Genomic DNA, 144,179 nt, shown 5'->3' with positions numbered 1-144,179 from the left:
GATTAATTTCTAACTACGCATTTAACCTTTGGCAAAACGAAGATGGAATTGTCAAGTGGGCCATGTAAAGATCTTTACTGAAGGTTAATTGCCTGTGCTATATAACTTCCTATTTTACTGTATCTTACATGGCTAACTTAAAATCTGAAAGGACTGATGAACAAGTATAATGGCACATCAGAGAGGCCTTTTCAGTTTCTCTTCATTTAGTGAGCACAATTAGGCTGACTTGGTCCCCTATGCTTGCTCTTTCCCAGTGGGGTTTGCCCAAGCAATAGCTGAAAACCTTTTGATATTTGCTCAGCCACATGGAGGACTAGTGCTGTACCCAGAGTAATGTTCCTTCAGATTTTTCCTGGAGATGTCATGGGATAGCTGCAGGTCACGATAGTCCATTGAGCATCCAAATGCAAAGATCTCCAGAGGCTTCAAAAGCAGGGAGTTCTTTTAGCCTGCTTACCCAAAGTGTTACTTTTGTATGATGTCCACCTAATAAGGGCATCCCATTGGGGTTACTGCTCTCTGTAGAAATGTGTTTAAATTGTTATGAGTGACTAATATGAGTAAAATCACATGTAACAATTCAATTTCTCTGACTAAACTAGTTACCACTCATCCTTGGTGCCAGAGAATCCAGTGTACCTATCACCCAGGGATTCTTCCTTGCCACTCTGGTAGAGCTGAGTTTGTCAGACTCTGTGCCTGATTCCAGGTTGGCTGCTGAGGTTTTGGTGTGCCCAGGCCCACTCAGATGCAAGGCTCAACATTTGTGTGCAATAGGTTTACACACAAGGACACACTATCAAAATAGAGCTGGACACACAGAAATGGTATCCACATAAACACACACTGCGTGAGTAGCTTAATCCTGGGTCTACAGGCTGATAATCAGAGGAACACCCTTTTTCTGTATATCCCTGATCCTACTCAGTGGCCACATTAACTTGAACTCCACTGGACTTCCCACACCTGCACACAGTGGGGTCTCCCTGGTAGCTGGTCCCTGCCCAGCTGCTGGTCACTTGCTCTTCAAACCCACACTTCCCCATCACTGAGTGGCACTCAGAGCTCTTGTGCTATTTCAACTCTTCTTCATGGTTCTATTCTGATGTCTTTGTGCTCAGACAACCTTGATGCTCATAAATCCATTAGATGCCAAGATATATGAATAAATAAGCTTTGGCAGGCTGTCATCTGAAAGAGGCATGATTAGTTTTATTGCTTTGCTCTGGTTCTCACTGAACTTGACCTTGAGTTTGTGGGTGGTTTGGGATACTATTTTCTGAGTCTATGACTGAAACAGATGCTTAAGGTGAATTCAACCCAAATTTTATATTAGTTTATGTAACCAGTTCCCCAAACACTTAAGATTCCTAGCATTCTAGTTCATCCCAAAATTACAGTTTTAAAGGGGTTTATTCCATGTTTTTTCCCAGAACATGCAAGATAGTGGAGAAAATTCTCCTTGTTTTCCTTTCTCAGAGTTGTATTTGCCAAACAATTAATTTCTCTTTAAGTACAAACTTTGCATCCAGGTTTTGATGGTTGACAGAAAAGACAAAGCCCTGTATTACATGATCTCATGTGAGTGAAAGATTGACATAACTGGGACTGTCAATAGCATAGCTAGATTTTCACTGAAGTTAAAATGGTGACATGGGTCAGGCAGAGAAGGAATATTTGCAGTTACAGGGAAGTTAGAATCACAACTTCTGAGGTAAGAAAGTACAAGGATGCTGGTGGAATACTTTCCCTAGATTGTCAATGTGAGAAAGAAGGCAGTAGATAACCAGGTGATATTCTTGCTCTCACTTGCTTAACTGAGGAACACATAGTAATTAAACCCCCTTCATCTGTGGAACAAAAAACTGTTTAGGCAGTCATATGTGCCTCTGGCAAATCTTTGTAGATTATTTTTCCTATGTGTACAAGCACAGGAGCTACCTGTATAAACTTCTCTTTCATTGGAGAATCACATTAAAAACAAATGTTGAGAGCCAGGTCCTCCAATCTGTTTGCTTTCCTTTCAGGAAACTTGACTTTTTTATCCCCTCAGAGTTACCTCATTTAAAATGCTAATAGTATGTTATACATGCTGTGTTTAGTTCTCTTTAAACTCGACTCCATTAGTAGAATGGTATGAATTGCACAGAATGACCAATTAGTGGAACCAGAAGCATAACTGTGGCCATGGATAAACTCATGATTCCGAACAGAACTTTCAGTGTATTGAAGGTCTTTCTGTAGATTGGTAAAAGTCTCTTAAAACAACTTTAGAAAGATCATTCACAGACACATTTTCCTTTGGCTTTGCTATAGTCTTCAGGCAGAGCTTCTAGCCAAGAACTCTTGACCCCTACTGATGCTGTGATGGCACTTTTGAAAGCTTAGTTCAAGCCTTCAGTGTCTCTGGGTCCACTGAAGTTAATTATGGGGAACTACTGTGTGAAAAAAAGAGAGTCTCATTCCTTGTTTAGGCATAACATTTATTGGCCTCCTGGGATGAGGAAAGATCATGATGGCATATTCAGGTCACTTCCTTGACATAGCAGCTGTAAGCTTAACTTTTAAAAGTTTGACTTCAGCTATGAGTTTCTATTGACAGTAATTGACAGTAGCTAAAAAATATGATTAAGTTCTCACCCTCTGCCAGCTTGTCTTCCTTAATTTATACTTACTGATATAAGTCGACAGCAGTTTAAATTCCAAAGAATGTGCTGGCTTGGAATATTACACATGGTTCACTTAAAAGTGACCTAATTCTGAAAGACTTTGTAATAATTTTTTGTGCAGTGCTAATATCCTTTTTTTCTGTCTCAAACTGTTTTGCAGAGATTTGTTTTTGTAGCAAGAAGTTACAAATATGTTTATATTTGGATCTAGCTTTATATTATGATCTATATTATCATCATCACATTCTGCTACTAAAAATGTAAAATTCCTAATAAAAAAAAAATTATAATAAAGCCTAAAACAACAACAACAACAAATTCAACTCCAAACCCAGACATATTTAGGTATGTTAAGTCCATTTTACACTGCTCTGATATTAGGTGGTAAATTGAACAAAATCAGCTTAGGCAAGTGTAAGACACCTTGTGGCACCATTCACTATATTTTCTGTTACAAATAAATGTTGAATCTTTTTTCTTGATGAGAAACTATTTTTTTAATGTAGTGGCAAATATATTGCAGGTCCCACATTCATAACACTTGGTTCAATTCTTTTTACAACAGATAATGTATTTGTAATTGTTTTTTCCATTTACAAGAGAGTGAGAATGAGAAGAGCAAATGTAAGCAGCAACATGCAGCTCTGATCAATAGAGTCCCCACATACAAATAGAAGTGCACTAATTTCTGTAGGGCAGCCTTGAGTCATACAGGAGATGTTGATTATATACTGTCAGTGAGCAAATAGCAGTAAGTTATTTTAAAAACAAGTGTATTCTGTACAGTGCATAAAAAGTACAGAATGTGAATGTGAGATGAATGAGAGAGCTGGGCAGAAAGAGAATGAGGAATAGACATATTTCTTATTGCATCTGCTTGATGTATTGTTTCCTGTTACTTTGTAGGTGTCATTGTCTTGCTTTTCTCAGAAAGACTGAGGGCAGGGAGGGAGAGGAAACTAATTATTAAGTGGGAGTTGGTAGTGAAAAACTGTGAGCCTTGGTGTTTTGCAAAGAATGGGAACTACAGCAATGAAGGGACATTGCATGGAAAAACCAGTAATTCAAGCCTCCAATGAAGGTTCAAGTTTGGCTCTCATCTATTTCAGATCAGCTGCCCATACCATACTACACGCTTTGTCAGAGGCTAGAAAGGATTTTAGATAGAGGTTTTCATGGGATGTCTATAGGTGGAGCTAGGAATTAGGAACAAACATTAAGTTTTCAAAATCAAACAGGCTTTTTTTAGAGATGGCTGCCTTGAAGTCCTGGCAAACAGGCTTTAGTCACAGTGTTTGAGAAGTTTCTTTCTAAAACTGGTAGGGTTGAATTCACATTTAGTCCTGTAGTATTATGAATCCTATTAAATGTTGAACAATTTGCAGATTCTAGTAAGATAGGTGTAAGTGTTAATCCCCCAACTTAGACTAAGATGAAACAACTAGGCTATTCAGAACACAAATGTCAAAATACGAAGATAAATGAGGACCGTGGATTAACCGAAATGGGTTTTACAACAGGAGCTTGCATTGAACTGTATGACACCAAGACTTTGGCTTTAAGCAGCAGGTGTGGACAGAACTGCAGTTCACTGGTACTTGCTATTTTGCCTGAACTTGATTTTCTGAGTGTCGACATTTTTCATTCCTTATGTAATCACTCCATGTTTTACCACAGTGAACAGGCCTTAGTTCATAGACTGGTGCTTTTCTTTTTTCTTCTTTCTCTTCAAGTTCCCAGAGGTACTATCTTTGATTCAGTTGGACTCAAAGGAAATGTGATCTTTGGAAAAGAGCAAGCTCACCTTCCTGCAGTCTGAGCAGCACCTCCATTCAATTCTTAAGCCCCTCCTTATGGTGACAGTTCTTTGTGCCACACTTCTTATCTATCTATTCCATTACTTAGCTGCCAAGGGATTTGCATCATTTAGAAGAAAAATAATACAAATCTCAAAGCTTCTTTAAGACTATTGTATCTTATCAATTATGTTCAGTAACTGTTCTAAAGGCAGTTCTCCTACTTGTCTGTAATTCACTGCTTTCCATAATTAATAGTTTTGGTTATCATATTACTCCTCTGAAAACTGTTTAGTCATAAAATATTCATAATTATAGCATTGGTGCTATGATTAAAGTCATGTTAATTCTTCTATTAATAAAATCTTCAATTGCAAGTGGTAAAGTTTATATTTATCTAGAATTTGTCATGAGATACAGACACAGACTTTCGCACAATGAAAAATGTTTTCTATTAAAAGATGCTGCCAAGTGAGACATTGAGGAGCAGACAGTAGAATTAAATAGCTTTTCTTATTAAAAGACTACCGTGTCTCCCCTTGAAAATTCTGGAGGCTTAATCTTGGTATTCATTCTCATCTTGGAAAGTCTTTCTATTTTGACCCTGAGAGTGGCAAATTTCATGCAGTTCTGGCCTCTGAAATCTATAGGTAATTGCTTTATTAAATGTCATGGTCATATCTGCAGAAGTTGATTCTGGGTTGGGTTACACCAACACGTACTCCCACAGTTCTGTAACACGTCACTGCTGTGGTCCTGACTTTCTACTATTGCTTGCCCTTCAGGGCTGGGATACCACACTTTACATGACCAAGGAATAGATACACTATGTGGCCAGGAAGAATCTTTCTTATCAAGGTTTTTTTTTCTTTGCTGATTAAAACTGTTTTCCTTTGAAGTACATCTCAATAATTTCCTTTATTTCATACCAGTTTGTGGTATTAGATCAAATAATGGCTTGACAGACTTTAGTACCATATATTTCTTGATTTAGTTCTGATAACCCCTATTTGTTTTTCTGTTTCTTTGTCAGTGGCTACTTTGTCAATGGTTTGAAATGTTTGCATATAGAATGATTCATCCTGTGCTGCCTGCTCAGTCTCACACAGGTCTCTGTGATATCTGGGTCCTTCCATACATTAGACAGAGCTTCAAAATTTTATATGCAAGTTAAATTAAATCTGAATGAAGCTGTGGTTTTAGTTGGTGCCCCATGTTTAAGCAAATCTGAATACAATGAAGTAGTTAGCTGCATGGAGATCCCTGGGCATGTGCATGGGCATGTGCATGGATCCTTTCTTAGTCTACTTGTACAGACACTGAATCACCTATAAGGTCAGTTCAGAGGACGTTAAATTTTCCTCATATGCCATGAATACCTAAACAATAAGCAGGAGTCATATATGAGATGTTCTCCAAAAAATATATTAGGAACCAGAACTTATACTTTTGAGTCCATGGAATAGAGTCCACAACTGCTTTCTCCCCCCCTCAAAGGTTTCAAGCTGTTACTATTATATCTGTGCCTTGATTTGGAAAATCCATGGATGAGAAAGTGTGAAGAGGGCCATGCTGCCTCCAGTACTCTAAATTCACATTGGACTGGGATGAGATCTGTGCTCTGTCACGAGTTCCCAGCCATGTCACTTAGCAAGTAGCTGTGGAACTGCTGCTCAGTAGGATGAACCCACCAGCAGAAGGTGACCAACAACTGAGAGGAGTTACTCTGTCACCACCAAATCTACTTCACATTGAGAACTGGGAGAGCCACATGACATTGCACAATACCTAAAAGGCCACACAGAAATAACTTTTGTGGCCAGTGATAAAAAACGAGCATTTCAATAGCTTCTTTACTAGGAAAAAAGTAGAAAATAGGCACTAAATCATCACCCTTTTAAAATGTTGTGTTGAAAATTTATTGGACTTGAATTGTCCCAGTGCTTTCCACACTTCTGCTTTCATCAGTGGGGCCAGGTTCCTAAACTACTAGAGGTATTTTTTGACATGCCCAGATATTTATTGACATGCACTTATTCTGATGTTTTCCTTTTATGTAACAGTGAACCTGCAATATATTAAAACAGACCCAGGTTTAAATGATGACATAATTACTGCATTTCTCTCATGAAAAGCTGCTTTCTGACCAAACAGTGGCTACTGCAACGAACCTGTAAAATGATCATTATTGTGAAATATTCTGGAGGTTACTCACTTTGATATGAGCAGTTGGAGCCTGGCTGATTGCTAGCAATTAATTAGTGCAACACCATATGTTAGCAGATACACAGCAGATGTGTGTATGTGTGTGTATATGGCAGAACAGAGTAGAAAATTCTGCAGTTGGAGTTAAAGCAAGAGAAAAGGCTAATTTAAGGCAGAATTCAAGAATAGCAACTTTGATTTGTTTTTAAGCAGCTTTCTGAATGCTTTAAATGTTTATATTTTTACTGTGGTTATTGTTAGGTTACTTCTATTTGTGTGACTTCTAATGTTATCTTGTTACATGATAACTCAGACATCTTTTTTAATTTCCACTGACTGGAGGCACATGTGCCAAAGCCTGTTGTGTCACACAGCAATTGTTCCATGTGTGTCTATCACTTACATTAAGAAAGAAAATTGTCTCTGTAACCTAAGCGCTAAAGCACTAAAAGAGTGCTTATACTCTATGTACAGCTCTTAGAGTATTGCTAACCCTTGGTTCAAACGAGACTGTGTTTTTCTTGCTGTAGTAAATGATTGTTAGTATCTTCCTTTAAACCTGATATACTTGATTCTCAAACTGCTGATTATTATTATTTCATATCACCTCAAATACTGCTAAATCTAACTAATTGGTTGAGATAGAAGAGTGACGCAGTGCCAAGGCAGATCTAGGACCAAGATTGAGTTTAAATAATAAAAGGCAGTATCACTATCATTCTATTTTAGAAACAGCCTGCATGAAGTGAGTTTTAAGATCCATAGAACATGTGAATGAATAATTACAGCCTGTACATGGAGCTAATTGGTAGCCTTGCAACAAAAATTTATTGTTATTTTTTTAAGAATCAGAATTTTAGTTCTCATGGAAAATTATACTGTGTTTTAGGGTGAGGTGCAGCCCCATGGAAGATGCAGTTCCCACAATTCTTGCAATTTCTGTATAAACAAGGCAACTGGAAATCATAAGACCAGGCTTGAAACAGGGTCAAGAACAGTACCAAGAAAGGAAGTGGCTGATTTAAACATTAATAACAGAACCTCACGTTCCTGAAATCTTATTCAATATTCCTCAAATATTATTCAATAGCTTTTGATAAACCAGGTGTTTTTATATCAGTAGATTTTACAAATTTAAATAAGCAACAGAAAAATATATTGGAACTACGTGATTAGCATTTCATTTTCAAAAATGCCTTGCAAGAATTTCCTGTGCTCCAACAAGACAGAGTTATGCCATCTCAATCGATCTTTGGGAACATTATGCCTGTATGTGTATCCCTGGTGTTGTCATGGTATCTTACCATTCTGCAATGAATCTCTTCTCTCTTGTCCCTACCTGGCCATTCCCTTTTCTTCTGTATGTGTCATCCATCTCCTTGTACACCCTCAGTTGCTTTTCTTGTCAGTTACATTGAAAAAAGCTTCTTGCATAAGTAGCAATATTTAAGACTAAGTAAAAGATGATTGATCTGGCATATAGACAATTTAAAGGACTATAGATTCTTTTAGTCCTTCTTAAACCAGAAATCATATAATAGTTTCTTTTTCTTATTTTAAGTTATTTTCTGGCAGGGTTGTAGAACCTGAATCTTTAAATTTTTGGCTCTTATTCAAGGTCATGCAACGTGTCTGTCTATTCTGTTCTTTCTCTGAGGTCTTTTTTTGTCTTTTTTTATCAGTGGTTTGCTTCACCACTGGTGAAGCACCATCGAGGATTACCTACTCTCTACTCCGGCAATGCTCTGGGTTTTCACTGAATGAGACACATTAGTGTTTGCTTAGTGAATCTGAGGGGTACCAAGTGAGAGATCAGAACATAACCACTACGTCCTCAGAAACCTGCTGGGAAGCCAAAATCAGAATCTATACACCAGTGTAAGAAGAGCAAGGATGCTCTGGACGGAAGGGTTTGTGGTTAGTAGTATGTGTATAAATGGTTAAAATGCTGTAAGAAGTAGGTGGGAAACAGATAATGCAGAACCATCCCCAAGAATAGAGAGCTGATATCAGTTTTGTCACTTGATGAATGGAAATTTGAATGAAAGAGATGTGTGGTGTGGGGTGCCTTTAACAAGAATCTCATAACAGAAGACTAATATGTATTTGCCATGTCCTGTGGCATGCTAGTGGATCCAGCTAAATGTGCTGCAATATGAGGCAAATACCAGCAGAGGTCATGGAAGCAGGAATAAAAGCATGAAAAAGGCTAATGGACTAACAGAAAAGTAGTCTGTGGGGGGTAAAAGGCAAGGGCTGCAAAGCAAATCAAACAGTCACAGAGAGTGCAGAGTACCAAGAAGAATTCAGCAGCTCACAAGCCTATATAATATACTGCACTAATTGCAAACTTAATGAAAGTGTCACCTTCTCAGAGACAATCCAAGTAATAAATACAAGTTATAAGGTGCTTCAAACTCCAGTGCAAAATTATCTGCTAATAAGGTGTAACTAAATCATCTAGTGGATGAAAGAATAACTGGGAATATATTTCAAAAATTAAATTAAAAAGCAAAGTACCATTCATCCCAATAAGAAATGACAGGTTTTTAATAAAGACCAAATTGATATTCTAGGAAAAGCACTTGATGAAGGTAAATTAAATTTGTTTATTCAGGCTTCTCTTTGTAAAGTTTCAACATCTATGTATGTAAAATTTTCATGATCATATACACTAAAATTGTTTTCATTTGGTTATTAACTTATTGAAATTACTTCTTCTGGAGATTGGGAAGGTTAAGCTTAATTAGGAAGCAATTACATTCTATTTAATTATCAGGAGAAACTTTCAGGAGTCTGATTTATGTAAATATATCCCACAGTATGCATCATGCCATTATTTTTGTAGGGCAAATAGAGATAGATTAAGAAGAGATTTCAAGTCTACTTGTTATTGTAAATAGTTTTACATGCTTTTACAAAAATGGTGGGTTTTTACTAAAGTAGTAGAGCTTTAACCAGGAAATAGCAATCAAAGAGGAAGAAGGAAAAGCTTACTTGTACCTACCTTTGTGGCCTCTCTTCCACTACATCAACATCCATACAACATACAACGTACAACAAAAACTATAAATCACTGGGATGTAAAAGTGGAATGTTTTTAAATACCAAATGCAATACAGGGCAATTCTCCTAAAAGCCTTTTACATTTTAAATGGTACTTCAATGCTTTCTGTAAAATGAAGTCTAGCTCCTTTAGAGAAAATCTTCAGTTTTTTAGTGAATTTGCTGTTGATCAACCTGAAAGAATTGAGCCAAACATTTAAACAATAGTCTCTATGTTTTTAGGGCCACATTCCTCTATGCTTCTAGTTTGGGTAACATAATTTTCGGTCTTATTTACAAATGTACAAATTTTATTTTTGGAGATTGCTCATCACCTGAAAATGAGGACTTTGAGGTTTTGCCACATTTTAGTCCGTGTTTTAGCTGCTGACAAAAATAGTCCACTTTTTTTTTTTTCAATAAGAAAAGCTAAAAAATACGTGTTTCTGGTGGAACTGAGGTTGTGAATATGAAATCTGAGTCATTAGAAGATCTTTGATTATACTATGACGAATTGGACTTGCTGTATTTTACTGACACTGCACAGGAAGAGAGGACCTAGCACTTCTTTTCTATAGTCTTTTTCAATATAACTGGTCAGCCATAAATGAAAATATATCAGGACTATAAAATGAGCAATGAAAATGAACCCTTGATAGCTATTAAAAATTCGTCCTGTAGAATCTGTCTTGTTGTGATAAAGATGGCAGGAACAGAATCAATTGTAAGACCTTTCAGAAAAATGACAGATTTCAGAGATAAATATGAATATCTTGAGGGTGGAGTAACTTTATGTTAGAAAACTTAATTTCTAGCACTTCCTTTTCATATCTGTATAGGCAGGATTGGAGTGATGGCAGCTGTCATCAGGCTTGCATAGTATAAGTGACAATATGATCTTAAGAAAATTAGTACGTACTGTGACTTCTAAGACTTCTGCTTGGGGAGTCTTTGATCCTAAGCTGTAATTGCAATTAATTACTTATAAAGCTATAAAATTTTAATTATTGCTTTTTAAAAAAAAGAATTCAGTGCTTTTATAATGCGATTCAAGGTGATGTCTATCACAACTTGCATAATAATAATTCTGGGAAACTCAACTATATGACTGGAAAGATAACCTATAAGATGTGCACTGATAAGATCCAAAATTAGACTTTACATATTGCCCTGATCAAAAATGAAGCTTGTCAGCTATTTTAGAGGCAAAGAAGTTGTCCATTAAAAGGGTGATAAATTTAGCAGTGATTGATAGAGTAAATCACTTAGAGTGAGGGCAGCACCAGGAGTCTTTAGGGGCTTTGTCAGCTGCTCATGTTCTATGATCCTTTTTCTACTCTTGCTTCTGAAGAAAGTAATGCTTTATATCATGTATATACATATCGCCTGTATCAGAGACATTGTGAAGCAACCAGCTAATTCCACCTGAATGAATTTTTTTGTGAATACCTATGTTAGGAAAAAAAATGAAGCATGAGAAATGCTGCCTGATAAACCTTGACATGGACAGTGATCACACTGCCGTGACTGGGATTATATGTGTGGACTTTTTGATGTGTGATCCAGGAGTGCACTCCCACTGCAGCATTAGTACAATTCAGTTTTGAAAAGACAGTTACTCAGAATACAGGAATAATAGAAGCCCAGAATTTTTCATGCCAGTCCTTACAGGACTACTCTCTCTCATGGCTGGGGCATTTGTAAGAGATAACTCAGGCCAGATTAATAGCCCAGCAAAGGGTCAGAGAGCCCAGAAAGGGGTCACCTCCAAGCACTGAGAGTCTAGAACTCCAGCCCCAAGTACACATCGTGGTATGAGAGCAGATGTGGAAAGAGATAAAAGAAAATAAACATCGATGACCAAAAGACATGGATTTATGTCTATAAAAGTCCACATGAATTATCACAGAGGCGGAAGTCTCTTACACACTCCTTTGGAACGTGCAAAATGATTTCTCCCTGGAGTTTGGATGCAACTTCAGGTCACTTTCCCGGGAATTGAGAGAGAGAATTTTTCGATGTGTACTCCACCAAGATTGGATGGTAAGAAACAATGGGTCCTAAATTATACTGATTCTTAGCTAGCTGTAAATTTAATGGTACCTTTAACTCCGCATGTATTATACTAGTATCCCCTTTTTGTCTTATTCCTGTGTAGTAATAGTCTGTTTTAAGTCTTATGTGTGTTAGTTTTGTGCCTATTAATAAATAATTCATTCTATAATAGACTGAATCAGCCATTATTAAAGAACTTGTGAGTAAGAGTGGATCCTGGGGTGCTGGACACCTCAATAAAACCACTGCCTGCTGCCAGAGGCCTGGGCAAAAGGCAAGAGCAGATTTAAACCTACATCATCCATTCATAACAACTACACACTCAAAAGTCGGAGCAGTTAATGGTGTTTGATAGCAGTGACGCATTGTAGCACTATTAGCATATGCCTTCTAGCTTTACCTATTTCAAGAACAAGTAATAAGTAGCTCAGGCCACTGTAACTTTGTTTTTTGACTGTATATTTCCTTGCATTTACAACTAACTGTATGTTCTCTTCCACTGTGTCCTCAGGATATCTGCCCTTTCTCCCGTGCTCCAGCAGTAGCTTACACACTGCTATGGGTTCCACGCTTAGCTTCCTACTGCCTGAATAATATTTAGACATCTGCCCCTCTGTCTCTGCCTGTGTGTCTCCACTGGAGTGATGTGTGTGCCCCAGACAAAAGGGAACAAACAATATATGAGCAAAAATGGAAGTTTTCAGTTTTGAACAGGAGCAGATACCACAGAGGCATGCAGTCATAAACTGGGAGGCTAAACATCACCTCTGAGACATCACTGTTTTTTGTCATCTCTCAAGAAACCTCAGAGAGGTCACAGACAAATGCTCAACTAATTTCTCTGAAGTAAACCTGAAGGTGGACATCTGGGGAGATGCCTAGAAAAAAAAAATCTATTCAACAAATCTCTTTTAAAAAAAGTTTTGACGCAAAGTACATTTCATGGACTAAAATATGTGGGTGAAAAAAAAGAAAAATTAGTGCCAGAGGCCTGTGACGGAACCTACTGAAACTTTGCAAAGATAGGAGATTTCCATCACATCTTGTAATATTTTGTGGATGTAAATTTGAACCAACAAACCATCTATTAAAACTTGGAATGTTGTGTCTCTCACTTAGAATTTGTGGAGTCAGATTAAGATTCAGCTTTGGTAGGTAACACTTATTAGTTCCAGGGGGACCTGTGAGTAGAAGCAGAAAAATAATTGGGAAGAGAAGTTGCATCTATGTAAAAGGGAGGGTAAATTTTACAAAGTGTAGGTTTTAATTTTCTCAGAAGAGTTTCTGAGAGCAATGTTTTTCACGGAAGCAGTTAAAAGGATATTTTTCCTGACTTGCTTGGGATTTCTTGGGGGGATGATGGCTAAAAATTCCATATCAGTTTGTACTGCTTTGCACAAAGAATGTGGGCTCTCCTGCCTGCATGGTACTATACCCTCAGGGTAGATTACTGCTTGTTATCTTACGACATGTATTCATTCAACTCACTCTTTACATTAAGGTGGGAAAATAGATTATTTTTGAAGAAAGGACTGTTGTTAGCTTGGAATTTCCCCTCCCTTTCCAGTTCAATACTTAAAAATGGACCGAATTTTTTCTATGTTAGCCAAACCCTTTATTGTGTTAGTGACCAGAGTAGTTGGTGAGTTAGCTGTTACTGGTGAAATGAGCTATAGGAAGAAGCTCAGAGTACTCCGTGACTTAAATTTAAACCATAAAAGCAAGTACAATAAATTAAAGCAAAAGAAAAAAAAGGTCTACATAAAAGTGGGATGTATAGCTTCATGTGAATATTCTTGGAGTTAAAAACCTCCACCTAAACAATATTCACATTAAGGTAATGTTTTTAAGGAGGTAAAAAAATAGGAATGACAAAAGTACAGAATGAGTCAGTGCTAGCCAATGGGAAAAGTGGAGGATCCACCTCAGGGGGGAACGAAATTGGTTATGACTCAAGTGTCTGATATACTGAGCTTCTATTTAAGCCCTGATTTTAATAGGGAAAACAGTGACAAGAAGTTGAGCATTTAGGCTGCAGTCCAAAACCTACTGACCTTGACAAAATTATGCTTATTAATTTGAATGCATGCTGAATTAACCTCATGATAAATAAACATAAGCACCTAAAAAAAGAAGTGTGTATGAAGTGCAGCCTGTCAGCCTGGTGATAAGCAAATGAAGAGGACAGGATCTAGTTTATCAACTCACCATCTCTCTTTGTCACCCATTTACTATTTAGATCCTTAGTTACCAGATATAATGAAGCAAATTTGTGCTTGACAAATGAATATCGACGAGGAAATGACTCATGGTTTTTAAAAATTTATAATAAAGAGCATGGAGGAGGGTGCTTGATTTCATAAAAGTATTACACAACTCTATGCCATGGAATTCCTGATGATAAACCTCTTAGATACAGAAGAAAACTGCCACCTGCTCGAGAGCTTCTACTGCTTCTTGTGGCTTTCTCCCTGTATTACGAATACAGTTTAAAATTTAGTTTTTTCCCAGTTATCTGTTTTTCTGCTTTGCACAACTTCTGGTTGAAGAAAATAAAATAGAAGAGTTAAATGTGAAACTTGAATTTAGTAACAACAACGCTTTTCTTTTGGTTGCTTTAAAGGCAAGTTGTGTAGAAATCCTTTCTGCAACCTGAACACAGTAGGTGGTGAATAAGCTCTCCACATCAAAACCTCACCCTCTTCACACAGAAACTCCAACCTCTCTTTCGGATACAAGTGCTGCAACCAGAGAAGGGCACTGAATTTTTTTGTAGTGATTTATGACAAAATATGTCTGTTAACCATTGGGGAATGAGGAACACTGAGAAACTTGTCATGAAATAAAAGGGACAGCTGTGTGGCTTTTGGGGTTTGGGTGTTTTCCTCCAGTTACAATTAAAATTATGCTTGCTATAATAGTAACACTGGTGGTGTTTGCAGTAACCTGATACAGATACTTTTTTCTTATTGATCCTCTTTTTTCTTACTGATCCTCTTTTTTTCCTTTCTCAGTAAACTGATTTTAAACTGACTTTGCTAAACAAGCTATAGCTTAACAAATTCTTTAACCGGCAAAAAGGAAGGGAAAATGAAATTATTTCTTATAGAATCAGAGTATACCGCTGAGTCTGTTTCCCTTAATCCATGACTATGAAAGTCTTATTCCTGTTATTGACCATTAACTCAAATTTATAGGGAAAACCCTTGCAAGTGAACACTCGTCTGTGAAGCAGGCTATTCCCTACCTGGCTCACAGTCAGACACAACTTGAAAAAAGGCTGCTTTAAATTGGCCCCCTGTCAAACCTCTTGCTTTATCAACCATTGTAAGATATATCTTCAAAGCATATTTAGTTTGCAAAGGAAACTGGTGTTGAATCTCTCTCTGTGGGCATTTTAAACCCATTGTTTTGTTTTGTGTGCTAATGTTTTCTATTGGTTATGACAATCATTAATGTTCTATGAAGTACTGCATTTATTTGCTTAATGCTATTCCAAATCTTTTCTAAACAGCCCTGAACCAAGCATGGCTGGCTGCCTGGAATGCTGACAAATACCAATGTTCGTGGATGGTCAACAGAGCAATGAGCTATGCACCACCCTGTGTAGAACATACTGTATTTTTGAAAGGCCTAAAAGCAAATGTATTTCTCTTTCATGTGTTCCAGAATGTGAATGAGGTTTTTTAGCTGGCAATAGCAGAAATAGATTAATTGGTATGGCAAATACAAGCTACCTTTTGCTTGAGCTTTGGGCAGGGGCAGAGCAGAACAAAATGACTTGTTTTTTGACAGAAAACTCCTTTTGCACCTCATAAATTAGTCAGTCAGTTAAGGCTCACTGATAATGCACCAGAATATACAGGGGGTCTTGTTATATGCATTATACCTGCACTACAGCACCCATGACTCAACCTGGAAATGGGGTAAACTGCTGCTTCACCATTTATACAAAATTTTTCTTCTTTGCTCATGTGAAAGTATTTCTTTGCTTTTTCATTGGTTTGTTTGACTGTTTTTACAGTTTCAGCTCCAATTTGTATTTTACTGGGTAGTGATGATGACTAATAGGTATTTCATTAATATATTCGTTTCATGACTTTTCAGAAGTACCTGGGACTAAAAATGGATAATGAAGTACGTAATTTAAACTGATAATATCCTCTGAGATGGTTAGTCATGGGCATTTCCTGTGTTTATCCTGATCAACTTGTTGCTTAAAATATCTATATAAAATATCTATATACATAAAATATCTATCTAAACATTTTTTTGGGAAGAAAGAAAAAAGAAAAAAAAAGCTAAAAAGAAATGAAAAAACAATCAAATTTGGTGAGTTGGTATAGTTGGCATATACTGACGCTTTGAGATCAGAATGGTTTGGGTTGCAAGGGACCTTTAGGGTCACCTAGTTCCAAATCATCTGCTGTGGGCTGGGACACATTTCACTAGATCAGGTTGCTCCAAGCCCTGTCAATGAAAACTTCCAGGTATCTGAGTTTCAACCAATCAGACACCAGAGCTTGAGGCAGCTTACAGCAGTCTTCTCCTTGAGAGTAGATCTTCCTAAAAAGCCAGAGGAGGTAGCAAAAGGCACTGGCATGATCAGGTCAGAAGCCAACTTTATCCATCAAGTAGTGATGCAGTAAAGCCCTGGGTTTGCCAGGGACAGAGGCCATTGAGCTGCACTCAGGGTAATTGGCTCAGGCTCAGAACCATGCGAGTGAGAGTACCATGGCCCTTCACATACTAAATTCTCTGACCTCTCAAAATGTCCAACTTTAAACTAGCTTGCAGCATGTAATTTTTTTAAAAAGAAAGTTTTATCGCTATTATTATTATTTTTAGAAACACTGTATTGACTTTGCTGCAGGCAATAGGTAGCAGGATAACAGCAGTGTGACTCAAGAAAGGATTGTTAGCATTCAGTTAGAGTAAATGACTGCTGTTAGCATTCAGCTGGAATAAATGATTACTGCCAAGAGACAGCTATACTGCAAGCTCTTCAGCTGTTCTGGTTCAGTCTTAGTGCTTAGAGTTGAAGAGCCTTCCAAAATCCTGCATTCAGTCTTCCAGAAGAGTTATTAGAATATGAGATTTCTACTCTTCTTGGGGAATGAAGGGGTGGGGGGGTAGGAGTGGGGCAGGAAATAAGTCTAATGTTTGGCATAAGGAAAAAGCTGTAGTAACTTCAGCAGCCTGAGAAACAGTCCATGCTCTAGATTGTTGCATTGTAAAGCTGCTAATGTTGATTAGAGGAGAAAAAGATGGTGAGAGTTGAAATGAGAGACATGTTTGCTTGTGAATTTTTCAATGTGATACCAAATGCAATTAGCCACCTACACACAGAATTCATTAATACAGAATTTTATTTAATGTTGGAACAGCAGGAATTTACTGAACATAATTGGAGAAAAAAATCCAGTCCATTGAACTCCTTTCACAGAAAATCTTTCTTTCAAAAGCTGCTCTGAATTTAGGAAAAATGTAGGTCTCATAGTCATAGGAAGGTGGCCTATTTCTAACAAAAAAATACAAAACAATAAATCAAATTATACTATCATGAAGCTGAGACCCACTTTGTGTTGTCTCATTTATTGGGAACAACAACTTTTAAAGATTCCTGTGGATACACAAAATGTAATCACATGGCCCTTTCAGCTTTAATCATGCAGGTAGAATGCACAGCCCTTTGCAAACTGAATTCTGGGCTCTCAAAATGTGCACCTTTAGCTTAGCTTCCAGTGTAGGATATAAGAAAATGAAAGGTTGGACAAGGGCAGTGGCTATTGAGAATCGCAGTCTGTTAGAGGGGGGAGGATGGTTTTCCATGGAAAATGAACCTGACTTTTCCAACAGTGTCACCTGCCCAAACAGTGTCCAGCTTCTGCCCATGTCCTGGTGCTGCAGGACAGAGCCAGACCCAGAGCTTCTTCTCAGGGCTGGAGGGTTGGCTGCTGCCAGAAGCTGCCCATGTGGCATCAGGAACAATGAGATTCTCCTCGCAGCTGCAGGAGGAACAAGGAGCAATGCACTGCAGAAAACTCTTGATCTGTAACCATTCACAATCATGGTCCTATTTCTTCTGCTGTCTCTGAGCAGGCTGTGATCAAAAAACATCAGCTATGCAGAGCCCTGGGAAGAACTGCAAGTAGACTTCTTGGAATGGGAGTGTACTTGGAAGATTATTTCAGGCTTGCAGGAGGCAAGATAGGACAGAATAATGCAGGAAGTCTTTAATAATGCAATATATAAAAACTTCAGTATATGTTTTTTTCTAACAAGAATCTGTCAAGTTTGAGGATTTACCATTACCTCTAAGTGGCATAATTATTCTTTTGAACTCTGCAAGAAAATAACTGTTAAATGGTGTACACAAAAAAGTAACTGTCGGTGTACATGGTCATTTGAACTTCCATACAAAATAAAATTATCCATGTTACAGCTGTTGGTTTCACTGATATATCCCATATTAATTTCCTGGTATTTGTCATAAAAGGAGTTTCCTTTACTTGAGCTTAAAATTCTTTTCCAGCCAAAATGCCTTTTTTTTTTTAACAATACAATGAATGTGCTTTTAAAGAACGTTAATGTATACGACTTCTTCCTGAAGCTCTACAAGTATGAGAAGGCTGAACTTTTAGCTCTCATCTTGTGCCAGCTCAAAACCAGGTACAATATCTAGAAGAAAAGGTAATGGTTCAAAGGCCTTTGTGAATGTACAAAATGTGTTACACAGTTTGCCTTTTTCCAGAAAGTTACTTGCCAGTTATTCAGATTTAATTTTAGGCCACTGGAAACAACCCCTGTTTTCTTATCCTAATAGTTAAAGAAACCCCTAATGCAACCTATATTGGTGTGCTCTTCAGTAGGTTTTGAACCCAGCAATTGATATGCTGAGTATGTCCTAAGTTTATAGCCGAGTGCTGAGGAAAAGATCTACAGAATGGAAATGAGGAGAGGGTCAGAGTGAACACTGGAACACTGCTTTATAGAGTCAACTATAGGTAGAAATTTTTTTGGCATCCTGAAGGCAAAACATCCTGTTTGTAATGCCTCAGGGACAGGAACTAAAACAATGCACACAAAAGTAAGATCATGAATAGGGTAAGGACTATGCAGATCCTGGTAGTTTTATTAAACTATTCAAATTCAAAAGCATGAGGCCAGATTCTTGACTCAATGGAATGACTCTGTCGGACTGACGCTTGGATACCTGTGTTGCCTTTTAGAAGGGAGCCACGCACTAGCATTGAACACTGTTTTGGAGGATTGTAACAGTCTTCGCTCTAACAATGACAGACACTTCTTCCAATATTTATTGTTTCCACTGCTATTACTGCTGTTGTGTTTACCTCTGGCTAGTTTCTACCTCCTAAACTGGCAAATTTAGCTCAGTGTCTATGAATAGATGTTTTTCATTGAAAAAAAAATCAGGTCCTGAAAGCAGTCATCTTCTGATGAATGTTTTAAGTGGCAATCTGAGATCACATATCAGCACCTGCTGGTCGGAGATTTTTTGTACTTTGTGATTCACTGTCTTAAGTAACAGTACTTCAATCAATATATATTTGAAAACATCTCAGTCTTTCATAAAAAAAAATTTAGCCCCATGAAAATGCCTTTAAATAGGCAAATTTAAATAACTTCTGGCCTATTATTCAGTACACATTGCACAAGCAGATATTACAAAGTAGTTAATGGTACATTCTTTTCTTTGAACTCATGAAAAAAGATTTTAATAATTGTCCAGAATTCTTTGCTTCCTAAAGTATTTCAGCATATTCTTTTAACAAATATCTATGATCTTCATTTTTTACTTTAGAAATACTGTAGGCTAGATTGCAAAGTTAAATCACAGGCAGCTCAGTTTCTACTGTTGAGATGTACTGTAACAGCCTTGAATCAGTATTGACTTCATTTCTCACTGTCTCATTGAAAAATGCATACTTTTGATGTCTTGGTTAATTCTGAAGAGTCCTAAGAACAGAGAAGAGAGGAGGGATAGCTCCTATTTCTAAGCCATAATGTCTTTCCTATGAGGCAAAACTTCATTATATTTGTTCCTCTCCCTTCACTCTAACCTCGACCTTTTCAACTAAGTATTTAATTCAGGATATTAATACTTTCACTATGTTCGCAGTTTATGACCTTTTTGTACAGTTTGTTACACAACTTTATGAAAATTGACTTAAGGCTTTCTTAAGGCTCCTCTGTGCAGGAGCCTACAGTTTTTCAAGGAAGCTCTCTGATATTCTGTGACAATTCCCTTCTACTGAACAAATTTGCAACTAGACACTTCAGCTCCTTTGTCTGTTCTTGCTCCCAAAGAAATTCAGATTTTCAGATGGAGGACTGGTAGCTTAACTTTCCAGCTGTCTGTTTTTTATCACTGGAGGCTCTTCAAAGAGCCAATAATGCATTGAAAACTTTGTGAGCTTATGCAGGAAAGTGCATTTAGGAATAAGGATTTTTTTTAAATTATTACTTGATTTCTGAAGACCAACTGGATTTCCTATTTTGAAGATGTCCACAAGTTACAATCTTTACTTGCTTTTAATGCCTGTGATGTTTGCAAATATTTCAGCTGTTTTATGATGCAATGACTGAAAAATGGGCATTCACTGGCTCTCAATGTTCACAGCTTCAGGTGCACCTGAACTAGGTATACTCATATCTGCCTGCCAATACTGAATATTTGAATAAGGGGATGAAAAGAAACTAGGTGCCCAAAATTCCTTCTTACAATATAAACTGCTGATCCTGGTTTCCAGTATATCCACAGAATTATCTTTCCTTTCAGGTAATTCCTAGGATATGTTTATGACCTTGTACAATTTGTCCTTAATTGCCTTTTATTACTGTGTTGATTGCTAAACATTGTTGCTTATGGCGGTGCAAGTGGCTCCAGCCATTCCGTCTCCTGAGGAGAACTCAGACAACCAGCTGCGGTGGTCAGCAACCCAAGTTTAGCATGTAACTCACAGTCATAGTGACAACCCATGATTCCCTTGTTCTGCCTTTTGCATGTTTTCCCCTGATTGGTTAATATTTTCCCAGCCCTGTTTTATGTATGAGGTTATGTATATTCATTTCCCTTCTTTAATATGTATTAGATCTAGAAAGTTCTTCGTTCCTCGATGCCCCATTGGATCCTTCCCTAAGTCCCTCCTATGTGTTGTTCCCATTGGTTCCCTTGCTGTCAACCCCGCCTACTTGCCCCTATCCCATTGGCTGTGATCCCTTTCCCCACCTATCTTGTACCCAGTATAAGACCCCTGGACCCTCCTACCAATCTGGCTCTTCGTCCCTGCCATTTTGCTGGAGTAAACCTTGTGTGGAACAGATATGGAGAGGCCCCTCTGTTTACTTCTTTGCCTCTGCTACTGTGTGCTTATTCGACCAGCTTAGAGGGAAGCAACAGTTCAGGTGGGCATGAAAAACACACTGTGCATTCTTAATGCTTGGAGAAATTTTCTGTTGGACTCTTAAGTGCCCATTTGTGTGTGGGGTCTAACCAAACTGGCATTGGCATTACTGAATGCAGTGGTTGAGTAATCAATCTTATTTGTGATACAAACCCAGAAGTATGCTTAGATATACTTAATGATGATGCATAGCAGAGCATAACTGATGAACTGGCATATTTATTTCATCACTGTAAAAAGCATTTTAGAAAGCTTGCCAGTTTACATTTCCACTGTTACAAAAATGTCATAGTTGTTCGGTTTGAGATAGGCTATACCATGTCCTCTCAAATTTTGTTTCCTGGTCTGTAACCTTTACGGTTGCTCATTACATGTGGTGAAGTAAGACATTTGACATAAAGGGCAGCCCAAAACTAAATGCATTTGACCTTATAAATTAATAAATAGTATATGAATGCCAACATGACATTTCTGTGAAACTGTATTCCCAATTAAGAGATTGACTGTATTTTTCTTATTTTTCTTACTTATATGCTATCATTTGTTGGTAGACAGATTTTTTTTTTTTTTTTTTTTTTTTTTTTTTTTTTTTTTTTTTTTTTTTTTTTTTTTTTGTCCGGAAGTTCTTGACAGAGAATAGGGTGAAGTCTGCTTGCAGATGAGCAGGAACAGAAGTTGGAATGGCTACTGACTCACCTAAACAGTCAAGCACTGAGATGCAAAATTGATAGTACTTTCTAAAACGTAAACTTCGTATTGATGAGAAAATGTACCAGCAGTAACTGTGCTCTCCTGGTATGGACAGCATAATCTGTGAGTGACAGTTTTCTGCTTTCTCCTGTGCACATCATGAAATAATCTGTAGGAAGTCCCACAGCTTGTCCTGTACATGCTTCACAGATATAGATGGGTAGTGAGGTAAAAAATGTATAAACTAAAATATTCTAAAGAATTTGTCAGCTTTAAACAAGGATTTTTTTAAAATTCAAGATGAAATACAGTGAGCAGGAAGCCTTCAACATTTTTATAAAACATTTCCTCTTAATAATTATCTTGGACACAAACTTACTACAAGGAATATTCCATTAAGCAGACAAACTGTAAGCTCCAGAGTGAGATTTTTATAGTGACAAAGTTCAGTTCCATTACTGAGAAAACGAGAACTTGGGTCTGCAATCAAATCAAAATGTGCTGACTGTAGCACTGGCCCCCAGTTTAGTTAAAGACTTTTAAAGAAAGTAAGTTAAAATAAGTTCTTAAGTAGTTTTCTTGTGTGCTAGCATAAGGTATATCCCGGAATATTCACACGTTTCAAATTACAGGATTGCATTTTATTTCTCAAGTGCGAATGGTTTTTAATTTTAATTTGATTGTGAAGTGTTTGAATTTAACCTGCTTATAACTGAGATGAGTCTTAAAAGTGAGACTTAGAGTAAGGTTACTTTCCAGTTTGTGATGTCTATGGACACTGCACGAGCATACAAACACTGTTCCACCTGTACTATCACAGGATAAAGAATAAGGGATGTATAAGCTAAAGGAGAAATGATATAAACATCATCTTGTAAGTTGTGTTCATGTAAGGTGCTAGAGAAGAGAGTGAAGCTTTTGTTTCTTCATCGAAGATTAAAAGAAAAATAAAGCCTTAAAGCTTGAGATGACAAAAATAAGCTACACCACTCTGTAAGGCAGCTGAGTAAGAAAAGGTGCATGCGATCTGGTGGTGAGAGCAGTTCTCTTAGGTAGTTAATTATATACATGCATAGACAGATCCTTACTTTTACAAAGAGGAACTGTATTTTGTTTTAAAAACATGATTATATTTGCCTAGAAAAAAATTCTAAAAATTCTTTATAGAAGTAATGGTCTGAGACATAAATGGCTGCTAACTGCACAGTAGAGTTTTCATGTGACAGATATATTGCAAAACAGGCATGGTCCTGACCAAGCAGGATTTATGACTGTCAAGGTCAGCAAATGTTGTAATAGTTTCTCTCTCATTTGAAGTTTATTGTGCTTATCTAGATTGCTGTGACTTCCACATGGATTATAAGTGGTAGTGTACAAATGTTCTACAAATTTCAATGCACATTACCTCCTAAGTTATTTTAGTGCTGTTAATAGAGGTGTAAAACTATTACAAGATCAGTATTGAAGAATCCAGAATTTCCTTCCTAATCAGTCCCAATACAAATTAAGAAGTTACTCTTTTTACAGATAACAGGAAGACCAGGAGGGTAAAACATGCATTGATAAGTTTGAGCATGTTTTATAATGTGTTTTGAGTTGCTAGCCTTGTTGGCAACCAGGTTTTTCCCTGGCAAACACAGCCTCTAGTTCAGTTGCCCCAAGCAGTTTAGCTAAAGAAAACCAACATCAAATAACTTAGCTGACTGATCTAAATGTGAATTTGTATATGCTTCTAAAAGGACCTGCAAGCGGCTGTTTCTATAAGCACAAAGCACCCAGATATTCTCAGGACATCACTGATATCTGAGAATGGCAACTAATTTGCATACTGTTAAATCGTGAGATATTTTCCAACCCATAAAATTAATCTGGCTTGTCCAGATACTATCTGCTCGTCTTCACAGTGGCTTTGTTATGCACCCTCAGAAAGCAGCTAAGGAAGAGTAGGAGACTCTGCTTTGCTTCTTTTGGCAACTTACTTTGTCTGCTGAAACTGTGTTCTCGCACCACTGCCCCTTATGGATCAGAAACAGTGTGGATTATTCTGGCTTTGGTTGGGATGGAGTTAACTTTAAATGTGTTTTGCGTTTGTGCTGAAAACAGTGTTGCTAGCACAGGGATGTTTTAGATACTGCTGAGCCGTGCTTGCACGGCATCAGGGCTTTTTCTCCTCTTCACCTACTGTGTTTTTTCACTTCTATACTTCCAGTTGTCCCTCCTGTCCCACTGCAAGAGGATGAAGGAGTGGCTGTGTGGTCCTTGGTTCCTGGCTGGGGTTAAACTGTAATTATGCAGGGAGCTGCACTGTGCAGGTCTTCTTGGAATCCTGAGGGCTTTTCTGTGTCCTTCTGCTAGCAGTGACCAGAGGAGCTATGATGACATTCAGTCTGGCAACAGGCACGTTATGCTGCAGCTTTTGGCAGCCAAATCTGCTTGGACTTTCAGAGAGTCCACTGCATTTAAATTAGACACCTGAAAACAGAATCCAAACTCCTCAGGTGTAACATAGCAGTCTGGTAAGCATAGAACACAGTGACCTTCTTTTTCCATTTGGAACATAAAAGATGATGAATTTAAAGACAGAAAATTTTTTGATTGTGAAAAATAATGAAGCTTAACATCAGGTCATACAGAAAAAGTGTTGGTCCTCCTTTAATTTCTCCAATATTTTTTTACAAACAGGACAAGCAGGGGAGATATTAAAATACATGTGTTATTCTGCTAGATCTAGTAATGGCACAGTGTCTCATAGTGCCTCAGTTATGGCACTGGGATGGCAACAGAGCTGTTTCCTGTTATGCATCATCTAAAGAAAAACAAGCAAGGACTTCTGTAATTGTACTTGATATTGCTTTTATAAACACAGGAAATATATTCCTTTCATTTAGAAAAAGACTTCTAGACTCCAGATATTCATCTAGTCATACAGATCAAATATTTAATTAAAGAAATCTTGTTGAATAAGCAGCATAAAATTAAAGAAATTATACTTCTTCACAAGGGATGCTATTGCACAGCAGTCCAGAAACATCCTTACACTACTAGTGTAAAGTAAGAATCAAGTCATCACCTGGAACTAGCAGGGCTGCTGTTGCCTCATGTGACTTAGCTCATATCTGGCTCATTTCCTGACTATATTCTACTCCTAAAATGGTCAAAGACAGCTTCAAGGACTAAGCAGTAGAACAGTATTTGTTTGTAAAAAGTGTCTTTCAGAGGAAGGTTGTCTGTTATCTCAGAGGTTGAGGGGATTTTAGTGTGTAGTCTTACATTTTTATTCACAAGAAAACCAACTTCAGACTTCTTTAGCTGACTTAAGTGCAAACTGTGTGGAAATTTACACAAAATAATGCAAATTGGAATGGTTGGAGCTACATGCCCGTTTTAACAATGTTAAAATTTTTAACAGTGTTTTCAATAAAAGTAAACATCGGATCCTGCCCAATATAGGGTGGATAGCTTTTTACTCACACAACTTTTTCTTGCTTCTTATTTTATGAGAGATTGGTACCGCAAAGGTTCAACGAATACAATATTTAAGGCTTGTGATCCATAAACTTCAAGACAACTGTCATTTGAATGTTACTGATCTGTTTTCCAAGCACAATATTCCTCTGTGCAACAGAACAGTTGTTTGTCTGTTCCTAGTGAGCAATACGGAAGATCCGCTTCTACTCACAATTACAGTCTGACTTGCTGGTCTGGTTATGGAGCAGGAACCCTTGATTTGTCCTGTGATAAAAGCTGCAGCTCCATAACGAAGTTGAGAAAAAAAGGGAAAAAGCAGAAGAATATTTGTACAAGTAGAGTTCAACCTCTACTAGCTATTAAAGCAGGAATAATTACACATTTATATTTTTGAAAGATCTGTGCTTTTTCCCAGTATTCAGCAAATACTTTTTCCACTCTTCAGTAAAGCAGAGAGGAAGAAACACAGGTAGAAAGAGTGAACTAGAAGTGATAGTACTGAGGAAGGATAAAGTTTCATAGACTACGATAATAAAAATAAAATTAAATAAATACTTTTTAAATATTATTTTCCCAAATGACACAGGAAAAAAATAAAAGATTTTTAGCAATGGAGTAGTGCTTATTGAGTTACATGGGCTAGATCATTGCAAGGCAGCTCAGAAGTAAACACATGCACAAAGAATATCCCGGGAGTCTTGATGTGAAGTGAATGCATAATATTAAGTAGATTTGGACAGAATCTTCTTATATGTAAGAAGCACTAATCCATTATAAGTTTTCTATCCTGATTTTTATTAAATAGGGGACAGTACATGAAAAACCACCGTATTACAGTTTGATCTGATCAAAACGTCAGAAAAAGTTATAGAAAAATATTTTTACATCTTAATTTTTTGCATTCCGTATCTTGGAACTAAAGGTTTATTGTGTTTTGGATCCTGCAGACATTATTTAGGGCAGTTTTTTTCCTGTAAGTCCTTAATACCAGTGTGAATCTATTTAACTGTAAAACAGTTCCAGAGAACATGCATTTTAGGAAGATAATAATATCTAGATATGCCAGATACTTTAATGTTGTTATAAAATGTTATTCGATAATTTTATGATCTTGTAAGGTTTATGCTAATACTGCTCTGCCAGGACCCTCTTGTGTACAAGAGGAATTAGAAACTTAGCAACTTCAGAGTAAATATTTGGTGAGTAAAGATGTTGCCTGTACTATTTTCATAATGGGTTATCAGTAGCAGCGGCAAAGCCCAGAATTTTCATATCACAGCACTGAAGATTATTCCCAAGCATACACAGAGACTCCTTTCTTCCTCATTTTCAAAACCTGAGCTGAGTCATAAACTACAGAGCATAAGGAAAGCAGTCAAGTGAAGAGAATAAATAGGACACAATGATGTGCAGTAAGAGTCTGTGGGGCTGCTGTACAGCTGGAGCTCAAGGGGAAGTAGGTTTCTGAGAAAACAACAAAAAACCAAAACCCCAAACTGCATCCTAAACAGGGTACTGAGAGGGATTGGAATCTCTTACTAACATATATAGGAGAAATAAGAAATGTTGTTGTTTAGAAGTTAGACTATGCTGCTTCTGCAAGCTAAGGTAGAAATCAGATCTGTGAGCATCCATAGGCAAGAAAACACACATAGTCAGTTGTTTTGGTGGGAAGCTGTTTCACTACAGCAAAAGCATAAAACCCAGCAGCTATGAATAACAGGAAGAAGGGGATTAAATCATATTACATGTTATAATGATGCAACTCTACCTGGAATTAGGGATTATACTGCTGTTATTATCTCAGTTAGGAAAAAATAAAAATACATTATTAACTGGAATAGTTACGCTAGCAGAAAAGTTAGCAACTTTCCAGGATGCTCCTATTTTTTAATTTCTTTTTACTAATTTTTTCCTACTTGGGTTTATTCCAGTGACAGTGGTGTATATTACAAATACTTAATTTTGTTTTATTTCATTTCATTAGGTTGTTTTATAGAAAAGACAAATATTTTTATATAGGCCCTCGTGAAGTAATTTCCTCAAATTCTTCAAATACCCAGGTTAGGAACCTCCGTTGTAGTGCAATATTTGGAGATGAAAAATGACTGGAAAACTCGTTTTTGTCATTGGGCTGAAGGTACCAGAGGAGGGGTGTGAAGGAAGAACTGAGTAAGCCACCCTAGCCCTGTCAGTAAGCTAAATAAATATTAAGAAACAAACTGTTGGATTTTATCCATTTTGTATTCCTAAATAAGAACAACTGAAAACTCACCTTGAAGGAAAAACAAACCAGAAATACTTTCTCATATTTTAAATTTTTACATGCTGTTTCTTTTTTTCTGTTAACTTTTCTGTAATATTCAAGATAAGAAACTTACGGTATTCTCGTTAAATTACAAGGCTAAGCCAAAAGTCCACAGAAGTGTATTTGCAATTGAAATGTAATTTGCAGCAAAGAGAATGCTCTCACTTGAAGCAGTATTGGTTATTTATATGAATCACCTAATCAGAAATTTTTTAAAAATTATGTTGCATTACTTAGTTTATTAACACCTCATACATATTTTGAACATGAAGCACTTGTGATAACTACCCCAAATGATATTCATGGACTCAGAATTGTCTGCTAAGGGATGGGATTGACATTTCAATTGGTAAGGGAACCACAGGCAGCCCTGAGAATGAAAAGAGGAAAAAGTAACTGACTATAGTTCAAAACAGCTCTGCATCAATGGGTGCAGATTCTGCATCACTGTCAATCTTTAGGGAAAAATTAGATAAAAATTCGTGGGAATATGTAGCTAGGCATATCTGAACCTGCTTTGAGGCAGGAGAATAGACCATTTAACTTAAAGGAATATCTTCTTCCCTAAATTTATTTTGTTATGGCTCTAACATTGATTTGTTCGTTGTTGTCTTTGTTTTGGTCAGCCCAAATGACAGGAAGGACATTGGAACATTTTCTACTTTGCTTTATGCTTAACCTAAGCAATGAAATGCTTTTTCTGTTCATGAAAGGAGGCATATTTCTGTTCAAGTTTAACAGAGGCTTGGTATCTGTCAGTATAAGTGTTCTAATATCAAACTATAACCTTACAAAAAGAGTTACGAAAATATGTGTTTGTTCAAACAATAAAGTTTTTAAATGCCTGCCATTGAACAGGTTCTATATTGTATGAAGATGTAGATGGTTTGAAAAGAGACAAATAGCATTCCCAAAGACCCTCTTTCTGTTAAATAAATAGGGATATTTATGAGACAATGAGAAAAAATATGCTTATGCTTTCTTACTGATCTGTCTGTTGCCAGTAAATGCATTTCAGTGTTAACACAACTGCTCTGCAGTTGGCCGCTGACTTTGTCGGTCCATACCCTGTACCAGCTGGGATCACCTTGGCACGAGGTGGGGAGATGTGTGACTGCACTGGCAGAAAGCTTTCTTTTATGGTGATGAAGTGTAACAGCTTGGGAGAATGCCTTTCTGAGGAGTTGTCTGGACCGAAAACAAGCCAGGCACATCAAAGGACCTAAATCCCTGACAAGGGGTTTGAAAAATAGGTCTGGGCACACAGAGGAACAAGAACCTGACAAACACAGAAGGGAATAAAAGTCTATAGTATAATGACCAAAAAAATGTTTGAGAATGGGCACCTCTTTCTACTTTACTGAAAGCTTCTCTTGGAGGGGTTTCAGTCAACTATTCAGATATTTTCTGTCAACAATTCCTCCAACACAGCTGCCACTTTATTTATTTCTGGTTTGAATAACACTCTTAAAAAGTACCTTTTGAGAATTAGATTGAGTTGTAGTTTGTCACCTTCAAGAGAATAAAATCTTTTCATGTGTCAGGAAAAGTAATAAAGGATGAAGGGTTGAATTTGGAATGCTGGCATATTTTTATTTGTTTTCTAAGGAGACTTAAAAACCAGAGCAGATATAAGTGGGCAAGGAAACAGGTAGGAAGAGGTCTGGAGGAGCAAAGTATATTTTTTGAGAAGGTAGCTCTAGTAAAATAATCAGAGGTTTGGTTGAGTTGAATTTAGTAGAGTTTTTTGAGTTTTGTCTATGAAAGCAGAAATAAGAAGCAATGCTTGAATTGAAGATACTCCAACTATAGCAGTGCAAGGAGGAAGACATCTATGCCTCTCTCCTCAAAGTCAAGCTTTAGGAATTATGTACTCCACATGACCTGGTTTTAAATCTGTTTCATTTGCTTGTGCTAGCTCTGGAGAATTTGAAAATCAAGTTAGAAAATTTGACTTGCTATGTTTTTTGCAGTTGTTCTGACTGTGGAGAAGCAAACAGGAAAACTCTCTTTGCTAGTCCACTATATATTTTTTCAGCTTCCATTTAGATCTACAAGCCCTTTTTTGTCAGCAGTGTGTACTGTTTAGTTTGTTTGTGCTGATGTTTAAGGGTATTGTACTTTGTTTAGGCAACACAACTTGGACCCAACCTTCTGGCATTTAAAAACTCTTTTCATTAAATATCCTCATAGCTTTTCTTTTCCCCCCAAAATCACACTGTAATCTTTTAATACAATTGTTTTTCAGCGTTATCCATTGCATTATAAAAGTATTTTAGGCAACTTTCCAGAGACCTTTTGGGTTTATTTGGCAGTGCTTATTAGTCATAATTTCTCCAGCAGGTCCCTTTTTTCTGTCCTGCCTCGGTAATAATATTTAATATCTAACTGGTACTGGGCACTTGGCCCAAAACTGGTTTTGGTTACTTCTAGTGACCTGAATTTCAAATCTGAAGGCAATAGAAGCTGTGGTGCTCAGAAGCTATGAAAAAAAGTGAAGACAAAATTAGGTAACATGAACACTGTTTTCTTGGTCTTTCAGTTGCAAAATGAATTTCAGGTTTGCCTCTGAAGAACGCTGCAGTGACTGATCTTTCCTGACTATGGTCTGTTTTGCAATGCCATTTCCAAGCAGGACCAGCAGAACTGCCAATACTCTCCTGCCTTTTCTAGGTCACTGACAGCCCAGGAACTTGAGATTTTCAGTCCCTCTCTAATGGATTCCTACACAGTTAATTACAAAGGGCCATTTTCCTGGATTACAGCCAGAGTAAAGCTTTCTGAAAATCACTTTTCTACAAGTATCTGAACTTCCTGCTCCCCAAAGGTGAGGACTGTGAAGTTTGCTGTTCATCCACAGAGCAGATGGTGGCAGTGCCCATTTCTATAGGACCAGCTTCCATGTGGAAGATCAGTCCTTTGGAGCGAAACGTTAATTAAGTGTCTTATGCTTTTGAGTCCTGCTATTTCTAATGATGGTGCTGATTTAGTCTCCCTGCAAATTCAAATTAAGCTTCTGCCTGAAGCAGCACTTAGCTTAGGTGTCTCTGTCCATTATCTTTCAGACATTCAGGAGCCAGACTCTGTGATTCAGCTAGACCTATTTTTTTCAAATTTCCAGTGAAAAGTAGCCTTCAAGTTTGAAATATTTCCCCTCTGTGAGGCAGCTTTGGGCAGGCAGAGATAATACTACACAGATGTCTTGTGTCAGCAAAACATTGTCTGTGGTATGAATCAAGGAGAGTACGTGGTTAAAATCCTTTTAAATATAATTTTTGGCTTGAAAATGGAGAAGAAAATAATATTTGATTTGTATTCAACTGTATTTACTTGCATAATATGACACTGTTTCAGAAAGAGAAAACCAAACTGGCTATTCCCAGACCACCAGGTGTTTCATGAACACCTGAAGTCTCTGCAGTTAGACTGCAGAGAGAGCCAGAAAACAGGCTTTCCCAGGATAAGCTTTTCCCCACCAATGAGTGTAATCCTAGAGTAACCTTATGATCTTAGTGTAAGTCAGTGCTGCTGCTATCGAACGATGAATTATGAATTCTCAGTAGATCCATTCCTTGCACTTCTCTACTCTAAATCCGTCCCTGATGTTTCATTTTTTCCTAATTAATTAATAATTAGGAGACTCTAGGAGCAGAATAGATTACAGAAAGCCAATGAATGAGATCAGATGCTTTTCCTAAATTATTTCATTAATTAATTTGAGATAATTTTTTTCAAAAGAAAGGAAAAGATGTCCTATTTTTCTGGCTTAAGGAAACTAAAAGAGAAAACAGAAAAAATATCAATAGTTTTAAAATTAGACATTACAAATTTTTCTTCAGAGGAAAACTGAAATGTACTTTTACATTTGGGTTTTTCCATTGGTGCTGTAGTGCTTCAGAACAGATGAAAATATATATACAAAATGCTTAATAGACACACTTACTGGAGGTCTAAAGTTACACATTGCATAAAAGAACCTACTTTAAATAGTTCATAGACAATGACAGTACTTACCTACATGTCATATTTGACTATCAATATAGTTTGCACAATTTCAGCCTGAATAATCATAAGGAAAAAATTCATCTTTGGGATATGGACAAACTACTTCATTACAAAAGTTGTAAAATGTTACCTCTTGGCTTTTAGAAAATGGGGGGGTTTTTGTTGTTCTCATTCTTTAAAAATTAAATGTTAAAAATGAGGAGGGTTTTTGTTTCACAACTGAGTCCCCACAGCTATACACATCTTGTTCTTAAGTTTCCGAACAGCTGTTACAACAGGAAGACTAGGAAAGAATTACAGTTTGGGGACTGATAATGAAGTCCTACAATTGAATAAATATTGTATTTCTGTATTTTCCAGTCTAGATAGCTTTTAGTATTTCAGAAGTTTCTAACAAAAGTATGTACTTGTTTGCAGGGTAGAGAGAAATGGAACATATCAACTGCCTGCCTTCTTTTCTCTGGCACAGTTGCTGCTGTCCTGAAAGAGGCGCAAACTTCAGAGCAGGGAAACAATGGGGTTATGTGGTGTGCATTTCCATTTTCAGAAAAAGGAAACTTGGAGGTTCATGAGTGCAGCCGAAATGTAGAGGGGTAAATTATTTTCTAAATATTTTGACTTTTAACTAGATTACTAGCTAGATCTACCATATTTACCCCTCATGTGCTGCCTCTCCATAATTTTCTTTTAAAATGAGATTTGTTTAGTGTGAATGCTGATTAAATGCAAATTTTTATGTAGTACTAAGATTTGTATAATCAAAACCTGATTTTAACAACTAGAAATAGTTTATAAAGTTCAAATTAAACAATCAGGAACAGAATGTATCTAATCTGAGTTTGGTGATCAAGGCACAGGACTGAGCACTTGAGCAATCCAATTCGTATTTTGAGAGTTCTCTATAGGCTGCAATGCAGAACTTGTAATGAATTGATAAAATATAGATAGTTTTGAGTGATAAAAAGGGTAAATCAATTCAATTAATTGTCACCACAATGTTTGTGTATGGCTGTTCTGTTCATAATGTAACTATGGAATTTATTTTAATATGTGTATTTAAGGAAATAGGTCTTAATTTTTTTCAGTTTTGATTTTTAGATGGAGCTCCATCAAGATTATAGAAGCTAGGAAAAAAAAAGCTGTCATGATTTTAGTAAATTAACTTATTTAAGAGTTCAAAGCAAGCCACCGATATGCAATACATACAAATTTTTAGGTTAATCAAGAAATTTAGAGAAGTTAAATACGGAGCAGAATGTTTCCTAATACCAGAACAAGCAATATGGATATTTTAATGTGAGTTTGCTGCTAGAACACCCTGCAATTTCTTGCTGGTACTGAATATTGAAAATTGACAAAATAATTAATAATAATGTATGAAATTATTTTATTGATTTATATTTACAGTGGAAACTGGTGCCAGTTAGTTACAAGAGACTCAAAAGTTCGGACTCCCAATGGCAGAGTTGGAGATTCAAAAAGGAGAAGGAGATAAAATGCAATCCACTAATGCTCCAAAATAGGAAGTTAAAAAAGGTTTGCAAACTCATGTATTCCTACTGATAGATCAGATTGCTGCCCATGCTAAGAACTTTCATATATATATGGTGTTTAGTGTGATTTGAATTACCCCATTGTAAACTTAGGATGCATTGGACTCTTAGAGAGTGCTCTGTGTGCAGGATGATGGTCCAGGATGTTTCTTCAACCAGAGACATTGAGGTACAAAGGTATGTGGAGTCAGGGCACTCTACATTTAGTGCTGTCAAAATACAATACAATGGAGCAATAGTTGTGACTTGCTGATATTTTGCTCAAGAGAAAACTGAAATCGAGTATGTCTGTGCTGTTAGAAACTGATGTCAAAGCTTCAGGGAGCTGCAGAAGTACAAGAGAAAAAGATGTAAAACAAAATCACAGCGTGATCTTGGGGTCTTTAGAAGTACACTTTCAAAATGATCCTTTGTATTCCTAAAAAAGGAAGCGGTACTTGAGACAGTGATGGCTAAAAAGGTTTTGTCCCAGTTACAGGGATTTTTCGCCCCAAGCAGGTGGACACCATAGTGCAACATGTTTCCCAAATTCCTGTGGAAGAAACAGGAGGGAGTGTTCCATGCAATCTCAGGCCAACAGCTATGGCTTATTAAAAAACATAGCCATGGGATGCAGTAGAATCAAAACAGACAGTCTTGCCACCTCTCATCACCCCTGGAGTTTGGTTTTAAAGTGACGAAACAACCAGCAAGACCCACAGCTTGGGAACCAATCAATTAAATTCACTGTAGACAGAAAATACTGCCTTGCAACAGCTCATGTTTTATATTGTATGGCCACAGCACACAAGTGCCAGTGTTCTGCTGCATCTTCCAAGATTCAAAGTGATTTTCAGAAGAAAACAGGTCAGAGATTTTGGCTGGTGTACATATGATATAACCTGATCTGTTTTGCCCCATTAGTGAGACACTCTTATGGTTCCATTCTGACCTGGGGTACATGCAGGGTTGCAATACATTCTCAGCAGGTTTGGTACTGGTGGAAGTGGGTACACTAGGATTCCATGCATTGTGACAAACTTCTGTTGGGGTCTAAGAGATATGGAAGACGCTCACAGTTTGTGAGTGCATCAGTTGGGGGTGCAAGGCTCTGTATCACATTGCCATTAACATACTTCCTCTCCAGATTTGCACATTCAGAACGTTGAAGTCCTAATGGACTTTTATCCAGAACAAAACCCGTCTTCTCCCCTCCCACAAAATCTGTTAGATTTCTGTATGACTTTAAGAAAAGGGAAATGAACTTGCCTGCTTGATGTAATTGTGAATTATTTTAGGATTTGCATTGTGTCATTCTTTATTCTATGAGTAGTCCCAGGAAAAATTACAAGGGCTGCAGAATTTGTGGAAAACGAGTCATTTATTCAGAAGCATTTGCAGAAAATAATTGCTGATCCTCTGTGAGGGATGGTGAGATTTTTCACATATTTTTAATTAAACTGAAAACTTCTGTGTTTGCATAATAGGCTGCTTTGCTTGCTTGGTTGCATACTGGTTTTGCTCTTTTTAATGATTTCTGTTTCTTACGCAAGAATCCTTTTCACCATCCTTTTGCTCTAAGCAGTTTGTTGTTGTTCACAGTTGTATTTTCACTGACAGTTTGCTTTGCTGTGTTTTCAGTGCATAAAGACCAAAACATACATTTCAGTCTCAATGACTTTCATTTTAGATTAGGAAAACTGAAATACAAAGTGAGAACAAATATAAAATCTTCATGAGAGAGAAAGCAAAGAATCGCTAAGATCTGCAGTTTAAAAAACTCTGTAAACCTTTCATCTTTAATCCTCTTACAGTGCTGTCACTGGCTGACAGGCAGGTGGGGAGATTTTCCATTTTATGGCATAGAAAGGACAGATCTGTGATTAAGGCATAAGTTGGGCCTCAAAGGATTCTAGTTCAGTTTACATATTTTGATATAAACTTTGTACGGATGTTAGTTTAGTCTTCACATTGCTTGTATCTTTTTTTTTTTTCCTTTTCTCTGCAAGGATAGCATTCCTTTGTCTATTTAGATGTCAAAGTATCAAAAATGTTGGGTTTTGCAGTGGAACTCTAAACTTTGCTATAATCTGAAATTTAGGCCTCCGGTTCAGGGATGCAGTTGTGCATGTGCCTAATCCCTGTGGGAAGTCAGACTAACAGTGTATTCAGTGTGTCTCCATACACCCACTTGATGCTGAAGAAGGAACCCATATCAGAGAAATTCAATGTACCAAACAATGCATCTATTAACAATATAAAATTTGCATAGTACAAACATTCAGCTAATTTCAGTGTTGGGGGTATATTTACATTTCAGTGTATTGCTAACTCTGCACTACAAGCAAAAAATGAATATTCATCTTTTTGGTGCTGCACAGACAGCAGTGGTTTCAAGGGCAACTTCAGTAGAGTTTGAAATGCATATCAACATTTTAAAACATTCTTATTGGAAGGTTTTACTTTCTACTCGTCATCTGACATAAAGACAGTGTATTTTGATGTTCACATTTAGTTGTTGTGAGTTTATATCTCATCTTTTAAGCTGTTCATCTCATCATGGAATCAGGTTCCTTTTCAGCTGAGAGTAACGTGCCTTGTTTTATTTTAACCTAAGTTTTGTGCAATGGGCAGCTGTGTGACCCCTCATATAATATTCAATCTTTTAGACTTACAGTATCAGTCAAGCAAAGATTTCTACACAAACAAAAGAAATGAATTTGTGATGGTTTGGCAAGCAAAACAATTTTTTTCCAACTAGTGAAAATAGAAAGTTGTTTTTTAATTGCACATTAGGAAACCTTAAATTGATGGCTTCTTGATAGCCATCTGACATCCTCTGCTTACAATTTTAATGTTTACAAGAAAGGCAAATGGTGTCTCAAGGTGATTTCTCACTTTTTCCAGAGCCTGTAAAATAGGTCAAGGAGGAAACAAACCGACGTGAAAGAATGGAAAAAGTGAGAAGAGGCTTGAACAAATGGCCTGTGCATTTACCACTTCTTCCAATAGCAATATCATCAGAAAAGTTCTTGGTAGGAATAATTGCTTGGCAGTGTGAGCCAATTTATCCTTGTTTTGCTTGCAGATCATGGAGACTGTAGAGCACTACAGGTGGAAAGTTTTGTGAAGGTGTCCAGGATTGCTGCAGTCTCTGTCTCCCTAGGACTTTTGTCATTTTGTCCTAGACAATATAGAAACCGAGTCATCCTCCTACCATCTAGTGGATTTACATTCATTTCCACCTTTTATTCTTCTTCAAAGACAGCCTTCAGAAATACATTTTCTGTTCCTCATTGCCTCCAAATATGTATGTCAGTCTTAAATGGATTAAACTCAAGAAAAGGGTGTAGGGTCCACATCCTTGGTTTCTACAGTAGCAAATGGAATTTCTTCCAAGATTGCCTGCATGAGTTAGTATGAGGTACAATTGTAGGGTGATCACCTAGAGGAGGATTCTGGTGTCTTGAAACTGGAGAATCTTAATTTTATGTAAAATTTTAAGTCAAAAATTAGGGAATTACTATGGGGACAGAGAGACTAAATCCTGGCATTTTCACTGCTCATGAGTGACCTGTTCTGACATGTGAGATCGTATTTTCCTTCTGCTGGTAAGGAACTAAGATGACTACTTTCATAAGGTTAATAAATAAGCTGAAAGAGCCTGAATGTTGGCTATAGGTTGCTATAGGCTTTGTTAACTTGAGGTAAAGAGACGTTTTAGATTCAAAATAGAAGGAATAATGCAGTATATCTTTATATGTTATCCTCCAACCTGCAAAAACACCCAAACCAGAAATCCCTTGAGGCAAGAGGGTCCGCTTCTGTCTAGAGGTGACATTCATAGTGCTTCCCTCCTTAATGGGGTTGGGCAGTTTGCTAGACAGTTTGAAAATGCAAAGCAGTGCTTCTCCTTCTCTCCAAGTAGAATATTTCACAAAGAATATTTGGGTATAGTTTATGAAAATCATAAAATGGTCCACTTTCTTGTTTTCAATATTTACTGTAAAATATGTAGTATGGTTAAATTGAAGATTACCTATGAAGATGGTATACCCAGCTGGTACTTTAAACATTTAGTGGTAGAGCAAGCATATTAAAGGTACGAGTGAGATACACAGTAATGAATATTGACTCTTTATGCACCTTAATATTTAACTTTATATAAAAAAGTGTTACAAAGAGATGATGTATCACTGAAGTGATAATTTTTTAAAATCCTGTATGTACCTGTCCAACAATCTGAGGAAAAAATGTTCATTAACTTGTGAAGAACCTTGTAACTGTCTCCTACATTTATCTTTTTTATGTTAATCTGTGGATCTCTGTTGCCATCTATACCTCTCTGTGAGTTTGAGTGTAGTCAGAAAAATCCCTGACAAAATGTGACAAGGCACACCTAAGAGATAGTTCTGCACCTTTTGCGGGCATTTTTGCTAATGCAGGTTAGAACATTGTTCTGCACTTGTGAGCTTGTGTGGGAGATCCCAGCAGGGATTTCTTTGGTCCCTCTTTGGTTCCTCCACCTTACATGGTGGGTGTGTGGGATTGAAGGCTCCTTACGAGCCTGGACATGTCACATGAAGGAGCTCTGTCCTGTGTCAGTTTGAAGGCCATTTCACCTGAGTTTTACAACATACACTATTGAAATGTCAGCTTTTTCTCTACGTGAGATCTGGAGAAAAAGTGAAGATACGAATTCTGAAGTTCCCATAGACAACTAAGTGGTAACTTGCCAAGTTACCTTTTTTTGGTGATCTAACTTCTCTCCTTAGGTTTTAATGGTCTAAAAATATCACTGTCCTGGGCTCTCTGTGGCTTCTGTGCTGTAGCTCGGGGTGCAGCGATCTTGCAAGAGCATCTTGTTAGCGAAGCCTCTCGGCAGGATCAGCCACACGCTCACACATGTGCACGCACAAACACGCGGATGGCTTCAGTAATATGGCTCAACGGCAAAAAGGCAGGAAGGGTCTCTGTATATACAGAGTTCCACAGACGGAGGTTTATTGCAGCCACACTGTAAAGTGACCCAGGGACAAAGACAAGAAACAATAGAGGGTCTATGCAGGGTCTAGGTTTAAGTACGGGCGGGGGGCAAGCACCAGAGACCAATGATCTGAGGGCACAGGGGTGGTACAAAGGTGGGACTGCGGAATGGGAGCCAATGGGGAAGCTCTGGGAGAGTGGCAAGGGACAAGGGCCAATGGGGGGAACCTGGAGTGGAGAACCTTCTAGGACATGAAACACATAAGGTAGCAAGGGGGCTGGGCAGCCAACAGCCAGCCAGGAACGCAGAACTGGGGTACATTACCATAACAGAACAAAGCATTCTGGGAGAGGCTTCTCTTCTCACCCTCAGCTGACTGAAGTCTCTGGTATTAGGGACTTTCTTACCCAAGAGCTCTTTGCCTGTTGTAACTCAGGCTAACCAGCCACCACAACAATATACTAAGGACAGGTGACATGATACTTAAATTTTAAGAAAATTGTGCAAAGAAGGCTTTAGAAAGAAAATTGGTATCTTGTGCTGAACAGGAGGAAACGAAACAGAAATGCAGATTTACAGAGCTAATTATGGATGGTAACTTTATTTTCAGGTGGGGATATATTCATTGCTAGTTGTGACATAACTCTCCAATGGTTCTGATTTTTGAATAATAACGTATTCCAAATCAGTGGAAAAGAGAAGTGTAAACTTTAAGAATGTTAATTCTTAAAAAGTATCTAGTAAGTTTTTAATTTATGGTTTCCAGTATTTTACCATTTTTTCAGAGATACAGTTCTTTTGACTGCTTTCTTTTTACTTTCATTTCCTATGTAATTATTTTAATTTTTTTCTTTATAAGTAAAGCACTCCTTTTGTATTCTAACTCTTCAAAAAGCATATTCCTCGTAACTGGTAATAATTGCAGAACATCTTTAGAAACTGTTGCTGTTTAGGATAAAATGCATCCTGTTCTACTGTGGCATGAATGATTTTGATTAGCATTCTGATTAATATTTTGCCTACTACTTATGAGTTAAACAGAACTTTTCAAGTTAGTAAGATTTTTATAACTAAACCTGAAAAACTGGTACTTTCCTTTTCTGTTTCAAAATGTTCATTGAATACATTTTCTAGGCAACATCAGAATGTCAGTCCATTTATTGGAACAGTGATAAGTGATTCAGGTAGGATATAATTATTTGTACTAGTAATCAAAATGATGTAGGGATCTGGTGTACTACTTCTTATAGGAATGGTCATGATGGTCTTAGTCTACCAACACTAATTTACTAAATTACTGTACTCTGAATTTTTCTAAGATGTTTAGAAAGACAGATAGAGAACAGAAACTAAACTGCCAATACTTGTCTCTTTCTTTACATAGAAATGTTTATTAAAAAGTTAATTTAGAGTTTTTATTTTTTAAAACTTCCTCCCAAATACCACTTTTTAGTTCTATGGGGTTTTTTGGGATTTTTTGGATGACGGGGTAAAATAAGGGCATCTTTAAAAAGGAGCATCTTCTGCCCTTCTACTTTTCCTTTCCACCATGTATGAATTCAATAGTACTGGGATCTCGTTTCTTCTGTGCCTGGATGCCAGGGAGGGTGGGAGGGAAGGCAGAAGGAGCAATAACAGAGCACTTAGCATTTATTTGGCAAAATCCCCAGAAGAATTTTTACAGTTATCTCAGATGTACATGGGATGTGAACTTCAGCCTGTTTGCATAATCAAAACCCATGTGTCTGCATTAACTCAGCATTATAGGCTCTTCCCCTTTGTACAGGAAGGAAAAACATCCTCTGGAGACTAAAATGTGTGTTCATGCAATGAGCTTGTATTCAGCTCATCCCCTAGGAAATATTACCATAGCAAATAATATTTCAGATTTGGGATGGATTTTATCCTTAAATTACCTGTTTTATCTTTAAATTCCCTGTAAAGGACAAAATTGCCAACAGAGGGGAAAGAAAAAAACTGGATCAGATTATTTTCAAATTTCAAAGATTTTGAACAGTGCCACCCAGTTCACTACTTTACCAGGCAGGCATCCTGTAGTTTTGTTCACATCTCAATAGCTCTAAGTTACGCAATTACAGGAGAGATGTATCATTTACACTTTACATTTCTTAAGCAGGTTTTGCTGCAGTTTTATTTTGTGGACTGTTTTTGTTTTTTAGACTTATTTCTTCTATATGCCAAATACTTGAGCTGAAGAACAAATGTTTTATTTTGATTCAAACATAACATGTAGTAAACTACCTTCTCTCCTGCCTGTATAGTCTCTACCTGTGATTCTTTGATGCTGAGAATCTCCCAAGGGCCATCCAGGGTAGATTGACCAGTGTATAATTTTCCAGCAGAATTGCTGAAGACTCCTAAGAAATTGGCAAAGCTACTGGAACCAGCTAGAAATGTATGGAAGGTGTTACTTGAGGTTTGAAAGAATCGATGATGTCTGTTTTGGCTTGACCATTGTCTTTGCTTTCCATAAATACTTGAGGAGCTTCAGCATCTGTAGGCAGTACCCTCAGGTGCTTGAAGCCAGCAGGACAGGTCCTATATGGGAGGGCATGGTTTGGGTGAGATTTATGCCACACCTGGATGCTGTCAGGGTCTGCAGATTATGCCGATATGGGCACTCTCTGAGCAATTCAGCATAAAGGGATGGGCCATAACAAGAGCTGGCAGCATCAGCTCTCCTGAAAGCAAGTAAAATAAAGGTGAACTTGAAGTTAGCAATTGGTCAGTCTTACCTCTTTTTTGTTTCCTGGTATTGAATTCATTAACTCTATGATTTCACTTACAGCTTCTTTAGAAGCAATAGTTTTCAAATTGCAATAATTTTTCAGGGTTGAAATGGAATCACCGATTTAGGTGAAACTGTGGGGTGGTGATTTATGGGACAGAAGCATTTGTGCAAGAAAGATCCAGAACTGCTAAATCAGCAGGAAGCTGTCAAATTCAGGTGAATGTAACTGAGGGCAAAGGAATTGGAAAGTGCACAAGGAAAGTGCTCTCTTCTATAAGAAATCTCACTGTGGCAGCAGGTTAAAGAGTTGTGATACAAGTAGAACAAGAATGAGAAGCAGAAAAGCTTTTGAAATCAGAATAGATTTGTGAGACTGTAGAATTGCTAAAACCTACCTGAAGAGTCTTTTCCTTCTAGTCCTAAGGGAAACACTGAAATGAATTCTGAGAATTTATGGTTATTCATTGTTTTGTCTATACAAACATGGAGACGTTTTAAAATTTCTTTATCTTAGTAAAAACATGGTAAATTTACATAGGGTTTTTTTATTATTTAATACATCAAAGTATCCAGCTATGCTAAATCATCTCTAGCAGGTCTGTCTGACTTTCAAGCAGTTTATAGCATGATTTGCTATTTTTATAGACATCTTGTAATATTAGCTGTGTGGATGTCTCTGTGCTTGTGTCTCATTTTAGGAATGAAATGAGAAGTCTTGATTTGGAGCCTTTTTGGGGAAAGTTGGTGGCAGTTTTTGTGGGTTTTCTCCTTTTTTTTTCTGTGCGTAAATTAATTAGGCTTCTCACAGCAAAATAACTGAATCTATAGTTAGGCTTATAGCATACACCTGAAAATTCTAAAAAGAGTGATGGCTGAGTAAGTCTTACCAGATACAGGTTTTAATATGCCAGTATTAAAAAGCATGTTTCTGGTGGAAAGACTGATATTTCTAATATTTTTCATACTGGCTGAATTAAAGCGATATTAATATGTTCTCTTTTTTTTTTCCCTTTTCTCACTTTGATAATCAATATGAATTTTATGTGAATCCAAATGAGAATGTCTTATCCAGTCTAACATACCGTGGTTTGGTTTTGTTGTTTCCCACAAGAAAGGCAACCTTTTTTAAAATGTTTTTGTGAAGTAATTTGACATTCCTGGAATTAATTATTCAAATATGTTTTCTGACTTGTAAGCAAGCTTTTAGTTCATGCCTATTATTCAAGATCCTTTAAAGGTCATGAGCTGTCTTTCGCGTATTCAACAGGTATGTTTGTCATTGTAAATCTTGATTTTAAAAAAAGCCCCACAGTAATTTGTAAGTAGGAAGTCTAAATCTTTTCATCTACAGAATCCTACTAAATAAGGAGGGGAAAGTGCACTGGCTTTTAATTTTTATAAATGGAACAATAGATCTCCCATGGGTATAATAAACTGATTTATCTGTGAAGCTTTTCATAAGATTTAATTAAGTTCTCAGCAAAGCAACTGAAACTTTGTTTTAAAGACAACACTTGCTTTTTAAAATGTTATTTTGTCCCCTGGGCTCTAATTATGTTGCATTTAGATGGATTCTTTATATTTTACTTTCCTTCTTTTCTTCACTCTTATTACTTGGTTCTGCCTTGGATGATCCCTTAATTTAAAATAGCAGGCTTTAGTCCCTCAACTGCAGAAGCCCATGAACAGACTTTATTTTTCATGAAGTCCTCATCTTGTAGCTAATAATTTCCAAATAACATTAACTTTCTGCCATGGCATCACTAAAATCTGTGCCTTTGTGCATGTAGATGAAGCCTGAATCCCAAAGGTACTCTATTAAAAGTTCAGAGGACTGCAACCTTCATTATTTTAGCCTTGAAAATTATTTTCTGTGGATCATTTTGCCTCTAATATGCCTTCTTAGCTTGTTGTTCTGGGCTGCCACTTTAGTCCATTAATGTATAAATTCTTTTGTTTGCTTGTCTAATTCAGTTCTCAGCTGCAGCCTGGATGGAGCAGACCGGGTTAATATTGACTTCAGCATCTCTTAATATCCAAGCCTCAGTTTCTCTCCTTAATTATCAAATTCTCCCGCAAAGTCTTTTTTCACATTCTCCTGCCTTTCCTCTGAAGCATGAGAAACACTTCATCAAACCTGGAAAAGTCCTTGCTTTCCGATCCTTATTTTTGCATCTCATCTCTATCATAGTCCTACAAAATTCAGATTTAGTGGTAAGGCAGATAATCCAAAACTATATTTTCCAAAATATTTTTGGTTGCATATAAAAAAATGCTATCCACTAAAATTTTTGCAGTTAACAGATTTTTCTTGTTCCTTTTCTGACATTATTCACTTGCTTAATTATTTTATAAGTATACTTTCTTTTTTTCCCTACCTATTTTAATACTGAAGGGCTTTGGGGGCACAGGTGGAAGGAGGTCTAAATATTTGTACCTCCAATATTTGCTGCAATAGCTGTGTCATTGAAACTGACACGTTATTGGGCCAGTCCAGCCAAGTTATAGCTTTATATAACTGTGGGAAAATGAGGTAGAAATGAGGTAGAGTGGATTTAAAAACAGACTCCTTGATTATTTTCCCCCTTTTTTGTGTGTGTGCATAGTTAGCATTTTTTATTGTACAGAGGCTGAAATTATTCCATATTGGCTTGGCAGAATATATTTTTTTGGGGGCTGGGTAACATAACAAATAGAAGAACTATTGTTGAGTCACATGATCTCCCTGAATACCAGCTCTTTATTTACAATCTGTGTTTGTAAATGGTATAAGTGTATAAAGATTTATAAATGCTTTGAAGGTGTCCTGTTTTGGTATAATCCCTGGGACAACAGTGTCTTGTCTCGGTCAGGATATTACATACTCTTGGAATATAAATAGCAACTGAATAATTGTGCCACTAGAGTACACTTGATAAAACTTTCAGTGACGATCTGAACACCCTCAGGCACATCCCAGAGCAGTAATATTTATTTGCAGTGTGATGAGCTTGAAAACATTTCAGCAAGCCTGATGCATCAGCAGTAAGTTTCTTCCCTGGAATGCAACTGGGAGGGTTAGTATGTATAATGTACATATTAGCGTAATATTTTCTATAATATGTATATGTGAACGTGTCTATATAGATAGGTTTCTGGGCAGTTTTCTTCTGAATAATAACAACACACCCAAATGTTATTTTGCCTACTGTTTTGTTTATTGTGGTGGCAGTCTGGCTTTACAACACGAAGGTATGTTTCTGTACTGATAAAATAATCTCTGTTAGAGGGAACACTTAATTAGCACTAGATTGCACTTCGGTGTCAAAATATTACTGGGAATTATGTGTTTCTCCATGAACCATTGTTTTGAATCACCTCCATTTTCCCCAGGAGGAAATGACAAAACCCCTCAGTACATGTGGCAGGAGCGAGGTGTTGGGTAATGACTAATTAAGGTCTTATTTCCTCTACTTTGTGTCGTGATGTATGGTGAGAAAAGTTCATTCGCTTCCTTAAGGCAGATGTGGCACACTTTTTCAGTTTGTGTGGTTTGCATTATTGAGGTGGGGATATAACAACTTAACTCATCCCTTGCTGGAAGGAGAAGCCAAACTTGCACAAGTGAGGGATCTGATCATTTGTTCCTCATTATTGCATCTGGTTCATCAATACCGCAGGTTTTCTAAGGCACAGGTAACCTGATGGCTGAAACTAGGTTGAAGGGCTCAGTGTCACTAATTAATTAATTTCACAGATCAAGGAAAAAAAAAACTTCTATGTATGTTAACCAAATGCACTTGGACTGAGGGCTGGTTTAGGCTGAGTTTCATACTGATATGTATAAAACTTACTTGGGAGCAGAGAAAAAATCCAGGGAAAAATTGAAGCCTTAAATGTATAACATTAGTCACTCTTATTAGTTGCAAGAGACTAAAAGAAAGCTCTTAAATCTCTGACAACTGGGAAAAAAAAAAATTAGAGATCAGTCTGGTACCAGTTGAAACACCTTCCCGTGTGAAAGGTGATTGACACTCATTCAGACAGTGGAGACTATCTAAGTAGATAAAGGAAGGTTTTTTTCTTCATTAGAGCACTTCCAATTCAGTGATTTCTTAAATATTTTTTTTTTTAGAATAAGATAACCTTCAAAGGAGTTAGTCTACATTCTTGAAAGTTATGTGTAAGCCATTTGACTACAAAATGAGACAGTGCAAAGGGTTATAGGGATCATAGTCACTTATATTTAGGCAGCTGATGAATCTAACTGGTGAAGCAGCCCAGCTCTCAAAGCATGCTTTTAACAAACTCATCACAGAAAAACTGGAGTTGAGTGCAGCAGTTTTATTGAAAAAGTCCCAGGTGTGTGCAATTCCTTTATTAAAATGTTTTAAAATACACTGGAGTAGGAGCAATTGATGATCAAGGGATATTCCTTTTTTATACATTTTTATTTCCAAAACTATACAAACATTGGAAAACTTTCCTTTTCCTCCATTTTAATTAATAATAATTCTGTTGTGATAAGTTACAGATCTCCCTTTTCAAGCTGCGAGCCCGGTTTTCTGGAGGTGACATTTTGCATCTTTGACAATAAAAAAAACTCCAAAACTGTCAGTCATATTTACATGTGCTTAAGGTTGCATAATTGAACATCATACAGGTTCTGAAAACCAGTGGTTTTCAAGATTCACCCAGGTGGGTTGAAGGTTTTAAATACATACATAACTGCATACATGTGATTTAGTAGCCAAGACACCCTTTGTTCCATTTTATTTTCAAGGCTATCTATAAACTCTGTGCTAGCCATGGTAAAGGTTTGATGTAGTAAAGGTACTCACTGAGTGAAAACAGCACTGACAACAACTATTGCTGATCAAGGACATGAATGGGCAAAAAATTGTGTGTATATATACAATACGAAGTCTAATGTTCAAAATTAACTTGAAGCTCTTATGTAAAAATAATGTCTAGAATAAAAGCTATTTTCTGGACTAGATTAACGAATAAAAGACCCCCACAAACACTTGTGTTAGGAAAAAAAGTAGAGCTCAACATGGGAAAAGAACAATAGAAGCACATGGATTAAATTCGGAAGCTGATCTTGCAATGTATAGTTACTGGAGACTGAGTTGAAATAGAGCAACATTATCAATGGGAAATGAAGGCTACAACTGCAGAGGACACATACATTACACTTTATGAGCTATTATATTGGCCATACAGATTTGTCTATATGTTATTTATTTGAATCCTTAAGGCTTCTCTAATGTCTTGCATGACAGTGCTGTCTGCTTGGATCTTCCATGCATGAGGGAAACGGGCAGTTTTTCAAGAAAAAAGAAAATTAGGTTTGTCCACATTTCAATTACAATAGCACATCCAGAGACACAAAATAAAAGACAAAACTCTATGGTACCTTTTTTCATTTATTTTGGCCCCAAAAGATGCATGCATTAGACTTTATGTACTACAAGGTATTGAAATATTTACAGCATTGTACATGTGCTCTTAAAGGGATGGCAAAGGGAAAGTTCTGTTTTCATCTTGGTGGGAGTAGAAGTTACCTTTCCTAGCCTAATAATACCTATTCAAAGTGAGAGATGACTCTTCCAAAAAGAAAAGCCCACAGAGACTAAAGCTATAGCATAATTATAGCCAATGATAACAAACTGTACAGCACTTTACCTAGGAATTTTCCTCTCTCTCACTCCTGTTTGGAATCACAGTATCAACTGTTAAGTGATGTTGCTATGCTCCCCTTGCCCTGTCTGCCCTGTTTCTCTCTATTCCAGTAGATATAGCTGTATATTACCTGTTTACAGGATTTTATTTTTAAATTATTTTGGCATATGGAATGGACATGTAATTCACAATAACCTGATGGCAAATTTTGGACAAACGATATGACTGATATTTACGGGATTATGGCACTAAAGAATTCAGATCACTATAAAGCGCATCATAAATACTTCAAGTGGATTTAGGAAACCATCTCTCTTAAGAAATTCAGTGAGTAAGGCTCATATCACTGATTTCCTACTGCTTTTACAGGTACAGATATGATACCCAATACACCAGGTTAAACAAACAGAAGGCAGTTGGGAAGAAGATCCGGGCATAGGAGTCCATTTTGGCAATGCGGATGTGTATTCTGCCATGCCGCCACGCTCCCGTCCGACAATCCTCAAAGCAGCAAAAAAAACTGGCACAGTCCTTGCCATCAAGACACTCATACCCATACTCTTCATCTCTTTCTTGGAGGTGTGTAGCATTGTTCATTTGAATGGTAGCTGATCGGGGGCGGATGTCGATAGTAGGTGCCTAAGGTGGAGTAGCAAAAAAAGAAAAAGATGGCAGAGGGAGAAACGTTGTTATTATCACCAGACCAGCCAGGAGATAATGGTCAACATGAGCATGATGGTTGTGGGGGGGTACATGGGAAATTGCTGAGGTGTTCTAATGGTGGTATTACCTTGAGCTAATTAAAGTTAATCACATCATACCCCTTACAGGAAAGCAACCTAAATAAGTCTAAAGTTAACAGCTATGGGCAATGAGCTTCAAAGCTAAACCGAGTAAATATTAGAGGTTAAATGAAGCATCCAGGAATGTAATTGATGGTATTTTGAATTTTTGTTTTATATTTTACATAGTTGCTTGATATCTGAAAGCAGTTCGTGTATCACACGTGAAAGGAACTGAACAATTAGAAATGCAGGATTTTAATAGGGCCGGTTCATGTTGAGAAAGCAAATACATATATACAAGAAAAAGGCAAAAACTAGGTCTTTTGAATAAGATTAGGAGAATCTCTATAAAACTCTCCAATTATTTGAATATATGCAGTTCACCACCTACTAATGTTCACCAACTAGAAGGTTCAACATGTTCCGAATTTTATATAGTAGCTGTACATATATATATACACACATATATTTAGAATGAATTGAGCAATTTCAGCATTTAAAACACATTTTAGCCCTGGGTGAACACTGGGATGATAGGCATTGAAATTTCATGGTTTTAGGGTAGCATAACAATTCTGTTTCATAAGCATGTAAATTCAATGTAATTTATTTAATGTGGTTTCTTCTCCCCCCTTCCCCCTTCTTTTTTTTTTAAATAAAATATCAGCATTTCTGTATGGAGATAAGGTTTAGATGTGGAACACAGCTAGATATATTTGCTAATTTGCTAAGTGTGTTGATCCAGTGACAACATTAAAAATCTATATGCATCTTAAACCCTTTCAAAACTCTGACCTTTTTTTTTGCAATAGAAACAGCATTTGAGTAATTGATGATGACATTGAGTTTCATTCAGGTCAACATCAGAACAGACTTGCTTTTATAATTAGGAGTGAAATCACAAAGGTTAAAAATCCAGGGTCAGAGCTGAGTTCTAAAAGGGTATATTGCAGGTTTTTACGACAGCTGGTGTTATTGGATCCCATGGCAAATTCAGAGAGAGGAGCAGAAATGTTTTAAAATTAAACTCTCTTAATTCATGCAATCCAGTAATGTTGGTCACTCTTGAACTTAGGTAAGTTCAGAATTGTAGTCCATTTGTATTTGGGCTGCTGAATCAACTCTACAAATTTTTTAGAAATATGTAACCATTCTACTTAATTAGGAAGTACCTAGAGTAGCATGCTTAGTTGTCTCATTAATTAAAAGACCCAACAAAACACCACTCTTATCTAAGCTCTAACAGTTAAATTCAGCAGTTGCATGCAGTGAATTTCCATTCCAAAAAACATTATACCTTGAAGGAAAACATCCGAAGAAGCTTTCATTTTGTAGACAGAAAAGAGAATCAGAGGGTTTTGTTTTAAATTAAAGAAAGGAAAGAGAGACAAAAATAATGTAAATTAAAAATACATTTCTGAAACACGGTAAGTCACAAAGAACTAAATTTATAGAAAGGTTGGTATTACAGCAATTGAGACAATTATCTGTAGCATAAACCCCCACATTTTCAATTTGTCGCTGTCTTGTCTACATCTGGGCCGAAGACGTAAGATATCAAACTCCTTTTAGATATTCATGTCCTGAGGGGATTCTAGTCTTTTATGCTGAGCTGTTTTGAAAAAGACATTCACAGTTTATAGAAGCACTTTTTAGAAAGAAGACTTTTTAGCTGCAGACTGTGCCCTGAACACTCTACTTTTGAGGTTTTTAGGCTCTGTGATTAGGATTCAGGCAAACATTTATAGTTCTGTTTCTTCCCAGATGCTCACAAATAAGCAGTGTAAAGAACAAGTTATTTGTCCTTTTATGGATGCTTTAAAGTGAAACAACTAAATCTGAGGTGTATTTAGTTTTGCTCCTTTAACTGACTCCATAAGACACACATACACGCAGACACTTTTATTTCCACCTAACACAGGACACATCACTTTATCATTGCTTTGTTTTATTACAGTCTACTTCTCAGCAGCTTTTACGCTTGAAATTATAGGAATAGTTTGTAGTGAAAGTTCCTTAATTGCTATTTTTCTATATCCATTTTTGTGATGTATTTTAAAACTAAAAGAAAATATCTTCAAAAGTCCTTGAATATTTTACCAGAGCAAATCCAAATTACTTTATTCTTTGTTAGATGCCTGAAATGGAGATGAAAATACTCTTTATTAACATAAAACATTTTTCCTTTACATAATTCACATATTTTTTTGGTTGGTTGGTTTGAGGGTTTTGTTGTGGGTTTGTTTGTTTGTTTGTTTATTTGCAGGGTTTTCTGTTTTGTGGGGTTGTTTTGGGTTTGTTTTTGTTTTTTAGGGTTTTTTTGGTAGATGATTAGGCTAAATGTTTTAGAGATTCTAGACAATACATTGGCCAGCTCAGTTGCCAAAGGCAGGGAGAAATCTGTCCTGGACAAAATAAGCAGCAAATTCTTTCCCTGTCTGGGCAAAAGCCCAAATCACTACTGAACATATTTTCAGGATTTTTTTTATTGTTGCTATTATATACATTTTTTTTTTTGTTATTGGGTAGCATATATCTGTAAGTATCATTATAAACTACTGCAAAATCACTTTCTAAGGCAGAGAAGTAGGTAAATGAGGTAAGAAATACAAGAAAAAGAATTTAGGGAAACAATGGAAAGGAAAGAGATGCTTAAGGGGAAGTTAGAAAAAGCACACACCACAGTTTGAATGTAAAAGTTTAACTGTATTCCTGATAAGCAAGATTGCCATGTCAATAATGTGGACATAAGTTAATGGCATAGAATATTGCTAATACTAAGACACAGAAGCTGAGATCTTTTCTATAAAGAGATCTATAAATAGCATAAATAATGGCTTTGGTAGTTGTGATTTGCAGAACACTTCGGTTAAAAACGATCTTTATCCTAAGAAATTAATTGTGGATACAAATATGCAGCTAGCAAGACTTTCTCTTGCTTCTTTCCAGTCCCGTGAGATATTTTTCTCTCTCATGGAAGATATTAGTAGAGTTCTATAAACTATGAACACCTGCGACCTTGCAAAGATTTGTTTATAGTACAGTAGGAAAATATTTTGACAATGGATGTTTTAGGATTTTAGCCAATCACCCCAAGGGGGTGGCTGATCCTTTGACCAATTAAGACTTTGAAGAAAAAAGTCTATAAAAGAGTTTGTAAAATAATTAAATAAATCAATCTTGCTGCACAATTCCTGCCTGTTGGATTTCTCCTCTCCTCCCTACCACTGTGGGACACCGTGATAATTATTTTCTCTGGCATCCAGAAAACTGTAATACATGAGCTTTTGATTCTCAAGGTGAATATTTACATTCCTATTGTTACAAAGTATGGGTATATATGTAATAGAAAAGTATGAAAAAAGGTGCCATTATAAAGAAGGATTTAAATGCTCTCTCAGAAAAACTAATTAAATTTTAGGCCTTGCTGGTAAAAAGATACATACTGGGTTTTTCTTCTTTTTGTCTTTATCCTTGCTTGGTTTTCTGTTGCTGACAAAGTAATGCAAAGTTCCATATTCCACCAGTGCAGAGAACACAAAAATAAAGCAGACTGACACAAAAAGATCCATTGCTGTCACATAGGAGACCTTGGGAAGAGATTTACGAGCAATTGTACTTAGGGTGGTCATTGTCAGGACAGTTGTAATTCCTAGCAGATAGATAGAAAACAAATAATATTACTTCAAGTAACAGACTGATTTTGCCAGTTATTTCTCTCTGATTGGTTTTGAGGTGTGCCTAGAGTTCAAACATATAGCACAAATATTCAATAGCACATTCTAGCAGTGAAATGCCAATTCAGTGGGAGCTTAGAGGATTAATAGGGGTATGCAACATTTTTACATGGTCCCTGCCGGTGCTGCTCTGTAGAATACTTGTTTAGATGGATTCTGATTCTAAGAAATTTAATTCAGGGTTTTGGTTTTGTAGTTGGCTTCTGGGGAGTCTTTATTGAAAATTGAAGTTTAGTGTTCATGTGTTCAAATTCTTAAACAGAGCAAGAGCAGGGTCTACAAAAGAGTAGTACTGTGACATGCCTCACCATCCCTTCCCTTTCAGAACATTATTGTATGTACTGTGATGTGAAAAATGTTAAAAATACATCAGAATATTTAAAATCTACCACATTTTATATGGCAAATTTCACACCGTTGATACTACCTTCTTAGTGGTGCAAATAGACTTATTCTCAACAGAGGGATAAGTGTGTTTTGTGTATCCAAGTAAAATTTAAAGTAACAGCTGAATGCCTTTATTAATTATGTACTACTTTAAAGCAGATTTTTATAACCTCTTTTTAAGGAGGATGTGAAAACAATAAAATGCTTAAAGCTTTCTGTTATGGGAGCCAGTGGCCCTCTGTTATGTTTCTTTCTAGGGAGACTGGAATTACAAGTGTGTCCCTTATTTTACACTCCAGTGCTCTCTGCTGTGGTTCTGTGAAGAAATGAAAATGCAGAAAGAAAAACTGAAATAATTCTCACTTGTGTGGATTTAATGTAGAAGAAGAAAATGTGTTAAAGTTTCTCTAGCTGAATGTTTGTGCTTTGCTATTTCTTATGGCTACAGCTGCTTTGCACAAGCAAGATTAATTTGGTCTCTCTTAGTTTATTTGTGGATAAGTTGCTACATGTGTAGAAATTTCTAATTGTGATTAATTGCATGTCACATTTTCATGTATAAGGTTTTGGATACTACCAAATTCAGTTGATTTTTTTGCCTGAAGTCTACATTTGATTGTTGGTCTCTAAAGTGGTCATGGTGTACATTCTCCCCTTATTACCACTTGGACACACACCCCAGAAAGGTGGATTCCTTCTTGGTAATTATTTAATTTGTGTTGCCAGTCACCAAGATATGGAAGTAGAACGAGTGAAACTAATGCATCCTGCCTCTAATCCAACCATGTGTCCCCATCCTCTTGATGTTTATAAAAAATACTGCTGTAACCAGAAAAAATGTGACAGCTTTTATTGTTGACAATTTACAATAGTCAGAATCTGACATCATAAAAAGGAAGAGATGCAAATACAGCTTAGACCGTGTTATTCCTTGGAAGTTACTGCATTCCTCTAAATGAGGAGAGTTCATGTGAAGTTGTCTCTTTTCATATTTACAAACTGGTGATCTGCAGAAGTGTCAATTAAACATCATAATGCTTGAAGAAAACAGGAAAGATAAACTCACCCAGTGATGTTCTGGCTGGAACTGCATCCTTATTAATCCAGAAAGAGACCCAGGACAAGACAACAATAAGTGTGCAGGGAATGTAGGTCTGAATAGTGAAATAACCCATTCTCCTGCTCAGGTTAAAGAAGACAGACATGACTACATAGTCTCCTGTAAAACAAAAGCAGAACAAAATAGAATAATATGTTAAAAAACCAACATAACATTTGTATGTAAGAGCTAGGGGTTTCCTATTCCATGTCTGGGGTGTGTGTATATAAATATTAAACTGATTCACCAGATATACTGATGACAAATACATGCATACATCATCTTCAACACTGCTATAGCTCAAGATCCGGTGGATTTTCCACACTGTGAAAATAAAGTCGAGCAGATTCACTTAGGTAACTTCACTATATGATTTCAAGGGTAACCTCCCTTGCATAGAATGACTTCTACCCAAGTCACTCCTCATAACCAGGCCTGCCTGGTATGATCCTCTTGCAGCACCCCAGTGTGTGGTGGGGGTCCAGCCTTCTGAGAGTCTCTGTGTCCCTGTTAGTGTGCTCCCAACTTCACTCTCAAATGTCACATGCTTTCAGATGTACTTCCTAAATTATTCATGTTCTTAACTATTCTTCAGGGCTATGCTGTGTCAATAATTCATTTTTTTATTTGCCTGCAGATCATCTGTTGTATTTTCTCCTCTAAAATGATTGGAACCCACATTTCCTAAGTGACCCCAAAAGCTGGGTTAGAAGTTACTCTGGTGTACATAACACATCATTCTTATTCAGTAATTTGTGATTGTCTTTTCAGGTTCTTTTCCCCTCTCAAATTATTAAGTAAATTCCATCTGGATTCAAGGATACAGCAAAACTTCAGTTTTTGATGTGGTTTTTTTGCGGGGGGGGGGGGGGGCGCGGGGGGGGGGGGGGTGTGGGTTGGTTTTGGGGTTTGGTTTTTTTTTTTTGTTATGGTTTTATTTTTCTAAACTGAAAAAAACAACCCTAGTTCTCAGTTCTCATCTTTACTTCAGATTACAGCACTTCTGGGAAAAATCTTGATTGCAAAGGAATTACAGAACCCCAGGCTACAAAGACTTCATTGCAATTCAGTGAAATGCAGCCCAGAGAAGTCTTTAATGGAAACAGGATATGATTTGCAAATTTAGAGTGAGATAGTTTTCCAGCACTATCAAAGAGTCTCTGTGGCTAATGCAAGTTCTGCTTAGATCACAACCTTTAGTTAACATTGTGTTCCTCTTTTCAGGCATAATTAAAATTTTAATTTCCCCCAGAATAATCCCTTTGAACCTGACCAGAGAAGAAACTTCAGAGATATTTTTTGACTGGTGCTTCTTTGTTATTTTTTTTAATTTGAATGTCCATATTCTTGGAATTAACTGGTTTTAATTTAATTATGTTACAATTAAACCAAAGACATAAAGCCCCCAAATTTTATATATGCAGTTTATAAGGTGATACATCTGAATATGAGCAAACAGTTGTAATAAGTACAGTCTTACTATTTCCTTAGTTCACAGTTAACATTGCATTATATCTGCATGTCTTTCATATATCAAAAAAGCCCAACCAACTTACCTAAAAAAACACCACTCAGCAGCAGCAGCAGTGCAAAGCTGAAGCCATAAAATTACAGTATGACTCATTTCTTCATCTCTGTGGATCATATATTAACTTCCCAAGAAGTGATTATTTTTTCAGTTTTGGGAATTGTCCTTTTATTCATTCACCTTCATATATGCTATTAATAGCATTGATATTTCAATTTTTTTCTGCTATTATATCGCAGAGATCACTTTAAGCAGTAGCTGTATTACTTCCATGCAAACATTTTTAAGGAGAAGTGTTTCATGCTCACTGTTACTATATAAATTTAATGGGACAATGAATTCCCAGAAGTAAGAGGTGAAATATAAACCCAAATACAGATAAGAATAAAAAGGTACAAAAGGCCCAGAACTGAAGTTTAAAAATCAGATGTTTTATTGCTGTTCTTGTTTTTTCTACTGAAGTTCCAACTGCTATGGGCTCCTTTGGAGTAGATGAGTGATGTACCAGATCCCAGGTAACTACTTTCTCCTCATTTTTTGTCCTATACTTGGACAGGTCTTTTTGCCCAACTGTTTGGCAGCTGTAGCCCGCCTGCCTTGTATTCAAAGGAACAGAAAATATCAGACTCTGGTACACAAGCCAGAACATTCCTACAGGTATTAGAGTCAAATCCAAACCTCAGCACCTGTGCTGAGAAGGAAAAGAGCTAAATAGAGATGACCTAGACCGAGGTATAGTGCTAAGCCCTCCCTCACTGTCCTTGTTCAACAGCTGTGTGTGCAAACCTAGCCCAAGGGTTTAGGCTATGGATAACATATGAATGTTATTGTTAATATACATCTATGTGTCGAGAGAGAGAGTAGCCTCAGACCTTCCATTTTATAGACCATTTCCATTTACATTTTTTTGGTCAGTTTTTGGTGGTAATCCCCTGGTGTCCATGGAGACTTGTCTATATTTTATGCATTATTTTAATTTTTTTGTTGCTGTTCATAATGTAATCCATAAGACCTTTTAAAACATAAACCAACTTGTAAAGGCCTTAGTCCAGTCACTGGTGGTGAAACAGAACTTTGAATTCTCTGTCATCTTGAAGATGCACATCAGAGTACAATTCATTCCCATAGAGTATTAGCAGTGCCCACAGGACATTTGCTACACAAACTGGAGACACTCCAGATGCAAGTGTTTCATATCTAATCAAACACAATTCCCTCTGCTTTTCTTTCTTCTTTTACTTTTCTTTCTTATTTTTTTTTAATACACGAATTCATAAGCAATTATGTTTAGAAAGAACATCTCTCTGCTAACAGATTCCAAAAGTTAAAAAGTGATATAATTGTTGTAGGATTTTTCAACCCTCACAAATATTGTTGCACATTCCTTTATGCAAAGACTTTCTTCCCTAATTGACACTTGCATGAAAAATCCAAACTACTCCAGAATTATATCTGTAGGAAACTCTATCAGTTTCTGATATTTCAAAGTCCACAGCATTGTTCTGGCAGACCTTATTTCTTATGCATTGTAGAATTCGAAATGTTTTACTGAAAGCTCAGGGAAATAAGAGACCGTATATATTTTATATGAGGTTTAAAGTTTCTACTAATGGAGAAGATAAATCAGGGGAAGCAAAAACTTCAGTGTCAACTATAACTTGCCAGGCAGTGTGGAATTGACCAATCTGAAGAGTCATTCAAGGATGTGTAAATTCTTTTGAATTACATTTTACTTTCTAATCTGAAAGCCTGCTGATGCTGCAGACACTGTTGTGTTATGGAATGTTTTAGAGATCCTTACTAAAGAAAGGAATAATGTTAATATTTTACCTTGCTTTGTTGGGGTTTTGGGAAGTGGGATGTACAGATGACATTTTTTTTCAAGGTAAAAGTAGAAAAACAAATGGAATTTAGGAATTGCCAAGACAAAGCAAGTCAATAATTCTGTAATGTACTTAATATCTCTTCGAGCCTTGAATATGTTCTGGTTTTGACTGGGACAAGGGTGTATTTTCTTCTGAGTAGCTGGCACAGGGCTGTGTTTGCATTTAGCATGATAATGATGTTGTTGCCACACTGATGTTTGTTGTTGCTAAGTAGTTCTTACCCCAAGTTAAGGAATTTTCTGTCTCATACTCCACCGGTGAGTAGTTGCACAAAAAGCTGGGAGGGTGTATAGCCAGGATATCTGACCCAAACTGGCCAAAGGGATATACCACACCCTAGAATGTGTTGCCCAGTACATAAACTGGGGGAGTGGGCTGGGAGCTGCCAGTCACTGGTCGGGGATGGGCTGGGCATATCAGTCTTTGGTTGTGAGCAACTGCATTATGCATCACCTGCTTCTCTTGGGTTCTGTTACTTTCTCCCCTTATTGTTACAGTTATAATTTCTAATAATAAAAATATTTCTAATAATAGTACTTTGTTTTAATTATTAAGTTGTTCCTATCTCAGCCCATGAGGTTTACCTTTTCTTTCTGATTCTCCTCCCCACTGGGGAGAGGTGGTAGATGGGGAGTGAGTGAAAAGCCATGGGTACGCAATTGCCAGCCAGGGAAAACTGTGACAATAAAGAGATAAGGAAAACAGGACTAAGTGGCGGGATGCTCCAGAGAAGTATCTTGCTGGGATTGCCAAGTTTACTTTAAGTGATATTGGAATGATATAACAGCAGGTGTTCTGAGATTTTGAATAACAAAAGTACTCTGAACATACAGAATAATGCAAGACCAAAGATGTGAAGTTCAGGACTCAGTCTCAGTTGTCACAACACATACATCCAAAACGTCAAATGCATAAAGACCCCTGTGGAATGTGGACTTGACAGTACTTTGCTTTAATCACACCTTTCATGTTAGAATCTTGCCTCAGCCCTGTTTTTATCCAGATTTGGTTTATTTTCTGACTATATTCATGCACTTCTCAGCTCTTTAGCTGAGACCAGCTTAAATACTCTGTTATTTTCAGATTATCTCTGTGCCTCAGGTGATTTTCACTCCTGGTGTGATGCCTGCATGAAGCTGTCAAACTAAGACATTAGTTTAGTAAAAAATGGCCAGACTTGATCCTCAGCACAGTGTCATTTATTAGTCCTCCCTGGGCAAATTGATAATCTTTTCATTATTACTTCATCCTCTTTCCCTGAGCTCTGGCTCTTGTTTGTCCAATATTGTCTACTGCAGCAAGAAAGCTTCTCAGACTGCCAGATTGCTGTTTGGAGCACTAATACACTTTTGGAGTTTTTTAGAAATGAATGATAGTGCAACCTGGCAGTATCTTTGTAAGACAACATCCTTAAGTACTTGACATTTGGCATCCTAATTAGAAGATTTTGGATTACTTAGCCTTTCACCAGAGACCTTACGTTCCTACCATACATTCTGAGATATGTAGAACTATTACATGTGTCTAGAAAATACTACCTAGATAATTTTCAATTTTTAAACAAATACAAAATTTCTCTGGAAAAAATAATCTTATTACAATGAGGAGCATAATAACTCATCCTTCATATATTTAGACCCTTCCTCTCTTTCTCTGAATATACATATTTCTCCTATTCCTCTGTAGTCATCTGTGTTTGCATCTGCATATAGACAGACATAACCTTCTTCCTATGAAGATACAATAGCAAGTTAACCAGTTTCTTCAGTGACATATATTTAAACCAGAATTCAGTCCCTCAGGAAAATGGTATCCAGGTCATGTTTATCCTCATGTGTAAATGCTCATATCATATTTTCTACTAAGTGCATATTCCTCCCAATTATGTTTGGAAGATCAAGAGAAAGATAAAGAGATGCAGAGCAGTGTTCTGACTTGAGACACAGCATCTTCGTGCTGCCACTCTGAATGGGAAGTTGAATATTTCTTTTGGGGCACACAAAGTGCATGGACATTAAGTCATTTCCAGAGTAGGAGATAATTTGAAAATTAGATTCATGCATCAGTGTTCAATGCACGTGACCTGAGTAAGCCCTTGGAAAAGGTTTTATTTCTAACAGTCCTGTTCCATCCTAATTTATACAGGCTCATAGCAGTCAACATGAACTTTGGAAATTGTGGTCTTCCTCCTACCCTGTACTTGTGGGATATAGTGATTTGAATACCAGGATTTGGGCTCAGTAGGGGAACAACAGTAGGGGAAGTGAATTCCTGATTTGAAGAACCATCTGTCCTTATGTGCTGGCCTAGGTCCCAAAGGTTCAATAGAAGAAATTAGTTGTGGCAGGAAGCATAGCCGGGGGAATGTACACTGTACTTAAGTGATTTAATCAGCACGGTGGGTGTGATCCTTCATTGCTTCCTGGTTGGAGAGTCATTTATACCTGTGTGAAGCGAACGGGAAATTATACTCATTAGTGCGCTCTTTATGCCTGTTTAAGTGACTGTGTAAAGTGTAAGGTACTGGGGGAAAAGCCTCTAATTTGTACTCAGAACTGATTTGGAAGCTAGTGCAAATGCAAGAGAGAAGAACAGCTTTATAACACCCCAAAAAATTGGTGTCTTAACTATAGTTCAGGTAGCAACACTTAGAGATAAGATTGTCTCTCACTTAGTATTATGAGATTCTGCTTTCTGTTGTTTAAAATACTGCTGGATTTAAATTATTAAAAGAACTACAGAAGAGCTTCAAAAATCATATATTGGCCACATGGTCAGGTTATTTTTATGTGTTACTTCAGTTCTTTCTCAGATGGTTTTTGAGTGGGGAAAATTCATTGTTTCATTTTTGTTAAGGATATGGAGTTTTGACAGGGAAATTCAGTTAGGTGAAGGGCTGGCCTTGTTGCCTTGTTATGGGTTCACATTTTTAAGTCATTTTTGGCTAACTTAAAAGCTTTGGAAAACAGTGAATGTGTGCTTAGACATGTCCATATGTGTAAGGTTTTTGAGAGTTTATAAGAAGAATTTATTTCTCTCTGTTTCTTACAAAGCTACACACCACTCTGAATGGCACCGCAAAACCAGATGGATGGTAGAAGTGGCTCTCTTCTTCTCAAACGGGGTTCCTTTATATATTCCACTACCTAAAATCTCCAGAATCTGTGTGCTGAGAGTTTACAGCACATGAGCTCATCACCTCATGCTGACTCCACGGTGTCAGGAGTTTCATTGTGGAGCTCTTCTCCCTGGGGAATGGCAAGTGTTCTATCCCAGGGTCTAAACAGGATTTTCTTTGAGTATTTAGATACCTTAAATATTTTTGTCACTGTTTAGTAGTATAAAAATCAAAGTCTGTTTTAGTAATTCTGAAAATGTTTCTAATTTAGAGCTTTTTGTGCTTAAAATTTAAAAATCTGTGGAGAAAATAAATTATGTAGGAGAACATTGGTAATGAATCAATAATTGCCAGCAAAAGCTACCAAGTGGTCTTTATTATATTATTTTAAAATTTGAAGTTTTTCTCCACTACATGAATTTGTGAAACTGCCAAAAAGAGTCAGATGGAAGATCAATGCATTATCCAAACTCTCCCAGAATTTCTAGCCATCATTTGCTCCTTAAGGACAGATCAAATGACTAGAAACTAGGATTGACGTAGGTCACAGATTATATGGTATGTAATAGGCACAGTTTTGTTAGTGCAGCAAATAACAACCACATGATTCCTACAGACACAGAGGTGCACCAGCTGTCCAGATTCCCAATGGGCTTTTATCTCCTAAAGTTATACAGAAACCATACAGAGAAGAGCAAGCACTTTTTAAAATATTTGTTTAAAGAGACATGTGAAAATATAGATAGAAATGGAACCTTTTCTCAAAAAAAACTCGTATAAACAAGTATATAAATAAATGACATGCTTCTAGATGGGAAACCCTATCCAGTTCATCTTTCCGGATGGAGTATGCATAGGGGAAAAAGAAAATAAAAAAACCTCGTGCCACAGGAGGGCACTGTCGCCTCAGGATAGAAATGAGAAAAGCTTGCAAGTCTGCCAGTGGAAAACTGAATCTTAAAAATTTCTAATTATTCTTGTCATTGAGTGTTTATACAAACACTGAATGGCACAACTGACTTGTGTGCGTCTCTTATTAGAGGAGCACTTTTAAGGACTAAACCAACGCTTGTGTGATAGAAATATCCCCAAAGTAGCATCACCTTTGTGCTACAAGTAATGAATATAAACTGCATAAATTGTTAATGAAGAACAACTGTGGCAGCAGAATTTATCTTCTTTTTCTCATAAATAGCTAATAGATACATCCTTGTTCTCTCTCTCTCTTTTATTGTTAGCATGGCCAGCAGTCTTGTTTTCTGTTAGGCAGCAGACAGAGCTAGTACTCTTGGTTTATTTTAAAAGAAGGAATTGGTAAATGGTAGTTTGATGGGATAGATGTGTTTTCTTGGGTTTAGTTATGGTACGTAGAAATACCATTAAAACAGTGGTGCATGATGTCTATGAACATCTCCTATAGGAGCTTCTAATTCACTCAGTTCTTAAAAAGTTGCTGGATTAGTACAGACTATTAAAATAATAGTAAATGCAACCAAAAGGATTCTAAATGCATCCTTCATAAAAGAGTCAGGCTTATTGCCATTTTTAGACAGATATTCTGCAATAATAGAAAATAACTAGTTGGTAAAGTTATGGGGTATTGCCTGTAAAGCAGCTGATTTCCTTCCCACTGTGTGCCCTCTTGGCACGCTGGAGGGCAGCAAGGTTACCAAGAGCTGCTGCAAGTGGAGAGAAAATGAAAGAAAAAGAACATGGACAAAGCCTTTTCTCTTTTATGTCAAATCAGGTGTTGGTACCAGAGTTTTGGTGTACGCTCCGCTCAGCAGTGGCTGGAGGCAGATCCCTGCCCCCAGAAAAGGCAGGAAAAAGGGTGAATGGGAGACAGGAATTACACCTCTCTACCAAATCAAGCAAGTATCAGATGGCGCATTACATTGTACAGTGCAGCTCTAATCTAGGATGAAAAATCATGTAAATAGTTTTAAGATTGGTGTACTTGTTCTGATGCATCTTCGTTTGGCTTTTGTGCCCATCTCTTTTCTTGCCTTGAGACGGTCTATATTGGGAGTTTCGCTGGCATTTACTGTCTCGGTGAGGGTACTGAGCCAGCCTGCAGATACGGTTCAGTGAGATGTCGTAAAGAAAATATGATATTTGTTCTAAACACGTAGTTTTCTATGAGGATTCAGATTTAACCTATTCAAATATTTGTCTTGTTTAAAACCTAAAGTGACTTCTTTTTTTTTTTTTTTCCCAAGAGATCAGGAAGTTCATAAGTCTGTCAAGTTCAGTACCAATGTACTTCTAAAACTGGTATTTTGTCACATTCCCTCTTACAGTGCAATGTTTTTACATATATGTCAGGAAAATAATTTTGGCTGAAGTATTTGATCACTGGGCACATGACTGAATTCATTTTCATAAAGACAGGACAGAAATTTGATCACAGTGCTAATCACAAGCTGATATGTATGAGACTTATTTGTTCCCACAACCAGAAATGAAAAGTCTGGGGAAAAGGTAAAATCAGAGGGAACACTGTTCCCTAGGTATCTGACCATGAGACCTTCTTGTTATCTCATTCTTTGCCAAGTGCCCTTTTCATTGGTTCTGTCCTTCACAGCTTTTTATTCTTTCACTGACAGATTTTTAGACTACATAAGGACAGAGAGTTAAAAAAAAACCCAGAGTCTCTTCCTTTCCAAAAATGCTCAATAATCTCTTTCCCTCTGAGGCTTAGCTGCAAAATACCACTATTGTGTCACAGAGAAGTCATGATGTGAAATAAAATGATGTAAATATTTAGCCTTTAGGACAAAGGAAGAAAATATGCCATGGCGTTGCCGGTATTTGCTTTTAACAGACTTGCACATGGAAGCAGTGCCATTCCCTACCTGACTGCTGGCATTACACAAAGACTGGGGTGAGCCATGGTCATTGCCAATACAGCACAGCAATTGTACTGAGTGATTTCCCCAAAAAATATAATAATAGAAATTTTTAATACCCATTTCTAAGCTGTGATTATAGTTTCATTATGCAATGAGGTAAAACAACATCAAGATTTTGACATAGCTTGCACTGTAGTCCATTTATATAAGATTATCTCTGAGATTCAGATAGTTGCAAGACTGCTTTTCAATTTTCCTTCCAAGGGATGAATCCTAACTGCATTGCACAGCTGGATAGAGAGCAGGGGATGGGAGATTTGCTTTTTTTTGGGGGGGGCAGTTTTTAAAAATTAGGGAAGTAAGGTATATGTCTGTGTGTGAATATGTCTGGCATTAAACACCTTGATTTCCTGTGGGAGCAGGCAGAAGAGAGCTGCAATTAGTTTATGTTTTTGAAATTAAAATCTTGGCTGATGAAACTTCTGCAAAATGAGATGAATCATTACACTCATCCAAGCAAATGAAATTTCTTTATGTATGACATGACTTTCTGCCCAACAGTTCTGGATTTTGTTTGGTCCTTGGCCGCTCATTCCACTTGAAATGCTGTTTTCTCAGTTCATTTGACAGAATGTGTTCCGTATCTCATTAGTTTCTAATTATAGGAGGAAAGAATGTAATGACACTAGACAGTAATTAAAATCTATTACTGTTCCCACCTTCTCTTTGAAATCATAGAGACAAGATTTAGCCTGAGAATTTTCTGTTGCTGAAAAATATCAGTATGTGGAAATGTACTGAAGGATTGAATGTAAACTTAGGTGTGTTTATTTCTAAGGTTTCATCTGTGAGTGCCAGAAGTCTGAAAGGAAAATGAATGTTACTGATCCTACATATTTGCCCATGATACGATTTTTTTCCTAGTTTGCGACATATTTATAAACAACTTTTTTGTTTGCTTGTCTGTGAAGGTGGATAAGCTATTACATTGGCATTAGCAAACACAGGAGGGCTTTTAGTGTGCAGGATTAGTATTTAGATGTGGCAGCAGCAATAAGCTGCAACTTCTGTGAGTGAACCATTATGCTCCAATGTGCAAATAATCTTAAAACTGTAGAACCTTCTGCTCTCTTTCCCATTCCCCCCTTGCCTAGGAAGCATCAACCAAGGATGTGAGCTCAGTGTCTCATCTCTGAATGGTCAGGAGTCATTTGGGTTCTAAAGAAACTGTTTGAGTCACTGTCATCCAGTTCAGAGATGAGAAAATGGGAGGATGACTGGAAATCCCTGGTAAGGTAAAAAGCAGAGTCATCATTTCCAGGCAGCAGCACCAGCTAGGGCGCTGTTCTGTCAGGAATTTTGCTGTGCCTGACACATCCTGTGTCCTTGGCTCTTTTGGATGTCTGGTTGTTACCTGAATACCTCAAGAAAAGCTGTCTGTTTCAAGAAAATTATGCACCTATAGCAGGGCTCTGTGAATGTTTAAAATAATGACTTGTTTAATTTTGATTATTTAACCTATTGCCATAATAATGCGGGTTTTGATATGGTGCAATCACCAATGTAAACAAATAAGAAAAATGTTTTATTATATTTCATTCATTTCAAGGTATCCAGATGGTATAACCACTTTCTGACAGCATCCAAACCTGCCTGCTACAGGGAGAACTGGAAATAACTTCTGTTTCTGTAGTTCAAAGCATGAAGTACAACACATCCATGGTACTTCAGATCAAACACACTATTGGAATTATGAAATGGCATGTAATAAAGATTGTCAAAACTATGTAAATTTTATCATGTTGAAATTTTCAGCGGTTTGCATCTGAGAAAGAAAGTACAAAATGGTGATTGTCTTTGTTTTATTGGGTGGCAAACCACAAGATTCATACCATACAATAGGTCTACATATTTGGCTTTCTAGACAACTCTGCAAAGGATTTGTCTGAAAAGAGAGTTTGGGCAAGTCCAGGGGTAATAAGAGAAATGTAAGATGTAAAAATGGGAATTAAATAAATGTTACACTTCGAGTCTAGGTTAAAAACCGCTAATAAAAATTCAATACAGGCCTATTTGGTGAATGCCATGAGGGAAAAAAAATCAAGTATTTAATAATTTTGGTCTAAATAACAACAGTCTTACAGACATGTTGGAGAAGTCCCTTGAAATTAGTACTGTTTCATGAGCTTTGTGCAAGTCCAGGTTGCTGAAAGACTGCACATGATTTACGTAGTTCATAAACACCCCTTATTATATTTGCTTTTATATCTTTGTGAATTGTCTTGCATGGAAGAGGTCATTCTTGAACTCCTCTGAACACTTTTCATTTGGAGAGAAGAGGAATTTGAGGATACAGTACATTTAATCTTTGATTTGGATGTTTCCAGTTATTTTCAGGACCCGGAGACAGTAGTACATAACCTGAGGCTGCAATAAAATTTGATGTTTCCTTCTACTTCCTCTCCAGAGGAGAGAAGGCATGACTGTGTGGAGGCAATGTTCTGCAGGGGAGCTACAGATTTCACAGATTCATTCTGTCTGAACGCCCCAGCAAAAGAAATATTTATACAAGAAAGTACGACTCAAACACCAGCATCTCACTTCCAGTGGGTGCACAGGGAGATTACTGGGAAGACAGTACCATAAACAAAGAGCCCAAGGGATGTTGGGAGGGATACATCCTGCTTTATTGCTCAGATTCCAGCATTAGATAGACTTTTTTTTATTATTTTTGAGTGTTTCAATTCCATTTATTTTTAGCTTCCGTTAAATATTTTAGGATATTTAATCAGTGGATATTTAGTCTTAAACCCCCAGGAAACCAATTCAGGTAACCAAGAAAAGACTAAATTTTACTTAAATATGAGACCCTGGAAGGCAAAACATCCAAGAACAAAAGTTGTACAGATCAAACCCAATGCAGTGTGGTCATCTACCAAATGTCGTGGGCTTTAGAGAGCTCAGTAAGAAAAGAAAATGTCTTTGAGCACAAGAACCCAACAAAGATACATAGTAAAATGTAAATTGTCCTGTTGGAAAACATCATAGCCCAAAAACATGTCAAAGAATGGGTGTGGATTATTGATCAGGACACTGAAGAAGCAGGCAAGAGATCTCAAGTCCAGTCCCACGTCTCTGATGGAACAGCTGTTTCTCTTAGCCCATGAAAGTCGTTTGGAACACATGCACACTGTGTTCCAACAGCATCTGGAGATTCTGCTCTAAACTTATGTGGGAAAATGCCTGACTGTTTTATTATGTCATTGACATGTAGGATTGGATCCCTGCACCTTTCACTAAAAAAATGTTTCCATATTCAGAATATGACAAAACACTCAGTGATACGGCTTCTTGAATGACTGTGGTAATTCTGAACTTCCTGATACCCTTGATTCTTATGGGATATTTATGTAGTTGAAGAGTAACCAAATGTTTCATCTACTAGTTAATTTATATCTGAGTAAGTATATAAACCAGGTAGTGATTATGCCTATGAGAGAGACAGTCCACAGTTTTCTGTTTCTTTTATCAGTGACAGATACAGCTGGCAGAAAAACATAAATGCATTTTAAACTTCTGTTACTTGCCTCTGTTGAATCTCGACTTAAAATGAAATTACATAACAAAGATAATTCTGTTGCTTAATAATTCATGGGTTTATCATAAAGGCTTTCGTGTTGAAAAGCTTGCAGAAACCTGCAAGGAATTCTCCCAATCAGCTTTCCACGGCTACTTGTTGATGTATTCAGTTCTTCAGAAACCCATGGTTTACCCAGATACACAGGTAGGAAGGAAGTATGTTCACACACCTCTCTGAGTTCTAATGCTAATTTGTTGTGTGGGAATTCCAGTGCATATTGTAGTGTTCATCTTTGTTAGCCGGTGGACATGGAAACTGGGTACACCAGGAGGAGTTGCTGTTTGAATTAGCCTTGAACATTTCTCAGTTACGTGTATTTCATGTAAGGGGAAAGAAGGGAGAAGAATAATACATTTTTTGTGAAGTTTCAGTATTCATAGTTTTGTTGAGGTGGTGTTATTGTTGTTTTGCTTGTTAGTTTTTAATTATAATTTTCATTACCATGGTAATCTCAGTAGCTCTGTGTAGCAATGTATGGTCCCTTTGTATACCAGGAAAGGTGTTACATGACAACTTTCTGAACCCACAGCCCAATGGAGCTGCTCTCAGGGTTCCCAGCATCACTACTGCTCAATTATAGGCAGAGTTATCTCTTTTCTCTGGTTATATAGAATGCCATGGGACTGCTGAGGAATGGAATGATTACTTTTCTTGAGACACAGACACTGGTAGAATGACCCTTAGAAACAGTTGCCTGACAGAAGTACTGATTTCTTGGACTATCAAACACAAGGAAGCTTCCCACCTATGCCTGCAATTTACAGTGCTGCTCCAGTTTTGAGTTCCTCCCCAGATGCTTTATGGTGACAGTGGTGATAGGTCTGTGTAGATGATCTTAGTCTTTTTAAAGGTGGATGACAGTGCACTTGTTTTCCTCTAATTATTAATATATGGCTGCCTAAAATTGAAGCCAAGATAGTTGTGATAGTTTTTAGCTCTATCAGAGTTCTACAGTGCTCAAAAGAACAAAACAATTTGCTTCATCTTGCATGGTCTGTTCAAGGCATGTGAAGCACAACCTTCTGTCTCAGTGATTACATATCTGTTGCCTACCTCCTTTGTGAGCAGAACATGCTGTCTCACATGTGAGACAAGTGCATTCACAACCATGTGAGCTGTGCTTTTCTCCTGCTGTGCATGTGAAAGACCATAAAGGAGCAGGCTGCTCCCATAGATGTGCATTTTTCAAGAAGGGTGCCTGCCTCATAGGATTTAGAGCTGTAGTGTTACATTTTTCCATGAACTGAGCTTAATAAAAGGAATATAAATTTTATGAAGTCACATGTATTACAGAAATAAGTGATGTGTTACATATATTACTGTATTGCATACAGCCACACACACATGACTTCTGATTTTAAAATACCACAAATCCTACAAAATATACATACAAAAGCTCAGAATGAAAGCAAAATATTTCTACTAGAAGAATCTGGAACTGTATTTATGTAGACTTATTTGAGAGTAACTCATTTATTGTCAACATTTTGTAAGTATCTAAAATCTGTTAAAACCATACTTTAAAGCCATAACTATAAAGAGATTACCAAATTACCTGGAAGAGAGTGCTCCAGAGTTCAGATCTATGACTTTTATAAATATGTTCTTATTGTTGGTGCTTAGAACTACTTAGAAAAAATTTTTATAAAAATATGATAAATATATTTATTTTTCAATTTGAGACATTATTCTAGAAGAGGCTATTGTGGATTAGTGTTTGAAAGGTAAACATGATCTTCATTCTCCTGCAATTGGTTTGCCTGAGAACAGGGCCTGCTCTGTGTGCAGATTCCAAATTGTTTCTGATTTCTTTAGTGTTTTGTCTTGCAGAAGCCAGGTGCAAATCTTCATCAATGTGCAAATTAATCTTGTTCACAATCAAAGTTAACAGGTAGCAGCAGAAACATTCACTGGCTAAAGTAGGTGTTGCAAAATTGTCTAAGGTGTGATTGGTGAGGAAATGAAATGGAAAAAAACCTTGCTCTAATAGAACAGTTATTTATATGCTACGAAAGGAGATGGCAAATGTGTTTGGGTGTGTTTTTAACCTCTTGAGCTTTCTAGGAGGATATTATTGACATCAGGTAGAAAGTAAAAATGTTGAAGAAAAAGCCTTTAAAACCAGTATCTCTTTAGCTATTAGAAGGGGGAAAGAAAGGATTTTTAAAATCAGAGAAGAAATAAAGACACCGAATTAGAAGGAACTAGGTTATTATTAAAATAGTGAATAAATGTAGAGTTTAAAAAACATAGCAGGTGTTTGAGGAATTAAGAAAGAAAGGGAAACTATGAAAAATGGCAAACAAAGAGATGATGTTCTAAAATTGTACTTAATACTAAGAGTAAGGCCACAGGCCTGCATTCAACAGGCCTGAAGGGAAGAACAGAGTTAAAGAGGATGCTTTGTCTGAAGATCATGTCTCTAAAGAGACAGCTATGAATCATGAATAATTTATAGCCAATATTGCCATTTGAAGTCAAACAAATCTAGTACAGGATGTGAAAAAAATCTTTAAAGACTACAGATAACTATCTCGAAGCTTCAGTTGCCAGCTTCACAGATAGAGGTAGAGCTTCTAGGTGTATGTAATCACCCTAGTCCAAATCCTACAAGGTATTTAAATGTCTTGCTCTTTTCAAGAGGATACCTTTGAAGAGCTATTTATTTCTCAAACAGACATATTCAGGATAACGTTCACAACTTGTACAAAACAGGTTCCCCTGGGAGTCCCCATTCCATGTCACAGTGTGTATTGCCATCACATTGTGTTTTCAGGCCCAAAAGTGCAACCTCTTAATACCTTCTTAAAAGTGAGGTTACAACACTGTGAATCCCATGGGTAATGTCTTTTTAAAACTTTTTTCTTTTAACATTTGAAAATGTTATGTCCTGGGAAGCTTTTAAAATTGAACTGGCAATTCTGGATCTGAAGCACTGTGTGGCATACAGAGAAACATGCATTTGGAGTCCCCCAGGACTGTGGTGAGGGAGCTATGGATTGAGGTGTACCATGTAGGCTGCAGTGCGCCCTACATATTGCGATGTAATATGTCGCTGGAAGCCAGATCTCTGTGGGGTCTCTTACGTTATTTTTTTGGAAATTCAGGCCCTGTGTTTGTAAAAGAGAGGTAAGGCTGCAACAAGTGGCAGGCAGCAGAAAAGGTCGATATGATCAAAAGAGTCTTTCAATGTGTGTTGCATTTATCTTTCTGTAGAAGTTGCCAGACTTCAGGGTGGGGTAACAGATTGGCTGCAGAAATGATGCAGTGGTCATTCACTCTCTCTGGGACAGTCATGATGTTACCTCAGATGCCATAAAGAGAGAAGAATACTCAAAGCCTAAGAGGCAAAGCAATAAAATTGCAAACATTAACTTCTCAGAACCAACAAAATATTTGCGTTGAAGGGGCTCATGAGTTTCCTGGAAGTGATGCAGGTATGGAAATGCCATCCAGTTTCCTTCTGGAAACCAACATTCCCACCAGGTAAATGCAACACTGCTCCTCCATAGTGCCATGCCCAGCAGCAGGGTCTGCTCCTGGCTCAACTCTGCTGGCCACATTCCCTAGGAAGCACTTAGCTGTTCACGTGCACATACTGCATGTGGGAGAGAAAAAGTATCCAAAGAGCATTTAAAATACCGCTTTACCCTTTTTTACTCTACTGAACTTGGAGCCTTAGTTTTTAACATGACTTTCAGTTTTTAACCTGTAAATGGCAGTGGTGTTTTCAAAATGCATTCCAGCAGTTCCCAGCCAGATCAATTTTAGACATTTTATTATTTCTAGAAGTTCAAAAGAAGATGACTGATGGTAGTGTTTGAAAAATACATGTGTCAGAGACTGAAATATTATGTTTATGACTTAAACATTTTCATGAAGGACTTTTAAAACGGTATTATAAAAGCTGCAGAGAACACTACCACACCCTGAATGGGGCCCTGACTGAGGCTTTACACCGCCCGCTGATGAAGATAAGATAAAGTAACTCAGGGCTGGGGACATTCACAGAGCACAAGCTTAACACCTCAGGAGTGGAGACCACAGCCCTGGGGCTATCAGCTGCCAGGCTTGCACAGACCCTTGCACCAAAAGGTGGGGGGAAGAGAGGCTTTGGGTGTGTGTTGGAAAAACCTCTGGTCAGAAGCCATGAACACCCATCCTCCACTGTGCAGAGGAGCCCATCTGAGGGGCTCCTGCACCCTGGCAGAAGCTGCATCCACATGAAGGACAGAGGGGGTGACATGGCCCATTATAGGCCCCTCCCAAAGGGGTGCCCTTACCCTACACCCCAAGTGATGTAACAGATCCTCAGTGTTGCAAGGGACAGTGACAAACTGGCCCCCTGCAAGGGAGGCATGTGGGCGTTCCCACCTTCCCGAATCCTATATTAATCCACTACTCTTTGTAGTGGCGTGTGGCAGGGTGTGGTGTGGTGGGTGTGGTGGCGTGGCCACAGTGGCCATGGGAGACCCTCACCACCAGCAGACCAGGTGGAAGTGAGCAACAAGATGTCGTTGGGACCCTCGGATGTGCTGTGCTTCCACCTAACTCCTGTCACCTCTCCCTGTTTCCCCATCCCCTCCCCCCACACACTTCTTTATTTCTTTCTTTCTTCCTTTTCTCTTTCTTTCTATTTGCCTCTTTTACTATTAAATAAAATACATCATTTTTTTGGCACCAACATCTAACCTCGTTTGGTTTTAATCTCGTTTTTGGGTATATTTTGAACCTTCTAAGTTCTTTCCGGTTTATACTCAGTCTTAATTTTCTTTGCTCTTTTATGTTTAAACTGGATAATAACAATTTGTTTTACTGATGTAGTTTCCTCCTTGTTTCTTGATCCTAACATCTCTATGTGAACACCTTTTTATGCTAAATGAATGTTGGAAAGCACAAATACAGGTGTAAACAAAGTTCTTCAAGGAGCTCTCAACATGAAACTATTTATTTGTTGTTCATTTGTATTACCTTGAGCTAGCAACCTTGATTTTGGAATAAAATTCCACTATCATAGGAATTTTATCTCTAAGAAAAAAGAGTTTGTATCTCTCAAGTTTACATTTCCAGAGTAAATGAATTCAATGCCATAAAAGTAATACTCCTCATTGCCCTTTCCTGAAAAGCTACTTTTTCCTTTAAAATTATTTTTATGTTGTTTTTTTTTCATGGGTAGTCTCTGCAGCACTGCATGCAGATAGGCATACTAATGATTATCATACATTTATTTTTGACTGTAGCTTTTTAGTCTTTGCACTATTCACTAATAATAAATTCTTTTGGTGAAATTTTTTACTTTTCTTGTCACCAGAGGTACCTTTTTTCTCTCAGAGTGGAAGGATATTTGAAGGTTTTCCTATACCTATTCTGGAAAGTATGCTAGTTTTTCTCTAAATATTGTCATACAGTTGTTGACAATCCTTGCTTTCCAAAATAATAATGGGAAGAAAATTAATTCATTTTCTTCATATTCAATAATGTTTTTGCTTTTTCCATGATGAAATCAAATAATAGAATTACTCAAGAACTTTTTTTCTTAGATCAAATCTTTAGCACTAGAGCAAACATAGCTGGAGTGACAGTATGCTGTCATGAATGCCCTGGTTATTGCTCTTGTATTTGTATAACCAAAGTCAACATATGCAGTTCCAAGATACTGCTGTTTCATCTCAGGATTTGGTAGCTGGAACAATCTACTAGACCAGACGTTTGCTCCTGTAAGATGAGAAAGGAAATTTTGATAAACTACAAGGATGGTTGAAAGCATTCAAACTTGTTTTCTTCTGGTTTTGAGTAAGTATTACTGGGTAGCCTCAGAAGGTAATCAAATAATTTAATGCTTATTCTTTGTTAATTGTGTGTTTTTGCATTTTGCAAAAGTAGAGAAGGGGGGGTTAAGTAAGGTCAAATAGTTATTGCTCTCTGTAATTTGAATGGGTAGGGTGTGAACTCATTGTAGGACTTCTGGAGGGAGGCAAGGGAAGTGAGTTGTTGGGGAGTATTTTTAACCTGTGCACTGAGAATGGAAGCAACTGTGTATGACTGGTTGTTACCTACACAGTATGAGTTTACTTCCCCTTCAAAGTCATGTTCTCAAGACTAAAATAGAAGAAATTGAACTCCAATCAACCAGAATACATTATCTGCATTAGTCAATTTTTTTCATAATTTTCTCAATTCTTGGAACAATAGACAAGAAAGAAAAAATAGCAATTAATGACTAGTTTCATAAACATTTCTAGTCTCTAGCATTAAGACTGACAAAGGGTGTTGTGCTACTTTGTGCATTAAATCGTGAAAAATATTTTCAAATTCTCCTGTGGAGGGCATGATACAAGAAAGTATTATTACATAAATTTTATCCTGCAGCTCTTTAGCCTTAATTATGCAATCTTCTTGAGAGTAGCAAAGAACTCAATATACTGTATCACTTTTAGAGATAAGTGGCTGTATTTTTAGCTTCTGTAATGTACACTGAAATGAGGGCAATTATGCCTTGTTTCAAAAGACAATGTTAAAACACACTATTTACAATTCAGAATTTATTTTAACAATACAAAATGAGGGAGTTAATGTTTGAGAAGTATACAACGATGATGATAGCTATTTGAACATTATGACCATGCTTAATGTTAGGCTACTATATTCCTCTGTGAGAATGTGTTGTCAGCATTGTAGGATGCGATATGGAATTGTAGGTAACGTATCTAAAAATGTAAGTAGAATATTTTGTAGTCACAAGATAACAACGGAGAGTTGCAGTAGTTTGTACATCATGTACACATTTTCATGTAACACCCTAGTGTATTTTCTTTTTGCTTCTCCCATTTTATTTGATAAAAATAATTAAAAACTAAAGCTCACTGTGAAGGTCTCTTCAAAGTTAGAGATGTTAATTTACTTTTATTTTATTTTTACAAGTTTTTTTTACATTTGGCTGGATTTGAGTATTGCTAGCTCCCATGGATGCTGCCTAGCTCTTGTTACATGTTACATAGACTTGTATGTCTTACTTCCACCCAGACTTTCAATTATATCTATTCAAATACAGTGACAACTTCCCCCAGTAAAACAGGTAAGTAGGTTACTAAAAATGCAATGTAATGACAGGGGTTTGAGAAACTAGAAATTGCACTTGCAAAGTGAAGGGATTTAACTCTGTAAGAACAGCCTTAGAGGAATATGTTTATTATTTAGGACATATATGTGCCCCAGGTAAAACTAAACGTATTTCAAATGAACTATCCTTACTCTTTACACGTTAGGAACATTAAGCTGTCCTCATCTTCAAACATCCTTAATGAATTAATTTTTCTCCACTGAGAAAGGAGGAAGATGGTGAATAATAAAGTAAGGCCAAGGGAAGAAAAGGTCCAAGACATTATTTTATAATCATTGTACTACAAACATGTTTTTTTGAACATAAGGGTCTGGAAGTGAAACATCAGTACAGACATGGACTGTCAGTCTTATGCTGAGCAGTTTATAGGCTACAGAGATTATCTAGTACTCTGCAGATGAAAGGCTGAAGTGCTCAGGAACCTTCTGATTTATCACAGGATTGCTTGAACTTTAGTTATTTGAACAGCGCATTAAAAATATATTTATTTAAATCAGTAATTTAAACATGCTTATTAACTATTGTAAAAATTCTTAATATTCAGACTTATTTTAATTCTAAAGTAATTGTGACTATATATTGTTCTTTAACTGCTACATCACCTGGTCTAATCCTTTTGAACCAAAGATTTCTCCTTGCAATTCGTTATAATTAGATCTAGCTGCAACTGGCTAGAGTGACATTACAATGATTTTCTCTTGTGATGTTTCTGAAAGTCAGTCAGTGATTGGAGTAGGATGATTTCATTGCCAAACAGGAATTATAAAAGGGAGTTGGGATAATATGCTTTGTCTCAAGGAGTCACCAGTACTTACGAAAATATATTCATAGGAGCATAAGAGGCATCACAAAAATTTTTATGCTTAGTTATGTCCAGGAAGTGTTTTAAGATATAGACTCAACCTCTTAACTTGCTGATTTTATAATAAAATTAGAACTGTTCAATATTCTGCTTTTTAAAAATTTTAATAATTCAAATATCCTAAAAGATCTAATTATTTTCTTGCTATCAAATAAACAAGTATTATTTAAAGGCAGTGTTCTATTATATCTACACAAGTATATTTAATGCAAAACCAATCTTGCTTGTAACATCTGTGCTTTTGTAATTACCCAGCAATAAGTTCAGTGAAAATGCATGTAAGATCCCACATTATCCCTTATTCTCTGGTTACTTGTATATTAATTCTTTTTATCTTTATCTGACTTTTCTGAATCTCAGTTTAAGCTCTAACAAGCCATGTTTTTAGATACGGAAAACCTTATGAAAGACAGACTCAGAAAAAAACCTTGACCCTCAAGAATCTTTGTTCAGTTAGGAAGTCATTATGACAAGGATTTCAGGCCCCAACAACCCTTTTATCAGGGACAGTCATGATTTCATTTTGCTGAGGTGAGTCAGTTGCACTGATTCTAGGAAAAACTGAGAAAAAAAAAAGGCTGAATTAATGTCAATGGAATTTTAAGGAAGTCTTTAACCCCTCTCAAAAGATGGAAAGTAATCATCAAAGAGCCTTTCAACTCTTTATATGATAGGTAGAAGCAGGTGGATTTGAATGCCTAAACCTGAATCTCTGTAGATACAAACCTGAACAGAAAAGTCAGATTTTCTCATTCTGTGAGAATTTTAAACATATTGATTCTCTAGCAATAGTGTTTGGGTTTTTTCCTGCCTATTAAACCAAAAAGATCTAGCCTCTCACTGTGAAAGAGACTAGAAAGTGAAGGAGTGCTCTGGATGCTTTTTGCACTAACTCCAAAGGGTGATGTCCCTTCAATGCCAGTCATGGCTCCGTGGCTGCTGCCGTGGCTGCTGCCGTGGCTGGGTGGTTCTCCCTGCTCACCATCCAGATCTTTCCAAGGAGTCTTACAGCAATCAGCAGGGTGATGGGAGTCTATGTCACATGGGTGCAACTCCCCCTGCCACATAAACTGGCAAGATCATTTTTATTGTGGTCATAACTGAACACAGAGCTGAAACCAGAAACACCGGATATTAATTATCTATATTGCTTGGATCCACAGGCTTTTTTGTTGGATATGGCATATGTGTTAAATTCCATGGCCTCAGCCTGTGCTGTTAAGATGGCCTTGGTTTTGCTGTTGCTCTGCTGCCACAGGATGTGTCCATAGTGATTTGAAAAGAAACTACAGAGCAGATGATGGAAAGAGAGGTGTCTGAATGACTAAAGAAAGTGGCAAGGCAACTGTGTAGATTTTTAGCCAAGGACTGAAGCAGCTAGTATAGAAGAGACTCCAATGTATCTGCCCTGAGTTCTTCCCAGCCATTCCAGGACAGGTCTCTGTCCTTCATGTCTGCACTTCATTGTCCAGCTTTTTGGGAAGCCTTTGGTTTCTCCCTGTAGTCTTGTCTGTCTCTACAGGGATTATATAAGGATAAATGGTTCTAAGGAGTTCTAATTTTGCTGTTCTAAAAAAGTACATGTACATAGATCTTGGAAGTCTGCATGACAGGGAGGATTCAAAATGCCTGCTTACTGAATTAGTTTTTTTATTCAGTTGTGTAAATTTTTATGTAGATTCTTAATTTGCCACACAGCTAACCAACTGAAAAAAATTGTAGAATACAAAAGGTAGGAATGAAGGGAATCATACTTCAGTTTTACTCTTTGAAGACATGATCCTGAAATGTAGATTATTTTCAGTGAACGAACCATTCAACAGTTAAACTTTAGTACTAATGTTCATTAATTACTATGGTTTGATCCATGACAGACCAGCAGGAGTATCTGGATTATTTTAGGAAAAATTTGTTGTTCACATTTTAGAAATATCTGTTATCCATTATTCTTCAAAAGAATATGCAGGTGTAATTACCTTAGACTGGTTTTTATCCCCTAAGAGCAATAGGAAACTGTTGTAAGCTGCCACCATAGCAGAATTCCTGCTCGGAGAAGTGTCTGTAACCTGTTTTAATGGTAATCAAATGAAAGTCAAATAATTAAACTCCTCCTGTGTTTTCTTTCAAATGATGGTATTTGGATGCAGTAACTTTAAACAGTGGTTCGTGCAAGTTGAAATAAGGGAGAGTTTGAATGAAAAAAAAATTTATAAGCAAAAATATTTCCTGTTGACTCGTTTACTAGGATAGGTGGATATTCCTAATGGGAGTAAAATCTCAAGGTGCATCTATTAATGTATTTTAGGGTTATCTTAAGGCTATTGTCTTAGAATTGAGGATTTCCATTGAGGCAGCAAACATAAAAATAGGCCTTTCAATCTATTGTGTCTGCCTTCTGCTTTAAATGTTTCACTGTCCTACAGAGAAAGTATTCTTTTAGCAAGCATGTTTAAGGTAATAATTTATTATAGCTTTTTCAAAAAAAAAAGGATATTGAGATAAATACCTTCCCATGCCATAAAGAGAACAATAACAACACCCAGAACACTTTAATAGTTATCTGGGTTTTCTGACTTACAGCTAACTATGTCATTATTTGCTCCTCTGCAAAGTGGATACAAATATGTTTAAATTCTGCCAAAAGCAAGATGCAGGTAGCAGTATCTTGTACCCATTCACTAGATTAAAATCTTCAGACAGGAAATGTTTTCAGTTCTCCGAGGCATCTCCCTGGCAATGCCATATGCCATATGCTGTAGTCAACCCATCCTAGAACCTGAGGCTGTATATAGGGCTGGCAGGGATTTCTACGTGGTAATCCACTTACGCCTATTTTTAATGTCAGGACTATTTTCCAATGCAGATCTACAAATCTGATTTTCAGCTGTCATATTTTGCCTTAATAAAGAAGCAGAAGAAGACTCCTGGGGTTTTCTGAGCATTATGAAACCTCTGGGGACTGCATGTCTGCCAACAGTTCAATTCATTAGGATACAACATTGAAATAAAATATAAAAGCGTGAAAATACATCCTCTTCCATAAAATAATAGCCCTGACCACATTTTCCTCATAGAACAGAAACCAGACCCTGATTTACTTATGTGGTTTAATAGATGCATAGCAAGATGAAGATTTAATTACTGATTTGTTTATCAATTATGAGCAATGCACTGTCTCTACTGCACAGCTCCTGTTAGCTCTCTAAAATGCAGAACAGGAAGAAAATAAAAGGCATTTACAAATATTGCTTGATCAGTCTTGTGGCTCCTGTGCAGCTTGTTGAATTGCTATTTATTAGTCTTATATTGCCTTTGTATCTAATTAAAAATTCAGGACGGGCTCTGTAAATAAGCAGTAGACAATGTCTGGTCTAAATAAAGGAACTACCCAGTCACAGAAATGAACTGGGAATACCAGAAACTCCATCTGTCCTGAATAAGTACACATTTACAAACTGTTTTGCATAGTACAATATTTTGTATGTTCAAAACAACTGGAAGAGTGAGTAGAAGTGCAATTTGTCTAGGAATTGCATGAAATTCTTAGAAACCTATTGATAGAAAGAATTTCAAGATTTAAGCTACTCCTTTCCTCTTGGTTTGTGATATGATTTCATAAACTCTCTGATTGTTGATCATTGTTATGGTTTAAAACCATTATGCTTGTTTTACTCCTTTGATCACCAATAATATTTTCTTCCAGACTAGTTCCATATTTCCAAGTATTTGTCATGTTTTCTAAACTCTTTACTTGTTATAGTCCCCTGCACTACCCTGTCTTTCTCAAAATATTGCACTTAAAAGTGATTTTTTTATTAATCAAGCAGAATGCAGCAACCATTTGACATAAATTTTTCACAGAGCAGCACAGTGAATATTTCTCCCAAGTTTACGCACAACACTGAGTAATACATCCCAGAGGCAGGATTTTTGCAATAGTATCACATTCTCTGTCCTTTGCAGACTACTACAGTCCCCCCAATTTTTTTTTGCAAAACTACTGATGTTTTTGTATTTGTGCAGTTGATTATTTCCTTCCTACAATCTTTCCCTCTTTAAATAAAGTAACTAATTACAAATTTTGAAATGTCCTATTTTCCTGTTCCCAAAGTGCAACATGTCCTTCTTGATATAATCCATGTCTGCATTCTATTTTGCAAATCTTATACTTCTGTATCACTTGTTGCTTTCTTTGTAAGAGCTACTCATAGCAGTGTGCATCCAGATTTTGCAAGTTGGTGAATTTTTGTTCTCTAGACTTTTCCATCAGTTCATCCCTTTTTTATTGGAGAATCTTATTGCCATTCAGTGGATGGGGCCTTACACTGTGAGCAAAAAGGTCACACACAAGAAGTGGTAGTTTCTTAATAAGATATGCACTGTTTGAACAGTGATTATGGACATACTTCAATAATACAAAATATCTTAAACCCATCTCAGTTTCTAATTGTGTGAGGTCAACTGTAGTAGTTTATATAACACAGATGGTATTAAGTCTTAACATGTACTCTATTGTGCTAAAATACAATGTTTTTATGTACTAATCATAAACATAAACTAAAATGCTGTTTACACAAGGTAGATTTTAGTGCAAAACCAAAAAATATATACAGGTAATGTATATGGACTATTTAGTTATTTTAAGGGAAGGTTCATAGGGCAGAAGGTTTAGAGTTAACTTTTTTAAAAGTCCCCACCATTACTGGACAGTGTATTCCATTAGCTAAGTAATTTCTTACTGCTTGGTCAGTGACTTTTGAAGAAAATTAAAGTTGCATGTAAATGTTCAGTTTGGAGAGAAACAAGCTGATAACTCAGGATGACTCACTTCAGATAAGAGAAACAGAGGGATGGTTTGTAATATTCCAGTTGGTTTTTTTCAGCTGTTGCTGGGATTTGCTGGGATTTGCTAACTGAGGAACAGAATTCCGACATCTGGCCCTTTGAGTTAATTTTGTATTTCTGCAGTGTGTGCAAAGGAAGAGCAGCAGATAAATGCATTAATTTCAGCAAGACCATCAGGTCTTAGGAAGATTACACTCAAACAAGCCTTGTCCTTCTCTGCCCATAATTCAGCCCATGGCTCAGATGTTCAGCTTTGACATGACAGAAAGAGAGTAGTGGAGTTTGTAATGGCCAAATCTCAGCCATGCTGAGTCTCTCTCCAGACACCAAGCAAGCACAGCCCTCAAGGACTACAAGGTGTTGGTTGCTGGGAGGTATAAAGCTGGAAACAAGAATTTGTTTTGAAATGGAGTAAATCATGACTCTGAAAGTTTACTCGAGTTACAAATGTCGTAACACTAGCCCCAGGCTCTTTTTGTTCTCTAACTGTTCAATTTTATATTCTCTAACACCCCTTCTTTTGTTCTGATTTCTCTGGGATTTTTTTTCACCTAAATTTAATTTTGGGGAAGAGTATTTGGGAGTATAGTGTAGCACTCTTTCCAACATCTCATGAATTTTTCCATTGCCTCCTCCACTGTACCTCAGATTCTATCTCTGCCAAAGCATTGGTATCAGTTTTTACTGAAATTCAGCACTGTAAGTAATGGCATAAAGTGTCAAAACTTATTTTAGCTGTATGGGCACTCAAACATTTAACTGGTGTACTCAGGCTGCACCTGTGTTGCTAATAAACTTGGAATCTTTTTTTTGTCCTTACTGTTCATGAAACTATTGAAAATATGTGCATCCTAAGAGTGTAATTATAGGTAGAATATGGGTCTGTCTGAGGAATACTGGACTTAATGTAGTGGCCAGCATGCTAATAAGTCACTTAAGTAAGCCATGAACACGCTTTAGGCTCTGGTGGCTTTAGGAAAATATTTGTAGGAAATAGACCAGATTCATGTCAACCCCTATGCTGTTGGGTTTTTTCCCCATGTTCTAACTAAACAGATGCCACACTTATCTCAAAATAAAATCTGTTTTTGCATATCTGTGGTCATAAAAACAAGAGGAGCAATGAAAATCAAACATAGGGTAACTGCAGCAGAAGAAATATGTACACAGGACATTTTTCCAAATTTTTGTACACAGCAGGCCTGTGAAAGCAGCTCAGCAGTCTGAGTAGCTTTCATGTGCTTTTTGACTTAGGAATTGAGTGACAACTTTTCACTGCTTTAATGTGCATCCTAGCTGCTAATTATTTTTCTTTAATGCAAATTAAACGGACTGGTGTGTTTCGTCATAGTAAAAATTATGGATGCTACATTATAGGAATTCTCCAGGTGAATACTAAAAGCTTGAATGACTTTACACTAAAAGAAGGTTTTCTTTGCATGAGAAAGGGATTTTTTGCTCTTTTGTGTTTTACTGTTCTTCTTCACATTAACAGAACATTAGTGAGTGCTTTTGAGTCACCAGTGCACTCAATCAGGGTATATGAAGCTTGTAGCATGTTAAGATTTTATTATTTTCTATCTCTGGTCAAAAAAAAAAAAAAAAAAAAAAAAGAGTTGATTCAAGAATGGCTCAAGCAGAAAATTAAAGAAAATAGCAAATAGAAGAAATTCAAATTAAGGCTGAAATATAGTTAGTTTTCAATGTGAGCAAGATGAGACTGGAAGCACACTTGGGTACACTGCTGCCGTTTGTGCTGTCTGAGGGGAGATGTATGTATTGCTTGTTATATTTTTGCCTTGAGAGCCCTGTGTAATGGTGGTTATTAGCAGCTATGGTTCACACACATGCTGCTCTCCTGTCCTCTTTTGCACCTTTATGTTTGTTTTCCTGGGAAAATGAGAAAAGTTAAATGTTTTCTTGAATACTTGACTAAATACCTTCCTTGGCTAAAATGGCAGAAGACTCCATGAGGCGTACGTTGCTGCATTCTGTTTTGCCCTGCTCATGAGACTGAACACATCATTGGCGCCTAATGTCCAGAGCTTCGTGAGTTGGAGCTTGAATTAATTCTTCATCTCCTTGTTTGTTCTCCTGTGTAATGTACAGCAGGCTCCTCTCAACTCTGGCGTATCTCACTTTCCTTTTTGAATGTAACAGCAATGCTGTTCTTATTTTAGAAATAAAATGGGTGGGGGTATTTCTGAAGTCAGAATGAACACAGATGTCTGAATTTAAATTAAGATACTTGCCAGAGCTATAAAGTAAGGTAAAAATTGGAAGCAGCCTTAAAAAAACCCAACCTGCTTAAATTTCATTGTTCTTTTTGAAAGTAAGAAATGAAAGAGATATCATGCACATAGAAGAATGTTAATATGCAGTTCCTCTTTGCATCCTTCCTCATAGTCACTGGTTTTCTTTCCACTGAGAAACAAAACAATATATATGTCTAGAAAAATATATTCTTCTGCTTAGTTAGCAGGGTTAAAATTAAACACTGAGTACTTCCTCATTTATCATTCTAAATTCCATTGCTTGTTTCCAAGGAGATAGAAACATGAAGGAAAGCCATCTGAGACTCTGATTTGTAAGGCTGTTCTCTTTAATGGGAGTTGAATGTGCCTTATGTTAAGGAACAAAATAAATTCAGAGCCTCTGTAGTGAAGAGGTTGGGACTTCGAGTGTCATTTCTGTGCAGGCTTACTTTCTGTGTCTGGCAGTGGGAAGAGGACTGTAAAACGTTCAATGCAGTGTCAGATCATCCTTTAGTGGCTCAGTTCTGCTGTTTCCTGCACTGAAACACTGCAAGTTCCTTTACCCATCCACCCTTTGTAGTAGTGGCTTTGTCCTGCCAGTCAGAGGTTTTTCTTGGAGGACAAGAATGGACAGTAGACACAACTTGTTTTTCTCCCTATTAGGAGTTCAGAAATGCCAAAGCCTGGATGGTTCCATAGATACTGAAAAGCCTGTAATTGTTCAGTGCGGTGTAAATGCTAAGTTCTAACGAGAGGTATCTTTCTTGGTTTAATTTTGTTAATAAAATCCTAACTGAACCTGGCAGTAAACCCTTCAGTTGTCTTACCTGAAGTAGTCTTCACCACCTCAGTTGTATTTCTTAGTCCTGTAAAGGCGAACTGGTAAAGCCTCCAGGACCGGGTGTCCCCCACCTCCACCGAGCTGCGCTTCCACTGGTAAATGATCTCTTCTCTGGGGTAGCCATCTTATTGCAATGGAAAATACAGAATGCTTTGTTTCATAGTCACTGCTAGGGTTTAGGGTGCTTTGGGGAGTAAAAATACTACTTTCTATTTCTGGAAAGAACTGGAGAAGCATATTGTAAGTAAATTATAGATATGTTTTTCTCAAGTTACTAGTGCCTTTTACTTAATGTCACATTTTATTAATTATAAATTATAATAGCACTTGAGATAAATTTTTCAAAAATAGGTTTTCCACTTTTGTGGACCTAATATGATGCAATTTTGCCCATCCTCCAGATCCATCTGCAGCTGGATCAGGAATTCACACCTTGATCTAACTGCAAAATGTCAGACTCTTGACTCCAACTAGTACAATAGTAAAACACCCGTGCACAGAGAGAAAGTGGGAGGCCATGACATCTTGATGCTGAAAGTAAAAATTTCTTGTTTCATGCTCAGATATAAGTATAAATTAATCACATGGGGTCCAGAAATGTTATATTTTTTTTATATCACTCCTTAATGATATTTGTGAACATCTGTGATACATGTACTGAAAATAAGATCAAAATAAAAGTAAAAACCAGTGGGGTATGTCTAATTAAGAACATAACCTTCACTGACTCTAAGTATGTAAAAATAAATTTATAATAAGCAGTTCAGTGTGGGTCAGAAAAAGGAATATTTTTAAGCATGTTACTTACAGCTTGAAAATTCCAATGGGCAGGAGTGGACATCCATTGGGAAGTTGTGTAACTGTAGCTGACACTCAGCATCAATTGTCAGCCTGAAAAGAAATAGATCAAGATATAGGGAATGCACTTGAGAAGTTTGTCCTGAAAGCTACATCATGACAAGCAAAGCAAGATTCTTACTAATACAGATCCTGACTACAAAATATACGAACATTATATGTATTTATTTATATATATATAAAGTAAACTATTTCTATCTATGTAACTGTTGGAATATTCCAAGCATAGGAAGACATCATGGTTACTGATAAGCAATATTTCTTTTTTGGTTCCATAGACCCTGATCATCTACTTTCCGGACTGTGTAATGGAAGAAGGTATTAAAGTTCTGTTCCTGTGCATCTGAAGTGTCAGCATTACTCATGACTGACAAATCCATAAGTAGGTATGCAGGTCATCTCATGAGCAGTGACAAATCTTTGTGTCACAACATGCCATAATGCACTAGGAAAATGTATTTTATGTGACAAAAATTCTATTTCAGAAATGATGGATAGGAGTCCAAATTTAGATATCTGCATCCAAGACAGCCATCTAGACTCCCTTCACAGCTAGTGCAAAGGCGCTCTGAGGATACACTTCCTCTCACTCCAAAATAAGACATTTAAATTTAATCAGAAAAAAAATGTACCAAAAGATGTTTGTCTCCACTGAATATTAGGAGGGTCTCCATGATAACTCAGGTAGTGTAGGTGCTAAGCTCAGGTAAAGACAATTACTTTCAGAAATCCCAAGTAAGATGAAATGTACCCTCTGATGTTCCTGTTAAAAACTCTACCATTTTTCATTCACTCCCAGCCCACCCATGAGCTGCAGGATACTTGGACTTTGAAAGAGGTGGGGTGAGAGAGGGAAAAAAGAAAAGTGTGGGGTAAAATGTTTATTTGTTCCCCAGGGAGTCTCTAGGAAAGCTGTAGGTTTCTAGTCTTTTCTGATTCTGCAGTGTCTAAATGATGAGCTCTGTGAGTTGGGTTTGTCTCCAGGTTCTTGAATGAAGGTGTTATGGGCAAATGACCCTGAGTCTTATCCTGTAGGATGCAGAGGAATGCTGGAACCACCAAGTTAATGGAGTCAGAAGGAAACTTTTCTGCATTAGGGATTTAGGAAAAAGTCTGATTTTCCTGTTGCCCTTCTTCTCATTTTCATCATCTTCAGTACCACAGATACTTGACTTCCTGCTGGGTAGGGTGGTTCTTAAACCTGGGGGGAGGTGACTGAGAAAAATCAGTGATCCCTTCTGGATCCCTCTTCAGGACAGAATCCCAGCTGTGTGATATCACATTTCATTTCTGAGTTAATCGAGGTTGAATCCTTACTGGTGCTTGCTGTGACTCACTAGCACAACTAAATAGACATTGATAGCAGATAACGGTTTCCAAGTTCCACCAGATACATCTCTTTCTAATGAGAGGAACCAAGGGATTTAAAGAGAAAGGTAATAAAGTCCAAACAGACAGTAGTGTACACAAGTCCAAATTTAACATTTGAAAAATGGATCTAGGCTCATCTTTATCAGACTAACTTTGATTTGCATTGGATTTCAATTCTGATCATTCTATTACCTCTTCTGGCAATGCAATATGCAATGAATGTTAAATAACTATGAAATAAAATTCCTTTTCATAATTCAGACAGTTGCAACATTAAAAGGTTGTCTTAACCAAAGCTTCATATCTATTCATTAAAATTATGAGTGTACTTCAAAACTTTAATTTTGGCACCCAATAAAGTAAAAACAAAAAAAAACTTTTGAGAAAATGCAGTCTAGAACTCAGATGATCTTATGTCTGTCATCTTTCATTCTGCACTCTCATTTTAAATTATAAATTGTCTTGAAAAAATGCTGTATTTATCTATATTTTACATAAACCCAAATATTACATGACATGCAAGAAAAAGTATAAAAAAACTCCCACAGAATTTTCACATTTAGGAGGTATGAGCATTTGGAATATGATATTTGAGTTGTTGCATATGGCATATGCATAACTTAATTATTGAAAAGGTAATTTGTCTTAAAAGAAAAACTATACATGTGACTGAGGAACCTGGACAGGTTGAGCGTATCAAGTTCAGATCCATTTTGGTGGAAGGGTGTGGTGCTGTATTCGCCCCTTCCCCTGGCTCTAGCCCTGGTCACACCCTCTGGTTCTCCCTATTGGATCCAGTACCCCAACTTCGCCTATGTACCACCCCTGCGCCCTGAGATCATTCATCCATGTGCTTTCCCCGCCTCCCTCCTCCCCATATGAACTGCCAAGCTCCCAGAGGATGTGGTTCACTCTGCCTCTGGGAATTGGCTTGTTGACATGCAATAAAAGTTCCTCTGAGGCCCGCATGGAGGGACCCTTTCCCGCCTCCTTTACTGTTACCATGTTGTGAGCTAGCAGGGGCAGGTTTGCAGGGCCATCTGGAAGGACTACAGAAGAGCGGAACTGCCGCCCTATCCTAAGCAGCCTCGCAGCGTTTTCTGAGAAGGCTGCAGCTTGCAAAACCAAACCAAGCAACGCAACAGAGGGGGGCATATCCATAGGTTTGAGTTAAATGTTCAATGCTGGGATTGTAAAATCTTGTTTGCCTGAGAGATTTACGGAATAAAGTGCTTTTTCTGGGTGGAGTTTCATCTGGCTAAATTGTAATCAATTCAGAGTAAGAGGCCTTTGATGTATATAATAGCTCCTTTTGTACCATCTACTTCAAGGATATTTCACATTTATGAGTTTAACACAACAAAAATGTAAAAAGGACCAAACCAATGGCAAACAATAAAACGTACCTTAAAATGAAGGCTAATTACTATTAAAATGATTATATTAATGTTAATATAGGAATGTGATTATTGTGGAGCAAGACAGGACAATCTATAAGAAGAAATAAAACTTATTGTGCCAATATAAAATAAATTTCATACAGTTGGTATCTTCTAAATACTTCCCTTTTTCAGGGTTTTTTTGCATAAAAAAATAGGAAAACTCAGTATTTTTTTCTTTCAGGTTAATGTCAAATGACCTGAATTCATAGGATTTTTCTCTTTGGCTTTCATTAGAGAAAATGAAATTAAAGTTAGGTATAAATACCTCAATGTGTACAAGACTCTGCCGTCATTCCAGATCCTGAGCATCCTATTAGGAGTTGTTATCCAATGAGCGTCAGCCTTCTTGGAATTTCGGAAAAATGTGTCTGGTATCCAGATCTTCCCAACCATGTTGCTGTTTAATCTGAGCACTTTTATAGTGCTGTTGAATTTCAGACGTCTGTCATACCACGTTTGGGCGAAAAATATATCAATTGTATATTCCTGTTGTGTTAACCAGAAATACTGATGAAAACATAGCACTCAGCATTCCACATAACTCCTGATATGCTTTCCTTAATTTATTGTGAAAAAACGGTGAGCTACAGAAGGTGATACTGGAACTGATAAAACCAAACTCTTCTAGTGAATTTTTGAGGCATGTTTTACCAAAGATTATTGTTTTAAAACAATTTATTATTTTAACATTGAGAGTAAAACTAAGGTGCAAGTGAATGTTATATGCACCTTTCTAATTCTGTGTCCCTGCATCTCAACCCACACCTGATATTTCCTTGAATCCAGGACAGGAAAAGCTTGAGCTGACTTTAATTGCCTGTGCCCCCTGGTTAATCTCAGAAACGGTGAAGTCTCTGGAGAGGATCTAGGCCTTTTACTTATTATCTCTTGGTGGCAAGAGTGGTAATATCACTCATGAATGGTTTTCCCAATTTTGTAGCAATCTGGAAGGTCAGTTTTAAAGTATTGCAAAGCATTTGAAAGCAGAGCACATAAAAATGTGAGGATATATTAAAACTATTGGTTTTGCATTTTTTCAGCATACAGCTCAGTTTTCCTGTCTTGTACAGATTTATAGCTCATACAGTCCTCCCATCCATAATTTAAATGAGGTGTTAAAAATAATATAGGTATGCCACAACGTTAAGAACTAATGGAAGCTTTGTCATGTCAAAATGATGGAGACTTTGTAACAAGGAAAATGGGCAGTCCTTTACCTACCATGTTGATAGCATTCACAGGGCCAATGCTATTTACGTACATGTCAGTGTGAATTATTGTGGGTTTAACTGCAGAAGAAACAACAAGAATCAGTAACGTCCATGAAGGTCAAAGTCAACTACATGAAAGTCAAGCACAAGCATGTTATTATGGCACCTCTCCTCTGTGGTTGCCTCACATTTAAAGGTACATATACAATAAATACAAATTTGCAACACTGTCTTCAGTTTGAAATTAGTTGGAGACACTTTGAGACAAATTCTTATATCATTTATTCTGTCAAAACAAATTCCCTTATGCTATGAGAACAAATACTGAAACCAGTGCTGATAGCTTAGAGAGATTCATGTCTGACTGAAAGGATCTATATTTTGTATCAGGTCACAGCAATGCATCAAAACAAAACACTGGCAATGAAAGCAAACTTATTTTTCTTATGATGTCTTGCATCACTTGTTCTACATAATAATGCCAAATGCAAAATGACTGCTGTTGCCTGCAGAGGTGTCTGTAGGTGAGTAACAATTTTGTGAGCCTAAAGCCAAAATAATACTTAAGGCTCTTAGACAGAATTAAGAATAGTTGTTACATTAAATTATTTTGAAATTACTCCATTTCAGCTTTATTCTTCTTATACACCTTGTTTACAGAATGATTGGTTTTTTCCCAGATGCTTTTAGGAATGCTTTATTTCCTTTCTGTTTCTAAAGTCTTGGTTTAAGTGAAGACAAATTCCTCTGCTAATTTACACTGTATACGTACACTGAAGGTTAAAGACTCATGTTATCCTTCACTGTGAAAAATTCCTTAGTTTATAAGCCTCTATAAACTTGTTAGAAACAGCTTCCTTCATTAACCTTGCTGCTTTCTGCTTTCCTCTGCCTGCCTCATCCATGAAATCTCTGTGCCTTTTTCTATAATCTTGTTACTGGTGTATCCTCTTCTGTATTGTCTGCCTGCTCTGTGCACTCATGGGGCTTCTCAAACTGACTTGCAGCAATTCAGGGAGATTTTTTCCTTTGAGTTACCTCAGTAATCAGTAGAGAGGGTGATTCCTCCAAAAGGTGATTCAATCAAATAAGGCTTCCATTCTGAGTCCAGGCTTGGCTCTGTATATTTACATTGACTGTGGGGAATCATCTGGGCAGATTGGCTTTGCTTGACTGCAGTTATCTTTTGTGAACCTATTCTTCTGTGCCCTATTCTGTCACTTCCTGCCCTGCTGTGCAAGTGAGGGCTCAGGCTGCATCAGTCTGTGCAGGCCTGCTGCCCTCAGAGGCTCTGTATCCATCACATCCTACAAGGATTAGGCTGTGTTACCCTCTTTTTGGCCTTTCTTTCCAATGTATTATTTGTGATTCTCTAACAGAATCTCTTTGGTGTAAAAAGAAGAGGAAAAACTTGCTTTTTCATTCCCCAGAAGTTACATTCTGAACTTCCTATGCAGGTAAATCATTAAAAGCAGCCTGATTCACTCTTATTAGAGGTCTTAGGATAGATTCAGCAATCTTAATTGATGTCAGCTTCCAAAATCATGACTGTTTTACATACCTCTGATGTTTTTCTGCATTGCATTTTATTCTCGTAACTACTTTGAATGGCTTCTGCTTCCTGGGTAGCAAAATCTGACATGAAAATTCTTTCTCTTTGCTGCTTAATCAAAAGTGGTCTAAAAACGAAACCAACATACCTCCTATGTCAGGTCTCAATTTGTTGTCATATCCTTCCAGCAAGCCATTTAAAATAAGAGTCACATCACTCTCATGGACTTTGGGAGTCAAAACCCAAGTCTTATTTGAAGTGTAATCTTCATAATCATCATCTCCCTTTTGGGTGGAACTATTAAAGAAATAAAAATGAAGGAAAGAAAAGCCTTGAAAACTACAAATTTGTAGGTAACTACTTTGGAAGACAATACCCACACTTTTAGATTTTAATAATACTGTAAAAACATTTTAAAAATTTCCCGTTTTCAAAACTAGACTCCCACTAAAGATGCCGCATAACAGTTGAGGTTACAGTTCACTTTATCAGCGTTTCCTTTTAGTACGGTTGAGATCACATTCTGTCTGTTCAGAGGAACATCAGCGCTTATCACCTTTGTTATGCCTATTTTTTCTCTCATTGACTCAGGTGGAACCTGTTATGAAATAAATCTGTCACTTAGCTTATGCAACTCTCCACCAAAATATCACTTATTATGTACACAGTGTTGTTGCTTTACTTCTATAGGAGAGAATGATTTGATGAAACACATCATCAAGACAAGACTAATAATTAGATTCATTCAAACTTCTCACACAGCTTTTCTCCACTTTCTCCACTCTGATGAACTTGAGTTTACTGTGCATTTGGAAAGTTGAGCACAAATTTTTGTCAAGGATTTTCCTTTTCACTTTTGCTAACCAGAACCCACAGAGGATAAAAAAGTCTGTCTGCTGGGGTTTTTCTGCTACTCAGAAGTACGACAGCAGATCTAATTCAACCTGCTTAGCACAGTAAAAAAAGCAAGTTCGGAGTCAGAAATGTGTAGACTAGTCTTAATGGATGTTTTGTTTTCTCAAAATCAGTGCCTCTAGTTCTAGAGGAGAACATTGAAACTACTTTAGAATATGACATAATCAGATATTTTCATTTCAGAATGTCAGTGGTAATCAGCTGAACACTGCTAGGCAACCGTATGGTTTTTTGCATAATATGCCAGTGCCCTTCTTTCCTGACCTGCTTCTGTGACAAAGTTTGAATACTGCTGGCTGGATATGGAAAATATTAATGATACTACAAATGTCTTAAGCCAGTGGAGAGAGTTTGGGTACAAATGGGTGAAAACCAGAAAAATTAATTATTTTCCGGTTTCAGACAATCTGAAAAGGAGTGGGAAAGAGCACAGAGAAGCAGATTCTCATGGGGGCTGGATCTTCTGCTTGACACACAAGATTAAAAGAGGTGCAGCTGGTCATGGTCATGGGTGCAGTAGTGAAGGGGTGACTCATCCCAGAGCCTCAGCTGAGGTCTTGCACACTCTTCCATATAGTGCTCCCCTGCTGCATCCAGCTTGTACCTACTCAGAGTGCATGGCTCAAACACTTTCCCGTGTTGGGTATTTGGGAGATGTAAGCCAAATGCACAAATACAGTCTCACTAGGAAAGAGGCTTTGGGTTCTTTCTTCACCCTGGGCACAGCCTAACAGGAAAGAGCTGTAGCTTTTTTTGCCTCTCAGTGCTTCCCAGGAGGTGCTGAAGGCACAGGGACATTTGAAGCAGCCTGAGATTGCGTAGGGCTGTAGCAACTAGGAATGTGTAGCATGGAGAGAGAGCTAGTCTTGCTCTGAGTTGAGCTTGGAAGCTGGTAATGAATCTGATCTGCACCTTTGTTACATGTGCTGGGTACGAGCCACTGACTGCAGCCTCCAGGCACCACTTCACCCACCCTGCACCAGCCATGGGTATCTGGGAGCTTCAGCTTCCCAGGCGAAGAACTGGCAACCCAAACTCTTCATTCTGGCTGCACAAGCCTGGACCTGTAGTGTTTTATTAGGAATCAAAAGCAGAGTTTTAATTGGCAATATGCTCCATGGTATTCTGCTGGTACTGACAAACAGGCCAATTTAATTAAATTGGGAGAATTTTTTTTTATTAAGTTGTCTGGAGTTCAAAGATCTAATTGTAATTCAAAGAAACATAACCGAAGCCAAATTCTCTCTCCGGGAGGAAAGGAAATACTTCTGAAATAAAGTCTTTGCAAACAGAATGCACTAGATTATGTTTTCAAACTGTGCAAAGTGAATGAAGAAAAATAACTTTATGTATAAAAAACCTTATTCATGTTTTATAAGCAATTAAACAGCTGTTCTCTGAAAAGAATACCTTTTTCTGCGTGGAAAAGAAAAAAATCAAATGCATTCTTTCACAAACGCAACGTTACTGAATATCAGTGCAATGAGAAAGCTTGAAAACTCAAACCAGCTAATTAGTAGTCTGGTCTACTAGACAGTAAAAGATTAGAAGTATGTTTGTCTAGAAGTTTTCTCAGATCTAGAACAACCTTATTGAACAGCAGCCCACAGTAACTGAAACTTCCATTCCTTCTTGGAAATTATTTCTCTGACAGAAATAGCTATCTGTATGTTTGCTCATCTCTTATCTCAAGCCATTTTGGCACTCCACGTCTCCAAAACCAGTAAATGCTTCATGAAATTAGTGGGAGACAGAGGAGATAAAACACAGCCAATGCAGCTGGCGAAAAATGCTACTGAATTCCAGCTTTTATAAGAATGCCACAAGGATCATAAGTTAGCATGGGTATGCAATTTTCTGTCTGTGTAAACCTGCATTCCAGCCAGAAAAATCAGAGGTGCATCTCTAGACAGATGAGCAGGGCTTTAGCCGTGCAATGCCATTAATACAATGAAAATTATGACAAAGCCCCTTTCATCTCCTTAAGACTTTCAGCTCAGTCTTTCTGATTATATGGCTGAAATTTTGCAAGTGCTTTTAATGTCCAAACCAAATTTGTTAAAGCCTAGATTACACCCAAATGCATATTGAAATCTATTTTTATTTTTCTGACTGCTAGAAATTTTCAAATCTAGTAATATAGATATGAAAAGAAACATATTTACCTATTTGCAGATTAAACCATAATTTTTTGAAGGTTCATCTTTCAGACACTGATACAAAATCTCACCATATGAGATATTCCCACTGTGATATTAATGCTACTGCAAGATGTCTGCAAAACTGCTTTACATAAATCCATAAATACATACATTTCCCTTGCTGGAAAAGAGATTACTTAAGAGGTTCAGAACCCAAGCTTGAAACTTCAAACCAGAGAGTAATTAAAGTTAGAAGGCACTTTTGGTGGTCATCTGGTCCAATCCCTGCTCATTTTGCCACCTGAGTCTGCATGTGGTGGCTGTGATGGTAATCACAACCATAGATAGATACATGTGTATCCACAAGTGTTTAACATTCAGGGAGCTCTTTTTATGTCTCAAATTACTTGAAATACTTCTTCACAAAGCAGGAAGAGGGCAGAAATTACTGATGCTAATAATAATTTATTAATTTAGATCTGGTTTTCTTAATAATCTATGCAAAGATCTATAAAATGGTATCTCACTCTACAATTACATAAAAACCTCATTCTACCAATGAGATTTTTACCATGTCAGGGGCTTCCTCCCTAGAACAAACACGTATTAATCCAAATCCTACATTGAAGTTTTTACTTGATTTATAACATTTATGTAGCTCTTTTGAGTGCTAACTGATGAGGAGTAACTTTAGCACAAACTGAGGCTGACACAAACTAAATGTTCAGGAACTTATTCTTCAGATCTTTGCCAGTGTATTTGATCCGTACATTTCCTTGCAATACTCTCTGGGCAACATTTAATCATTCTTGGTGCAAGTGTAATCCTGGTGGGCAGAGGTGCCCACTGCAGATAGAACTGGGGTCACCAGTCAAGGGAAAAAGGATTAATGAAGTGACGCTCACTTCTGTTGTCATATCCTCCTTTATGGGCCCCTTAGCACTAAAGTCATTATTTCTGTACTGGAAATACATTGAAATTGTAGAAAAGGATATCTCTGCTGGGAAATCACTGATGCATTAGGAAAACAATTTTTTTCTATCTTCTTTATTGATCCTTATTCAGAAGACATGGTCAAGCCCATTACTTAAATGTTTTGTTAATGTGCTGATACACTATTCTCTTAGCAGTCCAAAGCCACAAAAGTCCACAATACAGTTCAGGAATCTTTTTTTTTTTTTTTTTTTAATAGATTCAGCATGATTTCTTTTCTTTTGTGCTTTCATTTCCCTGCAAGTAAGTTTGATGCCTATGTAAAAATAATCAGCACTTTAGCAAAATTTAAGAAATACTTATATTAATGGTATCTAACTGTCTTACATTATTATGCTTTCAAGCCTTTTGGCTTAAATTCTTTAGTTCAAAAATTAACATAAAGCATAGGTTACCCATTTCAAAACTACTATGTTTTAGTTAATTGCTAACACAAAGTCAACACTCTAACTTTGGATGATCTCTGCTGTCATCTCTATATCAGAGACACTCTAATGTGATTGCCAGGAGAATCTTATGTAATGTTTCTTGGAAAGATACTACCATGTGTTGGTAAAGATAGGCCATGCATTATTTAATATCACAGCAGCAATAATTTTACAGTCTAAATTGGGGGACAGATTATTTAAGTAGTGAGCAATAACTCACTAAGGATATCCCTTTGAAATAAGGTATTATTTCTAATCCACAGGAACATGATTTTCATATCTTGTTACAAGGAATAGAAGGGAAAGCATACTCTTCTCTGGCAAAAAAAACTTCCATGGCTGGTGAGTCTTTCAGACTTTAGATATGAGGTCATATATTTAGCTCGTCAAAACCTCTATAGTTCCAGTGACTTTAAATGAGTTATACCAGTTTGTACCTGCTGTGGCTCTGTCCTCTATGTCTTCTAAATATAAAAAATTAAATTTAACTATTACCAAGAATTTTGTTGTGAAACTTCACCCGAGTTAATTGCCAATATTTGCTGTTTACAAGCAGAATCAGAGTAGCCACTAAGTGCCTAAAGGGAAGGACCTGTAGCAGTACTGAATAACTAATAAACTAATTAAAAACTTAATTTTATTTATCAAAAAATCTGGGCAGTTTCATCTTTTATACAAAGTAGGCTACAGAGCTTTCAGCAAAGATTTAATAAACTACTTGAACAAAAAACAAGTTTTCTGTTGAAAGCACCAATGTTTTCTACATCTCAGGGAAGAACTGAAACATGGCTTGCCAGTTCACCCAACAGCACTGTTCAATTTAATGAAGAGTCAAGTTCAATTCATTCTCTGATGTGCATAGAAAATTACCCTAATCTATAGGTCATACATTATTCATGGTGATACTATGGTCACTGGGAAGGAAAGATGTATACCAGGTTCCCACTGTGCATACAGAGATGCTGTAGGCAGATGTGACATATGAGTATGTGGAGATGGCAGATGTGTAAGAGAATACAGTGTCTCTGGAAATCTAACAGTGTCTAAATTCTCCCTTGTTGACTCATATTTTAAGTAAAGGTATCTTGATTGAAGCAGAAAATGTTTTCACAAAGCTGTGCCATGAATTCTCTTGTCCTGTTTGTGTTTCTGTTCTGTCCATTTGTCCTTGGATTAAATCCCAAGGCTATGCCCAGGACTGAGTTACTATTCTTGCCATAAAAACGGCACGTATTTTCTCTTTTGCTACTAAATGTTCATCACAAATACCCAATCTTCAATTTTCTTAGGACTGCAAATCATGTAATGCGAAGATTAATCTCTTCCCTAATCGTTTCCCACATCAAAGATGGGAACTTGGATGCTTTGCTTAGAGAGGAAAAGAGAAGATCCAGTCAGTTATCAGAAGTTCCATAATAGAAAATGAAGTTGAGAAATTTGGACTAAGAATCACTGAGAAACTGTCTTGTAGTCCTACTCCCTCCACCTAGAATTGTGGTGCTGCTGCAATTACAATTCTGGATGGAGCTATAATGTTCCAGAAGAGCCTGAAATCCTGGATTCACAGTGTTTTCAGCAAAGGTTGTTTCACATGGCCACAAGGGAGTATAAGCTGTATTTTGGCCATTTGTTTTACTCGTGTAGTAAGGGAGGCTGAGGAAGTTAACAGGAGGAAAGAAAATAGTTTTGACCTCTACTCAGTGGTTTGGGTGGGGTGGATTTTAGTTAGGTCATCTGTAGAAGATAGTTTATTTCCTAGGCACTGCTTCTGCTGCACCTATCATTCCATGTACTACACAAATTATGTAATGTAGTTAAAACCTTGGCAGGAAATCATTATTATTTAAAACAAAGCAAAGCTGAATTTTTCTGTCATCCCTAAGTCACAGAGGGACTGAAGTGTATTTGAAAATAATTATTAAAAGAATATTACAGTTCTCATAAAGAAATAGGTACAGCTGAAACACTTAAATTATGGGACTGACCACACAAGTCTCAAAATGGTTAAGAGCCAGAAATTACTAGAGGAGCACAAATGAGTGGTCCCAGCAATGACTTCTCAGTCATCTTTACTGAACATGAAGGCCCCAGACTGCCAGAAATCAGTCATTTCTGAAAACTGTGCCTGCCCTGAGATTTAAAAGCTGTCTGGATTCCTGTGAATGTTTACACTCTGTTCCCATGAAGAGATGATACCTGGCAACACAGCACCTGTGGATCATGCTGTGGATTTTACAAGCTTTCTTGTAGTCATTCAGCAACTCCCAGTAACCTCGCTGATGCTTGTCAGCCATTTTGGGTAAAGCAGCCCAGTTCTTAAACCTCTTCACAGACTTCTAAAATACTATATGGCAGTGGTGGTTTTGTATTCATGTCTATAAAACTGTCACTCATAGCAGACTGCTTTATCTTACAGTTCTACATCTTGCCCAAGACATGCACTCACATTTACTGCACCTAAGATGTAATAAATTTTTACTCTTTGTAGCTATTGTTAAAGCATATATTTTCCATCTTTTCAGATTCAGCTGAATGTGGCTACAGCAAGTGTTTATAAAGAAAGGTTTAAAATTAAAAATTTAACTTGGTTTATGCTTTGTTTTGTTCCTGTCAGTTCATGAAAATATTTTTCAAAAAGCCCTTTGGAGTGCATTTATTGAGAGTGCTAACAATAAAATTTCTAGTTTGTAGTATTTACTGTGTTTTCTAGTTCACTGTGTTGAAAAACTGTAGTGCAATTTTTGCATTGCACAACTGATTGGATTCAAGTCGTGAGTGACCATGAGGATTATTGTCCCTTTTAAAATATTTCTAGTGGCAACAAAATGGGCTCACAGCCAGTTGTCACAAAAATTACCAGAAACAGGGACCAGTGTTAGCAGCCCTGGCAAAGAACCAAAAGCTGAAATGTAGCACCCAGTCTAGAATCTGTTTCTTCAGGAGAACATTGAGATATGTTGTAAAATAAATTGATAAGGGATTTACATCTCCAGGTCTATCAGAACAGATTGTTGTTATTAAACAAAGCTGAATTACACCACATTATAAAACTTGTGGGTATGGAGAGGAATTGTATGTTACCCTGAGGGAGGATAGCAAAGAGATAGAGAGATGAAGGAAACTTCTTTAGGCCAGTAAGGAATAGAAAGATAATTATAGAAACAAGCATACATCATTCATTTTGAACACCCTGAGCTTGAAGTGCAGCATATATACTTACGAGAGCTCTGGAGGAGTGTAAGATGTGATTGGATGATTCAGATAATCCTCCATAACTTAAGATGATTATTTCAAATTTTTTTTTTTTTTGAGCTGGAATTTTGTATGACTATATTTCTTTATATTTTATTTACTGGAGGTTATATAATCTACTTCTCTGTCTGGTTTCACTGTGGTTATGGATACTCGTGTTAGCAGCAAGCAAAAGCATTAGAAACAAACAGAAAATGGAAAAACAGCTACAGATATTCTTCTGCTTCATAGGGTTAGCTTGAGTTGATCTGCTTTATTTGAAGGTATCTAGCTATATCTAAGTGTAAAAGTTTTAATCTTGGAATTATGTCAACTTTAGAAGGTTTCTTTTTTCTTTCACATTCCTCTTTTTGCCACTCCTCTCCCCTCCCATTCCCTTCCCTCTTCTTTTTTAATTTTTTTTTTTAAACCACTCTATGCATCTCTGAATGTGAAATCTAAGGCGTGATTTTTGCCTGCTGCTATTATTCAGTTCCCACAGATTTCCAATATAGCTAGCAAATCTCAAGAGAAGATGTAAACGGTCATTACTGAAATGTGATTTGATTAGGTCTGTCTTAGTTTGAGCTCATTTCATTTTTTCTGGCTGTGTTTTATCTTATATAATTGTCACCTGTTAGTATTCCATGTGATATCTCTTCCCCAATGATGCAGATTGCTTTTATAAAAGATTGCTCTAAAATCTCACTATAAATTAAAAAGCTCAATTCTCTTCTCAGTGAGTAAGGTTAGGAAAACGTGGATGCCTTCTAGCCATCTATTTAAACAATATTAACCCAAAACCCCCATTTCTATTGCTCGATTAGACTTGAGAAATGAAAAAATAGGTTCTTGTTCTGTAATACCCTATGAGGCACTCATATTGGTGGTTTTGAAAAATTCTTGCACAATGTTTTTGTGCAATGATAATTTCACCCAGAAGGAAGTCACTTCTAGAATCAGTCACTCACGATGTAGTCATCTTCTCATCACTATCTGTCAATGTTTAAAAACAAACATGTGAGGTGCTAGAAATGTCAGCAGTTTTGCTTATTGAGTAACACTCCTGAGCATTTTTTTGAGATTTAAAATACCTTTTGCTTTTATTGGTCTACCAGTGCGAGCTATAAATTAAGTTAGGCTGAACATAAATTCAAGTTAAATTGAATATAAATCCTTATTAGAATTAGATCTGTCAGGGAATGTTTTCATTCTTGTCTTCTACATCTCAGTACACAGCAGAGCACTATAATGAAGTGTTCCTAGTATTGGGCTTGGAACATGGAACATGGAATGCTTACCCCAGCTGAAGGACTAGTGTCCTTCTACTTGCTGTGCTAAACCAAGTGCTACCTGCTCTGCATGTAAGTGTAAACCATTTTTACAACATTCATAAGCACATAAATGTCCCTTATTATTTGTGTTAGATGAAGACTGGGTATGATGCTAAATCATCTCGTGATGGAGGAAGAGATAATCTCTAACCATTCCTTAGGGAATGACTTCGCATTGTGCTTACCAGCAACATTAAAGCCCATATTGTTGGTAAAGCAAGTGGGTCAGGTAAGTGTTTAGGGAGCCAGTAAAAAATAAATATGAAACTAATATAGGTTTATTCTGAGTGTATTAATAATTCTTACTTCTCTTAGATCATGGAAGTATCATTACTGGAATGTTTTTAGATAAAAATCTGTCTGAAGAAAGAGCTGAATGAACAGAAAATAGCTGCTCAATACACATCTTTAATTACATCATGCTAACTCATTCACAGAATAAGAGTAAGCAAATGGTGAAAATTAAACTGGTTTTTTGTTGTTTCTTTTTTAAACAATGCTTCTGATTTAACTTCATTTTTAATGCACGGTAACCAATAGTAACCCATGTGTTCCTACATAAACCAACCTATATCATGCAAGACGCTGTTTGCACTCATGCTCATAAAACAGACTGTGCAGGGGTGGATGTGGAATTTAGTTCTAATAACAGGGTAGATGTGTGATACATTAAGAATGTAAGTGGCAAACTAATGTCTGTATGTCAGCTGAGTAGGAAAATCATCAACAACTATTCTGCAATTCCCCTATAGAATTTGTTTTGATGAACTTTTTTTGGTGATTGGTACTATCAGGATGGTTTCATCTCAGGGTCTCCTTAGTCATGTGGGACATATAAGCATACCAGCTTCTGGGTGAGGACTGTCAGCATCTCTGCTCTAAAATCCACCCAGATAGAGTTTTTTACCTGTCACCCTATGCCTGTTTAACCTGGAGAAAAGGAGTCTTAGGGAGGACCTTATCACTCCCTGCATCTCCCTGACAGGAGGTTGTAGCCAGGTGGAGGTCAGTCTTTTCTGCCAGGTAACAAGGGATATTACAAGAGGAAACAACCTCAGGTTGCACCAGGGGAGGTTTAGGTTGGATGTTAGGAAGAATTTCTTCACTGAAAGGGCTGTCAGGCATTGGAACAGACTGCCCAGGGAAGTGCTGGGATCACCAGCTGGGAAGTATTCAAGCCATGTGGATGTGATACTTGGGGACATAGTTTAGTGGTGAACAGGGCAGTGTGGGGTTAGTGACAGGACTCAATGGTTTTAGAAGCCTTTTCCGGCCTTAATGATTCCATGATTCTGTGCCTTTACCCTGCTATGCTGCATTCCAAGTCCATTTCTCAATGCCTCTGCAGTTGTAGTAGCCTTGGATTTCTCCACGCTACACAGCAATGTCAGTAACTCATTCTCCATGGAGTCATGGCTTGTTACTATTGTTTAAATAAAACTCTGGTTGTACCATACAAAAAGTCAAAAAAATTAGCCATAGATGCCTGGTCAATTAGATAAATGGCTGTGGCAGCTAAACCAAGTAAAATGAAGCTGTGGGCAGGTCAAGAGGAGTTCAGACCCAGCTGGCCTGACAAGCCTCTGTCCTGAGGCCATGCAGGCTCAGTGCAAAGCAGTGGCTGTGGTGTGTTGCTGGGCTGCAGCTGAATTCACACACGGTGGTTCCAAAAATCATCACATAAATCGTGATGCAAACTGCTACATCTTACTTGCCTATTTATGCTGCTCGTTTCCAGAGACAAGTATATTCAGCTTTATGTGCAAGAATTTCAGAATCTTTTTTCTGAAAAAATGGTCAATTGTTTTAAAGGTCCTAACTAATAAATATTATGGTGACTCTGTAAATTTATTTTAATGAGAAGAAACTGTGTATGGGCTCACTCAGTGTCTTATCTTTTTATTTCTCTATCAATCTCCAATAAGTAAAAGGTAAGGCACATAACATGCAAATTCTACCTAGCTCTGAAGTTTTTGACATTTGAGTGGGCTAGGCATGATGATCACTGCAAAGCCTATCTTCCCATCCTTTGCATTTGAATGTGACTATTAAGGCTCGTCAAAACACCAGGAAAGTAGGAGCAATTTCTATTCCATACGCATACAAATATATATCTCCCAGAATTTTCTTTTTCCTCCACAAATATTTTGGCATACCTTTTTTGACTCTCATCAGCATTATAGAATTTTACTTTATAAGTTGTCATTGCTCCGATTATGGTCAGAGAAGTTTTTCTTTGTAAAAGGAAAGAAAATTTTGCAGAGAAAGCTACTAGAAACTTGTTTTATAAGTAGGTGTTATTCAGGGCTAGAGAAAGCTGGATGCTTCACAACTGGAAAAGGGAGCAAGAATAAGAACAATAACCAAGTACAAGCAGAAGCTAAGAGTGGGTTTGATTAATGTGTGTAACTGGCTACAAGAGTCAGAAGTAATATGGATGACATACTACTGTGGATGGCATATGGATGACACAGACATATTCCAAAAGCATTATTTTGAAACACTGCATTTGGAGCCAAGTTTATCCAACATTAGTACCAATTTGTTTCAGAAATTCCTGGAGAGAAGAAACCATATTAACGCCTAAGACATGTATACTCATGTAACTAGAGTTTGAAAATATATTTAGCACAGGGTGCTGAAGATGCTGCAGGGAATGATACAAAGTCCAGAAAGACATACAGTGGTGAAAATGTTTCCTTCAGTTCAAGAGATTATGTAAGAGGATTTTATTTTTTCTCCTTGTCTCCTCATCTCCTGCAGCTCTGTACTGTGGCTAAGTCAAAGGATCCACTAAATGTGGTGCAGAGACTGTTTCAGTTGAAAACCAAAGTGTCCATATATTCAGGCCACAGTGTCCAGTTCCCCATCAGGTTTCCTTGGCTCCATCAGAGCTCTGTGGAGCACCCCCATGGCATGACAGCAAAGAGCTTTAATGGTGAATCGATACAAGACCAAGCAGGGATGTTACCATCTGGCCTTACTAAGTCATCTCGGATTAGTCCATGCCCAGCTGTGGGGTCTCCCTGGAGGAGATGTAAGCACCAGCTACGTGTGGTGTCATTTATGGAATTTAGGGTATCTGGACAAAGCATCATGGCAACTCAGAACAGGCTCATTGGCAGTATACAGAGGGTTTCAGACCCCAATTTCTATCAGTACGGGGGAGGCACCATGAGGCTTCAGAGATTTTGTTGGTCCTTTATGGATCTTACCCAAACTTCATAATCAGGAACTCTTTAAAAACAAGGCTCTTTCCATGACTTGAGCAGATGCTGATGGGACCATCAGGTGAGGATGGACACCTGCAAACCCCTGAAAATAATGGCAGATGAACAGAAGCTGAGAATAAAGATGTTTTACTAATCATAGCATATCTCCCACATGGATAGATCCATCTTCAGTTTTCCCTCGCTACAAATCCAGCAGCTTTTTATGAGCTACAGGCTTATGCAGAATAACAGCAGAGTATTGATAAGAAGAAATTCCACTGGAAGCCACTGAAGTAAAACTTTACATGCAATTTATTCTCCTGAGATCCTGGGGAATTTGGCAAACACACCTCAGGATAATTTGTTAAATAAAAAACAGGTGCTATTCTAAGATCTACAGTTTTCCAGGACAGATTACCAAAGAAATAATTTAGAAGAGAGGACATAAATGGAATATATTTGCTGGCAAATGTTGCATTTTTAGCTCACATCTGTCAGATTTTCCAGGATTATGCTTTCGATACTGCCAGCTGCTCACTATTCTTATCCTCGTGCAGAAAACCATGTTGGTAAACATTTAAAGACAAATAAAAGTGTTCTCCTGGATAAAGGCTTGAATGCTTAAAACCCTGCAAAACTGAAGCCCAGCTTAGCTGCCTCAGCCTGTTTTTCAAGGTTTCGTTGCAGACATGACATCTTTGTTAAAGAAATTCATTGTTTACATACCATTTGGAATTCTTACTTGTTAACTAAAAGGAGAGCTATTTAAAATATGCACTATTTATGATTGGACATAATTTGACTATTAAACTTCTGGGCTTTTTCATTACATCCTTTCATTACTATTTTATTGAGGAGCTCAGAAAATTGCATATGCAGGTAATGATTGCAGGTAACAAATGTTTCTCATTTTTTAGTCTGAATATATATTGCATTGAATTTAATCACATCTATGCTTATCTACTATAGAGAGATGAAGAGATATAGAGCTTTGGGGATGGTAACAGAAAAATTTATTTCGCAGGTATAGTACCTTTCCCCTTTCTTTTTTTTTCCTTCCTTAACAAATTGTGTAATTAAAGCTGCTAACAATTTTCCCTTCTAGTTTTCTCCTTAAGCCTTCACATACCCAGAACTTTTTCAAAGTTACCATGAGAGCTGAATTTCTTGGTTTCTGGCCAAAGATTAATTTTATGTCAAAGTCTGAAATAAAATCCACTTTTTGAAATCAGTAAGGCTAAAATTATTCCTATTCCTTTTTAAAATCAAATCTATATATGGATTGTTTTCACACGTAATCCCTAGATGACTGAATAGTAAGTTTTGGAACTCATTATAGAAATAATACATATTAAGAAGTATGCCAGAGTAAAAGTGGTTGGCTATTAAGTGGTTAAAATGCATTAAGTGGGTAAAACAGTGGTTGAAAGTGGTTGGATATTAATAGCAAGTAATTTAGAATTGCATAATTTAATTTCTGAGCAATGAACTCTCTCTAGAGGTGCTGCTGGCATGTGGTGAGAGGAAAGATACACCGTCCTCACCTGGACAAAATAGCGGTACCTTAGATTTACAACCTTTTGACATCAAGGAGGCAGAGTTGTAGTTCTGGATCACAATAACCAGTGCAGAGAATAATATTTTCATGTTGTTCACCATTGATTCTTAAATACGGGTTTCAGAGCCTTGTTAGTTATACTGGACATGGAATTTAGGAATTTGGCCTGAAAGATTTGTCATGACTTTAATCTCATGCGCTGCATTAGAGCCTTATTAAGGTTTTAAGTAATTTTAAGTGCATGCTATAAGTCTTTAAAGCAGCTTAGTGAGGTTTTTATCATTTCCTTTAGAAACCAGAAAATAAAATGAGAAAAGTAATTGTTAATGTATTTTTGATTGTTCTTGCCCCAAAGAGCTTACAAATATCCAATGTTTATTCAATACAATGTGGTCTGTGATACTGGTTATTTTTTTTGTTTCAGTAAAAGAGTAGCAATATTTGTAATTGTATTATAAGGACCTCCAAGTATGTTACTGTTGGTAACCTTCCCCTCTTTCAAATCTTCACCTTCCCAGAAAATAGTGATTTCTTTGCTCCATTACAAAACAAAATTGTAATACTCAAAACACAGTTGAGCCCTCACAGGCTGGAGGAGCAGAATGCATCATTTAAGTTACATATAGAGAATCCAAAAGGTGTCTTTTCAATATTCAAGTTCAGCTATCAAGACAGTTCTTGGCAGTGTAAATATTTTTACATGGTTCACATGTCCCATCTTCTTTCTGAAGCCACTACCAGCTTTCTCACTTGTGTTCTTGTTCAAGTGTGGAATGTCTCTGGTCTCTGACTCCCAAAACACACCCAGGCTCTCTTCACTTCATGCAAATGGTTGCTCTTCATTTATCATCTTTGTTAATTTGAACATAATAACTCATCATCCCAATCCCTCCACTTGTTTTCTATTTGAAGCAGGTGAAGCAGGCTTCTTTTCACTATGTTAAAAATGTTGTATAATTCCAGTCTTCATAATTCACTTCCAGACCAGGCTCAGTTCTGCCTCTTATTCATAGCAAGTGTACAACCTTCCTGGACTCATTGCTGAAGTCCTTACTCTCTGAATTAAGTAACTCTAAGGACTATCAGTAATTCATCTAAGAAGGTCAAGCTGACTGTAATTTTAATTATATATATATGGTGGCATTCTTCATTCACTAACATTTTTATGCCTGTTTGCCTTTCCTGTTTTTTCTGTTTGTGCCATGGTTTCACAGTTGTCTTGAAAATATTGTCCATTCCCAAAAATAAGCATGAGCTAATGGTCCACATATATAATTATGTTATTGATTTTTGGGGGAGTCAGGTGATTGTTTTTCTGCACAGAGAGTCAGTTTAAAAGCTTAAGTTTTGGAAGAATGGCTCTTAGGGCTATAAAAGTAGAAACCAGAGGCATTAATCAGGGTAGCAGAGGGGAAAAGTCATTGTAGATTCCTTGATAAACTGTTTTCCCTTGCCTGCTTCAGTTTCTGCTGTCCACCTGATTGAAGCCCTTTTAGTGCTAATCTGTAGTGTGAAGTCTTTTGTGTCTTCACCAGATTTTGGAGAGGAAAAGCAGAGTACAAACTCTACCGCCCTTCCATGGGATGTACACAAAATGCCCAAGAGATAACTGATCTCTGTATGTGGTTGTCATGGGCACATCTCATTCTGCTTTGGTGACACACTTCTCCAGCTTTAGCAAACATATGTGTAGTTTAGTAGGTCCCATATGTGTAGTTTAGTAGGTCCCATCACCTAATAATATATTGACTAATACATTGATTAGTTTAGTAAGGCTTTCTAGCATTATCTGATTAATTGCTCTTAATGGTTCTCTTTCTCGTTCTTTCTTCTGCTGTCTGTTTTTCTCTCTCTTGAAAAATAATCTAAGGGAATTAAATGAAAGTGGAATTCAGTGGATAATCTCCAATCTGTTCCAGCAGGCAGATTTCTGTTTGGATCTGAAGATATTTTGCTATGGATTAACAAAAGCTTCATATGACTAGAACGTGCTGTTTGTGTTACACAATATAGCATTGAACCACTAATGAAGAAAAACACTAATTTTCTCATATTACCTACTTAATTTTGGGGGGGTAGGAATTCTGGCAGAAGATTATTATGGGTATGCATGAGATATCCTTTAAGGTGCATTTCTCAGCAATGTATAGAACCAGAAGTATTTTTCAGCAGAACATGGAGCATTCAAAAAGTTGAAGAAGATAAGTAGCTCAGAAAAAAAGGTAGCTTTCCATCTCAAGGGTTCACACCAAAGTCCAAGATGACATTCAGTAAAAAATACCATTTCATACATGATTACCTGCATCATTTGGAAAGAGCTAACGCAAGCATAAAAAGTAAATAACTTCTAATTCCGTTCCTTCCAAAAACTCATTATTGTCCTTCATTTATTTTAAATAGCTTTTTTACATATATTGATCTTTTATTTATGGTAATAATCTGTGTATGTTGCTTTAGGTATAGTAAAAATGACATTTGTTTAATGTTTTGCGGCTGTCTGCAAATAGATGAATGTTTTGTCTTGTAAGACTAATATTTAGTTTTGTACACAATGGCCAGATTTCACAGCTAGGCCTACACATTATGTTGTTCTTTACTGAAGATGTGTGAAAATGTCCTTCCACTAGATCTGAAAAAATAGAACTTATCCTCAAGGTATGAAAATCTGATTTAAACAATAGTGATTTTCTTTCTTAGTGGTGATTTGCTGTTGCACTAAGATTCTTGTATGATTTACTGAATTTCTATTGCCTGCTATCACTTTGCAGTAAGCATAATGTAGTCATTACTCTGGGTCAAATCAGTGATATTTTGTGCCATGTATTTTGCACCTGGCAGCTGCCAATAGCAGAGGATAAGAGCAAAATACAAGGGCAGAAATATCACTGGTGAAGTGTCTCCTCTTCCAGAAACATGCACCTAGAGATTTCCTATAATGAAATGCTATCAGTGAATTTAATGGATTTTAAAAGATTTTAAAATATTTTTTGTCCCTTTGAATCTATAAATATTTGGGCTGTGCACCATCTCACTTTTTTAAAAAAATCATTTTTGTAAGTTTTCAGCCAGGGATAATTTCACTGCATACTCTTATGTCTTTTATATAAGAGAGAGCAAGTAAAGCTGCTGTAGTCAACTTTTTCTGTGTTGCTTAGGACTTCACATGAAAAAAACATTATGCAGCTGAGGTATTCATTTACATGGGAAGGTATTTGTTACGTTTCTCTTCTGCTTATGCAGTCACTGGTAGTTTTCATCAGCATTAAAGCCTCCTTTTTTTGACAGCAGTTGTGTTAAAAATATTACTGTTATATAAATAAGAGGATATCACTGTGTGTCAGACTGACTGACAAGACTCGCATATTAATTTCCTGTCACAACTATACAAATTCCCCAGAATCACACTAGATATAATCCTCACTATTCTCTCAATAGTTTTCTTCAACCTACCACCATTGCCCCTCTTTTGCCTCAGTTTGTCTGAGCCAGTTGGCAGGTGTCAGAACTTATGAAAATATGTAGTCACTATCTCCCTCTACCATCCTCTTTTCATACGGATGAAAAAACAAATACAGGTCTTTTGTAAATTTCTCCCATTGAAGGAGATGGTTACACATTCTGATATAAATTAAGTTCTAACCGCTTCATATTACAAATTTAAAAGCAAGGAATATTATTTTCTGTTTTGCTATTTTCTCCACTTTCTGGCTTAACACAAAGCTAAACTTCTTCTTAATTAGAAGAATCAAATAAGTAGATTACTTCTGGACATCAAAATAGGAAACCAGACCCAATTCAAACAGCAAAGCTCCTACTTACTGCACCAGAGCTCTTCTGAGGCAGGTGCTCACATAAATAAAACTCCTGTAAAGACATTACACCTCCATAGGTATACACTCTAGGTGAATTCAGACTCTTATGCTCTGCTTTTTATAGCATCATGACAATTTAGGCCATAATCCATTATCACAAGGAAGCATGCAATAAATCCTAAGTTTAAAGTCATCAAAAGTCACTCACCATATTGAGTCTAAAAAGTACATCTAGAATGTAAACTTTGTACTGTTCCTTTCTTATCTCTCCATCACCAAAAATACCTCTTCACCCTGGTTATTTTGTGTTGAATATTTTCCCTAGGGGAAGTTGTAGTCCCTAATTTCATCAGTGCTGAGTGAGTTTTAGTCTCATTCTATGAGAAAGGATCTTCCTTGCCTAATAATAATTATAGTTACCTGACTGTGGTGATGAGCTCTTTTTTTCTGGAATTTATGGTTCTTTCCTGGTACTTTCTGCAGTCTTTTTATTCATTGTATAAGGAATTCATCTTGTTCTAAGTAAATAGCTTCCTGCTTTGAGCCCAGAAAGTTTACATCTACTTCCAGTGAAGGTATCTGGATGTCCATTTCTATCATCAGCTGTCATCTCTTTTCTAAAAATAAAATGAACACATCTCTTTCTCCTATATTGTCAAAAAGCCTCCCTGGTTCTTGTTCAGAACTTCCATTAACAGAAAACAACTCATTTTCTAGAATCGAGAAATTCCTTTGTGTCCAGAGGGCCAGGAAAAGACCTATGTGCCACTTAAGATCAATTTGCATTACAGTCTGTGAGCTGGAGTGTAAAGTTTTAGTTGATCATCTGTATAGGATAAAAAAGAAGGATTGAAGGAAAAAATATTTAGAGGTATTGTAAATCAGTTAGCTGGAATGTAGGTTGAGAGCTTTCTGCAAAGCATTATGCAGTGTAAGGAACACTTTTTGAAGATCCTTACTGAGTTATAATTTAACTTTGGGTGATTTCCCAGTTCTTAGCTGAGCACAGAACTACCTGTAAGAATCTATACTGGGTATGTCCTGGCTTTTCCTTCAGCAACAGACTGACTTCAGTGGAATAGGGATTACCGAGAGGATAAAACAAAGCCTGTCATGTGAGAAGATTCCCAGAACTGTTGAGATTTTCAGTATTAGGCATCAATAGGGTGTTGGTTTCTTAGTAGGCAAAACTGAGAAAATGGACAATTATATCTTATCATTTGCGTTAAAAGAAATTTTTATTGCAATAGAAATCTGTTTCAAAAAGTACAACACTAAATAGGCTATGGAGCATGAAAATGAAAAAAAAAACCTCCTTCAGATCTGACAACCTATGTCAGGTTTTGGCGGTTTTTTTCTTAATCTGTGTATTCATATATATTTGTTGAGACTCTTTTCAGTGGTGCCCAGCAACAGGACAAGGAGTTATGGCTGTAAACAGAAACACAAGAAATTCCACCTCAACATGAGAAAGATCTTCTTTGTGGTAAGGGTGGCAGAGCACTGGAACAGCTACCCAGTGAGGTTCCTGGAGTCTCCCTCTCTGGAGAGATCCCAAACCCACCTAGACAGGTTCCTGTGTCACCTGCTCCAGGTGACCCTGCCTTGGCAGGGGGGTTGGACTGGATGATCTCCAGAGGTCCCTTCCAACCCTAATTATTCAGTGATTGTGTGATTTTCTGAGCTTGAATTCACATTAATCAAGCCCCCAGCTTCCACTTTGTTCTTCACTTGCAGTCTTACACAAGTCACTGCCAGTCTCACACAAGCCACCTCTTTTTCTGCATTAAAGTTTTCTGTGGGTGGAGCTGCAGGTACAACGGTTTGCAAAGCTGCAGGTCAGACTCTACCAACAGAGAACCCCAGTAGACTCCAGTTATCCCGATGAAAGCTAAAAATAAGTAATCAAATGATCACCCTGATGGAATCTCTGTATGTAGGAGTATATAGAATTTTTACAGCTGGAGTGGCTGACACTCCCTGTAACAAGGGGAAGGCTGGAGGGTACTGAGCCAGCTTCGAATGAGCCAGTCCATCTCTCTCTGCAGGACAGTGCCAGTCAGAGCTAGTGACCTTAAAACTGCCTGTGCTTTGGAGCTCACTTGGATGTATATCTACAAGGTACTGTAAAAAATCAACCATCCTATACGCATGTTACTGCTCAGCTGTGTCTAATGCTTTGTCTAATAATTTAATAATTTATTTTTCAATTCACAATTCAGTTTTCTGTTGGAGAAAGTGGTGGTCGTTACTTAAGAATATAGGAGTTTAATTGTACTGGGACTGAGATTTAGAAAGAGTTCCCCTTGACAAGACATTTGCTTCTTTTCCTTTCATCCATTCACTCCTATTCTTCCCTTTTAAATTTTTGAGCAACTGTTACAGAATTTAGTGACCTATGTCAATAAAGCAAATGTAGCATAAAGGAAAACAATGCAACCACAATCCAAATCAACAAGATGCGTTTTACAGATTACCATTAATCATGAACATTTTAAACTTAAGACCCTAAAGCATGATTTGAATGGCCATGAAGAAGACATATAATATCAATAATATGAGAAATATTATATTAAAAGAGCAAATTAATTTCCTAAGATATTTTTACTATAGTTAGTTTCTGTGGTTTTTTATTACCAGCTTTCACTTTTTAGATTTTTAAAGATGCAGACTTTTCAAGAGACAACTAACATCGCTTTGAGTACTCACTGGAGTATTTTGGAATACATGAGTTTTGACATGCAGGTTATGTTTAGGTGGTTTAGTCACTCCAGCAGAAGTTAGTTAAAGGGTTTAATCCATATTTCTAAATCATATATTTTCAAGTAGGGAAACAGTGACTGTAGTCTTTTTTTGCTCCATTAAGTTACTTATAATAGAATTAAACTTAATTTTCAAATCTACTTTAGGTCAGTAGTTTTGGTACTCTTTTTATGACAATAATAGTTGTTCTGAGTTTGTGTCCCAGTATTACAGCTCACAGCAGTCAGGAGTGCAGCATGGTTATGAAAAACTCATAGGTAGGCTCATTCCCCTGTTCCCCCTGACATGCTCAAGTAGTGCAGGTCCTGCATCCACACAGCCTTAGCTGTGCTGATACAAACACTAGAGTATATAAAATATTCAGTTTCATAATATCATAGATAAGGATGAAGTCATATTTTAATAGCACTTAGATTCACATCTTCTGTCATGACGCCTCTTTAAAGGGGACCAATCCTTGTGAGGTGAGGAATTGTCTCTTGCTGAGCAACTCCTTATTCCAGTAATGAGACCTCTGGCTTAGTGTTAGTGTTGTACACTGTGTATTGGAAGTGTATGAAGAACTACAGCTGCAGGATTAACGCCAAACTGATGTTAGCAAGTTTTACAGTAATTCTAAGTGACTGTCCCTCTGAGAGATAATCTTTTAGTCCTTGTTATTATAACACATCACTTTACAAGAGCAAAACAATTTTATTTACACCCATGTTCAGTAATTTACTAATAAAAGAAAAGTACTCACTTAGGCACCAAACTATTTTGATGCTAAAATGATAGCTTTATTTGGGGGGTTTTTTGGATCAGTCTTGACAGTCTTCTGTTTTAGGCATGTAGCTGCAGCGTAAAAACATTGCCATGAAACTTTTTGGGCACTAACAAGTGAAAAAAAAAAGTCCCACATTTCCCACCTGAACATTAATTTCCACTGTATTATGTAGCTTTTGCTGGCAATTTGTTAAAGCTCTGCAAAAATAACTGATAAACTCCACATATAAATAGTGTATAGAGTACAGCATTACATAATTTTGAAACTTTGCTGGTGAGTTCTATTGCATGTAATGTTTTAAATACCTATTGTATGTTCAATAAGGACAATCAGATAAGTAGTTCCAATTAAACCACATCAGGTGTACAATTTTTTGGGTTTTAATAATAATTTTAAATAGTCTCTGGATCCAAAAATTTTTTATATACAAGTTTTAGAAACTGGGAGCATGATCTGACTAATTTTCATTGAACATAGCTCCCAAGTCCGTGTGATGGACTGCACACTGCTGTTACAGTAATCTGATGGGTAAGATGATTTATGCAAGGAGTTTGCAGTCCAGTTATGAATATCAAGAAACCAACTGTAAGAAAGCACTTCCTAAAACTTTAGTGTGCCCTGTTGTAAGGATGTATTTTGTGCATTTAATAAAACTGATACAAATTCTGTAAAGGTAAAATACCGCAGTGTTGTAAAATGACATTTGTTCTGAATTCATTCAAATCATGATTTAGTGAAATCAATGCTAGAATTTTAGCTACTTCTATTACTGCCTGAGTGATGTCTTAACTCTCCTCTTCTGTCTTCAGTCTTCTAAATATTAACAATTTTGCAACAATAAATTTCTCTATATAGTAATTTTTTGTATTAATAGAGTTCAAACTTCTGCACAGCAATGGTAATCAAATGTGTTCAATTACTTTGATCAGATTCTGCAAATACTTAAAGTTCTGTGTGTATTCTGATTGATGTCAACACGTTTTTTCAAATGTTTAACATGGAGCACCTTTGCTGGTGTTCAGTTGGCCCTTCAGAATTTCAGTGTCCAAGAAAAGTGACACACAATATAATAGTCCCGTCCTTCTGAAGTGTTTGATGAGTTTTTAACACAGAAAACCTTTCATCTTGGCTATAAATAAATGGTATCTAAGTTCAACTTTTATAACTCTGTCTTGGTCCTTGAGTTTCCAAAACTAATAATAAGGTTTCTTTCAAAACGGAGGAGGAAAATGTCCTTATTGTTAGAATTAAAATCATATTTGCATGCTGACTTATTTGAAATGTTTCTGTAAAGCACTAAGAAGAATTTTCCCTTTATGTGTTGCTATTATTTCTCTGTCTATGATTTATTCTTTAAAATTATGAGGTCGGGAGGTTGTTAGAGGAAACCATCTTGGCTATCAGATAGATAGCTGTGAACAGAATACAGAACTTTTTGCTGAGATAAAACTTTAAGGTGCATTATGAAGGGTTTCTTTTAAAGCCTATGAAATAATTTTGGCAAAATTCCTCTCAGGCAATGTTTTTCTGAAAGATGAATGAAAAGAAGGAAGTGTGCTAAAATAAGTATCTGGGATTATTTTAGTGGAAGTTTTATGTCAAAATAATATGAAAGTCCATGCCATAAAATCCTGTAAAAATTTAATTTTCCATTTCTGTGTTCAGGTAGTTAACCATTAACTGGTTCTGTAAGGGTCAGACATACCTCACACCTGTCTTACTCCCAACACCGAAGTACCCTCATGGTAGACTCACCGAGTTTTATTTCATTTTCTACTCAATTTTCAACCATTTTTAGTTTCTTCTCACAGGAATTCTTTACAAAGTTCTTTTTGTGTGAAAAAGTTACTTGAAAACCCAGCAATTTAATTTCTCTGGCCAATCATTTTGGCTTTTTATTTGGCTTAGATCTAGGATCCTACCACTGCTGGTATGAAGTCTGATTTTTCTTAAATAAAAAAACCAGAAAGAACTCACTTTTTTGGTATGGTTGTGTCCAGGTAAAAGGAAGGAAGGAAGGAGAAAGAAGGTAAATTTGAGGAGCCTGTGTGAATCCAGCATTAGTAGTAGCAAAGAGAGTGGGCACTAACTTCTCAAAGATATTAGTGACCACATGTCTTATGCAGCTGTGGGGAGCAGTCTATTGCCTCTTAAAACGCCACACGCTTTGCTGTGCAGAGATATTTTCTCATCTAACCTGTTAAATGCACAGTCCACACATTTGTGCAGGAATGTCTGCTCCAGCGCAATGCTTGGCACTGCAGCAATACTCCCGCCCTCCACTTTCTGCTCATCCACATACGAACTCCTGCTTCCTCTGCTGTTGGGATTTTTACCCTTTTCCATTTAGGTATCCGATGCACATATGCAGCATGCACAGGTTGTCTGTCAGCAGAGCGCGTCGCGTGTGGGGGGAAATGCTGTTGGAGACATTCAGCTCATGCGAATCCGAAAACTATCGCATCCCCTGGAGAGCCGCGGCCGCCCGCACGGGAGGGATGTGCCGGGCCGAGGGGCTGTGAGGGACCCGAGGGGCTATGAGGGACTCGGGAAGGCTGTGAGGGACCCGGGAGAGCTGTGAGAGACTCGGGGGAGCTGTGTGGAACCGGGGGGACCTGTGCGGGACCCGCATCCGTGTCCTTGGTGCTCAGCCCTGCCCGCCGCTCGCCGCCGCGCAGCCCCGCACAGCCATGATGAGGCTGCCCGCTCCGGGAAAACAAGCAGGAATGCAAGGACATTCTGCTCACAAAACATAGCTGCCGTGTAACTCCATGCACGGGAGCAAGCAATTAATTCAGAGATAAAAGGCTTCATTAATATGGTACCAAATTCTATGAACACCCCGGCATGTACCACCATCACACACACCCGCTGCTCGCCCTCCCTGTCCATGTCAGAGCGACAAAAATTGTAAGAGAAATAAAACATTCTAAGATCTCAGCTGCTAGGAGATACACGAGTGCAATGCCACTATCCAAACCTCTGGTATTCTCACCACAGCTCAGCAAATTCTCAGATTCTTCACCCCCCCAGCCCTCCCTCTCCCCCCACCCTCCCAAACAGAATCAGAAAACACATCTTACCTCTGAATGAGAGAGAGGAACAGAAGTGCCCACACCATCATTTTCAGAGAAAATGCAGGATTCAAGGATGCAGTGCTCCCCAGGCTTGTTGGATTTGGAGGAATCATCTCTATTCCAGCCCCCCCCCCCCCCCCCCCCCAGCTTTTTCCCCCCTTTCCTCTTGGTTGCAGATGGATCCGTCCCCTTCTTTAATTTATTTTTTTTTTTTTTGGTAGTAGTTCTCCCTCCTCCCTACCAGATCCCGTCAGTGGGATGAGACATTGCGCCCAGCTGCGGGAATTAATATGCAGGGCGAGAGAAATTAGATCTGCTCAAGCCCTTTGCAGATATAATCAGAAAACGTCACCTCAGGCAGCAGGCAGCTTCCAAATCTAGGGAAATAATATAATTTGGAGAAAAGGAAAAAAATAAAACCCAAACAAAAAGGAAAAATCACAGACAGTCACAGAATAAAAACAGTCAAGGAAAGGAGAACATACACATTTACAGAACCACTGACACACATGCAACAAAATCCAATAAAGCAACAATGAGTAAATGAGAGGGGGGGAAAAAAAAGGAGTAAAGCAATGGAGCTTCTGTCTGAATGCAGATTAACTCTGAGGTCAAAGTGGAAATGATGCACTCTGCTGCAGCACAGATTAACACATGCGTGGTGTCAGCCAGGGTGCTTTTTAACCTTTGATTACACATATGCAGGCAGCCTGGATTTTCGGCAGGCATAAAAAAGGAGGTTGGAAGGAAAAGCTTGCCCTATGCTGCTGAGCATCCTCATTTTTCTAAAAAGTGTGGAAATCATGATTGCAAAGGGGGGGGGGGGGGGAATGAAAGGTTGGATGGGGGAGTGGAAAAGGGAGGAATGGTTGTTGCTAAGTAACTCAGGAAATGGGGAAAGCGGCATTGGTGGAGTCGGTATGAATGAGGTTTAATGTGTGATAGGATTAGGGGGAATATGCAAGGTTTTTATCTCCCCTCCCCCTAATAAAATGAAGCTACACAGACACAGGAAACACTTCCTGGCCAGAGGGGAAACACTAGAGCACTATAAAAGATGAACGTTGCCAAATTTTGGAACCAGAATCCCAAGTTCCGTTGTCCAAAAATGCAATTTAGCAACTAATAGTGGAGTAAAAAATTCAGGGAATCTCATGATTTCCTAAAGTAAGAGCACTTCAGTCTAAAATAGGTACTTGGACTACAACCTACAATAACATTTTTTTTTTTTACCTCCCCTATTTCTTCTGTCTAGATTAAAGTAAATATGGACAAAAACAAGCCTGCCTAATGACATTTATGAACTGGGGGAATGGGCAAACTTAGTCATCAGGAATATTTTTTTCAGTCCCAAGCCCATTTTTCTAAAACTTAAGGGATAAATAAATAAAAATTATCCTAAAGAAAACTTAAATGAAGGGAAAGTGAAATGTTCCCAATAAAATAAAAACATCAATATTTCTTGCTGTACTTCGTCTAGTCTGAAACAAATGTGACACAGATTCTGCTGAAACCTTCTAATACCCTGGACAATCTGTTAGTTCCCTGTGTCCAAATGCAGAATGAAATTTATCCATCAGAATTAGATACAGTAGTTGCTGTCTCAGAGTCTCTAAAAACATAGATCTAGCCTTCAGCAATCAAGTTAATTTTTTCTGTTTCCAAACACAATGCATTTAACAATAAACAATAGATCAATATTATTAGTTGAATGAAATATGTCTTGGTTCCTGGATAGTTCAATGATTATGTGGGCTAGTATTTAACACAGTCACTGTATTTTTCTGTGTATTATCAGTGTTTGTAAACACTGTATTATCAGTGTTTACAAACAAAGTAAAAAGTTGCAAGCCTCTTTCTTAATATTTCCAGCCAATGGTCTTATTGTTAATTAAGTTATTCCACCAGCTCATGAAATACAGCCTCTTCAGTGATAGAAAGATACAAAATATTTCAAATGCTCTCTCTGTATCTCTCTTCTTCTGTGTTTATATATATATATGTACATATCTATATATATAGGTATGTATGTGTGTGTATATGTATATGTATGCATGTTCAAATATCAACATTTATTCGTGGTTCACTTCATTACCTGTAAACATGACACTTCTGTGATTTTATTGCTGTAATCTCTCTCATCAGTTAGCACAACATTCCTTTGAAGGATGAAAATGCTGTGTATATTTTGGTGAGGGATCAAAATTGTTAGCTAAGAATTTGAATTATACAAACATTTATTGTCTTGGCTACAGCAACTGTGTCTGCACAAGCATGGCAGCTTTACTCTGCACTTTTTTTACTGAAAATTTGTTCTGTTAGCAAAATCTTCTTTTCTGAAAAGAGTTCCTGGACTTCCTACAAAATTCTTATACACTTTCATTCCAGAGAGTCAGCTCATTATTCATGCTAAGAGAGGCAAGGGGTCTGCAATAGAAGAAAAACCTGCAGGTGTCAAAGCTTGAGAGAGTTTTCCAGGCTTCCCATCACATAGAGGGTATGTCAAAAAGAATTAGATGCTGTAATACTAATCCTTGATTGCTCAGAGTTTATTAAGGTACAGGGACCATTGATATTATTCCTGTAGGTACTTTATTAGCTGTACCTTCTATTCACATTGTTAATTGGGTATCAGTGGGTTTTGATAGGCAAGCATAATGTGGAGATTGTGTAGATTTTTCTGCATATTAAAACTAGGATCACCATATTATGATCAATTTTTCATCCCAGACACATCTGCTTTAATTTTTATTTCAGCTGCCTGCAACTGACATTTAGGCATTGACTTGGGTAGTGGGAATTAGGATCTTTGACCTCTGATACAGTCAGTGGACCACACAATGGCCAAGTTAGGTTTTTGAGTGCTCCTAGATAAGATCATTTCAATATTAAAATACTTGACCCCAATACATAAAACTTACCCACCACTAATCAAGCAATACCAGTTTTTGGCTCTAAGTAATTTTAAATGAAAATTTGTCCTTGCATTTCTTTGCAACCTCGGCCTGAAAGAAGGGAAAGTAAACCCATGTTTTATGCTTAATGAATTTCAATATTATTATATTATGTTGATAACCTCTGCTAGGAAAATCTTTGTTTATCTGTAGCAGATAGAACTGCCATAGAAAACAAAAATATGCCAGGCTGTTTTCTCTCTGAACACACAGTCTTCGAAGCACAGTGTTCTGCTTTCTGTGCCCACAAGCTCAATCAGATGCTGATGTTTTAGAATTCCATCACAATAAATTATCACAAAGGATCAAATTTACATGAAGACACTGCCTAGTGTGAAATGTTTTCCTGACACCTTTTGTATGATAAACCAATCCCACATAGTAACTTGCCCCTGGGCACAAATGTAGTATCTTCACAACAAGTAACTTCAAGTTTTTATGAAAAAAAGTCTTATGAAGAATAATTAAACACACAAAAAGAAGCATTCTGTATCATACTGGAATATTATAAGAGTATCTTAGTGAATTTGGCAGACAGCTTGTTTGTTTACAAGGGGGTTCTCAGCTCCCATGATTTCTCTATGTGTCTGTATCCTTAAGCCCAAGGAAAACATGGCTTTTCCTTACGCTAAAATTATTTCTTTTCTGTGTATCAAATATTAAATCACATGTCAGAAAGGAAGAAAAAAAAAGATACATGTAAAAAAGCAAATGCAAAAGTGGGTGTTACAAAAGATGCATAAAGTGGAAAAAAAAGGATTCTGTCAATGTCAATATCTTGCCAGATTGTCTTTTATCACATGTCCTGTCTGGAAGTTTTTTCTGTTTCAGCTTGGTTTTCCTTGTGTTGCTTTAGACATAAACAAACAAGCAAACCACCAAAAATAAAGTGCTGATTTCACTCTCTCTCTCTAATGGCACATGGTGTGGGTAGAGATAACTGGTTTATATGGGTCATGTAAAGGATGCTTTCTTAAAGGCATAAGAAGGAAACATCTAGGTAGTTAAATTCTCTAATTATGCTTATGAGACTATTTATTACATATCAAGTAATGTTTAGATACTTAGAAAAATACATTAATGTCGGGGTCCCTTCCCCCCCCCCACCATGTAGCCCTGGGAGAGGGGCCCTGGGGGGAGACACAGGGTTTCCCTGGCCCCTGGTCAGCCTCGTTCCCCATTGGTTGGTTTGTGTTCCCTGCGCGAGCAAGGACCCTCGGGTCCCGTGACTGTAACAGTTCCTCAGCAGAGCCCCGGCCATGCGGCTGGAGAAATAAACATCTCTGAAACATCTATCAAGAATCGGTTGTTGCAGGTTGGGTTTGTAACCGGGCAGAAACACCAATTTAGTGTAGTGGTTTGGTCTAAAATACTCATTACTGTTTATCTTCTGTGAGATAAGAATTAGGAGAAACGCAAAGCAGGCACCAAACTTGAAAGAATATAAAGAAGTTTATTAACAGACCTAAAAGAAGGGGAAAAAAAATTATACCACCTTCAGAACTCTCCTCCTCCCCCCACCTTCCTCCCTTATCCCACTGACAATGTGAAAAGACAACCCTTAAGATGTTCAGTCTGTTTACCACTTCCATAATAACCTTGTTCAGTCCGTTTAGAAAGAGAAGTCTCTTCTTGCTCGTGCTATGAAAACATTATCACAACAAGACAGCCGCCCACTTCCAAATATTGTTCAGTCCATTTAGGAAGAGGTCTCTCTGCCTGCATGTGAGTCCCTTCCCCCGACTTGCAGCTTTTCCCGCAACTGCTTTCGAGGGTCCACTCTTGAAGTTTTTTGGGGTACAATTTTAAGGTTGAGCCGTTCAGAAACAAAAACAGAGGCCCTTCTCCTTCCCTGGGAGCAAAGGGTCTTCCTCATCTTCATCATTAGGACTATCTCTGGGAGCATCTCTAGGAACTGAGGTTTCTCCTTTCCCATTTGGAGCAAAAGTCCTCATCTGGTCCATCTCTAGGGACTGAAGTTTTCTCCTTTCCCGTTTGGAGCAAAAGTCCTCATCTGGTCCATCTCTCCCTGTCCAAACTTCTCATGAAATTACAGCTGCGACAGCATCTGCCTATCTCAGCACAGGTGCTTTTGCTTACGAGTTGAACACTCCACCCTCCATATCTTCATGAAATTACAACGGGATACTCTGATATATCATAGCTTCACAACAGAATTTCAGCTTTAAGCATCTCCTCTTTCTGTTCCCTCAGGTTTTCAGCTCTTCACAGCAATAAAAAGGGTTAATCTCACCATGACCTTGCAGCTTTGCAGCTGGAATGTTGAATTTTTCTTATCGCAGTGGAGAGGGGGGAGAGCCGAGCCGCTCCGGCTGCCCACGGCAAGGCAGTGGGGGGGGGTTCCACAGCTGGAACAGGTCCATCGACTCCAGGATGGCCGTGGCCCGGCCCAGCCTGGCCCGAGCAGGGCCTGGGCGTGGCCCACTGGGCCCTGCTCGGGCCCTGCAGCCACCTGTCCCAGCGCCGGAAACAAGAGAGAGCTTGGGGGGGAGTTTGTCTATTCTTAAGTGTGGATCACAGGGGTGGTCACAACTTTAAGTGGCTTAGAGAATTTTCCATATTCAAACTGGCCAGCTGATAGGTTCTATCAGGTCCCAGAGGAAACTGTAAGCACCCCTTAGAAAGGACATCCCTTCCGGGACTATGCTTGCTAACCTATGACATCGGTCCATATATATTTCTTTTCCATGGCCCTCCTTGTTTGTGACATCGTGTTACAGAATCCTCACTGTAACAAATGGTGGTGAATGCGGGCAGAACAATCCCCGATCCCTAAGCGACTGATGTGTGTGAGTAAATCCTAGAAACTTTGGATTCCTCTTCCTGTTTTTGTTTTGCTATTCCATATCTAGACTATGGAGGAGCCATGGGAAGACTCTTGGCTCTCAGAGCCGCATATGGACATTTATCTTAAACTTGAAAAGATTCTTGAACAACGATTTGTAAATTTTAGCTTGATTCAAGCTCAAAAGGAACTGAAACACTTCCTGGCATGGTTGTTTTAAGAACTTTTTCTATGTTTCTTGGGATTTAATTCTTACCAAAGACTTTTGGAATACCATTTGGACACAGTTAATTTTTGAGTTAAAATATATGCCGATGGAAGAATATTTTCATGAATATTATTTAATTACCGAGACTGTTGAGCAATGTCAGCTGTGTCTTGGCGAAGGGAAGCCTGGCTCAGGGACCGTGCGGCCCAGGCCACGTGGACCGAGCCCTCTCTGAGCAGCAGCGAGGCAGTTCCCACGTGCAGGCGGAGCCACGCGAGCTGCAGGGTTGGCAGCGGAGCAAGGTGCAGCAGGAGCGGTGTGACCCGGTGGTGCCCGCCCGGCCCCATGCAGCGCATCGTGGAGCGAGCCCTGTGAATGCCCGACCAAGAGGGGCGGTGCACGGGCGGCGGCTGGCAGCGGCGGTGGAGCGGAGCCGCACGCAGCCGAGACGCGCGCTGGAGCAGGGCACGGGGGAGTCATCACTTGGGGACCCGGCCGAGATGTGGGAGCAGCACCCAGCAGCAGCAGCGAAGCTGCGACCAGAGGAGGTGATGCATGGAGAACTGAGCAGCGCGGTCCAGCCCAGCCCGCATGGCCCAGAATGTGAGCCTGGGAAGAGCGCGCAGGCACCAGCAGCCCCAACAATTCCAACAAGGGAGCAACCGAAAGCAAAAGAGACAGCAAAAACGCAGCAAGACAGAAAACAGCAGCCACTCAGAAAAAGGAAAAGAACACCGTAGCTAAGGTTTTAGGAATAGTAAAATGGTATAATGTTAAACAAAATTATGGTTTTATAACAAGATGTGACAACCAGCAAGACATATTCATGCATAGAACTGCTATTAAAAAGAATAACCCTGAAAAATGCATCCCAAGCTTGGGAGATGGAGAAGTGGTGGAATTCAAAATTGTACGAGGTAGAAAAGGGTTACAAGCATCGCAGGTCACTGGGCCTGATGGTGTTCCTGTAAAAGGCAGTATATATGCAAAAAATCGTAGTCATGTTAGACAGTATCTCCATTGTAAGCCCCCCCTACAGTCTCCCTTTCCTAATCCCACCTTTCCCCTTTATCCTATATCCTATTACCCCCAGTGTATTCCCAATCCATTTTTTCATCCATAGTTTCCCTCACAAAACCATGCCTTTGCCAATTGTTTCCCCAAAAATCCCTTTCCGATGCCGAGTGGGGAATGAAAAGGGGGGGAGGGAAGATATTAAACCCTCTCCTGCCTCAGTTTCCCCACAAAGCATGCTCAGAGAGTTCTGTCTCCCTTCTGTCAGCCTTAAGATGTTCCAGAGAATCTGTTTAGACATTTAAAGACTCGGGAGGGTGGCTTATTTTGTTTTAAAACTGTTCTTGTTATGTTTATCCAGTTGTTTTCAATGTTAAGTTTTAAATCTCTCTTGTTAAAAATAAATGGGTGAAATGTTGGGGTACCTTCCCCCCACCATGTAGCCCTGGGAGAGGGGCCCTGGGGGGAGACACAGGGTTTCCCTGCCCCTGGTCAGCCTCGTTCCCCATTGGTTGTTTTGTGTTCCCTTGCACGAGCAAGGACCCTCGGGTCCCGTGATTGTAACAGTTCCTCGGCAGAGCCCCGGCCATGCGGCTGGAGAAATAAACATCTCTGAAACATCTATCAAGAATCGGTCTATATATATTTCTTTTCCATGGCCTCCTTGTTTGATACACGCGTGTTACAGTATCCCCACTGTAGCACATTAACTGTTTTAAATTATTCTTATCTTAAAATAAAATATCCTAGTTATTAATAAAAAGACTTTTGAACTGCATGAATCAACATATTTTTAAAAATAGCTTGTATAAAGCTATATATAAATACATATTTTATAATAGTAGTTATAACATTGATAACATTTTGCTTTCTTCCAAGATTCTCCTAGCATATTCTAGCCCTGGGTAAATATTTTAATACTGAATTCCTGAGGAAAATAGCATCCAATATAAAGCATTTCTTTGATGGAATTCTAGGATTTGATATAATCTCTCTTTTTTTCCCATAGCCTGTCTTCTGACACATTTTCTGGTCATCAATAGGTGTATAAATGTGTATTAAAACATGGAAAAACTAAAAATTAATATTGGAACACTTCTAGGAGAAAGGTAGGTCATGGTTTTATACATTTATTACTCTACATATGTGTTCATGGTTGTGCATAGGAGGATTTCATTTAGAATACCCAGACACCTAGTTCTCTTTTAATCCATGTGCTCAAAATACAGCAAGTCTGTGAAGGAGTGGTATGGAGGTGGGCTGAACTAAATCTGCACTAGGTAAGTGCTAGACTAAAATCATAGTTTAGAGATGATTATTGACTTCCTAATCAACATGAAATCTGGACCTTTCAAAGAGCTTTGTAAACCAAGACCAACTTCATTATTGCACAAATATATACAATCATGTCAGTACTAAGTAGATGAACTCAAAAGTGTATCCAAATATAGTGTATCCAAATATAGACCTATTTTGCCAAATGTAACCTAAATATAACTATCTGTTATAGTATTAAAAAATAGTCCCATCTTAATATTGAATCTCACTGCTGCTTTTCCCTGGTAAATATTGGATGGAGTCAGAAATATTGTTTATCATTGTGTAGAATATGGATGTCACAGAATTTCAAAGAAGGACTCTAAGTTATATTTAATTATTTAACTGAAAAAGTATTGTTTAAGCATTGTTTCAGTCCTGTTTATTTAGAAGTAAGATGACTCAAACTGTCGGAATAAAAGAAAAAAAAGACTAAATAGGTAAAGATAGTAATTCTTTCAAGAAACCCTTCAAGCTGAAGTCGCCTTCTTAGAGGATTCAACCTACTGCATTTTTTTTTAAAAGCCAAAATCTTGGGCTGCCTCGGTGTGAAGGATTGGTTACGTGAGAAAGGGCACATAGATTCTTTGCAGTTAGCTGAGCAAGGTCTCACAGAACACTACATCACACATTATGTGTAACAACTGAAGTTGCAGAATATCACATGTATCTTGCTCAATAACTGAACCACCATTGAGTCTTATTGCTGAGCTATGGGTTTATCTGCAGAGTTAGCAAGGATAGGTTTTGGCAGCAAAACAATGGACATCTGTGCTTAGAAGGCCAGAGAAAAAGGAGAACTGCTGACCACAGAAGGGGGACTAAAGGAGGGGTTGGGATCAGCTTAGACGACGTAAACCACTTAGAATGCGCCTTTACAAATATGCATGAAGCCTATTATTGTTAGTATATAAGGAGCTTTGGTACAATCAATAAATCGGATTCCCGTTGATCACTCATATTGAGCATCTGGGTTTCCCCTCTATCGCGACACTTGGGAAATTATTTTTTAGAGAATAATTTTAAAGTTTAGCGATTCAAATTGAGAAGTGTTTCCCAAGACAGGCATACAGTGATATTTCAGGATTTAATGCAAAATGAGTATTTTTACACATAGATATTAATTTAATCTGTATCACCAGGTTTTTCTTCAAAGCAATCACTTTCCAAGTATTTGACAGAAAAGAAAAAATTCTGGTAGCCTAAATACAACCAAAATACAACCCCAAAATACTCTGTTTGCTTATGTGCTTTGATCTTACGCTAAGACAGTAAAGAAAACAAGTTGTTGGCTAAGAGCTCTCTCACTCTGCTTAGATTTACAAGCTCCTGCCAGGAACAGACTTACCAAATGCTATTTTGTGCTGTAAACATCTGAGATTCTGTTGTCATAAAACTGTTGGAGCAAACTGCATTCCCCATCTCCCTACTACGGACCTGATTAAGCTTCCTTGCCCTGTAACATTACCTAGAGGGTCTAGTCCCGGTACTCTAAATTCTTATGTGAAGAAATTACCATGCTAAGGTACTCTCTGAGGAATATATTAATGTTGTTTTCCGTACAGTTTTATTAATGCCTAGGAGAAGTTTCTGCTTCACAAGAGTTTTGAAGAAGCACAATTTTGAGGAGTCATTTATTAATATGTATTCATATATATCAGTCTTGTGTACAGAATTTCACACAGAAATTCACACAGAATTTCACAGAGCTTGGATCCAAACCCTGTGTTCAAACTATAGCTTCCTCCCCATACTTGCCTTGTGCTGAATCTCTAAGTTTAGGACCACTTTGAAACCATCCCAGGAAGGCAGACTCTGCGTCCTGTACTCAAGCACCAGCCAAAGGGGAAAGGAGAATGCTGGAGTTGTCCACCTCTCACTCCTGGGGCTGAGAGAGGGTGGGCAATGCTGGGCTCATTTCTGGGGTGATGACAGGATCTCTACATGGAACAAGGGAACCCTGTTCACATAATATGCACTTTCAGTGGGACAAGTTGAGTTCCACTGTCCATAAATATGATTATTACCAGTGACCATTCAACCTACTTGCATCTTGATTTGGATATTTACCTGCATGTAACTTGTAACCGTATATATTGTCTATTGAGAAAGGAGGGAGGAAGGAATGCCATGTGCACAGTCAGTACTAAACACCAAAAGGAAAAACACATTAGAAATTTTGAAAGGGTACTTTTCAGTAACTGTGTTCTAGTACTTGAATATATGTGTATTGGAATGAAATTAAACAGGTCTTCAAATCAGCTATGAGACAGCACATTTCATGGACCAATATGCTTGCAAATACAATTTAATTGGTATATACTCACATTTGTCAGGATTAATGTGTTCTGTAAATGATCCGTTTTTGTTCAAAGCATTGTATATCTAATTTTTCTTACTTACTGCTACAAAGAAATAGTGCTCTTGAGGATGCTAAATCTGTTTATTTGAACTGTGCACATCTACAGTATTATATTTATTCCCAGATGAAAAATGAAAATTCTCATAGACCGGGAAAACATGGTTCATTCATTTATTAGTTTTTCCCAATCTATAATGCAGCAAGAGCATCAGAATCAGATGCTTAGTTTCTGCCTGAGAAAAATAGTTTGGCTGCCTCAAGAGAGTGATTACTTCTTTCAAAAAGAAGTGTTTTATCAGTTTTTCCACAAATAGATATAGTTTTTTCAGAAGAGTAGTCTAGAAATCCTGACAAAAGGCCAAAGGAAGCAGTTTGAAATGCATGCTTAGGATAAGGCCTAAGCTCAAAGCTCACAAACCTTGATGAGAATTAAGAGCATATTTAACTGCTGCCTGAGCCCAGGGCTTTGCACAAGGATGTGCAACCTTTTTTTTTCATTAATGCAAGAAAAGGCCACTACTTGACAGAAAACTTAAGCCTCAGAATGTCACTTTTCACACTTGTAATCTCTATATTTTCAGTAAAGATATTTTTACTGTTTCTGATTTTCTCTCTTACCAAGAAAGTGAGACCTTAAAGTAAAAAAGGTGAGATTTGACAATATAAATCCTGAATTTGTTCAGCAGTGAATATTTTAAGACACCAGTCTCCAAAGTCTATGTGATAGCAGACACTCAGGGATGCCACTCCTTCTATCAGACCCAGCATCACTGACCTGTAGTTGTTATCCCTTTTGTATAGAAAATCTGATTTGACATACATTGTAGGTCTGGAATTTTTCTTAGTGTTCACTAACACAGAACCAAAAGCTCTGTATTTCCAGGCCAGATTTGGTATTCCCTTTAGACAGTTTACATAATCCTGAGATTTCTTTTGATGTGTCATTATCTCCTATGATTGCAATATTCAAAGTCTATTTCCAGCAGCAAGGTAGTATCTCCTCCCGAAGTAAACGTGAGGAAAAACTTTCTGCCATTTGTGTAGGACCACATCAGGACACAAATACGGTTTCATATAGGTTGAGTGGAGCAGGAATGGCTACATCAGGAATGGATCCAGGGTGCTGAGGTCTGTGAAAGCCTTACAGCTAGCCCTGCCAGGGGAATGTTCTGTCCATTCTGTATAATCATTGCAAATGGTTTTCAATTCTTCCTCCAAAAAAGAGGAAGTAATGGAAGTAAAAGGCCATAAAGAATGTTTTTTTAATGCAGAAAGGAGGCAGCCCATTCTCTCTGTTTAAGAAAGAAGAAAAGAAAGAAAAAAAATCTGTGCTTACTCATTATACTAATTCTGCAAGTGTAAGGATACACAACAGTATAGTTTTCAATACAGTAATCAACATCTGTTTTTCATGTCTGCATTTGAGCTATAAGTTTGGTTTATTTTGAGTTAATCTTTTTAACTTTACATAAAGCTGAAGAAGAAATCTCATAGTTTGGCCATGTTTCTGTTCGGGGTAAGCTCTTTTGATCTTTCAGCATTCAGAAGGATCACATTCTATGCAGTGGATGCAAATGCACTTCGGGAGTGATACCCAATGACAGTTCATGTGTGCTAGCAGGTGTACATTTTTTGACTCTGAACTTTTAATGTCATGCTATGACATTCTTACGGGCAAGAAAGGATATATGATCTAGTTCTATAAATTTCTCTTCAGTAATTTTCAGTGGTTTGCTTTTCCACGCAGTTGGGTACTGAATAGGATTATTTTTTTTAGTACCAAATATATTAATTAATAATCTGGATGGTAGTATGAATAATAGCCTTACTGTATTCATTAAAGACACCAAGCCACAGGCAGGAGGGTGTTGGGAATAGGATTAGACCTTAAAAATAAAAGCAGATCTGAAAAAAAAAAATTAATTTCAGAACATTCAGAAAGAATGTCCAGAAGTCTTGAAAACTGTTGTCGAAGGAAACATGAGATAAAGGCATAAATGCAGTTTAGTCTGAGAGAAATTATGTCAAATTTTCAAATACGTGCAGGTGTAATGAGGCATGAATAGCTGGCATTTCTGCTTTGTAGGATGATAGAGATTTATCACATCTTAGATTAATTATCTTTGGATAAGTAAAAAAAATGCCCTATGGTAGGAATCCCAGAGCACTGGAACTGTTTTCTGAGGTCAAATATGAGGTCCCTTCAGTGTTGCTTTCTATGACTGATAGGTAAGTTCTTTATAAGCTAAATAATGGACTGATTTAAACAGAGAATTGTTCAGTTAAGCTTTAAACAAAGAAGAAAAAAGGCAGTCTCATACATATATTTTTTATCTGAAATAACTAATGGAAAATAATTCATTTAATAGGCTAAAGGGCAATGAAAGCTTTTGTTGCCACAAAAATAAAGGTATAAAATTTTCATTATTTAGATGAGAAAAAAAAGTGTATTGCTTGCAAGATCAAAAAAAAAGGGAAGAAAGGTGATTTCCAAGGGTGTTATATATAGCCTCTTTCCATCTCTTTCTCTTAAGTTCAGTTTTGCGACATGGAAGTTCACTACTAAGCAATGAATTTCAGGAAAATATTCCTAAGAATAACCTGAACCTTGTTACTTTTCATGTTATTTGATCTTGTATAACTTACAGAACAGCAACTGCATTGAAAATCTCTTCAAAATTCTTGGGACTACAAGAGACATGTCTTTTATTCTTCTTTCCTGTTTGCATATGTAGTGGATTTTTTTGCAACTCTAAGTGACATGGCCCATATACTCACAAAAACAAAAAATTAATCTGAATCATTCCTTCTCCTCTGAAATGTAGATTGTGTGAGGATCTCAGTTGCAGACCAGATCCTAGCTTTTGCCTATGTTAACATATTTCTGTTTCAATGTTTCTCTATGGTTTTAAGCTTTCAAGAATCCTACTGCCCCAAAATATAAAGTTCCTAATATAAACAGTGACACATCAAGTGTCACTGAAAAGTGCTGAATTGATATAGTTCCATATGTTTCACTTAATAAGTCAAGCACATTGAAAGAAACTGTGAAGGCTCATACTCACTTCTTTGCCCTTAACTGGCTACCGCAGTTCATTTTTTCAGACGAAATAAGGCTTCAGAAGCTGCTTTGAGACTATACAGGACAAGAAGTATAGAAATTGTAGGAATTTAGTATTTGACTCTTTTCAGCATTATAAAGTTCTCAGAACTGGGACAGAGAACACAAAATCTCTCTAAAATCCTGTCATATAAAAATGGAACTTATTGCCAGGCTGAAGCCTGAGGCCTGGGCACATTGTTGGGATGTACACAGGGAATCAGACAGGCAGGAAGGGACAGCATGAGATCTCTCATCCAGCTCCTACTCAAAAGAGGTGTCAGTGCTGATTGAATTTAAACCAGACCTTGCTGTTCAGATCTAGAAAAGCATGAAGGTAAGAGATTTCACAACTTCTCTGCACAATTAATTCTGATCTTCACCTGTGCTCACAGTGAATCATTTGTTCTCCCCCTTTGATTAATGACCCTTATCTCCAGCACTGCCTTCTGACCCTGCTCCATGAAGACCCTGGGGAGCTGCTCCATGTGCAGCCACTTCCATGATCCTCTGGGGGCTCACTCATATTTATCAAATGAATAACTGTACAATTTCTTGTCTTGAGGCCCCCAAAAAGGACACAATGCTCCAGATGTGGTCTGATGAAGGCCAGGTAAAGGTGAGTGATGACCTCCTCAGATTTGCCTTCATCCCTGCCATGACTCCTGTTTCCCTGCCAGTCAGTCCCCAGCACTATTTTGGGGAGGGATTAGTCCATCCCATATGCAGTACTTTATAGCTATTCTTGCTGAATTTAGTGGTATTCCTTCAGCCGAATGAAGCCTCTCTGAATGGCAGCCCTGCTCACAAGAACCATGCCCCAGCTGCTGTCTTCCACAAACTTGGTGGGGCTGCGTCCAGTTTCCTTTAGTGCAAAATTTAATAAACAACAAAATGCAAAATCTAAAGGCACTAACTACACTAGATTGGTAATAACTATGTTAATTTTTCTTTTACACTAAAAAATTAAAATTATTACTGTAAAGTACCATCACTGGGAGCTTCCCAGGAGTATATTTTAGTTTATTTATCTGTGCCTGCTTTGAATGCTACCTCTCTGTGCATCTTCTCATGGAAAAATAATTTAAAATAATTAATCTTAAATGCCTTTATTTTAAAGGATGTTCATTTAGTTTCCTGGTTCTTTTACACTAAGGCTTTATTATCAGAGGGGCTGTTACAACTAATGAGACCATACAGTGCTATGCTCATGTTTCAACAAAATCCCATTAGAACTTTGGTAAATTAAACTGCATTTTGAAGCAAAAATAACTGAAAAAAAATTCAAAGAAGTTTAAACATATAAAACATTATAATGCTTAATCATGTTAATTTACATGTTATTATTCCAATGATAATTATTAAAAAATTGTGCTAATATTAAAGTTGATCATGTGATAATCATAATTAGGCAGCATTGTCTAGTTTGAAATGATGTCTGTGCTGTCATTCCAGGGGCTTGGACTAAAGTAAATATTAATGTATATGTTGATAAGAAAGCAAATTAAGAAAAATGGAATTAAACCAAATACTCTGAGAAAGTTTCATTTTGAATATTCCTCTATTTATTGTCACCATCAGATACAGGCAGAAATTAAATTAGAAGAACCCAAAAATGTATCCACTTGGAAATGAAGTGTCTTCTCCTCTGACATAGCAGTGAATTCACCAGTGAATTGATACAGCAAGAGACCATTCGAAGCTTTTTAATTATTGTTTAGATGTTACACATTCCTCTTTCTTTAGAATAGTGTCTCAGGAGCTGTAAACCAAGATTTATTTTACTGAAACTTTTGATCTTTTTCCATTCAGCAAATACTAATTTAATTTTTCATACTTCCCCCACAGAACAAGCCAAGAAGCTAATGGACTGCGCACGTTGATCTTTGCCAGATGATGTCAACAGTAGTAAATGTCAGGGTGAATCCAGAAACGGAGGTTAACCTGCTGCTTTTCTTCTTGGATATTTAGCAGTGGGCACCTGCACCATCATTTAAGCTAGAAGTCAAATGGAGATTAAATTGATTGGGTTTTTAAGAGATACTACTTAACTAAGTTTTATATTGTTTCATAGCAATCCTGAGAAAAAACAGAATCAGTGTTTTATGCCTCTGAGTTAACAAGTTTGCATAATCACCAGCAAAACATGTCTTTATTTATGTGTTACTCATCAGGGTCTATGTTACAGGTTACAGGAATACAGAGAGGTGCGGTGAATATTACACATTTAGAATCGGAACTGAAATTTCGCAGACCTCAGAGGAGATATGGGAAATCAAAAATTCCGAAATTTTAACTTGTTTTAAAGCTGATTATCCTACTGGCTATCTTGAAATAGATGAGTTCACTCCACTGAGCAGAGTTTGGCTTTGAAGTACCCAGGAAGGGAAAGATGCAGCTACCCCAGTGCTTGTGCATCATTGGGGTATGAAAGGATTGCAGGCACAGGGTACAGCACACTCTTTGAGTTTATAAGTATCATGTTATATAATGTCAGACCACTCTTACCTTCGGTTAAACAAACATTGTTTTGTGAACCTGCTCCACTCAGTTGCACTTCCTAGGTGTTCATTCCAGGCTACTGCTGCTGAACAGCAGGAATGGGATATGTGGACATTTTCCAGGGAGGCAAAATACTACTGCCCCTTAAAAGGGACAACAGATGGGGAGACTGTTTCTCAAAATAATCCTCCCTAATGGACATTGCAGTCACAATCCTGCAGAAAGAAGGAGGAGAAAAAAATCTCTGCAGCATTTGTGAAAGGAAATCCTGGGAAAACAAATAAATTAGGCTCTTTTAAACAGGCAAATGACTGCCCGAAGTTATTTATGCACAACAACATTTGCTCAGTCACTCCCATTTTGTTTATGGATGGTTTAACTGAATTTTCAGATGGGTTTTGTCAGATCATGTTCCCAGCCCTGTTTCTCTTGCACTGTTTTGAAGTATGGACAGAAATTTGCTTAAGCTGCTGGGGAATTCTTGGCATCAGGATCCCAAAGGCAATGCCAGCTAAAGTGAAGCCATGCTTTTTGCTACTTACCCTTGTCCATCTCAGCACTATAGAAAGCAAAATGTTGAGAGAATTCTCCCTTTTCTTGCTTGCAATGCCATCCATATATGCAAATATATCTTGTCACTTCTGTTCTCCTTTTGACAGTGAATAAACTATTAATATGTAAAACTTCACAGAGTGCTAGAGCTTTTCTCAAACTTTTTTTTAGTGTAATTAAATCATATTTTCTTTGTTCTAATTGTTGATCTGGGCAGTGATTCATATATTCCTTTGTAGGGTCTAGAGACTAATTATACTCCCTCTTCTATGTTGTAACATCCATTACAGCTGCTCTCTAGCATTTTGGTTCTGTTTTTATAAGCAGATAGTTTTCTCTTTTTTCACAGCTATTTTTCAAAAATCTTGCTCGTTTTGGAATTTGCATATTAATTATTTGATTTGGTCTATTAAATTGTATGGAAATAAACATGGATTGTCCCTGTAGCAAAATGCCACAGAATGAGCTCCAGTACTGCTAAAATCAGTTAAAATAGGAGAACGAGACAGAAAAAAAAAAGAAAGGGGGAAAAAAAAAAAAGAAGTGGGCTGGAAATGGGAATAAGAACAGATGGCCTAAGTTAGCATTTTTAGATATTATATTATATTATATATATTATATTATATTATTTTATATTATAATATTATATAAAGTGGTAGGAGGAAAACTAAAAAGGTAAATAGCAACCTTTTTAATAGTAGAAGTGTTCTGTTGATACTCTCTCTGTGTTGTATGGATATGAAAACTGAAAACCACACCGCTAAATACTACAGAATTCAACATTAAACTGGTTAATTGGTTAAATTGGAATTGTAAGGATACCTACAATAATTATGAGTATCTCTGTCATTTTTTTAAGACTTTTGCATTTATTTGAAAGGAAACATTTATTATTTTGTGTGATCAGATCTGCACAGCTCATTTGCATATTAAATGCACAATACTATTCTTCAGAGACATAATGTGTCTCCCAAGGAGTGTCTGCAGTTTCTGGCTTGAAGCTGCATACCACACTTCATGTGTGACTTCTCCAATGCCTGACTCTTTATTTAGGAGCTCAGTTACTACCCAAGCTTTTGTAACATTGCCAAGAAACTTCCAGGTGAATGCTGGCACCACTTCTTATTTTATTGTGTGAAAAGAAAAACAGAGTATATTCACTTGCTTTTTTTTTTTTTTTTTTTTTTTTGTTGAGAAAGGTTGCTCAATATATTGCCTGGGACAAGATAAAAGGGTTTTTTTGTATTTGTGTGAGTATGTGGAACCTGGATACATCCTCAGGGATTGTTAAATTGTCACTGGCATCATATTAGAACAAAACTATATATGTAACATTAAAGAATGTAGGTCATTTCTAAAAGTGTAAAGTGGAGTCCCAGAGATGCAATGATTCTGGAAGTTATCTGGGATAGTGATTAATCATCCTATCATTCCTGAGAAAGTGGTAATCCAAAACCCTGAGGTATTTTGAAGTACTCAGCATTTAGAAAACAGGTTAGGATATGATGTTCGGAAGTATACAATGTAGATTTTAATTTATTTAGGTGTAAGAGACCTTTAACCTGTAACAGAAATGAATTGTTAAAGCTGGGGTATTTTAATGTTAGAGGAGAAATCAGTTGTATCTGAGATTTGTCAAAACACCCTTCCTCACTTGTGCTCCAAACTCACTTACCAGTGTGATTAGCCAGGATGAGAGTGGGAGCAGGATGTAAAGTGCTGCTTCTGATGATGCTTAGGAGGAGCAGGTACAGCCCGGTCAGCATGGTCCAAACAGGCACTGGGAGAAGAACCAGAACCAGGAGCATCAGGAATCTCCTGCTGACAGCATCTGGGACCCATCCCAGTCACACAGGAGCAGAATGACTGCTGTCAAGAGTCACACATCAAAAACATAGGAGCCTCTGCCTAAAATCAAAGCTCCTTCAAGATCCTTGAATCCTTTTATGAGTCTGGCAAAATACACAGAAGATATAATTAAGAACAGAAGACAAAGGGTAAAATGAAAAAAAATTAATTCCATTATAAGCATATGCCTACTAATGGTTGAGCATTTTAGTGAATCCATTAAGGCCCAAAACACATTTTTTAGTTACATCTTTAGATGGTAAACTTAGTGTTGAAGTCAGATATTCTTCACTAATTTATTAGCTAAGAAACTTTTCCTACTTATTAATTTAAGACATCCTGTCTGTCTATTCCTGTCTAAAGCAATTTTTAACACAATTATTAAACACATTTCACTGAAGCATTTAGTTTGGCCATAGTGCATCTTTCCATTTAAACAACACCTGAATAGCTGTTCAGAATTTAGCCATAAACCTCTTTTTGACTGTAACTATTTCATATCAAAAATCAGATAATGTCATTATATTCATGGCTTTGAACAAAGTAATGCTCTCCTACATTTTAAAAAGTCATTTTCCTTTACCTTTAGATGTCTTTGCCTTTCCAAGAATGTCATTTGCAATGATAGTCAGAATGTCATGGGAATCAAAGTTCTTCTGAGAGCAGCTCTGCTGGGTCATGTTCACCTGTGCAATGAGAATAAATGGATAAATGATTTAGTCATTTTACATTTTGTTTTTGAATTATGTTTAATATGGTCTTATTATATATCTTCCAAGCAGTATTTTCCAATAGATAATGGGTAATTAAATTGCATCAGTTCTTAAGATAACATGATATTAATGAGTGCTGTGAATGAGGCTCATCATTAACATTTCTTGCTGCCTGAAGAAACCATCTCTTCTTTTAGAAGCTTTGTCTATACCAGAAAAAAACCCCAAAAATAATTTCCTCTGTGTTTGCTTCCATTTATGCCATTTGTTTTAAAGCATAGGCAAATATCGATAAGAGCATGATTCAGGTAAAACATAGACAAAGGTGTTTATCTAGATTAAGTATATATATATTCATTGGCTTATTTAATATATACGTTAAGGACTAAAATCAAATACACTGTAAAATAAAGCTGTACTGTACCAGATTGAAGCCAGAGCCTTGGTTCAGCAGAACCTCATGTTTCTAAGAATTAGCACAATAAGGGCAGGATATTTCAAATTTTCAAACTGTTTTTAGCTATCTTTCACAGTATCCATAATCTTTCTTGCAGACTTTTTGTTGGCCTACTTGCCTACTCACAGAAAGAGTTCTGCTGGTAAATTCAGTGTAAGAGCTACTCTTTCAGATGTGGTCAGTGATTTTCGAGCCTTATACTGGATTATAATTCTGCAGTAAATTCTGAACTTCTCCCTAAAGCTTTTTCTGAATATTCTGCTCTCTCAAGAGCAAGAATCTATAAAAAGTAGCCATCCAGATAAAATCCATCACACCATTAATTTTTGGAGGCGTTTATGTTGCATCAGAGGCATCATATGAAGAAAAACCTTAGGAAATGAACCTTTTAAAGTACACCACTCACTATCTAAATTCAGCCAAAGGTTTTTATTCCTTGCAGCTTTTTGGAAAGCTTCTCTTTCTATACTCACTCTCACTTTGTTAGACAATACTATACTGTAGCATTTAAATGTCTCTTCTTTATCAGTGATATCTCAGAGTGATCAAATTTAATCAAATGCCACATAAATCTATAAACAAATCTGACCATAATCAATTGTGGTAGGAGTTAAATGTATTTTCACATCTGGCCTAATTTATTAGTCTGTGTTCCATATTTATTTTATTTTATTGTTGATATCGTTTTATAGCACTAAGAGGAAAAATATATTGTAATTAAAACAAATATATGTATTTTCAACTATACTTTTATGGACACATGCTCCCCTCCTAGAAGGTGATAATAATGTAATGGTAATGACTTATTTCCAGGGAGGCCAATTTTATTTTGTTGCAAAATAATTCCTACTTAAGCTAGTGGTAGAGGAGAAAAACTGAAGTCAAAAAAAAAAAAATCAGTATTTTTCCCATACCAATTTAACAAAATAACACTATCTGTTAAATATAATTGGTTTTGATTTAAATGTTCCCATAAACTTTGTTCAGGCTCTGCTGAGCCTGCATTATGTGTTAATCCTATCAGAGGGAGAAAAACACTTGTGGAAACACAATAAACAAGCCTTAAGGCAAGGTGAAGAATCTACCATTTTATTATTGATCCAGTAGTGGGTCTGAGTAGAAAAAGAGCTTTAACTGGTCAGTTATCATCCATAGAGTCACTGTCTGAATAGTGTTAGTTATTGTAGTTGTATTTTGCTTTTTGAGAAGAGTGCCTCACTGCCATAGACTATCCATATCATGATATTAAAATAATATCCAAAGTTCTTTTATAAACTTTCATATAGTTTAGGAACCATAATGTCTATTCTTTAATTTTAATTAAATTTATTCCCTTTGATTGGACAGATATGGCAAGAAAACTGGTGAAATAAAACTGGGTAAAAAGCATGCCATTAAGGTTTTGAGTACTGAGTACACTTGGTTCCTGTGGTTCCGGAAACTTTTAAAATTTTTGCTGTGTGCAAATCCATCAAGCAGCTGCTTGAGTCATGAATCTTTCTTGTGCCAAATCAACTCCTTTTTTCTTTTCAATCATGGATTAAAGGGTTTGTAAACACAGTGACAACAAATATGCATAGCTCTATATCTATTATTTAATGATCACGCTACATCAGCAAGAAAAGTGGGACTGATGTATCGAGTCTTTGCATATTGTTGGATATTAATGGGACAACAGTGGTTACATTTTTCTTCTCTAGTTGCTTTTGAATTCCTGCATGCATTTTAGTTTTATTTTCACTCTCATATTTTTTATTTCCCTTGGTAATAATTCAGGTTTATTAAAAATAGCTTCTTTTCCACTCTTTTTGAATAATTATTTTCAATAATGAAAACAAGGGAGACATGAAGCAACTACAAGGATTTTTCATTCTGGACAACTATAATGGAACTTAGCAATAACACAGTTTTTTCCTATGATTACTTACCATTCTCACATGAACTCCATTAGCAATTACAATGTCAATGGCTGACACTGTGCAGGAGGGTAAGAATGGAAAGTTTCAAAACATTTCAAAGTCCACTAAATCACAATTTAAAAAATTAATAATGTGAATAAACTTGTAATGTAAATAAACTTACAGTACTTTCTTTCCCTGTTCATCTATCCTACTTTCACATTATGCTTATGGTGTTTGAGACATCACTTTTTTCAGCAATGAACGGAGAACTCTATTGTATACAGGTTTTTATTAAAACGATATAAAAAAGTGATTATTTCAGTTCAGCTATCGAACAGAAAAGGAAATGTGAATTAGTGCAAACGTTCATATAACCCAAAGGTTTCCTTTTTTTTAAAAATTATCCAACACTTGAAGCAATAGCAAGGCAACAATTCACAAATTGCCAAAAGCACAAGGGAGACCCTTTCTCTCTTTTCTCAGGAAAAAAGGGGGAAATAAAAATTTTAAAAAAGAAGGAAAGAAAAAAGCATCCCAAGGACCTCAACCTATGACACCTACAAAATCCTTCTGTCTAGCATTGTGGGGTACAGAGAGAAAGGTGGTTTCCCCTGTGTTATGTTACTGATTGTGGAGTATTCTTTTAAACAAGGAAGAGCTAAGGAAGAACAGATCTGTAGTGTTGCCATCAGTCTCTTTGTTTCTAATCCCCATTCTAAACCAGATAAAACTAGAAAAATTAATAGAACTTTATCTACCTCCTGTGAAAGTATCTGGTAAATACCAGTTTATTATATTAATCAATGGAAACAAAGATGCCATACTTCTAGGCATGATTCAAACCCAACAGATGAAGGAGATAATATACAAGTAGGGAAATAATTTAGGTTACCTCTTCTGCCACCAGCTTTGTATGTCTCATTTCCCTGTCAGTAAAGACAGTTTAAAATCATGTGTTTCTCTGTTTTTTCAAAGTATATTGTAAGATCTCAGAAGAAATATTCAGTTCTTGATATACACATGAACTACCTGTGCCAGTTCTGTTCTCAGTTATGAGTCCTATTGTAATAGAGATAAATTTAATAGCAGTAATTTAACTCAGAGTAGGCTTATAAATGCCACAGAAATCTTTGTTAACCGTTTGAGTTTTCCGCATGTGCATAGGATCACACTGGCTCTCCCTCAAGCTCAAAATCGAGCTGGATCCTGTTAATAACACTGTGACATAGTTACATACGACATAGCAGTTTACTGTATGGAGATTTGCCGCTTATAATCAAATCACCATTTCCTCTATCAGTTTGGTTGCATTATTAAGTGACACCTAAAAATAATTTTGATGATTAAATCAGCTGTTCTTCACAACAAGCACATCATTTCTTTTTTCCATGAAGCTTTCAAATCAAGACATAATATTCTGTTCTTGGCACATCTATGCCAGGTGTAAGAAAATTGGTCTGGAGTTTTACTTCCTTCTTTACCTGCTAAAAAGGTAAAAGGTCACTTGTAGTATGTATTTCTCCATGGTTTTATTTAGTAGTGAGGAATTATTTTGCTCCCAGAGGCAATTCTGACAATAACTGTGATTAATAATTTTTGCTAGTCAGACCAGAAGAAAATGAAGGTGAATATGCTGAGAAAGTTGGTGATATTGGTTTCTTTTGGAGTTATCAACCATCACTGAGATATCAGGTGGTATCTAAATTTTAAAAATTTGTTCTAAAATCCTCATGTGAGAAAACAGTAGCATTATTCTTTTCACTCAGGCTTCAGACTCAGATGTTTCTTGCACCAAATTAAATGCCATTCAGTGTAAGGAAAGTCTATCTTGTTACCCCTCTTATTCAATCTGATTGAAGATCTTAAGAAAACATAAGAGGCGATTGATATTATGACACCTCTAGTAAATCTTTATATTACTAATTTTAATTAAACACAAAATATATGGTCTCTTAACCTTCTTAGTAACAGGCATGTGTGAGAAATAACAGCAACTCAGACTTTGAAGGACATTATTTGTTTTCCTCTGATGCAAGAGAGCTGTATTTTACTTTCTGAAATAAACGGCTGTAGCTGCTACAATGATAAATTCTCTTCGTTAATTTGACGGGTAAGATTTAATCATAGAAGGAAGGAAATCAGACGTATTTTATTAGCAGAGAACAGAGAACAGCTTCATCTGTGTCCATTTTATATTATTTGAGCATTCTACATTGTGTATGGGTTTATTTTGTTCTTTGCTGGAAAGGCTGGAATTTCTGGTTTTATAAAAAGAAGTTATTTCAAGTTCTCAAGATACTTCCTACTAAGAAACCTCACACTGGAACACATGGAGTAAAATTCTGGCATTGTTTATACTAGCAGGAGTTTGACTTTGATGACATTTGTTGTGCTTTTCTAGATGTCTGACACACCAGTCACATCTTACAAGAACATTTACAAAGGCAGTTGTGATCATGACAACAGAACTAACTCCCAGTACCTGCAGGGGATGGCCAGAGAGTTGCCAATGCATACAGTCTGTGAGTGGAGCAATCCTAGCCCAGGAGTACAGTCAGGAGGAATTCCAGCTTTATCAAGTCAAAGGCTTACACAGAATGCAGCAGCGTAGCCAGCCTGAGTAAGAAGTGAAAGAAAAGTATATGGTGCTGTAAATACATAAAATTTGATGAATTTAAGAAAACAAGTGATGTACTCAACCTATCAGTGAGATTTTGCTTTTATATCACATAATCCTGAATTATGCATTAGTCTGAATATCTTTACTCCTGTTTATACATTTCAATTACAATATGTTTGTTTTTCTGTTGCTTACTCAGCCTTTGTTGCTTTTCTCCTTAAAGACAATTTAATTTTATTTTTAGTAATGTAATGCAACACAAGCTTTTGAAAAACTCCAAAAATTATGGAAGGAATTTCTAAAATGACAAGTGCTGTCATACTCATCAAAGAAAATTTCTGTCAGTTCTAAGTGCTTTATTAAGTCTGTGTCTTCAGAGCTGACTAGTCAATGTCTAACTTCATCAGTACTTTTAAAAGTTAGAGAAACATATACATATTCAAAATTCTGTTCTGTTGGCTGAAAACATAGTATTATTGTCGAAACGTCTGCAGCAGTATGTTACTTGATTGTTCTTTTTGTAGCTCAATTTCAATTTTAGATTATGCTTAAATTTATCTGCTGTGTTCTTGGTATCAACTGCCAAGCACATGGTATTCTGGAAAACTGAAACTGCTAAACCTCTCATGCATATTTTTTTTTCTAAATGTTATACCTAATTTTAGCACTGTTAACATTGTCATCTTGCAATTATATAGGGGCATATACAGCATGACCTGCAAATAATGTATCAGCAAAGGGTTTTCCCTCCCACAGGCTTCTATTTCAAATGCTTCATGAAATCAGAAGGTATGTAAAAGTTATTCTGAGCCACTAGCCCACCTACAGCATGTCACTGTGGATTGCTGAAAAGTACTATTTTAAAAATGAATTTAAGATGGTGAAGCAGATAGGACCCGTTATATTTGTTGTGACGGAATTTGTAAGATGATCAGTTTTATGTGTCAGTTAAAAGCAAAAGCAAGCAAGAATGTCATATTTCAATCCACAGCTTCCCCAAAATAGTTTTACATTACCAGCTGCCAGATGGTCAGTGACTTATCTGAGGGCACAGATAATTTATCAAAAATGACATTCGTTCATTTCTATCAAATTTTTATTTAGGAACAACTTGCATTTTTTCTGCCTTACTATTTTTCTTCCTATGGAGAGAGAGAGGAAATGAAGAAATTTGAGATGGCCTTCTTGCTTTGCCCTGTCCTCAAGCAGGAATTCATGGGCGTAGTTTGAGCTTTCCGTGGATGACAGTGTAGGATTCATTAAATGCACAATGAATTTCCAGTTTTGAGTCATTAGGAGATGTCTAGCTGAGAGTATGGAAAAGACTTGATCTGGGCCAGCTGGTACAAAATTCAACAGCACATCATTCAGTGTATGTCTTGTATTGACAAGATCCCACATTTGCAGTTCAATAAGGGAAACCTTCTTTGCAAGGACAATTACAGTGTTCAGGGGACCATGTGTAGGATGGAGGGGGCAAAGAGGCTCTGTCTGACAACTGACCTTATTTTTGCCTTCCATCAGCTTTCCCCTTTTTTTTTTTTCCTAATTTCAGCGTTCTTGTTGTTGAAAATGTTTTTTTTAATTCCTAAGTATGTGACCAGCAGTATTCTACAGATGCCAGAGGTCTGACACAATGGCGTAGTAAAAGGTGTCAGTTTGGAAATTTTACATAGCTGAGAATTGAAATCCTGAACTATGGATAAGGTTTGAAGACTTGTGCACAGCTGTGACAGAATTGGAAAAACTCCTTAATTGCTTCAGAATTTACTCACAAATTCTTTCTTAAAAATCCCACTCTACAGTAACGAACATGAGTGAAGTATTCTACCTGAATATCCCAAGGTATTTTATTCCCATAACTGAAGGGTTTGAAACAGAAATAGGAATTATTTTCACAATGCTCTGAGGCAAGTCCAGCCTGCAGAAAGTGTAATTCCATCGTATCCTATATAGTTTTTCTCTCTCTCAGCGATGTCCTTGTTGCCTGAATAACTTGCCCAGCTGTACTGCACTCACATGATCTTCTTGTTGGAACCTGGGAGGTGATGTACAAGGAAGGCAAATATAGCATTTGATACTGGTCTTTAAATTGCAGACAGTTTCTATTAACTGTTTGCTTTTTGATACCACTAGGTAAATAATAATTCTTTTTCTTGGTAAGAGAAGGAAGAACGGGGGAAAAAGGAAGATATGAAAATGGTATTATCAGGATAAATCGAACAAAAATAGCAGCTAACAAAATAAAAAGGAAGGCTGAATAGTCAAGGGATAAGAGATACGGCACATTAATGAAAAAGCTGAACCTGATACATTTAGAGCCATTATTTAGAGATGGGGAGGAAGGGAAATTAGAAAAAGACCCTGTTTTTATATCATTGCATAATAACCACAATGAATGAAGTGGTGCACTGAAAGTTACTTAGGAAATCTAAGAATTTGAGGCACTTAAAGCTCTTAAAGCTTAGTAAAAGCATATCAGGGCATGATATCTTCCTGTTAAGGGAGAACCTGTCTTTTGTTATGCACTGCTTTGGACTTGAGATTAAGATTTGACTCTAGCTCTCAAGTACTAATGTAACACAGAAAAAAAATGAAGAACTGCGAAAGTAACTACCTGAAACATTCACTGGGGCTCCAGAACTCTAATAAATTGTGTGTCCGGATGGGATGTACTGTCTGTCACAGGAAAAATGGGATATTTTTAAGTTTAAATCCATATTAATGGAGATACTATCATCTAATTGTCTATTAATCTGTTGAAATCAATAGGCGCTAGACAACAGACTGGGTTTGGTGCCCATGTGTTGCCTTCAGTCACCAGCAAGTCAGCAGCAGAGAATGTAATTGAGATCAGGCTCCTCGAGGAATAAACTGATATCCTGACTGCCAGCCCCTTCCTCTGAATTCTAAACAGCAACACTGGAGGGAAGCAGCATGAAAGAAAGACCCTACACAGTGTTAGTGAGAACAGACACAACCTCTAAATCTTGGACGTATTCAGGTGTGGTGGTTTATTTATTTTACCACCTGTTACTTGCTTCAGTGGGGTTGTCATTCCCTGGGACTCTTGTTGGGCTTGCATGTGTGGCAGCAAGGGCAAGAAACCTGCTCTAGAAAATTAAATCCTTAGCATAATAGAGCACTGAATGAAAAGTGGAATGGTTGAATTTGATGAGCTCCACAGAATGTTTCATATTTTAGTAGAAAAATACAAGTAACCAGAAGAAGAATCCTGCAACCTTGACTTTAATAGAAAAAGATAAGTGGGAAAAATTTGCTGGCTCTAAAATTACTTTTTCTAAGGGCAGGGGGCATAAATGGAAATTCTTCCATAGCAATATCACATCCTGTGTGACCGTATTGTGCCCAAGGTTAACAGGGACATACCATTCCTTAGATATATAATTCATGGGAAACATTGATAATGCTGATCAGTCTATCATGTAACAGGGAAGAATATTAAAATAAAGTTATTCAAATGAATAAAGAAAAATAAGTTTAAAAAAATCAGCTTAGAACGATATATTAATGTATCATTCTGTTTAATTTGTATTCTAGTACTGGTCTTAGAAAAGCACTCTGCCAGTTTAGGGTACTTAGTGTGATATTTAATTTAAAGCTGTGATTGAATTCTGGAAAATATAACAAGCATTTAGCTTCATTTATTAATATCTAAAGATGCAGTATTCATCATCAGTGATTTTAATTAATGTTCCCCTTCAGCAATGATATACAACAGTTAGGTGACCTTGATGAGAGAACATTCCATGCTATTAAATAATAGACATCCAAAAGATTATTTTGATTTCTGTGTCTGCCTGCTTTATTAATTTCTTTGGCAAAAATTTTCTTGGTAGAATAAAGCCATGCATGCAATGAGGCAACAATTCTTTAAATTTTAATCCATTTTTCTTTAAGATTGAAGTCTAGCTTCCTTTGGGGGCCATCATCACCAGATATTAAAGGTCACTTCCTGATGAATTGTTTTTTTCCAGTGACTGGCTTATGCTTTGGAATTTTTCTTGCATTTTCCAGATAATTCTCATAATACATAAAGTTAAAATTATTAATTAAATATTACATATTTATAAGACAAGTTGCATAAGTGCTTTTCTAGGATACTTTGGATGTAATTATTCACTGAACTTAATGAAAAGATTTGGGGGAAAAATATTTTTATCTGCCACTTAACAAGGAAATGATCCAAAGGTAAGGAAAAGTTCAACAAGACCAGGAAACAAGAAATATATTTTTATGGGTAAGGATTTGATTTAATAAATAATGTTTAATAATACAGAACTTTAAGGAGGGAGAAATGATTAAGTATTATAAGAAGAAAATATTTTGTCCTGAAAATTTATTCTTTAAAGTTCTACAATTTCAATCCAGGGTCAGTTCCAGTCATGAATAGTATGGGACAAATTAATTGCTTTGTTATGGTTGCTGTAATAGTCACATGGAAGAGAGAAATCTTATTCTGGACACAAATACATTGGGCATAACTTTCTTCTTTGAGTGGACTCTCTTCTGCATCTGAGTCCTTTGAAAAGCCTGCAATAAAAATACCACAAATGTATCACAGCCTCCTTCTCGTTGAAATATAAGGTCCATATAAGATAAATATGAGCTGGTTTTGCTTCTAAGGTCCTGAAAAGTACCTTTCATTAGTATCACTTGTTTGCATTTAGCTGCACATCAGTCCTTGAATTTGCTAATGGCTTTAGTAATCATGCACCAGGTGAGGGGAAATGCTTTGGAAAGTGCACTAAATGTATATTTATGTTCAGACTCCTAAGCACCTTTGAAATCCAACCTCTGGTCATTTGCAACAAAACTAATTCCTGTAGAAGTTTGGTTTATAGGAATACTTGTGGGAAAGGCAGAAACTCTCTCCTAAGGAGTAGTTTGTATTCAGGAGTTCACATCTGCAGGTGGTTGATTGTGTCCTTCACTGAAAGTGGGCTCAGGTGTGGGCAATTTTGGTGAACCACCAGAGTCTATAGAAGGCTGGTACCAAAGCAAAGGGGTTGGTATATGGACAGCTGAGTTTAGCTGCTAGGAGGAGAGAGAAAGAGATAAAGGTAAGTGTTGCAAAGGCAGTGTGGGGCTTTAGGGGATTTGCTTGGGGGCTGTTAAAAGGAAGCAAGTGCTCAAATTTCAGTTGTCACTATGATCTTTGTTAGTAGCACTGTAATGGGAAAAAAAATGGTAAAAAGTCTTTTGTTGACATGTGTTACTTATATTTTATTATTCTTTAGGTGGTATATAAGTCTGTTTTCTCTATTCATACAGACTGTAGCTAGTCCTTCTCATTTGAACCGGCTCACTACTTTTCCAAAAATCTGGCTGAATTTTTTTTTCTAATGGTCTTGTTTACTGTGACTTCTTGATAAAAGAAGGTTTATTAACAGCATCTCTGAAAAAAAAATGGCAGCAGAATTGCTATTTCTTTAGCATTAGTTTGCAAAACATGGCGTTCAGTACCTTTAGGTTTTGAGAAACTACTGCAGCATGATCAAGTAGCATCCTGTGTGTGGACCTGAGGCTACCCAGGGCTTTACCTGAGCATAGCCAGGCTGTTGAACAGAAGTTGTAACTGTACCGACAGTAGGTGTGCATGTCAAAAACCCTGCCAGCACATGCATCCAGAAAATATTTGGGCATTATAGTTTAGGTGTTAGTTGGAAAAACCTGATGCAGGTGGTGGAAACCAATCACTTCTATGTTGTATGAGAGGTTTGACTGTAGCTCTTAAAAATAAGTCTTATGATTGCTTTTTCTCTATGTTGTTGGGGTTTTTTTTTAATATAGATAATATGCTGAAAGTGGTGATGTCTGCCATTTTTAAAAGGAAAACTCTATAACCAATGTTAAACTATGGCAAAATCATTTCCTTGAAGCTACTATTACAGGGAGAAAACCCCACTGATTAAACTAATAGAAGTCATACGTTCATTCTCACATTTGAAAGATTAAATAACTTCATTACAGGTTTTCAGAGGCAATTCTCTCTTTGCTGTCTTGGTTTGTATATTATGGGGGCTTTTTTAAAGTTAAGGCTAATCTGATATGAAAGCCAAACCAGCTTTGTTTCATGTGCCTGAAGATACATGAAACAAATTTTCAAAATATTCTTTCAAATGTCTCTTCTTTCTATCAGTTTTCTCTACTGTTTGTAATCTACTGTGACTTCTCTTGATCTTCCAACTTCATATGGAGGCACTCAGGGTATATCCAAATACTTAGCATTCCTCACCCTTGGGACATGGAGGATGTTCAGGTCAGGATGCTCTTTTATAGCAAGTCTTTGCTCAGGAAGGAATGTCCAGTTGGAAAATAATGAGTAACAACTTCCTCTGAAATTTAAAATTCTTTTTTCTTTAAACTTGTGAATAAAAAGCTTAAGAAGAGCAACACAGCTAAGCTTTAACATCAAGATAGTAAATCAAAGAATGCTTAAAATGGAAAATAATGTTGGAGAAATCTTTAGCTGGTGGTTGAAAACAGAATGGCCAAACATTTTTGCTAAAGAAAAGGAAAATAGAAAAATATCATAGAAACCAATGCAAATTAGACTTGTGATATTACTTCAGGGATTTAGCAGCACAATTTAACACAAAGTAAGCAAAATTTTACGTCTGAGTTTTACAGGTGATTGGTTTTCCAAGGTTGGCTTGAAATCTCTTTTGTTCTGGCTATAAGAATAGTGATTTGTAGTTTTATCAACTTTTGCAGATTTTGTGAAATGCATTATATTGTAAATCTTTTTTCTTCTAATTAAAAAAAAATTACAGAAAAAGACAGGTCTGCTGTAGATTTAGGAATCCCTCGAACTCTAATATCTGTAAACAGTCTAGCACTGGTGCTGTGTTTGTTATGCTGACTACCCTGAAGCCATCCAAATTTATGAGTGTTGAAGTCACTCAGTAATTTTGCTGTCACTCATAATGTAAACACCATGGGCGAGATTTCCTTTTAAATCAACACCCTTCCTGCTCCTGTTCCTATAATTGTGCTCACTTTCAAGGATTTCTTATTTGAGTGTAGGTATCTCACCAAGACATCCTTAGAGTCCAGCCTTTTCACTGCAACAAGCTCTGAAGTTGGATGCTTGAAGGACATGGATGAGATTTTTCTCTATCATAACTTTAGTACTTAGAAAACTAAAATAATTTTCTGTACAGCACGAACTAACCATCCTTTTAAAGAAAATCAGAGAAAAAAAGCAAACTTAGAAAATTTACCTTCTGATGAGTAGGCAATAATTTTGAATTTAATAAGTGATGTAGATTTGGAAGCCATAGTTATTGAAAGCTTGGTTCCCATATAATGTTAATCACAACTGTCTTCAAAATCTGTAGAACTGCACCTGTTTTCCTTTTTGACTGCTTTCTGCCAATGGTTTTGCTATAACTCTTAGTTTCTTTCTCTGTATCTGTGTGGTCCTTACTGGACCCTGCAGTAAGATTTGTGTCTCCAAGCTGCACCGTATCATGGAATTGCACTTTCTAAAACTTTGTGTTGCCACCAAAGCTTAGGATGAGAGAGATTCAAAATAATACAGGCCAAAATAATAGGGTCAGAGAATTCCTACTG

The 144,179-nt window shown here is 37.1% G+C and overlaps 1 protein-coding gene across 3 annotated transcripts; it reads right to left on the bottom strand.

The window, feature by feature from the left end:
* Nucleotides 1–45,246: 45,246 nt before the first annotated feature.
* On the bottom strand, nucleotides 45,247–113,010 carry GABRG2 (gamma-aminobutyric acid type A receptor subunit gamma2). Of its 3 annotated transcripts, XM_032124588.1 has the most exons (10): nucleotides 112,233–113,010; nucleotides 88,145–88,293; nucleotides 86,455–86,522; nucleotides 85,499–85,719; nucleotides 82,371–82,453; nucleotides 81,549–81,686; nucleotides 52,583–52,735; nucleotides 50,839–51,044; nucleotides 48,690–48,713; nucleotides 45,247–47,246 (listed from the first exon to the last, which is right to left on the bottom strand). In XM_032124588.1, the coding sequence occupies exons 1-10, from the start codon at nucleotides 112,337–112,339 to the stop codon at nucleotides 46,971–46,973; spliced, it is 1,425 nt and encodes a 474-aa protein (XP_031980479.1). In that variant the 5' UTR covers nucleotides 112,340–113,010; the 3' UTR covers nucleotides 45,247–46,970. The 3 variants fall into 3 exon arrangements, with proteins under 3 accessions (XP_031980479.1, XP_031980480.1, XP_031980481.1); XM_032124589.1 differs by lacking the exon at nucleotides 48,690–48,713 and having other exon boundaries at nucleotides 112,233–112,383; XM_032124590.1 differs by lacking the exons at nucleotides 45,247–47,246; nucleotides 48,690–48,713; nucleotides 50,839–51,044; nucleotides 52,583–52,735 and adding an exon at nucleotides 72,014–74,182 and having other exon boundaries at nucleotides 112,233–112,383.
* Nucleotides 113,011–144,179: the final 31,169 nt, after the last annotated feature.

The sequence above is a fragment of the Corvus moneduloides genome, chromosome 15, assembly GCF_009650955.1.
Source record: "Corvus moneduloides isolate bCorMon1 chromosome 15, bCorMon1.pri, whole genome shotgun sequence".
NCBI lineage: Eukaryota > Metazoa > Chordata > Aves > Passeriformes > Corvidae > Corvus > Corvus moneduloides.
This window is presented reverse-complemented; position numbering and strand designations above follow the sequence as displayed.

Excerpts from the sequence above, each read along its gene's own strand:
- GABRG2 (XM_032124588.1), bottom strand. The coding sequence starts at position 112,339 with ATGATTCCTCCAAATCCAACAAGCCTGGGGAGCACTGCATCCTTGAAT. Across the intron at positions 88,294-112,232 it reads TTCCTCTCTCTCATTCAGAG|TTCCACCCAAAAGGGAGATG; the intron begins GTAAGATGTGTT and ends TTTCTTTAATAG. Across the intron at positions 48,714-50,838 it reads ACAAAAAGAAGAAAAACCCA|CTTCTTCGGATGTTTTCCTT; the intron begins GTATGTATCTTT and ends ACAAAATGAAAG.